Source organism: Oncorhynchus nerka, linkage group LG23, assembly GCF_034236695.1.
Source record: "Oncorhynchus nerka isolate Pitt River linkage group LG23, Oner_Uvic_2.0, whole genome shotgun sequence".
In the NCBI taxonomy this organism is placed as follows: domain Eukaryota; kingdom Metazoa; phylum Chordata; class Actinopteri; order Salmoniformes; family Salmonidae; genus Oncorhynchus; species Oncorhynchus nerka.
The window spans coordinates 26,794,302-26,917,418 of NC_088418.1; the positions used below are offsets into that span (position 1 = coordinate 26,794,302).

A 123,117-nucleotide genomic window follows, 5' to 3' on the forward strand; every position below is an offset into this window, starting at 1 on the left:
CCATGGCATGTATCGTAAGGTACTATTCCCGTGACCATGGAGGCTCCGCTGACCCCACTGACCTTTGACCCAAAGATGGCCGCTGTACAACATCGCATTCAAAATCATCCATTATGTAAGCCATAAATATAGCTAGAATATGTACATATCATATCATGATAGAAATCTGTGAGATGGGAAATTTTGCTCCGGTGCATAGGCTGATTTCTTCAAAGAGCGATGTGTCTTTTGCTATCTGTCAGGGCGAATGTCAGTGAGGTAGAGGGGGCACCAGTGACAGAAAAAAGAACACAGTAAAAGCTACACACACGACAACAACACAAACACAACACTCGGACGGCATTGAGAGTCGGACAGAGACACAGTGTAACGTGTAAGAATGAAAAAGCCCACATACAAACGCGTGATATGACACAACCTGAAGAGAGAGACAGCAACACAGAGCAGATCAGACAACACGTGACCCACGGTCCTGATAGTCCTCAAGTGTTACCGGGCTACTTCAGTGCAGCGGCCGCACGCGGCACACACAATCACACTCTGGCCGCAGTCTCTCAAATACACAGCCTGGTGCGCACACACACACACACACACACACACACGCACATGCACGCACACACGCACACACACAAACACACACAGTATCTTACACTATACATTATACATGGAAAACACGTAGATCCTCTTATTTCATGATATGAGAAAAGAAAGATCAGGTTATTCTGAATAATAGATTATTCTGATTGGATGATACTCTGAGCAATACAATGCAATTGGGCCTTGATATACAAATCACAGTTTTACCCTTTGGTGCTGTTGTTCCCCTACCTATCTATTCCCTTACGGAAAGAACACATGGCATTACACACATTCTCACGTGAACACGTTTTCATGTGATCCCATGTGATCTGCTGCGAAGTTAACGTGATAACAGGTAAAGTATGTAAAGAAACCTGTGATAACATGAAACTACAGACGTGTAAATCATGTGATTTTCTGTAAGGGTTGATTTCACTATTTGAACTTACCTACACTAACACAGAGGGCAATTTATGGGTGATACTTCAACTTTACCTAACATACTGTACAGACACAGCACAGTGAACACAGTGGGTACTAGTTGTGATTTGCAGTCATGCATAGTGTACTGTATGTGAGAGTGTGAGTGTGTTCTGTGTTCAAGTGTGTCTGTGGGTGCTATGTTTCAGTGTCAACTGCCAACATGCAATGTCATGGAGTTGAGAGAACCTAAAAATGTTTGGCTGACGGATTAGGTCCAAAAAATAATATGGTACAGCTAACGGGGGTTCCATTTCGGGGTCCCCATGGTTTTAAGGTGTTACCTCTTGGCCCTATGGTTTGATCCAGGAAGAGGTGGAGTTTGCATTGAGGTCCTGCTGTAGGAGAGACCCTTCCAGCTTATACCATTCATCAGCCAAAGGGGAGTCTGGGCTGGCTGCCAAGCCTGCAGCCTCTATTTTAGCGTCAAAAGTGGTGTTGAGAGTTTGGGAGGAGTGTAAAGGAGAAGTGTTTGGTGCAGGTTTGGTGGTGGTGGTTGTAGGTGGTAAAAAAAGGTTTGTTGCAGAAATGGATCGAGGTATTGCGTTTCAGGATCAGAACAAGAGAATACATGGGGTAAGCAGGTGTAAATAAGGCATGTTTCGAAGAGGAAAGGAAAAGAGGAGGGGAAAGAATGGGGATATGGAATCAAAGATGGGGGACAAGGAAAGGGGGTGGGGGGGGACAGGGCATCAAGTGGGAGTCAGCCAAACAAGGGGGAGGAGGGGAGGCAGGAGAGAGAGAGAGAGAGAGAGGGAGGGAGGGAGGGAGAGAGAGAGAGAGAGAGAGAGAGGGAGGGAGGGAGAGAGAGAGAAAGAAACAGAAGTGACGAGAGGTCAATTAATGCATGGTCAACTGTCTATGTACAAGAGACAGAGAGAGAGAGAGAGAGAGAGAAGCCATGAGCGTGAGAGAGGATGAGAATTACAAAGGAGAAAATGGAGGATGACAATTTGAGGCCGTGAATGAAAGAGAGAGGGACAGAAAATACAGACAGGAAGAAAGAAAGGTGATACCAAGTGTGATGGAAGTGTCACAGCATGAAGGTGACGAGGTGGAAACATAGAGGCCAGAGCAAAGAAGAGCAGAAGAGTAAAGATGTTGTACGTGGGTGTTGTTGTGTCCTGTCAGAAACTAGTGTTTGGAACCTCTCTGTCACACAAACAGGGCTCTTCCCACAATGCTCTTGGCCGTTGCATGTGTCTGTCTGCGTGTTCTCAGTAACTAACCATAAATCAGTTCCCATATATGCTGTATTTGATCATGTATACATCACTTGTGTACGTATTTGTCCCCTGTGCACCTGCCCTATTAGCATCTTCTATATGCAGAGAATATGTTTATCTGTATCGGTGCTTGTGCCTTATGGCATCTTGTGTGTAGCTCTGTTGACCTATGTGGTGTATGTGATTACGGTTTTGTCCCCTGTGGGAGTGACGTACCTTTCCGCACATTCCCATCTGTGGCGCGGAATTCCCTGGTGTTGAGCAGGAAGCAAGCGCGGTCCTGCTGGTAGCGTTCCCGGGTTACTCCGGTGCCCCCTCGCCCCGCGGGACTCCGCTCGTCCGGGCTCAGCACCTGGTCGATAGTAGGGCAGTCCTCGTTCGCCAGGGCCGCAGTGGCCGCGTCGCCGTTCTGCTTGGAATCTTTCGGGAAAAGAAGGAGACAGGGAAAGGGGGGCCGGAAGCAGAGGAAGGGAGAAGCAGAGAGTGAAGGAGAAGGAATGAAGGAAGAGGAGAGGAGGAGAGAAGTGAGGTATCTGGATAGTAGAGGAGGAAGGTTGTGATGGGAGACTGAGGCCAAACTGGACCGTGTTTCCACATCCACACTAGCATACCATTTAGGATGCATGCCCATTACATTGCTTCATTCTCCGCAATATGTTAGTACGGACATTGGAACATAGTTTGAGGGAAGGAGTTGCAGACTTGATGATTCAATTGGCCCAATCAGAGAGCTTGCGGTTGCAAGCTGAGGGACTTTGATTGGCTGCTATATCGAAGGTTTTGGCATGGCACCTTGGCCCGACGATACAGAAATCATGAATCCCCAGTCTCCCATCACTGGAAAAAGGTATATAAGAAAATAGCCAAAGGAATGAGGGTGGGGGTGGGGGGGTTACTGCATGTAAACTGATCACAATTTAATACTGCAGATGAGATACACGAGATGCATAAGCAAAGACAGATTCAGTAAAATAGTGTGTTGTGTATTTATTCATTGTGTTCTTCTCTCTCCGCATTGTTGTGAAGGGCCCGTAAGTAATCATTTCCCTCATAGCCCGCCACCTGTTGTTTACAGAGCACGGATATATAGGTTATATAGGAGGTGGGGTCGAGGGTGTGAGCTGATGCATTTTAATAAAAAAATTCAAAATGTATAAAAAATAAATAAACTGAAATATCACATTTACATAAGTATTCAGACCCTTTGCTCAGTACTTTGTTGAAGCACCTTTGGCAGCAATTATAGCCTTGGGTCTTTTGGGGTATGATGCTACAAGCTTGGCATACTTGTATTTGGGGAGTTTCTCCCATTCTTCTCTGCAGATCCTCTCAAGCTCTGTCAGGTTGGATGGGGAGCATTGCTGTACAGCTATTTTCAGGTCTCTCCATAGATGTTCGATCGGGTTCAAGTCCGAGCTCTGGCAGGGCCACTCAAGGACATTCAGAGACTTGTCCCTGAAGCCACTCCTGCGTTGTCTTGGCTGTGTGCTAAGGGTCATTGTCTTGTTGGAAAGGGAACCTTCTCCCCAGTCTGAGGTCCTGAGTGCTCTGGAGCATGATGCTGCCACCAACGTGCTTCACCGTAGGGAAGGTGGCAGGTTTCCTCCAGACTTGAGACTTGGCGTTCAGGCCAAAGTGTAGAATCTTGGTTTCATCAGACCAGAGAATCTTGTTTCTCATGGTCTGAGAGTCTTTGGGTGCCTTTCGGCAAACTCCAAGCAGGCTGTTGTGTGCGTTTTTCTGAGGAGTGGCTTCCGTATGGCCACTGTACCATTAAGGCCTGATTGGTGGAGTGCTGCAGAGATGGTTGTCCTTCTGTAAGGTTCTCCCATCTCCACAGAGGAACTCTAGAGCTCTGTCAGAGTGACCATTGGGTTCTTGGTCACCTCCCTGACCAATGCCCTTCTCCCCCGATTGCTCAGTTTGGCCTGGCGGCCAGCTCTAGGAGGAGTCCTGGTGTTTTCAAACTTCTTCCATTTAAGAATGATGGAGGCCACTGTGTTCTTGGGGATCTTCAATGCTGCAGAAAGTTTGTGGTACCCTTCCCCAGATCTGTGCCTCGACACAATCCTGTCTCTGAGCTCTACGAAAAATTCCTTCGACCTCATGGCTTGGTTTTTGCTCTGACATGCACTGTCAACCGTATATAGACAGGTGTGTGCCTTTCCAAATCATGTCCAATCAATTGAATTTAGGTGGACTCCAAGTTGTAGAAACATCTCAAGGATGATCAATGGAAACAAGTTGCACCTGAGCTCAATGGTCAGTCTCATAGCAAAGGGTCATTATACGTATGTTAAAAAGGCATTTCTGTTTTTTATTTGTAATACATTTGCAACAATTTCTAACAACCTGTTTTTCCTTGGTCATTATGGGGTATTGAGAGTAGATTGCTGAGGATTTGAAGGTATTTAATCCATTTTAGAATAAGGTTGTAACTTAACAAAATGTGGAAAAAGTAAAGGGGTCTGAATACTTTCTGAAAGCACTGTATCCTCAGACCACAGGAGGTTGGTGGCACATTAATTGGGAAGGACAGGCTCTTGGAGCAGAATGGGTGGAATTAATGTGTTTGTGTGTTTGATGCCATTCCATTCACTCCAGCCATTATTATGAGCTGTCTTCCCCTCAGCAGCCTCCACTGCCACAGACACAGCTGTCAAATCTGATCTCAGATGAGTTCCCGCTCAACAGCCTACTAAGAACCTACAACAAAATTCTTAACAAAAGAGAGCGTGAAAGACAGTAAGAGAGTGGTGGGGTACTATCGGCGCTTATGCAATAAAATACTATTATTGCTGACTCACTAATGATTTCTCAAGGGCTACAAAACACATGTGATCTATTGTCGTATGTGGATGTTGGGTTTATATTAGGTGATATACAACCAGTGGACAACCCGTCACACCTGTTTTGAGCCCCACATTTTTTTAAAGGAAAATATTATATATTTTGGGGGGATGGGGGTGTACAGTAGTTTTGATTGGACTGATCATGTCAACATCATACTTTCACAATCTTATGATAGCGGTCATCATCATGAATCAAGTCGACAATCTATTGGCAAATCCTTTTTAATCCTTGTCATATGATGAGAAATACTGAAGAGAAATTATAGATAACGTATCGGTGCTGATGGCCAATGGACATAAACATTACACAACAAGTTGGAAATCGCAAATTCAAGGAGTGGTTTGGAAGGAATCAGTGACCTTGGCTGTGTGGTCCCGAATCTAGGATTAAGGGGCTCTTTTCCAAGTTTAAAATGATAAACATTCAACATGGCCATGCTGGCAATGAAGCATGATTTGTGCAGTGCTCAAAACAACTGTTAACTCGGAGGACCGCCGCGCCACCTTCCTGTTCAAGTTAGCCGAGCACAACAATGTGAGTCCAAAATGTATTGTATGCAGCTTCATAAATGATGTAATATTCCAGGGAGATATGTATACTGTGGTTAAGAAAGTAATACTAAGGGTATGTTGTGTAGTAAGATGTTAGTAGCCCATGTGTCTCACCCTAATAATTTGGTCAATTTACGCCTATTAATTTCGCCTACTGTTCTGACTGTTCTACTGTAGCCTATAACCTGTTTTAGAGAAATGTAATCATTGAATATTATAAGAGCTTTCATTGTCTGCTTATATGCCCCCTTAATTTATCCTATGGTTCTGACTTGGTGTACAGGGAGAACACTGTAAAAACGACCAATGTTCTGAATTCTGTCTCTGTACATTTCAAAAGTGCTAAACAAATAGTTATATTGACTAACGTTGCGTCGATCCTAGCTTGCTCATTGTCTTAATCGAAATTACGGATTGCCTCCTATCCGCTTGTCGTCCCCTTATGCCATAGTCTGTACATCTCAATTGTCATTAGAAACCACATTTGTTTAAGCAAGTCAGCCATATCAGCTATGTTTTTTAAAAGGCAGTAAATGAGGCTGAATGAATTGTTTCACTGCCAGACAAGGCTCCGCTGATAGCCAGGTGTAGCATTGGTAAGATGTTGGGACTGCTGTTGGGAGAGCTTTATGTAGGCCCGAATAGTTCGTGGGCACCGTTTGGCACCGTTATAGTGCCATTAATGTATTGTTTAGTGTTGTGTTGTGTACTGGCTTTACTGGCATGCATTCCACATTTATTTATTGTTGCTCCACCAAGATTTACATGGTAAAGTTGCCACTGTATATAACCATGCCAAAGGAAAAAAGCATTACATACTAGTGTAATCTTAAACATTGAACCAATCGTTAGCACATTGGTCTGTTGCAAACAGATCCAAATGGGTACATTTTTTATGTACTGTGTTTGTTCTACGCGGGCAGATGGAGGCCTCTCGGCAAATGTGGACTCACCAGTTGATTATAAATTACCCATAAGTTCTGATGGGCTAGCCATCTCTCAAGGGCAGATTCAGAATCAGCCACCCCCCACACCCCTCCCGCCCCCAATCTATCCCTATCAGGGACATAGGCACTCTAAACCCCAACTCACACCCCACACCTCATGGATCTGCAGGACTGTACTATTACTGAGATTACTGAGTGCCTGTAACTAGCTATCAGATAACATTCGTATTCCTAAATCTTATACAGACCAGAATCCTCCACTTACTGTGCAAATCCCTGTTCCAAATTTGATTGCCTATCTGTTGATGCTAAACTGTGCAGTTTCACAACCTCTTTGGCAAAAATACAATATTTTGACGGAGTAGTTTGTGTTCTACGCCCTTGGGGAGGCTAGTGGTAGAATGCCCAGATGCTCAGCAAAGCTCCATGTTGTGTTGATGAACTCCTGCAGATTTTACAAGTCAAGGTCGAAGCCAGTTTGTTAACTTGCAGTCTGCCTCTTAAAATATGGTACTGAAGAATGAAAATAGAAATGTCTCACCTCGGTTGATTTCTATGATCTCCTCTTGAGCAAGGGGGCAGTCGAAGCCTCCAGACCCGATCACCTCGCCGAGTACATTACCCAGGATCCTATGGGGCGAGGCGGTGGCCATAGCGAGAGCATCAGGCTTGCAGTAGTTGGGCGAGCCCGGCATGGTGGGCCGGGGGATGTGCTTGCCCTTCTTTTTGGGAAGCTTCTGCTTGGCCATGGCCAGTGAGTAGTACATGCCAAAGTTGTTGACGATGACGGGCACAGGCATGGCGATGGTCAGCACCCCTGCCAGGGCGCACAGTGCACCCACCAGCATCCCCGACCACGTTTCGGGGTACATGTCCCCGTAGCCCAGAGTGGTCATGGTGACCACGGCCCACCAGAAACCAATGGGGATATTCTTGAAGTTTGTGTGTTTGGCAGCCGTAGGGTCATCAGGGTCGGCGCCGATGCGCTCGGCATAGTAGATCATGGTGGCGAAGATGAGCACTCCGAGAGCGAGGAAGATGATGAGCAGGAGGAACTCGTTGGTGCTGGCACGGAGCGTGTGGCCCAGGACGCGAAGCCCCACAAAGTGGCGGGTCAGCTTGAAGATACGCAGGATGCGAACGAAGCGGACCACGCGCAGGAAGCCCAACACGTCCTTGGCGGCTTTGGAGGACAGGCCGCTCAGCCCCACCTCCAGGTAGAAAGGCATGATGGCAATGAAGTCGATGATGTTGAGGGTGCTCCTGAAGAACTCGACCTTGTCCGGGCAGAAGACCACGCGTGCCATCACCTCAATGGTGAACCAGATGACGCACATGCCCTCCACGTACGTAAGCCAGCTGTCGGTCACCACCTCGTAGACGATCACCTCGCGCGTCATATTTCCCTCCGTCACGTTCTCCGTCTTGTTGTAGATGGTGTTGAAGGCCTCGTGCGTCTCCATGCAGAAGGTGGAGATGGAGATGAGGATGAACAGAAGGGAGAGGAATGCGCAGTACTGGAGGAGAAGAACAGAAAGAACCAGAGAGAGGAGGGGGAAGGCAGGAAGACAGAAGGCAAAGAGAAAGAGTTGAAGATAGAGGGACAGTAAGGGAGAAAAGAGAGAGGAAGGAGAGAAGAGTTACAGTCATATACAAACAACATAGCAAGAAAAACAGATGGTGTGTTGCTCAACAGTTAGTCAGCCCCTACAGGACACTGCAGGGCATTACTCAGTCAGATGAGATCATGAGCCCAGATGATTAAACCTGACTAGACACCTAAATGGGATAATTGTTGACCTGGAGGGTGACTGCAGGGTCAAACTGGACCAAGCACTGAGGGATACTCTGACACTTATCAAAAAGGCCGCAACGGTCATCGGCAATGACAGTCCAAGGAGAAGTGGTGGAAAAAAAATAGAAAACCGGGAGCCACACGTCATAAACCGAGAGAATGTAGGAAAGGCTGGAATGAGAATACAGAGTACTACTGTCTCATTGGAGCAGCCCCGACACAGAGAAAAGGGCGAGAAAAGAAAGACGGATAGGACACAAAAGAAAGTGATGGGGAAAAGAGAGTCGTAAACGGTAAAAGCTGATGAATTATAAATATTCATGTATCTCAGAGTGCACTGAATAGGTTTCAAAATCAGGATGGGGCATGTGCTCACTCCCTCATACTGAATGTTCAACATAAAGGGTCTGAAACATGTGGCATTGAGCCTGTTTGTGGCCCAGCATGATGAAATGTGGTCCCAACTTGATGCTCCAATAACTAGCCAGTCTGATTATTTGAAAATGTGTAATGTTGGGGAAATTACAATTCGCACCTAAGTCAAAGTATTATACACAAAGTAAAAGGACTGACAGCTCTATTGTACAGTATGTATCTACAAACATTTTGACCCTTGCTACTATATTAATCATACAGTGGAAATCCCTAAAGCCTAAAGTGCTTGGGATGGCACTCTATTTTATCCTCAACATAATCCATTACAGTCCAGTGCAAGGTAACAGTAACCGGAAGCCAATACTCACCATTAAGTAATGCAATTAACCCCCTACTTTTCAAAAGTTCTGTGAATGCAGAGTTACTTGCAAGAAACAATATTGCTAAGACATTATCATCCTCCAATTAACACATATGATAGTAATTGTTGGGTTCTAACCTAAAATATACTTCCACATGTTACTATATTATACCTTAGTGATTATGTTATCTGCAAAATGAATATATAGTATATGTTATGTGTCAATTAATGTTGAAGAGGAACTTTGTGTATGGAATTGTATTGTAAGAGAAAAGGTGAACACAATGTACAGTGCCTTCGGAAAGTATTCAGACCCCTTGACGTTTTCCACATTTTGTTACATTACAGCCTTACTCTAAAATGGATTAAATGGATGTTTTTCCTCATCAATCTGCATACAATACACCATCATGACAAAGCGAAAACAGTTTTTTTTACATTTTTGCAAATTTAGAAAAAAAATCCAAACTGAAATACCTTATTTACATAAGTATTCAGACCCTTTGCTAAGAGACTCGAACTTGAGCTCAGGAGCATCCTGTTTCTATTGATCATCCTTGAGATGTTTCCACAACTTGATTGGAGTCCACCTGTGGTAAATTAAATTGATTGGACATGATTTGGAAAGGCACACACTTGTCTATATAAGGTCCCAAAGTTGACAGTGCATGTCAGAGCAAAAACCACGCCAAGAGGTTGAAATTGTCCATAGAGCTCTGAGAAAGGATTGTGTCGAGGCACAGCATTGAAGGTCCCCAAGAACACAGTGGCTTCCATCATTCCTCAATGGAAGAAGTTTGGAACCACCTAGACTCTTCATAGAGATGGCCAACGGGCAAAACTGAGCAATCAGGGGAGAAGGGCCTTGGTCAGGGAGGTGACCAAGAACACGATGGCCACTCTGACAGAGCTCCAGCGTTCCTCTGTGGAGATGGGAGAACCTTCCAGAAGGACAACCATCTCTGCAGACGGAAGCCACTCCTCAGTAAAAGGCACATGACAGCCCTGCTTGGAGTTTGCCAAAAAGCACCTAAAGGACTCTCAGACCATGAGGAACAAGATTCTCTGGTCTGATGAAACCAATATTGAAGTCTTTGGCCTGAATGCCAAGCATCACATCTGGAGGAAACCTGGCACCATCCCTACGGTGAAGCATGGTGATGGCAGCATCATGCTCTGGGATGTTTTTCAGCGGCAGAGACTGGGAGACTAGTCAGAATTGAGGGAAAGATGAACGGAGCAAAGTACTGAGAGATCCTTGTTGAAAATCTGCTTCAGAGCATTCAGGACCTCAGACTGGGGGCGAAGGTTCAACTTCCAACTGAACAACGACCCTAAGCACACAGCCAAGACAACACAGGAGTGGCTTTGGGACAGGTCTCTGAATGTCATTGAGTGGCCCAGCCAGAGCCCGGACTTGAACCCGATCGAACATCTCTGGAGAGACCTAAAAATAGCTGTGCAGCGACGCTTCCTATTCAACCTGACAGAGCTTGAGAGGATCTGCAAGATTGGGAGAAACTCCCCAAATACAGGCGTTCCAAGCTTGTAGCGTCATACCCAAGAAGACTCAAGGCTGTAATTACTGCCAAAGATGCTTCAAAAAAGTCCTGAGTAAAGAGTCTGAATACTTGTGTAAATGTGATATTGCAGGGTTTTTTTTATACATTTGCAGAAATTTCTAAAAACAATTTTTTTCTTTGTCATTATTGAGAATTGGGTGTAGATTGATGAGGGGGAAAAACGATGTAATCAATTTTAGAATAAGGCTGTAATGGGAAAAAAATGGAAAAGGTCAAGGTGTCTGAATATTTTCCGAATTCACTGTATGTCCAAAGTCTGTTGAGTAAGGTGAACATATGGTCACTTGTAACTATCATGGAGAAGTGACAGGATGAAGTGGAACTGCTTCCAGACCGCTCGACCGCAAAGACAACAGCGCAACATTTATGCAGTTTTGGGAAACAGATGGACAGTTCTGAGAAGTCATACCTCTAACCTCATCATGACAAATAAATGCCTGTTAGATCATATGCAAAGTGTGTTTGCAGCTAAAGCATCCAATGGGTTGAATAAACTTGGTTCAAGCTTTTTCTAGCCGTCTGTTTTGAGTTTTTGCTTCATTTGTTCAGAACCTAACACCATACTGTATTCCTTATACAACCACTATTATTGTGCTACTGTATAAACAGGGTTTTCAAAACCCGGTCCTCGGGACTCCAAGGGGTGCACGTTTGGGTTTTTGCTCTAGCACTACACAGCTGATTCAAAGCTTGATGATTAGTTGATTATAATAATCAGCTGTGTAGTGCTACGGCAGAAAAACAAAACGTTCACCCCTTGGGGGTCCCGAGGACCGAGTTAGGTAAACACTGCTATAAAGCATTGTGAGAATGACACCTGACTAAATATCAAGTATAATGCACGGCATGGGTGCTAAAACCTGGTACTTGTGTATTAACCATTGATCAATTCAGACAGCACAACAGGAGGGCAATCAGCCAGAGGCTTCATATCAATCAAAACTCAACAAGGCGTCGAACTGAATATTATCCTCTTGAAGTGTTCATTTGAGATATCCAAACTGCCAGACATAGTTTCAAACTCTATTAATTGTGTGAACTAATTCCGCAAATGTTTTATGGGTTGCCCTGTAACTAAATGACAACATTCAGTCTATAACCATAGCCATGTAACCATATCTGGTTGGCGTCCTATCTGTCTGCTCAATAACGACTACAAAATACTAGCCTCTATATTTGCAAAAAGATTGAAGGTAGTGTTGAACTAAATTATAGAAGAGACCCAATCTGGCTTCATGAGGAATAGACATATATCTAATAGTATCCGACTAGTGTTAGACCTTATTGACTATTCTGATCTAATCTTCGAAAATAGTTTTATTGTCTTCTTAGACTTTTATAAAGCCTTGGATACAGTGGAACATGAGTTTCTATTTCTCTCCCTTGAGAAATGTGGTTTTGGGGAATTATTTTGTAGTACTATTAAAACTCTTTATATGAATGGGAACATTTCCATTACGTTAAATCATGGCACTTCTAGATTTGATTTGAAAAGAGGAATTAGGCAAGGTTGCCCCATTTCGCCTTACCTCTTTCTGCTTGCAACCCAACTTCTTACAAGTTTTGTTAAATCCAGCAATATAAAAGGGATCTCTATTGCTGACAGAGATATTATCATAACTCAGCTTGCAGATGACACCACCCTCTTTTTGAAAGATGCTGACCAGATTCCTAGAGCAGTCAATGTGATAAAAAAAAATCCAAAGCATCTGGTCTTTGCCTAAACCTTAATAAGTGTGAATTGTTTGCTATTAAATTGTTTGCTATATGCAATAATCCAGTCAAGGAAAAAGTAACATACCTAAGGATCGACAGGATCGACAGGAAAGATGCTCATTAAATTCCATATAATGTATTGAAAAAAACTAAAAGATGTTGAACCATTGGTTGCAAAGGGATTTATCCTTGAAAGGTTGAGTATTGCTTTCTAAAGCTGAAAGTGTCTCCAGACTTACTTATGCAGCCCAGTCCCTACATCTTGATAACAAAATAGGTAAAGCGGTTGACCAGATGCTTTCAAACTTCATCTGGAAAAATTGTACACATTATATTAGGAAATCTGTCATTGTGAACACATATGGTGGTCTCAATTGTTTGATTTTCCTACTTTGAATAATAATTTTAAGATAAATTGGGCTACACATTTGGAATTTCATCCCTCATTATATCTTCTCCTGTTTTGGTGTCTTCAATTGTATGTTACTTTGTAACTATAACATTGATAAGATTTCTACAAAATGATCAGATTTTCATAGAACGTTCGCCATAGTCTTTGATGCTATTCCATCTGGAACTCTTACGTTGTTTAGAGGTGTAACCAGACCTCACCTTCTTGACCTACCCTCGCTTAATCCAGTTGACTCTCCAATAGGAAAACTGTGTTTCTCCTTGCTCCCTCAGAACAACAGACCTACTGTATACATGCTTTATTTCAAAGGGATATTGTATCCATTCCTTGTCACAATTTACTGGAATACATTTGTCAATAATATCTGTTGGGAAAAAGTCTGGTTATTACCACACAAAATACCTGCTTGTTAACAAGGTCAGAGGTCTCTTTCAGAATGATCCACAAGTATTACCAAGAGAATCATTACCTGAAGAAACTCAACAAAGACATTAACATTAACTCTACTTTTTGTGTTGAGCATCCAGAAACAGTTTTGCATTTATTTTAGCATTGTCTCCATGTAAAGAAATTATGGATAGATATTAATAGTTTTATAATTGTCAATATTCTTGATGACTTTTTAAAATGTTTTATAGAAAACTATAATAAGGATAAAGAAAAACAATTTGACCTCATAAATCTAATTGTGCTAATGGAAAAATGTCATGTTCATTAATGTACATTCATTTTCTATAAGGAATTCAAACAGTACATTAAGACCATTCTAAATTATTCTAATAAGAAAGCTGTTAAAACAATCAATATGTTTCTTTTAGGGTCTTTGTATAATCTGTCATTTGCTGTACCCACTAGCCTAGCATATGTTATGATTGTCTGTTTGTATACTTCTTGCATGAGTACTGTTTTTTCTGCAATAAACCATATCTGGTTAGAGTGGTCCTAGTGATCCTGTGTGGCTCAGTTGGTGAGCGTGTGACCAAGGTCATGAGTTCAATTCCCACAGTGATCACTTACATTTACAAGAAATGCATGCACTCAATGTGATTTGATTCGATTTTAAAAGCATCTGGTAAATGGTGTGTCTGTCTTTCAGTTTGGGGATGGTCTGCCTTTCAGTTTGGGGATGGGAGTTAAACCTTAGCGGCGAGCCTAAATAATATGGAATCTCCTGACCATTTTGACAAAATGACATCCTATACACCACTGACAAGAAAGCAATGGGATACACTAAAAAGCACTGAGTGTCATTAGTGTACTTCAATTGCTGTTTGGACACTGCCTCTCTTTCACTCTGCCTCAGGAGAATACCCCTATCTACAAAGAGAACTACAGCCTAGCTCATTTCTTTTCCAAAACTCTCTCTGTCCTCCGGGACTCATTTCTTGGACAGAGAGCAAAAACAAAGAACAAACGGGCAAAGTTATGAAAGCATCCCGGCACTGAGATATTCAATCTGCCCAGACCGTTTCTTATAACGAGATGGTGACTCAGTTTTGGAAAAAGAGAGTCTCTTTATTTTCTTCGCCGTCCTCTCTTTTTCCTCACTTACTCACTGAGGCGGTATATTTTGTTGGCATACATTCGGAAAGTATTCAAATGTAATAAGCTTGACATAGAAACACTGGATTTTAGGTTGTCTATTTTAAATAATGTTGATTCATTACGAAATTATGAAAAAATATGAATAACATTCCCCCCGTGAGGGCAAAAGGACATTTTATAGGGCTACAAATTTTTTCACTGAACTCAAATCAATCCACATTTAGAATCAGAAGATACATATCTATATCTGTAGAGAAAATCTGAAGAAAAGGAACTTAACTTATGTTCTGTATAGCAGAGATGAGCTGAAAAGCAGTAGCATCTCACAGTAGCGAGTGACCTTCTTGGAAAGCCATAAAACATAAAAAATATATACATACACTTAAAGGATATGCCAGTATCGCTGCATTTGATTGGCACAACAGTAATTATGGATGACCATATAAGCAGACCATATGAATGGAGAGAAATGTGCGTATTGTTTCTACGTCTGAGTGGGGATCTGAAATACAATGCTTCCTTTCATTCTTGAATTTTACAGAGCCTGTGAAAGAGAAGTCAGGGATGGGTAACACTGAACACACCAATTCATTCAGAATGGGACCCAAGCAACAATAGTCTTTTGGCTCTTTATCCCTTCCAAGTCTCTCTTCACGTCTCTGTCTCTACGTCTGTCTGACGCCCCATGTCCTGGCCTCTCTACCTTATGTACCTTCTGTTCTTCCTCCTCTTTTCTCACCCCATCATTTCTCTCCAATCTTCTTCTCTTCCTTTCTCTCCCTCCTTTCTCCTCTGCCATGTTTCTCTCCACTCTGTCTGACCTACCTTTTCCAGATTGCTGCAGTGCTCCCCCTGCTCTATAACATGCATAAACACATACATACACACACACACACACACACAAACAAACACACACACAAATAAACACACACACACACATTAACACACACAAACACGAGCACACACACATACAGAGAGCTGTATTCCTCAATCATCTCCACCCGCCACCCCCATCCCATGGAACTAGGAGGAACCAGTGGGACCTGCACACAGTGCTCTCTCATTGGCTGAGGACAGTACACACAGCGGTGGTACTGAGCAGAGCAGAGCATTTCCATCCAATGGCGTTGGTGGTGGTGACGACGGTGGAGGCAAGACTTTCTTCTAGTTGGACTAGAAACACGATTCGGGTTCTGAGATGATGACGGTGGGGATGACAATGATGACGGCGATGGCGATGACGACGATGGCAATGGTGATGAGGATGGTGATGATGATGGTTGTTAGCAATACCACTAGAAGTAGTGATACTCAGAGCACTTTACGGTCATCATCATAATCATGAATACTGGAAAAACATTACACATTAGATTTACCATCACGCTATACAAGCCTTGCCTGAGAGGCATTTTCCTTCTCGGTTTGTTTGACTCTTTCTGTCTCTCTCAACGTATCTCTCTCATACACACACATGCACACAGTACACTTGGCTACACACACACCGCCAAAAAGAGCCTAACACAGAAAAATGTTATGTAGGTTGCACAGGTGGGGAGACAGAGGGGGGCAGACAAAAAGTAGGGAGCGGGGGGGACCAGTTGATGTAACAAGGACAGGAGAACATGAGAGGGGGTTAAGAGGATATACATGGAATAGAGGACAACAAAGGATAAAACCAGGAGCAAAACACACAAGATAAATGGATGCGTTACCAGAGGACAAGGCCGGACAATCTGAACCTTCTCTCGCGCCTGTACCACTTAAGCCGTGCAGGACGCGTTAGTGTTGAGTTAGGCTAGGCTAGTATAAAGATAGGCGTTAGTGCAGGGCTAGCATAGCTGAGGCTAGGCAATGGTCCAGGGCTAGGCTAGTTATTCAACCAGGCCTAGCGCAGGGGTAAGTTAGCCTAGGCAAGTGCAAGGCTAGGATAGTATAGGCTAGGCATTAGACCAGGCTAAGGTTAAAAACAAATGGATGCTAACTGGCAGACCATAGTGATAAAAATACAACATTCAACACCAGGGAAGACAGGAAAAGAGAGAAAGAGGGTGTCACGTCCTGACCTTAGTTCCTTTGTTATGTTTCATTCTATGCATTCTATGTGTTCTAGTTTTGGTTTTCTATGTGTTTGGCCTGGTATGGTTCTCAATCAGAGGCAGCTGTCAATCGTTGTCTCTGATTGAGAACCATATTTAGGTAGCCTGTTTTTCCCACTTGATTTGTGGGTAGTTGTTTTCTGTTTAGTGTATGCCACCTTACAGAACTGTTTCGTTTCATTCGCCGTTGTTATTTTGTTTAGTGTTCTCTGTTTGATAAATATGAACATGGACACGTACCACGCTAAATATTGGTCCGATCTCACCTACTCCTCCTCAGACGAGGACGACGAACGTTAACAGAGGGAAAGAGATTTTTTTTTTTAAATACCTATCTTTTACCAACAATCGTTGACCAATTTCCCGCATAGCCTACACTGCAATTGTTTAAAAGGTAATGGGGTCTACTACAATACATACATCCAATAGTAGTATGCCTTGAACAAATCTTTAACCACAACCACAACAAATACAGCAGAATATTTCAAGGTGAAACAAAGGTTGGTATACTACGCAACAACCTGAACGTGTTTACAGTAAAGTTAGACCCCACAGTATACTGCAAGTCATATAGACGAAGGTGGGATTTTAAAAAAGGGTTAAAGCAACGCTTTTACCAGTCGTTTTGAAAAATGTGGCGCAAGACTTACACCGTCACAGTAGTAGCTGTATCAGCTATAACGCTCATACCGTAGTAATAGTACACATTAGCAATGCCTCATTTCCTCACTGAATAAAATGTAGCTCTGTACACCAGATCAATAGATACATCCATCACTTCAGTCAATCCAGATTACGTATAGTATGTTGTGAAGGTATTCTACTGTGCTTGTGGAGTGATGATACACTGAAATACTCACATGGCTTGACCGCTAATGAAATGTACTGTACTTCAAGCTATTCATCAAGTGTGTATCTACAATATTTAGGTGCGCGCGTGTGTGTGTAGTGTCTGCAAGAGTGTGTTTACACTTCAAGCGATTCATCAAGTCTTTATGAATGCAGGTGTGTGTGTGTGTGTGTGTGTGTGTGTGTGTGTGTGTGTGTGTGTGTGTGTGTGTGTGTGTGTGTGTGTGTGTGTGTGTGTGTGTGTGTGTGTGTGTGTGTGTGTGTGTGTGTGCGTGTGAGCGTGTGAGCATGTGTGTGTCTAGTAGAAAAAGACTAACAGACTATGAGCGGGAAGGAGGAAGGTGTGGACAACACTCGCAGATAGAGACTTGTAGCTACATGAACACTGCATTGAGGTAACCGTGAAGGATGGGCAGAGGGAGGAGAGAGAGATGGAGAGAGAGAATGGGAGAGGAGAAGAGAAGGAAAAGAGGAGGGAGGGAGGGAGGGAGGGAGGGGAGGGAGGGAGGGAGGGAGGGAGGGAGGGAGGGGGAGGGAGGGAGGGAGGGAGGGAGGGAGTATGAAAGGTGGAGTAGCACTTCACACTTATTTATCTCCAGAGGCTCTTTCTCTCTGTTGTCTGCCTCATCCCTCTCTCTTTTTCTTCTGCATCATAATGACATGGACCAAGGCATCCCCTTGATAGAGTGGAAGAAAGGAGTGGGGGTGGAGGATTCTGGACAGCACAGAAAGTCCATATGGACTCACACAGCAATCTTTGGACGGAGAGAGCACAGTGAGTTAGTATACTATGATCTAAGGTTCTCTGTGGGAATAACATGGTATATACAGTGCATGTACCTAGTCCAATGACCTTCAAGCCTCAATAGAGTCTCTCTGCAATTAGATTGAGAAAGAGCATCAACATAAATTCAAAACAGAGAGAGACAAAGAGCTAGAGAGAGAGAGGGAGATACAGAGAGAGAAAGAGAAAGAGAGAGCTAGAGAGAAAGAGAGAGAAAGAGAGAGAAAGAGAGAGAGAGAGAGAGAGAAATGAGAAATGGACAATGAAAAAGAGAAAGTGTTCAAGGGAGTTTATGAGAGAGATGAGATTGTGTGGGGATGGAATGAAGCGAGGGGGCAAATGGCGGTAAGGAAGAAAATAAAGGGTGGGTGAGAGAGAGACTGGGAGGGAGGGGAAAAAAGGTAAATGGAGAAGTCAACCATTTCCCCAGTCAAGAGAGAGGGTGACAAAATATTCAAGCCAAGAATGATGAAGGAGTGAGTGACCCCGAGAGAGGGAGAAAGAGACAGAAAGAGTGAATGAATGAACTAAGGAGTAAATGAATGAAGGTAAGTGACATACTCAGAGAGACTGAGGAGAAATAGGCAAGAGCCCATTGCCGTTAGCCGTTTTGCATGCAGCTCGTGTGGTTCTTTTTTAACGGGACCCTGGTGGCAGTGTTTACTGCGGCACAATCCAGAAGAGCTTTATCATTACAGTATTACCAGGGCCTGCCTGTGTCACCATGACAACCACTGCTTTAGCGAGACCTTCTCTCCTTTCAGCACCAAGGACAGGGATCAACAGCCAAATACTGCTCCTCCACTGCCTCACATGGCTGTGTTTTAGGAAGTGAGACCCTGTCAAATAGTGATAATATTTTGGCTGGACAATCATGTCAAATTAATGTAAAAGTGCCAAATTGATGTAGGTGTATTTCGAATTACCTTGAGTGTACGATAGATAAATGACTTAAATGAACATATTGCCTGTGTTCCGTTATTAACATAAAATGTGTCCCATTATTAACATAACACTGTGTTCCATTATTAACATAACACTGTGTTCCATTATTAACATAACACGGTGTTCCATTATTAACATAACACTGTGTTCCATTATTAACATAACACGGTGTTCCATTATTAACATAACACTGTGTTCCATTATTAACATAACACTGTGTTCCATTATTAACATAACACTGTGTTCCACTATTAACATAACACTGTGTTCCATTATTAACATAACACTGTGTTCCACTATTAACATAACACTGTGTTCCACTATTAACATAACACTGTGTTCCACTATTAACATAACACTGTGTTCCATTATTAACATAACACTGTGTTCCACTATTAACATAACACTGTGTTCCACTATCAACATAACACTGTGTTCCACTATTAAGATAACACTGTGTTCCCCTATTAACATAACACTGTGTTCCATTATTAACAGAACACCGTGTTCCATTACTATGATATTGGATCATTGTTACTACGGTATAACCACCATCAATTCGATTTCATGTAGGATCTTTTCTTCAAGAGTTCAAAGCATATCGGCAATGACACAACCGCAGTCGGCTATGATATCTGCTCGTCAAGGGCAACTTGTACGATAGGTTACATTTTAGGGAAGGGAAAGGGGATACCTAGTCAGCTTTACAACTTAAATGTATTCAACTGAAATGTGTTTTCCACATTTAACCCAACCTCTCTGACTCAGGTGCGGGGGGGGTCCTTCATCGACATCATCGGCGCCCGGGAAGCAGTTGCTGTTGCTTTTAAACCAAGAAGGTACTTCATATAACTCTTCATATAAGGTTTCAGTCATACCCCCTTAAGATAATACATGAACCACTTGGCAGGTAGCCTCGCGGTTACGGGTATTGGGCCAGTATTGGCAAGGTTTCTGGTTTGAATCCCTGAGCTGGAAAAGTGCCGTTCTGCCCTTGAGTACCATTCCTAAGTCAGTATCACTGTCTTGCTCAAGGGCAGAACAGCAGATTTTTCCACCTTGCCGGCTAGGGAATTCAAACCCAACGCTCTTAATCGCGAGGCTACCTGCCAAGTGGTTCGTTGATGTATTATCTTAGGGGGTATGACTGAAACCTTATATGAAGATTTATATGAAGTACCTTCTTGGTGTAAAAGCTTTGACTTTGGATTTAACCTTGAGTCGGTAACAAGGATTTGAGTTAGACCAAGTGCATCATCATCATCATTATTATTATTAAAATCTTCTTCGTCATCATCATTACTAAAGTAACCGTTTAACAGTACGTTTTAAATTGGACTTTCTATTTCAACCAGAGATTAAACAGAACCCCTTATTCATTCCCCCCCATTCCAGTGTTTCCGACCGGCATAATAATGTCCTGAACAAGTTCAACCCCCCCCCCCCTCCCCACCCCCCAAAAGTACAGGTTCATATAGTTCCTTTTCGTAAAAATAAAAAAAATGTTTACCCATTAAATCAACGTTGTTTTTACATTCAGCGAATTCATTTACTCCACCAATTAGCGCAAATGGAGCAGCTTGCTATGGAACTGGTAAGCTAGTTATTTACATGTTTGATTGGTCAGGTAGGTGGGGAGGGGGGGTTGGACATGGAGGGGGGTTTGGCTTGAAGCACTGAACATCATGACGTGACGTGAATTGGAGTGTGTTTACTCTATTATAGGCATCATCACCCCACTGACTTACAAATTCTACACTACTGTAGACATTAGGAATCCTTTTTGAACACATTATTGACTGGTTCTCGGGAACACTACAGATCACGTTCGTTCCCCTGATTTCAGCTATGTAAAATGAAGGTACAACCGTACAAAACGTCTCACTTGTTTTATGCTGAACAATGGCCTGGTGGGGCTCGCAAACACAGTGAGTGTGAGAAAGCAGCACCCTATGGCGAGGTAGTGTGTGAAATGGACATTTAATCCTTGTCTCATCGCACACCAGCGACTCCTGTGGCGGGCCGGGCGCAGTGCGCGCTAACCAAGGTTGCCAGGTGCACGGTGTTTCCTCCGACACATTGGTGCGTCTGGCATCCGGGTTGGATGCGCGCTGTGTTAAGAAACAGTGTGGCTTGGTTGGGTTGTGCAGCGGAGGACACATGACTTTCAACCTTCGTCTCTCCCGAGCCTTTACGGGAGTTGTAGCGATGAGACAAGATAGTAGCTACTAAAACAATTAGATACCATGAAATTGGGGAGAAAAAAACGGGTAAAATTTAAAAATTTAAAAAATAAGACCAATAACAAATAAAGTTATAAACTTCTCTGCCAATACCAGCTAGTTTTCTCCTCCCCACTCTTGCTTGAGAATTTTTTTTTGTTGCTAAAAAAGCCATTTTTGCCCATTTTAATAGAACTCTGTTGTAGTAAGGTACTAAATTCTTACCCGGAAATTATTTGATATTGATATAAAAACAGCTGCATTGGCCCTTTATGCTTCTTCAGTGTGATGGTCCATGAAATATGTCAATAAGCATCATTGTAAGACACCAAATGATGACTTGTTCTGTGTTTAGCAATCACCGAGAAGCTTGTTATAGATATTAGTAGTGTGCACTTTTCTCAATACCAGAACGAAAGCAAACTTTCAAGCACATTCATAGCAGTAAAATAGCAAGAATGACGAAGTACCATAGCTCCGCAATACGAAGAGACAAGAAACCATCGAAGATTTGGCTACGTTCCAAAATCCATAATGGCCACTTACCACTTAGAATGCATGCCCAATACACTACCACTTAGAATGCATGCCCAATACACTACCACTTAGAATGCATGCCCAATACACTACCACTTAGAATGCATGCCCAATACACTACCACTTACAATGCATGCCCAATACACTACCACTTAGAATGCATGCCCAATACACTACCACTTACAATGCATGCCCAATACACTACCACTTAGCATGCATGCCCAATACACTACCACTTAGAATGCATGCCCAATACACTACCACTTAGAATGCATGCCCAATACACTACCACTTACAATGCATGCCCAATACGCTACCACTTAGAATGCATGCCCAATGCACTCCCACTTACAATGCATGCTCAATACACTACCACTTAGAATGCATGCTCAATACACTACCACTTAGAATGCATGCTAAATACACTACCACTTACAATGCATGCTCAATACACTACCACTTACAATGCATGCTCAATACACTACCACTTACAATGCATGCCCAATACACTACCACTTACAATGCATGCCCAATACACTACCACTTAGAATGCATGCCCAATACACTACCACTTAGAATGCATGCCCCATACACTACCACTTAGAATGCATGCCCAATACACTACCACTTACAATGCATGCTCAATACACTACCACTTACAATGCATGCCCAATACACTACCACTTACAATGCATGCCCAATACACTACCACTTAGAATGCATGCCCAATACACTACCACTTAGAATGCATGCCCAATACACTATCACTTAGAATGCATGCCCAATACACTACCACTTACAATGCATGCCCAATACGCTACCACTTAGAATGCATGCCCAATGCACTCCCACTTACAATGCATGCTCAATACACTACCACTTAGAATGCATGCTCAATACACTACCACTTAGAATGCATGCCCAATACACTACCACTTACAATGCATGCTCAATACACTACCACTTACAATGCATGCCCAATACACTACCACTTACAATGTATGCCCAATGTATGGTTGTGTTGGTAAAACGCTGTAGTAAGCACAAAAACAAACTTCCCATTGGGTTTCATTCTACAATGATATTGGAATGTAGCCAGAGACTCCTCTGCCGCCAGCCACATCCCCACCATCCCCGCCTCTCACTTTGGTGCTAAGAGGAATCAGGTGACAGCTACTTGAGAAGAAGTGAGGGGAAACGCAAGGCGAAGCAGCACCGGATAGATATACCGGAAAAGGTGTGGAGGAAGGAACACCGGCCAAGTCTGCACCCCAGGGAGACTAGACTGGATAGGGGGAGAGGCGGGTTAGGGAAGAACCTGGTGCACCAGAGCTATGAAGACCCAGCGGCGAAGCGAGACTGAGACTGGAGCCCCAGACGGGGGTAATCTAACACAGGACTCTGCGGGACAATGAAGGGCATGAGGTTGGGGGGGTGATTGAGATGCATGGGTGTGTGTTTGTGGCGTCTTGCGTGCACACGTGAGTGCGTGTCTGATTTCGGAAGTGTGTGATTATGTACTGTACACACACCAAGGACGTAAGTAAAGAGAGAGAAGTACACAGGATTGAAGCCACAGGGTGTTACTAAAAACTAAGTCCTCTCACATGCTACAGCCTTAGTAAAAAAGGTTCCAAAAGGGTTTTTCAGCTGTCCACATAGGACAACCCTTTTTGGTTCCAGGTATAACCATTTTGGGTTCCATGGAGAAGCCTCTTTGGGAAGGGTTCTCCATGGAACCCAAAAAGGTTCTACCTGGAACCAAAGGGGTTCTACCTGGAACCATAAATAGTTCTTCAAAGGGTTCTCCTATGGGGACAGCCAAATAACTCCATCAGGTTCTAGACATCACCTTTTCTTTCTAAAAGTGTACCTTCTGCTAATTGGTCAAATGACTGAATCCCGGAGCACCCTATTTTATTCAGCAGAAAATGTCATTACCAGCTACTGTGATGCCCTTTATAACTTACGGCAACTCTGTGGCGTGTTGAATCAGTCAGCTCACACAAACACACCGTGCTCTATGATCAACACGTCACATGTCCATCTCATTTTTCACTGTGGTCCTGTCCAACAGTTCTGAAGACAAGCAAATGGGTTTGGAGGTGAGGGCGCGAAAGAGAGATGTGTTGTGATTCCCTCATCCCCCCCGTCTGCGTTGTATTCGATCCAGATCACTGCAGCGGACTATGTGTCGTTTGTCCTTGCGACACAACCCCCCTCACCCCCCTTCGTCCCCCCCGTCCTCCCTGCTTACACTGTCTGAAAGCCTGAGCGATAGTCTGATTCAGAGGGGTTGGGTTAAATGCAGAAGACACATTTCGGGTTGAATGTGTTCAGTTGTGCAACTGGCCAGGTATGCCTCTCTCTTTTCCTAGTTTGGCAAAGATGTCCATGTTCTATAAGATGTGATGACTGAGTGCCTGTCTGTCTGCCTCTGCCTCTCCCTCTCCCTCTCTCTCTCTCTCTCTCTCTCACTACTATCTCTATCTCTCTCTCTCTCTCACTGCTATCTCTATATCTCTCTCTCTCTCACTGCTATCTCTATATCTCGCTGTCCTTAATCTAACTGAGGGCATCGTGACGAAAAAACGGCTTTGTAAGAGAAACAGGAAAGACATGGGGCACACAGACCGACTGCAGATTCCCGCGGTTTACTCACCACCAAGGACATTTCAGAGCTCTAACCAGCATCAACCCACTCACTCACCACCCCCAACTTTACCGGCTAGAAGCCGGTGAAGAGCTAAAAATAGGTCAATCTCTGGGTGAATAAAAATTTCCTCGTAGAGCTACCTATTGCCTACCTCGTGAGGACATTCAGGTCTGTGCCTCGTGAGAGCACTCCGATTTGTTGTGAGGACCTTGAGACATTTAAACGGTGGTCCATCTGAGACCTTACATTTCAAGTCTTTACGGGGGACATTTTAATAAACCCCTTCGATATGACATAACATAACATGTTCACTTAAACCGGTCATTCACTGGTGCTTTCAAACGTTCGCTCGCTCGCTCTTCCCTCTCCAGTGACTTACGGGGTAGAACCATCTGGCAGATGGTCACACAGGAATTGTTCCAGTGTCGCACCCTCCCTACCCATGTCATTTTTTTATTGGAATGAGCAGTGATCCAGCATGACTGTTTAAGTGTCACAGGGCACAGGGAGCCACAGCAGAGCCGAACGTCACGCGTTGTCAAACCAGGCATACTCACTCACAAACCTTATACCAGATGCAAATAACCCTGCCTCACAACAACTCACGAGATGCTTTAGGACTCGTGTTTTAGAGCAGTCTGTTTTAAAACTATATGTTTTCAATCAATCAATCTGAGTACAGGTCTTGCCAGCATAGGTAACTCTGGGTCTTCCTTTCCTGTGGCGGTCCTCATGAGAGCCAGGTTCATCATAGCACTTGATGGTTTTTGCGATTGCACTTGAAGAAACTTTGAAAATTCTTGAAATGTTCTGTATTGACTGACCTTCATGTCTTAAAGTAATTATAGACTGTTGTTTCTCTTTGCTTATTTGAGCTGTTCTTGCCATAATATAGACTTGGCCTTTTACCAAATAGGGATATCTTCTGTATACCACACCTACCTTGTCACAACACAACTGATTGTCTCAAAAGCATTAAGGAAAGAAATTCCACAAATGAACTTTTAACAAGGCACACCTGTTAGTTGAAATTCATTCCAGGTGACTACCTCACGAAGCTGGTTGAGAGAATGCCAAGAGTGTGCAAAGCTGTCATCAAGGCAAATGGTGGCTACTTTGAAGAATCTCAAATATAAAATATATTTTGATTTGTTTAACACTTTTTTCCTTACTACATGATTCCATATGTGTTATTTCATCGTTCTGATGTCTTCGCTACTGTTCTACAATGTAGAAAATAGTCCAAATAAAGGAAAACCCTTGAGTAGGTGTGTCCAGACTTTCAACTGGTGCTGTATATATTTACTCACTCCAAGTATCAGTCCTTGCATCCATAGCTCCATCAATGAATTTGAGTGTGGTTACATTCCTCCAGCCCCATACCTCCGCTTTATGGCAAACCAAGGTGATATGGGGATGGGAAAGCAGATGAATATGTCTCCGATATATTGGATAGATGTGTGTCTGTATGCGTGCCAGTATTTGTATTTATGGGTGTGTGGGTGTGTGTCTTTTCAATGTATGGATGTAACACAATTGAGGGCTGGATTCAATCCGTATTGCAGAAGTATCGCGAAGAATCCGCGTTACAGCTCGACTGGAATTGAAAGGAATTGTTCCCGCGTTTGCTGAGACCTCATTCACGGTGAACACTGCATATGTCGGCTCAATTGGAAATTACCTTGGCATTTCAACGCGATACTTCCGCGATACGGATTGAACCCAGCCCTAATACAGCTCGTATATAAAAGACAACAGGTCCATTCTTTGACATTTGAACATTTAGGGCTCGCTGAAGACCTGCGCTACAGCGCAATAGAATTTTAAAGGAAATGTTCGCGGAGACCGCATTCACGGTGATGTCGGCTCAATCGAAAATGACCTTGACATTTCAATCGCGCTACGGCGACTGAGAAGGACTCAAGAGTGCCAGATAATTGCTGAGATTTAATTGACCGTCTAAATAACACCAACAGTTTTTAGTTTTTCGGCATTTTAGGCTAATTGTTACATTCTTCCTAATTCAGAGAATTATTCTGCATTCAAATTGCAGGTCCAGCAAATGGTTTATGTGCACCTTGCTACCCATTCTACTAGTTTATGTGCATAGCTGTGGAATAAAAAGTTAATGTGGAGCTCTGTGTATAATGTTCTGATGTACGTGTGTGTAGCTACAGTGTACTGGTTAATGTGCATAGGTGAGTACAGTACTCCATGGTTTATTGGCATATCTGAGTACAGTGGAAAAAGGTTTATGTGGACTCTTATGTGGACTCTGAGAACAGTAAGTGATGTCTTTGCTGTTGGTGTGTAGCTACAGTGTGCTGGTTAATGTACACTGACATTTACAGTGTAAAGGTTTATGGGCAGAGGTGTGTACTATGATTCATGATTTACGTGTACTTCATACTGCAGGCGTGTACAGCGTAACGGTAAATGAAGAGGTGTACGTGTCATGTTTTATGTGAACAGCGTAAGGGTGAATAAGCAGTAGGAAGGTTTATGGGTAAAGTGTTAAGGTTAATGTGTTGGAGTGTGTGCAGATTAGAAAATGTGCATGTATGCAGGTGCGTACAGTGTTCAGGTATATAATATAGTTCTCGTCGGCGTCAAGTCCACTGCCTAAAGAGGTAAGCACGGCATCTACTTTCTGTCTGTCAAGTGTTTTCCCTGCCATCCAGCCTAGCTCTTCAGCCCTCCATCGAAGGTAATGTGGTTTCTAAAGGCTTCCGTCCTCGAGGTTGCTTTGAGGGACTTAAATAATAGGTTGGGGAAAGACGGGTTCTGCACCGAACACAACAGCATGTATAGGTGTGTACAGTACTGAGTCCTCAACCTCCCTCGCTCTCCCGTGTTTTGACTGGATTTAAGGGATTCGGTTGGGCACCGCTTTATCCTGTTCTGGCACCAGCCGAACTCTCCAGCCTCGCCGGTGTCCAAATAGATTTCAGCTTGAGAAGTGAGATGGCGGAAAGTAACAAGGGGTTACCACTGCGGAGGAGGACAGGGGGGGAGGAAAGAGCTTGTGAGGGAGGAAGGGAGGAGTTTGTAAGGGAGGGAGGGAGGTAACAGGGGATGGATGATGAAGGCTGGGATGGATGGATGGATGGGGGTGGGAGGCACAGATGTAGGGTGGTTATGAGGGAGGTTGGGAGGGAGCGAGGGAGGGAGCACTCTTGCAACAGGCATTGTCATCGCAAAATACTTTATATAGTGTGAAACATAATACATATTAGGATGAAAAAGTTCAAGGCTGAGAAACAACGAAAATGTGTTTTTTTCAAAGCACGTTTACAGTTTACAGTTAGTTCACAGTAAGTGTTGATGCGAATCGCGTGATTGTTGTGTCCACTTTTCTCCTTTGGCACGATATCACGCATCCATCCTCAAAAATACCAAACAACAGACAGAGATAGTATTACATTGACACTACACTAAATCGAGGGGTTCGGATTGCTGGGTTGATACAAACACAAGACGAGAAGACCTGGGCACAACACCTCGTCGGGGAAAATAGAAACCGAACGTGATGGTTTTCCCAAACACGTGCACCAAAAAGGGAAGTCTGCTAATCGTTAGTCATGCCCTTCCCATGAGTCCTCCCGTACCCGCTGAGAGTGGCTCCTAAATTAACAACCCATGTTCACCTGGCAGCCAAACAGTTGGTGTGGTGTCACGGGCTATTTTCGGCGTCAACCTGTTTGGTGTAAAGCGTTGTTAATATCAAATGGTCGTACGGGCCAGATGATATTCTGCAAGCAACAGAGGGATAGACCTGCCAAGAGAGAATGGGATTAAAGACTCGTCTCCTTGCTACTCTCGTTCTATTTTTAGAGGGATTTCATAAGGGGGGGGGGGGGGGGCAAGAATGGAAGTGAGAGGCCTTCGTTACAATCAGGTTTTGAATGAACACACTGGAGAATCAATCATAGTGTAGTGGAAGATTAAGGATATTTATTTAATATTTTAAGACACATACGTCCCAGTGCAGGTGATGATATCACTTAGAAATAAACCCTCTGTATGTTGCCTTTTTTCTTGTGTAGTGCTTTGCTGAATGGAACACTTTAAGGGATGGTTTCCCCGGACACAAATGAAACCTAGCAGAGGACTAAAAAGCCGTCTCAATGGAGATTCTCTTTTGAAAGAGCTTTTTTAGCCCAGGACTAAGATTAATTTGTGTCCGGGGAAACCACCCCTTAAAGCGTTCCATTCAGCAAACCACTACAAAATACAAAGGCAACATACTTTTATTTCATTTCATTTATTTCTAAGCGATATCATCACCTGCACTGGGACATTAACAGTGTGGGGGAAAGCGTTGAGTTTCACACATTTAGGACAAGTCCCAACTATTCTAACGGTGAGAAGCACATTGTGATCTTGAGTGAGTGGGTCCCTTTAATGACAGAAACATTGGCTCTGGGGCCCCTCGTTGATGTGGATGGTGATGTAATGGAGAGCACAGCAGGAATCCTTGGGGCTCTCCTCCAATCACAAAGAAGCGAGGAGAGGAGAAGAACAAGACGCCACCATGATTGGCTGGGAGGCTCACCATGATGGGCTGACTCTCAGACAATCCACAGTCCCGTTCAGCACGTATCGCAAAACAAACCCAGACTGCACCGAGTAGGAGATGGTTGCTTCAGGGCAAAATGGTGCGGAAAACTCTCACACGACTACGCAAAATGAGAACTGACCCAGTACAGAAATAGAGAGCCCACAAGCGGTCTACGCTAAAAGAAGACAGGAGGAGGTTGTTGTATATGCTGCGTGTGAAGCACGAGTGCTTTCAGAATCTACTGCCAATTTTGAAACCTACACCAATTATATTTGATAGGAAAACCTCCACTTCCGTCCCAAACATACCATCCGCTCATTCGCTCCTTTGAGAATTCAAGCTCCCAAGATTCAAGGTACCCAGAAAAACGAACGCAATGTCCCCGCACCGATAATGGCAAAGTCCCCCAAACCCTGCCCCAAGTATATTGTCCAATAACTACTGTTCTAACTATAGGAACCACTGTTAATAGGCTACCCTTTTATTTCCTGGTCAGCACAGTGTTTTCTACCCGGATACACCCTGTTCTGGTCACGTTTGTGTTTATGACACTGAACACAGTAGAGAAGAACAGCAAACAATGAACCACCGGGGGGGTCTGAACCCTCAACCAGGCCGCAACGCTGCCCCAACAACACTGACACAGCCAACACAGCCAGGTTCAATCATACTGTATGTGTGAAGCTTGAGAGAGGGTATCAGACAAGGCCTACTGAGCCCAACCAAGTTGTAGTGATTGCGCATCAGCCATAGTTGAATCGTGTTTTATTTTATTTTTAAATGGACAATGTGAATAGGAGCCAGCACAGTTTGGTTTGGGTAGGCATGATAGGCATGATAGGCATGATAGGTATGATAGGCGTGATAGGCATGATAGGCATGATAGGCGTGATAGGCATGATAGGCATGATAGGTATGATAGGCATGATAGGCATGATAGGCATGGTAGGCATGATAGGCATGATAGGCATGATAGGCATGGTAGGCATGGTAGGCATGATAGGCATGGTAGGCATGATAGGCATGATAGTGTGAAAAAAGCTATGGGTGAGGTTCAGAATGTATACGATGTGCATAACAGACCACAAATGAGATACGTCAGTAGATACGTTACTGACAGACAATCGTACCATTCCACCGTAGAGGAAGAAATAACTGAATGTCTCTATGACTGTCATAAGTCATGTTTTTGTTGTAGGCCTTTCCTGCAGTCAAATGACCTAGTGGCCTCAACGGGTGTGATGTCAATCATATTTGTCGGAATGACATATTTAATCAACATGATTTGGGTTTATCCAGTGTTTCTATGTCAAACGGTTTTGTTATCTTCCAGTGTTCTGTGATGTGTATGGAGGTTAATATTGGGACGCAAACTCAAATCTGGAAACATTTCAACTCTACATCATTCTGTCTTCTTCTTTTGAAGCCCTTGACCTGTGTGCGTGAGGCGTATACTTTTGTTTCAAGTACGACGCGTGTCAGACTACCAAGAAACACTCTGTGTGACCTTTGATTTAGCCCGCTGCGGTAAAAAGGTTCAATGGACGTGTTGCAAGTGATTTCCTGAATGAACAGAAATAGGATCAAACACATTCTATTGGGTTCTACTGTAATGTTCTTGTATCGGTAGAGCAGGCACAGATATATGCCGTGGTGATAGAACTGTGATAGCATATCATAGTAAAGCGCGCTCGCCGCTTAGAGTAATTCCATGCCTCACCGTGCCTACCTTCCATTGATAGCCTGGCCGTGTATTTGCTTTAATCACGGAACTAAAGCCGGGACGATAAACCCGAAAATGATCGCCACCGACCATACCGGTATTTTGCTGATATCGTTTGTTACAATAAGTAGCCTATACTAGAGGGATGTGACATGATTTGAAATGATGTAAGTTTGCTCATATGGATGATTGTTAATTGGACAATCGATGGTCACAAACAGTCGTAGTTTAAAGGATAGTTTTTTTTTTTAAACTGTGCTGCACATTAATATTGTAAACTTAACGTCCTGTTTATCATTATCGCATCAATTCAGGCAATTTATCCCGATATGGATTTTTGTCCATATCGCCCAGCTCTACACTGAACACAACTGGTGCTTATTGGAAACAGGCTTCTATTTGAGCCAGGCCTCTATTTCCTTAATGCACACAGCTTTTGCTCAATAAAATGTTGAAAAGACTACCACACTGTTTATTATGACCAAATATGACCAGTATAAACATAATAACAAATCCATCGCAGATCAGACTTGCAAAGACTAGGCTGCTTTATCATACACTCCCGATGTCCTGCTTCAGCACCATTCTCTCGCTCTTTGCACCTCTCCTCTTGACTGAGACACTGATGTCTCATTCACTGCAATGATTTTGCTCTCATTAATCGTCTTTCGCACAATCTTTACGTTACTCGCTAACGTTCACTCTTAAACAATTCACTTAAGACCTGCCGTTATTTGAAACAGGCGTTTATTTGCTGAATTGAGTGCCGATACCGGGCTTTTAAAAGGGACAGGCCTCTATTTGGGACTCAGTGTTTAATTGAAGTTTTACGCTATTAGAATATCTACAAACACTGCATTCCGCAGAAATCTATTGGGTATACATTTACCACTGTTCTGTTGACCAACTTGATTGACAAGCAATACAATCTAATTAGACCACAGCTGATTCCAATCGTTAAAATACCGGTTCATAAACATCAAGATCTCCTTTGTTGTTGGAAATGAGTTAACGGGAGAAATTGCGACAAAACAACACCGTTGACAAAAATTCTATTGAGGTTATATTAAGTTAGGATCAAGGAATGTCAATTATGTGATGACACTGTGATTAATCGCACTGTGAAACTCAATCTCGAACCATTAGGCATCAATAGTAGAATAATACACCACATCCAGAGCCATATACCGTCAATACCAAATGAGATGGTAAAATATTCATATAATATCACTTAAAAACAAAGCCTCAATTCATGTTTAAACATCTTTACATTTTAAAGGGCGAGAAAAAATACTGAATTGAAATGCAGACAAAAAGAGAAGATAATCAATCAAATATCAGATTGCATTGCAGATTGGATTGCTAAAGCCTTCATTGCGGATGGAAGATGAATCCAGCACACACACACACACACACACACACACACACAGACACACCTCCCAATGTCTATTTCTCTCTAGCGATACCCCCATCTCTGTCTCTGCCCTCCTGCCACTATATCTCTCCTTCCTCTCTCTCTCTCTCTTTACCCATCTCTTTCTCTCCCTTTCTCTATCCCCGTCCCTATCTATTCCCTCTCCATCTCTGTTGCTCCACCTTTCCCTCTCATCATCCCCTCTCTCTCTCTCGCCGGTGCTCCCCCTCCTTTCTCTCCCCGTGTCTACTGCAGCAGAAAAGCCAGCACAGACAGCAGCTTGTCTGTCTGTCTGTCTGTCTGTCTGTCTGTCTGTCTGTCTGTCTGTCTGTCTGTCTGTCTGTCTGTCTGTCTGTCTGTGTGTGTGTGTGTGTGTGTGTGTGTCTGTGTGTGTGTGTGTGTGTGTGTGTGTGTGTCTGTGTGTGTGTGTGTGTGTGTGTGTGTGTGTGTGTGTGTGTGTGTTGTGCTACGGTATATCCATGCTCGTGCGCAATAAAAAAAAAAACAGCCCATTGAATAGTACTATGAATAATGTCTCTGATCATTGATCGCTGAGCATATGTAGATCCGTCAGTCACAAGCGCGCCGCCCATGTCTTCCGGTTCAAGAAACCCTGGAGTGCCGGTCAGGAATCCATCCTACTCATGTGGTCTCCACCATCGGCTGAAGCGCCCAATAGAGAGGCACTTCCTGTTATTCAACATTAAAGCCAATGCCTGCCAAAGGGAAAGATCAGGTGACCCAATCCAGATGATATATCTATCTAACCCTGAGACACAGCTCTTCCTGTGCTGAGACCAGATACTGGACGTGGACAGTTGCGTAGTTTCTACAGTCAGGTTAGACTGGACTAGAGAGAGAGAGATGCAGTGTGTGTAGGATGGGGGGGTGCGAGCGTGCATGTGTGTGTGTGTGTGTGTGTGTGTGTGTGTGTGTGTGTGTGTGTGTGCATGCCTGTATGGATGTGTATTTGTATACTTATTTTTGCACATACAGTACAGGTACTTGGATCTATACATGTTTGCGCTGCAGGTGTTGTTTTGTCTGTTGTATGCCTGTGTATGTGTGTGTATGTATGTGCCTAAAGAGGAGTGTTTTGCAGTGTCATCAACGAGGAAACGTGTATGGTACTCAACATCAATAGGAGTGTGCATGATTTTTACAACATGCATGATTTTAACATATTTATACACAAAGCAAACTGTATGGCCAGCTAATTGAGCATAGACTACATGTTATTTCATAATGGCATGTGTGGATGAAGAAACATAGCCTATTCAATCAAGTTAATTTAATCTATACATCTTCATCAAAAACCCTGTATCCTTCTTCTTGCTACCCGTATATTATGTTATGTTTGACGTTTGCACTATCAAAGAGAATCAATCATCAAACGGTAAAAGCATTTTTACATTCGGCATCTCGGGTCTCGTTACTATTAGCTTGAGAACCAGCTGATTTGAATCGAACGCAGCTTCTAGGAAATGGGTCTGAAAAGCGTGCATGGAGGGGCTTTATCATAGCCTCGCACTGTAATGGGGGACAGATACACTCGCCAAAAATGAGAATCACCGAGGGCAAATGGGGAAATACGAAAAGAAGACTTGTTTTATGTTCCAGTTTCGAGGTCGCATGAAGGCTCAAATGAGCGCTAAATAAATAACATGATAAATCAAACTCAGCGTGCATAGGCGCCTCGACACAAATAGGCTAATGAGGAGTGTTTGAGTTGGCTACGGGAGGGGGACGGAGAACAAAGTGCGTTTGGATGCAGGTATGGGACCTGTTACAGCACGCTAAATGATCTCGACAATATTACTATGAAAACATACATTTGGTGGATTATGATTCAAATATATATGTTATCAGTATCACTGTCAACTCATTGACTTGGCAGCACCCTCATAACGAAACCATATCAACACGTAGGCTACTTTATAGTCTACGATCTGGAATTAACATAGGAGCCATACGATTTTTCTTTTTTTTTCACATGCTAACACAATTAATTATTCAGCATCCGTGAGTCACAAGCAAACTGTCAAGGAAGTCAAAGCCTACCGAAGTGGCCTGCTCGATTATGATGGCTTATTGAACGAAAATCTCAGGTGGCATTATTCATGTCAACTATACGTATACTGGTTGTTTAGTAAGGGAAGCTCATTTTTATAAACTTTCAACAACTTATTGCGACTCAGATATTTGTGGTCAAAGTTGGAATTGACAAATGTAATATGACATTTAAAGCAGTCAAACATAACAAAGAGCCACTCACCCGGGCGTATTTAGAGGAATAAGGGTCTTCAAAAAGGGCCCACATTCTGGGCCGCCAGATTTCCCACCATGTCTTTTTCCTTCCGTCCTCATGCAAGCACAGTCTTTTCATGTCCCCATCTGCGCCTCCTGGTAGAGCTGGGTCGTCTTCTGGCAACTCCGGTTCGGGATTCTCAAAGCTGTCCAACGCCTCCTCTGCGTCCCTGTGCTGCCGGTAATTCATCCAGCAACAAGCTTCCACGTCCGTCTCATCGATGCCCCAGAATGCCAGCTCCTCTTCGAACAGCGGGCCGCACACATCGTTCGGACAGTGCAACTTCCCTGTGCGGTAATAGTTGAGGATGAATGAAAAGACCGATGGGTGGCGATCGAAGAAGAACTCGTCGTTTTTGTGGTCGTAATCGAAGTTGCTAAAGGCGTCCGGTTCGGTAAGCCAAGATAAGCGGGTACCGGGCAACGTTTTTAGGGTGCTTCGATAGGTTTCATGCCGCACCCCCCCGCAGTTGATCACGATTTTCTCGCTTTCCGACGGACAAGTCATGTCTGCAGTGTAACATGCTTTGTTGGATGACTTGTTCCCACCCTTGCGCCCTTTGAAAGAGGAGACGCAGACCGAACTGAGCATAGAAGAACTGGGGGAGGGAGAGGGGGAGAGAAAACGGAGGGAGGAGGAGTCTGCGGGTAGAGAAAGGGACATGATTTTAGCAAAAAGGAAAGGTATGTATGTATAAAATATGAACATTAGAAACAGTAATCGTTTTTCAGTTACTGCTATAATTCCTCATGTAATGCGCATAGAGTGTAGTAAATGACCTTGCAGCCGGTTCATTAGGCTATAAGAAAGAACGATTTCAATAGATAAAACAGGTTGAATGTAAAGTTGGTTTATCAAGGCTGTTCAGATAAGTAATATTCACCAGAAGACAGGAGAGATGTAGGCCTAGTCTATATTCAGTCACTAACATACAGCAATACATGAGTGAAATGCGGGGGATGTCACATGTTTGATTCAACATTGATGATACTGTTGTCGTTTTTTAAACACTTAAAATGTGTAGGCTGAAATATGAGAATAATAAGATGAGTATAAAGCAAGGCAAAAACGGAGACCACCGGACTACTGCGTGAGCATTTAAAAATACATGTTGTGTTATGAATGTGCTATAAGCAAAATATCTTCCATTTCATATTTCAGCACCTAGTATCACTCTTATTCGACTGGTTCCATTTTGTGCCTCGTGCTGCTGTTACTGTAAGATGATGTACACTGTACATGGTTCCAAAAGGATTCTAATTTCTCCCAATTCATTGATATAGTATCTCTAATTAGGCCACTAAAGACCCCAGCAGAGCGAACCCCCATCCCCTCCACTGCAATCTGCTTGCCTCGGTACCAAATAGCTGAGAGAGAGAGAGAGGGGGGGGGGGGGTCGTTGGGGAGAGAGAGAAGGAGAGCATCCGAGGAGGGATGGGAACGAGAGAACGAGGGAGAGAATTTGAAGGAGGTATAACATAACAAATCAGGGATACATTTCGCTCCTTCGCTTTTCCTTTCTCTATGTCCCTAATGCTTTTCTGACGTTAGGTGGCACAGCATTCGATGCTTGTGTGTGTGTTAATCGCTTCCCAGGAGTGTAGTGTCCATACTAATGTTAGATCGACTCAATCAGTCTGCTACAGGCACCATGTTTCCCTATATCCCTCTACTGCCTTTACTTTCAACTGAAGCAAGGTTATGTCATGCTGTTCCAATAGTGTCTTCTGCATTGTATGTGTGTGTGTGTGTTTATGTGTGTGTGTGTGTGTGTGTGCCAGTGTGTGTGTGTGCCCGTGTGTGTGTGTGCCCGTGAGTGTGTGTGCCCGTGTGTGTGTCTGTGTGTGTGTGTGTACATGTGTACATGTGTAAGAGAGAGGGAGAGAGAGAGAGGAAAATAGAGAGGAGTGGGGAGTGAGAGACAGATCAGAAATCAGCTTTTTAATGGAGTAATCGGAAAGGATAGAAATAATCTAGATCGGGAAAAACAAGTGATGCTCAACAAATACCTGAGGACGGGAAAGCTAGAGGGAATGGAAGAGAGAGAGAGAGAGCGAGAGAAAGAGAGACAGAGGCAGGGAGAGATAGAGAGAGGATGAGAGGCAGAGAGAGAATGAGAGGTAGGGAGAGAGAGATGATGAGAGCCAGCGAGAGAGAGACAGAGAGAGAAAGAGAGATTGAGAAGCAGGGAGAGGGAGAGAGAGACAGAGAGAGAAAGAGAGATTGAGAAGCAGGGAAAGAGGGAGAGAGAGACAGAGAGCGAGAGAGAGGATGAGAGCCAGGCAGAGGGAGAGAGAGTGCGCTATACAAGTGAATGAATTCCACTGCAGTAAAAAGACCGAATTATTTGCTTTCTCTCCTGCTCCTCGCTAGGTTAGCACATCAACATTGCAGTGCATTGTCAGTGTAGAATCCATTTCCTTCTGAAAAGGTGTTCTTCAATGCAAAGCCTCTGCATACTGTAAACCATATGCATGTTGTTTACCTCCTTTTCTATTCTAATGGAATACGCCCCTTTCCTCCCCCTCTTCCTCATCCTACCCGCTCTCCAGTGCTCTCTCAATCTCTAGCCCTCCCTTCCCCTCTCTTGCTCTCTCTCTCTCTCTCTCTCTCTCTCTCTCTCTCTTCCTTGTTCCCTCAATCTCATATTCCGCATAAGGGGCTCACATTTCATTCAAGGGGAATCTGGACTTCAGTTTCCTCCTCATCTCACACTCTCTCTTTCCTTTCTCAGTGTCCCCCTCTCGTCCCACCTCTGCACTCCTCTTCTCTTTTCCTTCTTTTTCTTCACTGCATTTTACTCAAGCGTTCTTTCTTCCTCACTCGCACTTTCCTTCCTTTCTCCCCTCATTTAGTTATTTCTTTCTCAAAAAGTCTCCCACTTTGCTCTTTACTATTTTATCACCCCTTCATTTCTTTGGGGACTTTTTCTCAAACCATTTACATTTAGCGTGATGCATTTTTTTCTCTCTTCAACAACATTGTCAATGTCTTCAGCTTTTTTAAACTTTCTCAACAGCACAAACAACTTTTAAGACATTTCCAAAGTGCATCTTTAACTTGGAACTTGTTTTCAATCTTTTTTTCTATTTGGACTGTTTTCTGCTCATTTCTTTCTAGTTTTGTGTTTTGTTTGAAACATTATCTAGATATAAAGATTCCCGAATTCAAGAGAGCCTCCACTCAGGTAAGGTTTACCAACTATCAGAGGCTGCTGCATGGGATGGACTGGCAGCATATGGAACAGATATAAGCACAGGTCTGAGAACAGTACGTAGAGGGATTAGAGACTGACAGGACATTAGATACTTAAGATACACAGATTTGGGGACAGTTGATGTATGTATACGTCACAGAAATCTAATAATAAGTACTAGTAGAGTAATAGATAGGTAAGACAGGATTCCAATTCCTTAGTCTTGACTGCCCAAGTAAAACTTGGCAGTAGTCTTCACTGCAGTACGCCAGATATTGCTTGCTCAACAAAAAATGCCAGGAGCACTTTGAATTTAAGAACACTGCAAAATCATATCAGTGTTTTGTTTTTGTGTGTTTACTGCATGTCTTGCAGTTGGAAATGGACTATTTCAAAGGACGATATAAAGATACAGGAGAGTTGAAGCAAGAAAGAAAGATACATTAAATAACTTGGAACGGCTTATTTTGACAAAATGAACCAGAAAAGAAACCCAGTAATGAGATCTAACCAACGGTCATCTTAGAACAGAGGGAGATTCCAACAGAGAAGCACTTCTATTGTTAATTAAGCGATCAGATTTCAGCACCATGGACAGCAGCACTGCATGGGACGGGATAGAGTCTCTACTGCACCCACAGGGGACGGAAATAGAGAATCTTAAACTATCTGCATGAAATAGATAGACCAATGTATTGTTGAGGGATCACATTTCAGCACCATAGACAGCAGACATAGCTGTTTTCCTATGCATGGGACGGAATAGGGATTCTAGTTGACTCTAGTGCACCCAAAGTCCAAGGGGGAATTATTGTTTTTTTAAAACCTGCATAGATAGACCAATGTATTGTTGAGGCATAACATTTCAGCACCATGGACAGCATACACTGCTGTTTTCCTATGCATGGGACAGAATAGGGGTTCTAGTTGACTCTAATGCTCGCAAAGTCCAAGGGGGGAATTTCTATTTTTAAATACCTGCATAGATAGGCCAATGTGTTGTTGATGGATACCATTTCAGCACCATGGACAGCAGACACTTCTGTTTTCCTATGCATGGGACGGGACAGGGGCTCTACTGCACCCAAACCCCAAGGTGGGGGGAGTGTAAATCTGGAGCTATCTGCGTAGTCCAAGGTATTATTGAGAGATAACATTTCAGCACCATGGACAGCGGGCACTGCTGTTTTCCTATGCATGGAATTGGATAGGGGCTCTACTCAACTCTAGTGCACCCAAAGTCCAAGGGGTGGGGGGCAAAGAATCTTGAACTATCTGCACAGAGCAATGATTACTTTTTAAATCCCTATTCTTCAAAATGCAGTGAAAAATGTTTTACTTTATGTAGAGTTTGGGGTTTATTTGGTTACTATTTGGTCATAATTAATAGCCTACACAAACAACAACAAGTTATCAACCTTGCTAAATGCTAAACCCTATCCAGTCAATATGTTTTCTCCGCAATACAACCATATGGGGAGAACATATTGATTTTAGCATGTTAATTAAAGTAATGTAACCATTCAAGAGAATTAATGAAGGGATAGAAAGCAACTTTACAAGAATATCAATAAACCTTTCCCGTGGAAGAGATTACCTACATTTAAACATGATAAGTACTTGAGATAAATGCTCAATGCTCATTGTCAAAGGAAAATGTATATAGTAGGTCTGGGCTTCGTGTTAACAAGATAATTGGGTGGCTTCGGACGACGCTGGCCAGTGTTTGGAGCGCAGTATTGAAGTAGCTACGCACGTCTCAACTGCAACAACAACAAAAAGGTGGGGGGGGGGGTATGGGTTATGGGGAGGAAGAAGAACTTGTGCTCAAATGGGAGAGGGAGAAAAGCGAGGGACAGGGAGAGAGAGAAGGACAGACAAAATGACTGGAGAGAAAGAGTGGTAGAGATGAAAGTGATCAAGAGTAAAGCGAAGGAGGAACCGTACCCCCCTCTTTCTTCCTCTCAGAGCTATACCTGCCCTGGCCACCGTGTCCTGCGCTCCACAGCTACTTCTCCTCTTCACAAACGTACACACACACATACACACACACACACACACACACACACACACACACACACACAGGCTCACCTGGCTGAGTGTCAGCACTGCATACAAAAGCATTCAAAAGCATTAAAAAATATATGAAGTAAACAATTTAAGGGAAAAGCGCTGCTTAATCATAATGAACTTGGAATGAGAGAGAAGGGGAGGTCAATGAGGAGGTAAAAATAGAGAGAAAGAAAGAGGTAGAGGAAGAGAGAGTGCACTGCTCGTGCACGATGGCTGCACTGACGCTAATATATATTAGCAGAAACACTGCAGCAAGAGGGGGAGGGAGCGCGGGATTATGGGGCGCATCGACTGTGAGGTACCAGCAGAAAGGAACAGGGGGAGGGGAGAAGACTGTGAGAGAGAGGGAAAGCAGAGAGCAAGGGAGAGGAGGAGAGAAGCAGGGAGGAATTTGGTAGGAGTGCTGACTGTGCGGAACATGAGCGTCGTGGTTGGCGGTAAAAGCAAAACCCTTTCCCAATTCACAGAGAGAACGAGATAGAGTGTGATAGAAGGAGGAGGAGAGAGGCGGTGGATGGAGGGGGGGTTGGTAGAAAAAGGAATGGAAGGAGAAGAAATGGAAAGTGGGGATAAGGCAGGGGATGTAGAGGTGACGTGAGAGCCATTTGTGTGAGAAGGTGGGATGGATGGAGGAGAGAGAGGGATGGAATAGAATTATATATGAACAATGATGGGAAACATGAAAGAGAGGCAATAAAAAGAGGGAGGGGAAAGAGAGAGAGATGATAAAGCGCAGGGGATGAGAAGAGCGGAGGATGAGGGAGAGGAGGAGAGAACAGGTGATGAGATAGAAGAGGGAGCAATCTTGCAGGGGTTCGGTAATGCCTGTAAAGCATCTGAATGGAAGTGAGGAAGGAGAGGGAGAGAGGGAGGGGTAACGAGGGAGCGGGACAACACTTAGAGGGGATATACAGCAGGGTGGGAGGAGGGGGTGACAGACAGAGCACATTAAGAGGAGGGAGGGACAGAAGATGGGTAAGAGGAATAATGAGGGGAGAGAAAGACAGACATGTATGTGTACAGCTATGCTGAAGCGCAAGGGAGAAGGTGGGCTGGTGTGTGTGTGTGTGTGTGTGTGTGTGTGTGTGTGTGTGAGTGTGTGTGTGTGTGTTTTTTCCTCCACCACCCATCTCCTCATCAAAGGATGTACCACAAGGTTTCTCGCTGTTCTCTCTCTACATCTTTACCCTCCCCCACTTTTCCATCTCCCTCACACTCCCCAGTACTGGTGAGACACCATCAGGAGAAATGGAGGCACTGCAGCAAGAGGAAAGTACTGCAGTCACCTCCCCTTTTAGTGCAGTGTCACCGTATGATGTCCTCTCCCTCCGACTGTCTTTGTGCTTAATGGTGGAACTCAACATTCTGCTATTCTACTATCGGAGAAGCAAGAGAGCAGTGTGTGGGTAGTATTTGGGGGAAACAAGAGATGAGAGACAGTATGAATGAATGTGAAAGGACAAGAAAGCAGGTGGGGGAGAGAGAGGGAGGTGAGCAGAGAGAGAGAGCCACAGAGAGAGAGAGAGAGAGAGAGAAACACAGAGAGGGAGAGAGAGAGAGAGAGAGAGAGAGAGAGAGAGAGAGAGAGAGAAAATGAGTCTTTGACAGGGACAAGGGCTGATGAAAGAAATAAAGGGTCGTTTGTTGAGTGAAAAGATACAGGGACAAGCCGAAGAATGCTTTATCGTTTAAGGTAGAACCTTTTTCTGAGTATGCAATGGGCCACGGGATTAGCAAAGAAACACACAGCCAAGGTACACTGAGACGAGGGCATCGTAAGGAACGATCAGGCTAGCTTACACCAATGACCAATTCCCTAACCAACTGTGCATTAAAAAAAGACAATCAATTAACTGTGCATGAGGGAAATGGACTCTGGGAAATCTCCCAGAGGCCCTAGCTTATCTACCCGGCGACACCAGTGCAGCAACCTCAGGGGTGCGCCACTCATGACCAATCCCCATGTAGAACCACATCATCAGAGGGGCCCCGAGCCCCTAGGGCAGTGGTTCTAGTGCATATTGATAAAACTAAATCACCCTCCAAAGGATAACTCCTCTTCAACCCTTCAGGCTTTGTTTTGGAATGAAAGACTCCATTTTGAAAGATACCCTGAACAGCGGTTATCTCCTCTTTAGCAGGCTGGAAATGAATGATTAATATATGAGCTTGATTCAGGAATAGACCCATGGGCAAAGGACGGAGAGGCTGAATTAGAGGATTGGACATTTAGAAACGGAGCTGAGCAAAAGCCCTTTGGGTGCTGAGCCAAATGTCCTTCAGAAAGGGTGTGGTGACTTAGTCTTGTGTGGGAGGTTTCGACATAAACAAATAAGCGTTAACAGCAGCAATTAGAGATTCAGCACTAGTCAAGCGGACAGCAACGGAATCCAAATCTCGAAGTCCAAACTGCATCAACATGATGCTGACCAATTGTCCTTCAGACATAGTGCTGCCCAAAGCTAGGGGTCAAGTCCACAATGTCTAGCTCATAGAAATAAAAGCCTTCTGTAGCACCCTAATAATTGTGTCACAAAGAATTGTGTCACTAGTTCCTCACTGTGTACTTTGCATTGTTTGCGGCTCTTTGTGAAGCAGGGCACCCTTGCAAAATAGGCGTTGGTCTCAATGAGACTTCCCTGCATAAGTAAAGGTTAAATGAAATAAATAACGGCAAAGTCTAGTGGGTGGACACCGTTAGCATGCCATAGTAAATGTGTAGGGACTAGGGAGTAAGAATACCGAAGCATTCTATATGGAGATAGGATGTTATAGCACCCCTTGGTGGGTAAGAGGATAACACACTAGTAACAGTCCAAAGGGCATTAAGAAAATGCCAAACAGAGCCTTGGTCATGTTTAGTAGGATCGAAATGGAAGAAAGTGCTCTGAAACGGAGTAAAACCAGGTGGTACTATTTGAACGTATCCAATAAGAAACACTTGTCTTCGTTTCCTTACGGTGGGGCCTAATGAACACAACCCAGGTGTGACAGAGAGAAAAGGGAGAAAGAAACGGTGCTGTTACCAGTTTAAACATTAACTGTCGTCATTTCGCATGGGTGCTTTTATCCAAAGGACATTGACAGTGACATTTATATTCGGTATATGTGGCCCGTCCGGGAATAAAACCCACAGGTGTTGCTAGCTCCATGCCCTTACAAACCCGACTGAGCCATTATCTCCCTAACCCACAGCTCAACAACAAGGGATACTATTGGAGGATCATGTACACCAGAGTCATATCCAACCCCCCCCCCCCCCCCCTAATAAATTAGCATAATTACCGTAGAGTTTGAATTTTGAACCCTGTACCTCATCTGTCCCTCACGACATTAAATCTGGTCAGTTTCTTCATTAATGACACCGGCCTCCATGGCTCATTACAGCCATTAGAAGCCTAAGGTGGAGTGATGGGGGACACGGTGTGAGTCACATTTAGGGATGGAATGAGGAACAGTACATTACCGCTCGGAGCCCTGGGTCTGTATTTTATAAAATGTCTGGGAGTAGGAGTGCTGATCTAGGATTATGCCGTCGTCCCCTGTCCCCGTCCATATAAATTGTATTCATTATGGTTGAAAAGGCTAAACTGATCCTCTGAGGCTCTTAATGAATATGGTCCCTGACCTTTGAACCGGCTGATGATTATAGGCTACTAAAGAGAGAGGAGGTGAAGAAATTAGAAATGAGATGTGAAGTTTAACCATTGAAGTCAGGGATGGGAAAGCAGTAAAGGAGTAAAATAGCGAGACGTTAACGGAGAGAAGTACGGGAGAGAAATTGCACATGTTAAGTGTTAAGGGTGAGGGGTAAAGTCCTGATTGAATGAAAAAGAGACAGGTTAGAGTTAGGAGGAGATATGTGGGGTTATGTGATGGTTTTGGGATTGAGTTAGAGAGGCATTTGAGATAGATTTGGGTCACGTTCATTAGGCACCAAATGGCAGAAAACGACTTGGTTTTGTCCAGTGAGAAACCCACATTTCCCGTTGTGAACGAACACACCTAATGAACACGACCCCGGTTAGAGCTGGAGATGAGACAGATTTAGGAAGGGTGAAGCAACGTGGGGAAGAAGGAGATCTATTGTTTGAGTTGGATATAGATATGAGTTGAAGACGTAGTTAGAACATGGAGTAATATATGTAATACAATCACAGTTAGTTATGGATTATACTTCTGGTGTGTTACGTATTGTTGGATCTATTACCTATACGTCTAGTATATTTATAAAAAATTGTATAACATAGACTGTAAATTGGGTATAGCAAGTTATACAGTATTATACCAACTGGTATATACACGAATATAAACCTTTGATACATGCCGTTGTTCTAAAAGTAGAAGGAGGTTTTCTGGGTTACCCTCGATATCTATACATGCAGCTGTAGATTGATAATACAAGAGGGGAAAGCAGAGGAAGCAACACGAAGAGTCCAGAAAGTGCAGAAGTCAGATGGTAGCCTAAGCACAATAAGAGCCTACATACGCTCATGAATCAAAGAAAGTTTAGTACTAGGAAAGAGAGCGATATGCAGAACTGAGGACAGACTTTGTGCACACAGAAATAATGGAGTGAAAATGTGGATGGATCGTTGGTTGGTCAACTTGACAAAATGATCAACTATTGATGATGTGACTGGATAGGACGAAGAGTGTTTAAAGAAGAAAGAGCGTCTAGTCTAGACATCAAACTGCCACTATTGACTTCCTGTATTAGGTGGTCCCTTAGATGCCATGCACATCCTTCCTTCCTGTCGTCGTCACCCCCCCCCCTCCCCCCCCTCCCTAAAGAGCTATATCAAACCTCCATTTCAGGCCTTGACACTTCCCCTGTGCTACCCATTTACACATGCACACACACCGAATGAGACAGACACTCAAACACACTAGCAAAACAACAGACAGACAGGCACACCCACACTCAGACAAAAACACATCCCTTTAAGAGACATGTAACTATAAAGACCTACTTACTGGTCTAGGTGGGGAAACGCCCACCTCATATATGCAATGTTAGGTTATAATCTGACATATATCAAAGTGTAAGTAAGAGTGCGGGCTATGTAACACTATCAATAAGTTATCTGAATATTAATATGATAACCCAGTGGAGAGCTTTATGTTTTGCTATTTGAACACATAGTACTGATTTACTGATTGCTCACCTTGTTATTGAATAAAAACACCCCTCGTTTGCATTAGGTCTGACAGTGAAGAGAACAATACCTGTTGAACGTAGACGCTTTGCCTTTATTTTTGGCCTGTAAAAGGCTCGATGATTTTCGAATAAATAGTGTTTAATACATGACATCAATTCACAAATACACACACACGATCAATACTCACTTGCTTTTGTTTCGGGTTCGTTTCGTGTGCGTGCGTGCGTGCAAGATCACGCACATTAACTCACAAGATCAATCAAAATGTAGTTTTCTTTGTAAGGTCGTTTTTTTTTGTATGCTTTCAGAGATAATATCCATGCAGTGTCCTGTCGGCTTTCAGATGACAGGGTCTCTTTCCGAATAATAATAATGAGACAAAATAGGAGTGTCTGTTGTTGAAAATTACGTTTAGTTATCGTTATTGTCGCTTATTACTTCTACCTAAGATCATGCTGACGACAATACATTACTCTCACGCATTCAACGAATCAGAATTTACACAGAAACTGTCTCAGGCTGTTTTTTTCTCGGTTTCGATGCCCCTCTCCCACCTCTGTTATTGCCAAAAAATGATTCCCAGTCTTCCCTATGGTGACTACGCTTCTACGCTTCTACGCGCAGGGTGTAGCTACCATTCAATTCTTTCTAGATCTCCTCCTCCCAATGTCACAATGGAGATATTGTATAGCCTGTAGACAACTCCTCTCCCTATTTCTTCGCGCGCACGTTTCTGTCTCTCTGTTTGCTTGGAGGAGCGTCACCTTCTGCACTGTCCCCCCGTCCCCCCCCCCGTCCCCTTTTTTTTTTAGATGACACATGTGGGCGGGTTAGAGAATAAGGGAGAGGGTGGGGGGGACCCAAACGAATATAAAGGCTAACTTGTAATACGACTTCAATGACCTTTCTTTGAAGAAAAAAAATAAACCAAGACAACAATGGGCTCACGGCTGTGAAAGCGTCCGTGTAAATAGGCCTATAGGCGAAAAGTAACCCGTATTTAACATTTTACTCACACACACACACACACATTTACATGTTCGCTGGCACGCACACACACACACCCGTTTGACTACAGGTCCCCATCCTTGATTCAAGCATAGCTGACATCACAACAGTCGTGATATGAGGGAGGAAAGAGTAGACCTGAAAGCAGCACGCAGACCACGGAGAACGAGAGGTATTCATAGAGGCGGAGTGGAGCGGGATCTAGAAATGGAAACATAACCTACAGTAGTCATTTGTTACATAACAGCACGACAACACTGAAAGTCTCCGATTAAAATGGAATATCTTCTATCTGTATCATACCTATAGGTTTTTGTCAATGCTGTAAATGAACCTATGCATTTGTAAATGCTTTTGAAAATGTATGAATCAATGTTATCTTACTAAAACGTGTTTGCTCCCTCTCTTTGATTGGCATGTTATATAGCCTATTTACCTGCAGAGTAGGTGACTAATTCAAAGTTGTGTTAAATCATTTTGGTACAGCATACACTTGACTTCTTGGCCTAAGTATACTGTGCAATATCAGTATGCAATGTATGACACATGACCAGAAGAAAACGTTTTGTGCATCAAATATCTCACCTGGTTGTATTTGGTTACAGTTCAACTAAATGAACCATTTATATAAACATTGAAAGACCTATCTACCGTATTGGTTCTGATTTGTTATGGGTGGAGAATGCACCTGTTTCTCTCTGTCAGCATCTCGAAGGTATGCTGAATGGCACTGCAGAAATATTATGGAAATAAACCTATCATCCATGCTTCTCTGCTCTACTTGACAACTGTCACCATGAGTGCTGATAGCAGTTGGTGTGATTCAACCTCTGTCTCTGTGGAGGACTGTCTATGACGAGCGATATACCATCTGGGCTCGTGGAGACATCATCTGGCCAAGTTAAGCGCTGCATGTGTACTGAGGCCAAACGTTTGTCACATCGCAGATGATACGTACAGTAGGTGGAGGATACTTCAGACAGTGTTTATAGCGGATCAGGGACCTCATGGCCCCATACGGAGGACCATAACTTGGGTGCTGAAGACCTCAGGTAAGCCAGCACAATGTATTTGGGCCCTAGTAGAATAGAATGACATCATTTAAATGATATACATCTATTCTATTCCATTTGATTATATTCGATGTTAAATCTAATATATTACTTTTCTGATATGTTATATTATTCTATACTGTTCTATTCTAGCATAATGTTCCCAAGTGTAAATAACAGGCATCACATATCATGTATGAAGCAATGCATTGGTCTGAATTCTGTTCAGTCGTGTAAAGTACATTTTGGGGATGACCAACAAGCTGATGAAGAAAGCTGGGAAGTTTTACTCTTATCGAAGACCAAACAAACGATTACAGTGCTTATTAAAAGTGTTCACCCCCTCATATTTTGGGGGTTACAGTTACAAAGTGAGATTAAAATGGATTTAATTTGGATTTTACTCTGTTATGGCAAATTGGAGGATGGCAATCAAAAAAGCATAATGAAAATAAAACACTAATATCTTGATTAAATAGATATTGGGGTATTGGGACCCATTTCATCCCAAAAAAAGTTATACTTTTGACTCATCTGTCCATAGGACAATCTTCCAAGCCTTGATGATCATCCAAGTGCTTCAAGGTGCGTTTTGGCTAATTTGAGTCAATCTTTTGGACGACATTGGTCCCATTATGTCTGGCGAAAATCAAACACTGCATTCCACAGTAAGAACCTCATACCAATGTTCAAGCATGGTGGTGGTAGTGTGATGGTTTGGGGATGCTTTACTGCCTCAGGACCTGGACGACTTGCCTTAATAGAAGGAACCATGAATTCGGCTCTGTATCAGAGAATTCTACAGGAGAATATCAGGCCATCTGTCTGTGAGCTGAAGCTGAAGCACAGCTGGGTCATGCAGCAAGACAATGATCCAAAACACACATTGAAGTCTACATGAAAATAGTTCAAAAGCAACACATTTAAAATTATGGAATGGTCTAGTCAAAGTCCAGACCTAATCTCAATTGAGATGTTGAGGCAGGACTTGAAACGAGCACTTGATGCTTGAAAACCCACAAATGTTGCTGAATTAAAGCAGTTCTGCGTGCAAGAGTGGGCCAAAATTCCTCCACAGCGATGTAAGATTCATCAACAACTACAGGAAGCATTTGGTTGCAGTCATTGCAGCTAAAGGTGACACAACCAGTTATTGAGTGTAAGGGGGCAATTACTTTTTCACACAGAGGGATTGGGTTGTTGTATAATTTTGTTTATTAAATGAAATGTATATACTCAGTTTCCCTTAATCTAATATTAGGTTTTGGTTGAAGATCTGATAACATTCAATATCAAAAATTTTACTAAAATAAAGAAAACCAAAAAGGGGTCAAATACTTTTTCACAGCACTGTACAGACTATTTGCTAGACTTAGATTATTCAAAACATGGATGTCAACCCATTTGTAAAAACCAGGACAAATAGCAGGACAAATTATACATAATTAATAGGTTATATGTTGCCAATTCACTAATGGTCACATACTGTACTTTCGTATATACAGTTGAAGTCAGAAGTTTACATACACTCTAGCCAAATACATTTAAACTATTTCTTTTTTTAAACAATTCCTAACATTTAATCCTAGTAAAAATTCCCTGTCTTAGGTCAGTTAGGATCACCAGTTCATTTTAAGAATGTGAAATCTCAGAATAATAGTAGAGAGAAGGATTTATTTCAGCTTTTATTTATTTCATCACATTCCCAGTGGGTCAGAAGTTTACATACACTCAATTAGTATTTGGTAGCATTGCCTTTAAATGGTTTAACTTAGGTCAAACTTTTCAGGTAGCCTTCCACAAGCTTCCCACAATAAGTTGGGTGAATTTTGTCCCATTTCTCCTGACAGAGCTTGTGTAACTGAGTCAGGTTTGTAGGCCTCCTTGCTCGCACACGCTTTTTTAGTTCTGCCCACAACATTTCTATGGGATTGAAGTCAGGGCTTTGTGATGGACACTCCAAAACCGTGACTTTGTTGTCCTTAGGCCATTTTGCCAAAACTTTGGAAGTATACTTGTGGTCATTATCCATTTGGAAGACCCATTTGCGACCAAGCTTTAACTTCCTGACTGATGTCTTCAGATGTTGCTTCAATATATATCCACATAATTTTCCTCCCTCATGATGCCATCTATTTTGTGAAGTGCACCAGTCCCTCCTGCAGAAAAGCCACCCCCACAACATGATGTTGCCACTCCCGTGCTTCACGGTTGGGATGGTGTTCTTCGGCTTGCAAGCTTCCCCTTTTTTCCTCCAAACATAATGATGGTCATTATGGTCAAACAGTTCTATTTTTGTTTCATCAGACCAGAGGACATTTCTCCAAAAAGTACGATCTTTGTCCCCATGTGCAGTTGCAAACCGTAGTCTGGCTTTTTTATGGCGGTTTTGGAGCAGTGGCTTCTTCCTTGCTGAGTGGCCTTTCAGGTTATGTTGATGTTGGACTCGTTTTACTGTGGATATAGATACTTTTGTACCTGTTTCCTCCAGCATCTTCCCAAGGTCCTTTGCTGTTGTTCTGGGATTGATTTGCACTTTTCACACCAAAGTACATTCATCTCTAGGAGACAGAACGCGTCTCCTTCCTGGGCTGTATGATGGCTGCATGGTCCCATGGTGTTTATACTTGCATGCTATTGTTTGTACAGATGAACGTGGTCCCTTCAGGCGTTTAGAAATTGCTCCCAAGGATGAACCAGTTTTTGGCTTATTTCTTTTGACTTTCCCATGATGTTAAGCAAAGAGGCACTGAGTTTGAAGGTCAGCCTTGAAATACATCCACAGGTACACCTCCAATTGACTCAAATGATGTAAATTAGTCTATCAGAAGCTTCTAAAGCCATGACATCATTTTCTGGAATTTTCCAAGCTGTTTAAAGGCACAGTCAACTTAGTGTATGTAAACTTCTGACCCACTAGAATTGTGATATAGTGAATTATAGGTGAAATAATCTGTCTGTAAACAATTGTTTGAAAAATTACTTGCATCATGCACAAAGTAGATGTCCTTACCGACTTGTCAAACTATAGTTTGTTAACAAGAAATTTGTGGAGTGGTTGAAAAACGAGTTTTAATGACTCCAACCTAAGTGTATGTAAACTTCCGACTTCAACTGTACTGTATAGTGTCTTTGTTCCGACAACCTTAGAAATAAATGATTGCATTTTAAAATACCTTTTACTACACTCCTATCAGAAAGCGTGTAATGCACCCAGAAATATCATATCTCTGTTGGATATCCTTTTTTAAAGGAACCCTATTACATACAGTGGGGCAAAAAAGTATTTAGTCAGCCACCAATTGTGCATGTTCTCCCACTTAAAAAGATGAGAGAGGCCTGTAATTTTCATCATAGATACACTTCAACTATGACAGACAAAATTAGAAAAAAAAGTCCAGAAAATCACATTGTAGGATTTTTAATGAATTTATTTGCAAATTATGGTGGAAAATAAGTATTTGGTCACCTACAAACAAGCAAGATTTCTGGCTCTCACAGGCCTGTAACTTCCTCTTTAAGAGGCTCCTCTGTCCTCCACTCGTTACCTGTATTAATGGCACCTGTTTGAACTTGTTATCATTATAAAAGACACCTGTCCACAACCTCAAACAGTCACACTCCAAACTCCACTATGGCCAAGACCAAAGAGCTGTCAAAGGACACCAGAAACAAAATTGTAGACCTGCACCAGGCTGGGAAGACTGAATCTGCAATAGGTAAGCAGCTTGGTTTGAAGAAATCAACTGTGGGAGCAATTATTAGGAAATGGAAGACATACAAGACCACTGATAATCTCCCTCGATCTGGGGCTCCACGCAAGATCTCACCCCGTGGGGTCAAAATGATCACAAGAACGGTGAGCAAAAATCACAGAACCACACGGGGGGACCTAGTGAATGACCTGCAGAGAGCTGGGACCAAAGTAACAAAGCCTACCATCAGCAAGGGCATTGAAGATGAAACGTGGCTGGGTCTTTCAGCATGACAATGATCCGAAACACACCGCACGGGCAACGAAGGAGTGGCTTCGTAAGAAGCATTTCAAGGCCCTGGAGTGGCCTAGCCAGTCTCCAGATCTCAACCCCATAGAAAATCTTTGGAGGGAGTTGAAAGTCTGTGTTGCCCAGCAACAGCCCCAAAACATCACTGCTCTAGAGGAGATCTGCATGGAGGAATGGGCCAAAATAGCAGCAACAGTGTGTGAAGACTTACAGATAACGTTTGACCTCTGTCATTGCCAACAAAGGGTATATAACAAAGTATTGAGATAAACTTTTGTTATTGACCAAATACTTATTTTCCACCATATTTTGCAAAAAAATTCATTAAAAATCCTACAATGTGATTTTCAGTTTTTTTTCTTCTAATTTTGTCTGTCATAGTTGAAGTGTACCTATGATGACAATTACAGCCTTCTCTCATCTTTTTAACTGGGAGAACTTGCACAATTGGTGGCTGACTAAATACTTTTTTTGCCCCACTGTATAGCTATAAATCGGAAAGCATCATCAATGTCACTAACGAACTGTGTTTTATCGAATTAAGTTTTAAAAAATCTGGAAACCTTACATTGGCATTTCCCAACAGACATAATCATGTTGGATTTCGATATGTATATGTGTATTGAAAGGAGAGGCTACTGTGTCTTTTTGTGTGTTCATGGACAGGTGTGGACTTGTCGTGGTGTGCATCAGCTGTTGTGGTTGTGATGTTTTTGTGTTGTTTCTGTTTGAGTGTGTTATTATCTATAAACACAAACCATCTTGAATGACTAATTTCAGGCAGAACACACAAAATAACAATTTCAGGTTACAGATATGTTGAAATGTGATAGTCCAGTGTTCATGTTGGTAATCAATAAAGGTGAAGTATTTTTCTTCATGATGGTGGCTTAAAGGGATATTCCCGGGATTTTCTGAATTATGCCGTTTTCCTACTTAACCAGAGTCAAATGAACTCATGGATACCATTTTTATGTCTCTGTGTGCAGTTTGGAAGAAGTTGAAGCTATTGCTGGAATTTCAGTTGTAGGTCAAGGTGACCCTTAGGTCTATATATATATTAGGGGAAAATATTGAAAGGCCCAGTGCAGTCAAAATTCTGTTTTTTTCTCTGTTTTATACCAGTGTTACTTCCTGATAGTTGCTGGTTGAAAATAAAGTTTAAACAGGACCTTCTAATCAGCAGGTTTGCATGTGCGGGAGTTTCTGCTTTCCATGGTGACATCACCATGCGGTAAATTGGTAATAGACCAATAACAAAGAGAGTTCCAAACCTCTCTGCCAATAACAGCTAGTTTTCCGTTTCCCCCTCCCCTTTCAGACCACAGCCAGACATTGCTAGCAAAATTATTGCTTGAGAAATTGTTTTTTTGTTGTTGCTAAAAGCCATTTCTAAAATCTGCATAAACAATGTGCACATTTTTGTGGTGTTTCCACCAAACGGACCTTTTGCGGAAAAAAATATGTCCGTGATGACTTATTGTCCACAACATTAACTTTATCACTTAAGTTTAAATGTACCAAATAAAAATCTAAAATTCAATGTGTTTCCGTCACATTTTTAACTCTACTGGTAGTTTTGTCCCCCAAAGTTTTGGTGCGTGCGCCCTAGCCAACAGTTCGCAGATACAGTGCGGGTAGGCTAGTCTACATGATGAGATTACTATAGATATGAGAAAGAATACTTGTATTTGTCAAACGGCAGTCAAGCATCGATCATCATGTCACCAGAATAAGACCCTTGGAAATGTGCATCAAGATCACCGTGCACTTCCCCACCCTGTGGATTTCATCAGAACTTATTTCATCTGCAGCCTAATAAACTGCATGGTTTCCTGAGTCGTAGTGGGAGGACCACACAGTATGTCATTGCGTAACTCCAAGTTTACTTCGATATCATGGTTATTATAGCAATATTTGGTAATAAAGGCGTTTCCACCGCCAATACATTTTAACTGACACAAAAATATCCCAACATGTCGAACGAACCAGAGTCAGTGTGTTATTATCTATAAACACAAACCATCTTGGTCAGTCGGAATTTACCGAAACTTTCTGTTTCCATCAGAGCTGTCGTGATTTATTTTATACAGTACGACTTTACTCGCATAAAAACTGTGGATGGAAATGTGGTAAGGTACTTAAATAGTTACCCGGAAATATTTGATATCAAAATAATAACAGCTGCACTGGGCCTTTTAACAAAGCATTTCTGAGGGTCTCGTGTACACTTAATGAGGTAGGCTACTAGAAAATATTGGAGTACGTAGTTATATTAGGCCATCTAATGAAAATGATGAGCTAATAATATAAGAATTCCGATATTGGAAGTTTTTGAGATTCATAATGCAGGTGATTTATGTGTCTTTGTAATGAAATGGCAGGGGGTCAAATCTGATCCATACCTGTAGGTGGCATATATAGACCCCTTTTCTGTGTTTGCAAACATTTCCGCATGAGGGCGATCCGCGCCAGTTGGTGGCAGAAAAAAGGGGAGTTCTTATAGAACGGCCGCGAAAAAAAAGTGCATTTCACACTACTTTTGGATTAGAATGACATTTTAAGGCTCGTCTGAATGTCCTGCTTAATATAATGTTTGTGTCATCATCGCAAATAAATTATTTTGCAAAGATCACAACCGAATATAATCTTAGGGGCTGTTCATGCAAGAATCAAAACATAACTGTAAGCATATGAGAACCCAAGACTGTTATTCTTTTTTTTGTTGGATTAATCAAAACGTAAATCTAGGCTATGTTGAAAAGGCGTAGATGACGATGGCGTTCTTACTGCCCCCAATAAATCGGTCAGTGTGCCGTGTACTGGAAAGGGGTCGATATCCACACAGAAGGGCGAGGCACGCTACATCTCATTCTTACATATTGATTTTGTTTTTGATGTATTGAGAGGGAAATGATAAGGTTTGTCATATTTTCATTTAAATGTGATATTCTACATTTGGGAATACAATATATTGTATATAGTGGTGTAAAGTAACCAAGTAAAGAAAATATGTACTTTTTTACTCCTATTATACATTACACATTTTCCCTGACACCCAAAAGTACTCGTTACATTACGAATGCTCAGGCAAGACGTCAATATGGTCCACTTCATGTATAACGCGTTGTCATCCCTACTGCTTCTGATCTGGTGGATTCACTAACCATAAATGCAGCATTTGTACATGAAATGTTGGAGTGTGCCCCTGGCAGTCTGTACATTAAAAACATAAGAAAATCGTGCCATCTAGTTTGCTTGCTATAAGGAATTTGATGTATAGCATTTACTTAGTACTTTTTTCCAACAATCTACTTAAGTACATTTTTACTGGGTGACTTTTATTTTAGCTTGAGTCATTTTCTATTAAAGGCATCTTTACTTTTACTCAAGTATGAGAATTGAGGACTTTTTCCCACCACTGATTTTATCAATAAATCATTTTGAGAGTCTGTAAAATACGTGTCATACTGTACATTTGCAGCAAAGGCTTCTCGAGCCCTCCAGCCCATAGATGGCGGTGTACCCCTTTACAGACCATGTCCACCAATGAAGGTGTACTTCCTTCCTCCACCACGTTTTTCATTGTTTACAATCGTTCGGCGCAAAGAAACTTGTGTATTTTAAGCTTAACGTGAATGAAATGTGACATGTTTAGGATTTAGATAAGTAGCTTGCCGGAATGTTCTAATTCCATGCCGAGCATCCACCACGGGTTCTTTCTCTGCAAACATTTGCCTGTTAGTCTAGCCTAGACATGGCTTTTGCTCCCGCTGTGTGGTTAGCTGCTCAAGCAGAACTCTACGAGGACGACGAAGAGGCCGAGGTAAACAACTTCCCAGAGCCACAGAAAAACTACTTGGGCGATTACAATGATGATTATTTATTTGAGAGGTTCCGTTTAACTAGACCTTGCATAAATTTCATCACGGATTGCGTCAGGCTCCGGATGAAAGCCACGCTCCAGCAAATGAATGGACCTTCCGTCGATGAAATGGTGATAGTGGCACTAGACTATTACGTCAATGGTATTTTGTCGACCAAAGTCGTAGATATGATTCAAATGGAGCAAATGGAGATTCACGAAGTCATCAACAATGTCTCCAAAGTGTTGTCAGGTATGGTCAGGGAGTTTATCACTTTCCCGGCGAATGGTGAGGAACGAGCAAATGTGGCGCACGAGATCAAGAAAATATGCGGGATTCCGACCTCCATGGGCTTGGTGGGATGCATGCATGTCAAGGTGAGACCACCTCATCACGACAAGGAAGCTTTTCGGAACACAATGGATAACCACACCGTCATGACCCAAGTCATATGCGATTGTGAAGGGAATTTAATGAGTGTTGAAAACTGCTGCGTTGGCAGCACACCAGAGCAAACCATATGGGATATGTCGGATATTGCCCAGCAGCTAAAGCATGGAGCACATGGGACGCATTGGATCATTGGTAAGCTAATTCTACACAGGGATATGTTTTATACATTTGTTATGACTAGAAATACTGTGCAGACCCACTAGCCACCCCTGTTATGAAGGGTCTCCAACTCCGGGTCCTGGAGCGCTATTAAGTGTGCAGGCTGTTTCAGCTCAGTACTAACATCCGTTTTAAACCATCAACAAGCTGAAATCAGCTAAGTTGGCCTTGGTCTGGAACAGTTCTGAGTGAGTTAGACCATAAACAGTGGTCTAACTTTAGGTGGGTCACTCCGTCAGTGTTAAAAAAAAAAAATCTGTGTGATTGTGAACAAATTGGGATAATCAGGGTCGAAGATGAATTGACAATCAATGAACTGTATTTCATGGTAAACTGGAAGGATCTTTATCGTTTGGAAGAATAGTTTTTACCCTGTGTCTTGAACGCTTTATGCATTTGTTTTCAGCAGATTTCACCAATGTTCATACTTGCCTCTTTTTTTTGTTGGTTTGATCCCACAAAGCCGGAAAAGGCTATGCGTTGAGCAGACACCTCCTGACGACCGTTTCACCAGCCAAAGAGAAAGCGGATCGGCGGTTCAATGCAGCCCACGGCATGATCCACTCGGTCCTCCAGAGGACCATCACCTTGGTGAAGAGGCGCTTCAGGTGCCTGGCCAATCTGGGCCACGTGCAGCAGAACAGTCTGGACAAGAAGGCCGAGATCATCAAGGCCTGCTGCGTCTTGCATAACATCGCCAAGAAGTTCTCGGTGCCTGTGCTCAACGATACCGTGCTAGAGACTATGCACCCGGCCGAGAATCACCAGGTGCCGGTGGTGGAGGTGCCTAGCTACGCAGAGAAATCCAGAGCTGCCATTATCGGCATTTATTTCTCGCATTCCTCCGGGAATGACGGCATTTCAGACTGAGGACAATGGAAATATTTGTATAAAATGGTTGTTGCCATTTGGGTTTAATAGGAGGATGGTTTGGTCCCTTATTATAACAGTTTGTGAAAATAGGTGCTACTGGATTGACAAAAATTATTTTATTTTATCACGCTTTGTGATACATGAAAACCAAATGACAATACTTTGGGTTTATCTATTTACATGTTTTTATACATTGTCAATAAACGTCAAGTAAAAATCTAATCCTCCATGAATCATTTGAATTGCAATTTAGAAATTGATAGGCTAAAATTGACATTTATTGAGAACACAAGCAGCATTTTCTAACACAATGATAAAAAAAAGGTACCTAGGTGAATGTGAAGTGTGCTGAATTCTCCTGAACATAGCCAGTGAATGATTACATACAATATATGCTTAAACATTATGTACATGAGAATATATTTAAATAAAAATCTTAACATACAGAAGAAATGAGCAAGATTAAACTTTTTGTTTTTAAGTCAATCACATTGGTGCAATTTTCACAAACATATGGTACATTTTCACAACTCAAAACAGATCATCAAAAAGGCTCATGATTCAAATCTTAACATTTTCAATTGACTGATTACAACAAACATTCAGTCACTTGTTCACTGCACCAAATCATTCTTTCAATTTGGATACATATTCAGTCTACATTGAACAAAAATCTAAACATGTAAAGTTATGAGCTGAAAAAGAAATCCTACACATTTTCCATATGCACAAAAGTCTTATTTCTCTCAAATGTTGTGCACAAATTAGTTTACATCCCTTTTTAGTGAGCGTTTCTCCTTTGTCAAGATAATACATCCACCTGACAGGTGTGGTATATCAAGAAGCTGATTAAACGGCATGATCATTACACAGGTGCACCTTGTGCTGGTGCCAATAAAAGGCTACTTTTAAATGGGCAGTTTTGTCACACAACACAATGCCACAGATGTTTCAGGTAATATGCAATTGGCACACTAACTGCAGGAATGTCCACCAGAGCTGTTACCAAATAATTGAATGTTAATTTCTCTACCACTTGCAGCCTCCAACATTGTTTTACAGAATTTGGCAGTACGTCCAACTGGCCTCACAACAGCAGACCATGTGTAACCACGCCAGCCCAGGACCTCCACATCCGGCTACTTCACTTGATGGATCGTCTGAGGGGGGTCTTTACATGTGGTCTGAGGAGTATTTCTGTCTGTAATTAAGCCCTTTTATGGGGGGAAAATAATTCTGATTGGCTGGGCCTGGCTCCCCAGTGGGTGGGCCTGCCTGCACCCCTGCCCAGTCATTTGAAATCCATAGATTAGGACCTAATGAATTTGTTTCAATTGACTGATTTCCTTATATGAACTGTAACTCAGTAACATCTTTGGAATTGTTGCCTGTTGCATTTATATTTTTGTTCAGTGTAAGTATCTGCTTTTCAAAATGTAATATTCACTTTACTTTTGATATGATTTGTCATTTGTTAACAATACATTTAACTCAAACTGTTCCAAACTAATAACTACTGAACCAAAATGATGTATTGCCTAGTTACATTTACATTTTTGTAATTTAGCAGACACTGTTATCCAGAGTGACTTTAAGGAGCAATTATGGTTAAATGCCATTTTCAAGGGCAGATAGACAGATTTTTCAGCTAGTCGGTTCAGGGATTCGAACCAGTGAACTAGTTAACATGTATAGTTTGATAACTGCTGGACACTACATTTCTATATTTTTATCTCATAAATCTATCAATTTGACATGAATTTATGTTGGAAGGTAAAAACAAATCATACACGGATGTGGCTGTAAATACTTCATCATCCTCCTTCATCAGCCTGTGTGCTTCAATAGGACAATGTGGAAAGAGTCGCTATGTGCTACCATTGGGAATAATAGTGTATTATAAACTGGGTGGTTCAAGCCCTGAATGCTGATTGCCTGACAGCCATGGTATATCAGACCGTATACTACAAGTATGACAAAACATTTATTTTTACTGCTCTAATTACGTTGGTAACCAGTTTATAATAGTAATAAGGCACCTCAGGGGTTTGTGATATATGGCCAGCGCGACGCAGCTTGCCTAAGAACAGCCCTTAGCCGTGGTATATTGACCATATAGCACACCTCTTTGAGCATTATTGCTTAAGTAAGGGGCATTACAAGTGTTATCAGTTTAGAATTTTGTACTTAAGAGAGTTTTTCAAGTATACATACCATTTACATCTGAAAAATGTTCCAATGTGATTGGAACAATAAAACGAACTCACAGCAGACAATCCATGGCCTTATCTTCAGGCCTTTGGATTGGCAGCTTGGAACTCCCTCAGTGCTGTGGCGTTGGCGTAGATCAGGTCCGAGTTCTCGTAAAGGGCCTCTTGTATCATCTTCTCTTTGGGCTCCAGAGAATCCATGATGCATTGGTGCAGGAAAACATACTGCGACTAAAAGAGTGTAAATGGCCATGATAAGCCACAAATGGAGCCTCATAAGTCATGTATTCATTTTTTATCAAGCCTTTAGTCATTAAACCCAAAGAGGGCAGGGCTGCGGAGCTGTGTGTTACGCCACTGATTATAACTACAAGTTAAGTATAACAAAGAAATGTAAGATGTGTCAAATAAATGATATCCAGCTCAGGCCTCCAGCTATGCATTTGGTTTGCTAAATTGCTAGCTAAGTGGCTAGATGTCAAGATCAAGCTTCTTGGTTACAGCAGAGACATTCAATCCCCTCCGGATCAAGGTCACTGTAGCCTAAATTGTTTTGTGCCGTATACCCCAGTATGGTACAGAAACGGTATGACAATCTAGATATCGCCCAACCCTAATCAATAGACATTGTCCATATTTTAGGGTAGTACCTAGCGTTAATGTGGTGATCGTTTCTATGAGGCTAACACAGGCCTTACCTCGGTCTGAACCATGAGCGGCCGACTCAGCCTCATCTTGTGCACAAAGGCAGCGATTCCCACCGCCTTCTCCCTCTCTAGCTGTTGTAGCATCACGTCCAGAGCAATGATGGTGCCCGTCCTCCCCACCCCAGCACTGAGAGACAGGGAGAGTGATGTAAACATAATGTACACGTTTACAGATAAGAGCACAGAACAATACAGTTCAATGAAGAGACCACCTAAAACTAGGCCTATACTTGAACTGTCACCACCAGTCATTGAAAACACACCTCACTTGTTGGTTAAAGGTGCATTCTTCGAACACCGCAATAGCGTTGCCACATTGCACATCCCTATTTAGAATTTTTCTCTGTGTAGAGTAATGGCTGGGTGTTGTAGGTACTGTACGTTACCTGCAGTGCACCACAGTGGGTCCGCTGTTCTCTTGGCTCTCTATGTGCTGTCTGACCAGCCCTCTAAACTGGATCAGAGCCTCCGTTCCCTCTGGGACTCCGTGGTCGGGCCAGGCCGTGAAGTGGAAGTGTTTCACAGGGCGCTCCTCGGATGTGTCCCTCTGAAAGACAGAATTATTTAAATGCAGAGGCGACATTCACACGGGTAGTAAGCAGAGAATGCACTGAAAACCTTGTCCAGGGGGGTGTTTAGAAGGGAGAGAACATTTTGAAACAGAGTGCTACCGAAAGGAACTACCTGATCTTGTCCAATAAGATCAGAGATGTTCATTTTTTTGTAGCAGAACGTTTTGCAACTGTGTGCCCTACTGAACATGATGACCCAGGTTTCATAAGTAGAACAAGCACTTTGCTTACACTTTTCACTACAAACTCCCGCAGGGTCCAGTTTGTTTCCCTTTTCTCTGATCTGACTGTTACCAACAGGTCTCCGTACAGGCAAGGGGTGTAGTCCAAAGGCCAGTACTGCTCACATTTAGCCTAGGGAGACACAGACAGAATAGGTCATTGTTTCTATATAAATACAGTACATAGAATGAAATCCGTCAAATTGCCATGTTCTGAGGGGCTTTGCCCGTTCTAGTGATTCTATTTCTATGACTATCACGGTTTATCTGTGATGTCACCACATTCTCCACACACACAATGCAAAGCAAACACATTAAGGAGGACTCCAACAGGACTCACCCTCCCTCCTTCGGTGCAGTTGGTTACCATGACCACACCCTTTACCCTTTGCTCCCAGATCATTCTCCAGAAGTCGTCGACGGTGGTGGGCAGGGGACCCTGTGCAGCGATGTACTGTCTGCTGTTACCGTAGCCCTGAGACAAAAAGCACCCGGGTTAAGAAAACACACCTATTCGATGTGTAAACATTTACAGGTGCAAGAACTTCCTCTAAGGCATCATATTATTCAGCGATATCGTAACGTGACACTAGAATATTTTTTACATTATGCCATTTTATAACTGACATAAAGGTTTGTGTGGGGATGTATTGGAAAACATATACGGGGCAAATAACTTGTAAGATTGGTGAAAGTTGACCTTTGGTGTTATGCAATGTTTCAAGCCAACCCTTTACCGTAAGTAGGCCTTTTACAGCCGGCTATCAAGGTTGAGATCAACATAGTAGATCATTCTAGTACTGACCTAATTACTGCAGTCACAGTAAGAATAGCTGTATAGGATATCTAGGACTGATATGGACATTGCTCTGTATTAGGAAATCCATGACTGATATGCTGCTGTACGTACTGGCATGTAATTGGCATTTATGTAGTCAGAGCTCATGTTTTGGTTTAGGATGGTTAGCTTCACCCGACACCAGTCATCTGGAGAGAGAGAGAGAGAGAGAGAGAGAAAGGATTTAAAACGCTTGGTGATTTAACAACTTCACTTTGGGGATTAAAACGATTAAAACTATAACCTCAAATTGTATCAAATCTGCAGGTGGGGTGATTAAGCCAAAACTCTGCCTGGAATCTGAGGGATATCTGATCCACCCTATTATACTTAGTTGATTGGCTGACATAAAGTTCAACTATTGCAATAAAAAGTGGTGATGTCAATTCAACAACGGTATGTTGTTCACATGATGTGTACTGTAGAAATGGCAGCCAGAGTACACTTACATGGCAGTACATTGGTGAAGCGGTTCTTGTTCTTGTTCTCCTCCAGAATGGCTGCTTTTTGAGTCTGCTCTGTGCCAACAGGGACGAAGTCCTGCATAGAGATATGAAGCATAGATCGTGCATAATGTAAAGTAAAACAAATGGATGTTTACATATTCAGAAGGGTCCGCTAATGTTTTATGCGCAGACAAACAAGATGGATTACAAGACGACAAAATAAAAAAATGCATTCTAATACGGTAGGGAACGCAACGTTGGACAATCGCCCAACCACTTTGCATTGCCAACACCCTGATGGAAACAAACAGAGCGAGCACGTTATCCTTATCGCTACCTCATACTCCTCACTGAATCCTCTGTTCGTATCAGCGCTCATTGTGTGGTAGTGGTCTGAAAACTTCCCCGTGGGAATAGCTCTGGGGGAAAAGGGGAAGATAGTAAATTCTCAGTTGAATATTCCAAAGTAGTTACTGTTATTAACAGCTGTGGGGTCTAATACATGTCTTTTTGGCTTTGCTGCACATAGTCGCTAAAGGGTTGGAGTTTAAGGCTAAGTCTGACTCTTAAATACTGAAAATGAACTCTATACTGTACATACTTGAATTTATTGCTGGTTAGTTTGGATTCCACAAACAACAACTTGGGCCGGCTATTGGAAACGGGAAAAGAAAAGCATTGATTAATGAGTCCACATGGTTTCCTTATCTAACGTCATTGTGAAGGCAGCCGCACCGACCTGAATATTTCTGGCTTCTGACGCCATATGAAGAAAACCAGACAAACCAGGAGACAGAGTAGCAGCACAGCCATGACTGACCCTGCAATGACCCCTATAGGGAAGAAACCTGGGCTTTAGTATGAGCGCATAGGGCACGACATGTTAATAAATGGGTTATAGGTTTACTTCTAAACATGTAAGAGTAATCTGAGCAAATGAGCAACACACTTTTAGTTTCAAAAGATCATATAAAACAAGATGTAAAAGCTCTCCATTTTGAATAAAGGAAGCGGGTGAGATCCCATGGTTTTCCGCCAGAAGAAGGCATGGCAGCTATATCACATCATGCTGTGTGTAGATGCTGTTATCGGTGGTAATACAAGTATCATTGACCAATCATTGAACCTTTTAACATGAAATGCTTAAATATAAATGCTAGGCTCACTCACCTCTTGGGTCTGTATTACAGCTGAAAGAGACAGCCTGACTTATCCGACGCCCAGAGATTGAGGCCAAAGACACTCGATAGGTCTGGGCAGGTTGAACCCCATTGATGTCCACCTTCCTCACCCGCTCTCCCTCCACCCTCTGAGGGCTTTTCCCAGTCACATTCACCTCCACACTGGTCCATATTCCCTCCGGCACATCCCAGGCCAGAGAGAAAGCGTAGCCACTGGACAAATAGTCACATCTCGGTCTTATCAGGGCTGGGGGAACTGATTAAAACAAAAGAAGGAAGATGTCACCTTAACTCCCTGCTAAAGTCACTATCCTACAGGTGTACCATAATACATCAATGCTAGACTACTAATATATTTAGTGGGAAAGTGGACTAAACACAATAGGTCACTTTGACAAAGTAAGAGACTGACTCACCCACAGTCTCCACCTGTTCACACAAGGGAAGTTTTTTAGAATCCTTTTCAAACCAAAGAGTCAGTGTGTACTCTGCCCCAGGGTAAAGGAGAGTGAATGACAGATTGCCATTAATGTTAGAGACGACTTGAGGCTGACTGCCATTATTGGCTTCTCCATTGGAGACGATCTCGGACAGGTGCACAGTCTGAATGGATGAGCTGGTGACCTCCCAGGATAAAGCAGAGCAACATATCTCTGCAGGGAAAAGCAAGGGACTTCTGTTGATAGTGTTCACTTTTAACGATTGAATTCGTTTTTTATGTGTCAAATGACTGTGTTATTCGGGCAATACTTCTGCTGAGTTTTCGACTCAACCCTTCTCCATAATATATGAAACTCTAGACCACCTGGACTATCCAAATAAAGTGGGACCGACTTGAAGAGCGAACTTTCACTGTAGCCACATAAAACAACTGATTGGACAATTTTAGGGTAAGAACTGTGAGATGATTCTAATTGGGAATCAAGGTAAAAAAAAAAGAAGCAAATTTACTTGTTACTGTGAAGTCGCTTTTTCCACTGCTCTTGATGCCTTCAAACACAGTGAAGAGGGTGAAGGCATATCTTTTCCCAGACTTGAGAGTTGAAAATTGATGTGTCACTGTTTCTCCTGCATTAGGAATGTCTTTATTTTCCATATCGTCGAAATGCAGCACATAACTAGAGACTCCTTCCGCCGGCCTCTTCCACTCCAGAGTTACACTGGTCTCATTTCGGTGTGTCTCTCTTACAGTGACAGCCTCGACATTAAGGGGAGCTAATACAGAGAGAAGAAACATAACCAATCAACACATTCAATGCACCGCTTCAAAAATGACTACCGTACATGTCTGATCTTTAAATAACCATGAATCCAAATCTAAAATGTAAAAATGTAATAACAATATTTCTGAGAAGACAAACCATATATATATATATTTTTTTTAAGGCTATAGATATATCAGTATTTAATGTATCTCACACAAGAGTGATCCATGAAAATACTGAAAGACAATCTAGTACCCCCCCCCCTCCAATTTCTAAAAATAAATAAACTTACCAGTGACTGCAGACAATTTACTTCCAACAGTACTCCTGACACCTTCAAACACAGAGAAGAGAGTGAACGTATATTTTGCCCCAACAGTGAGAGGTGAAACTATGTGTGTCACTGTTCCACTTTCATTAGATGCAGGGATGATAGTATTCCTCCCAGAGGTGTCCAGCAGCTCATAAGTGATCCCTGTGCCATTCACTTTGCTCCACTGCAAAGTTATACTGGTCTCATTTTGCCCTGTCACATTGACATCACCTACACCGAGGGGACCTAAGATAGAAAGACAGCAAGATGACAATGACAATTAATGCATTCACAATGTATTTACAATGCATTCACAATGCATTCACAATGTATTTACAATGCATTCACAATGCATTTACAATGCATTCACAATGCATTCACAATGTATTTACAATGCACTCGCAAAGTATATTTACAATGCATTCACAATTTACATTTACATTTAAGTCATTTAGCAGACGCTCTTATCCAGAGCGACTTACAATGTATTTACAATGCACTCGCAAAGTATATTTACAATGCATTCACAATGCATTCACAACTCATGTCACTCACTTTGTAGATTTTAGAATGTGTAGATGTAATATTATCTTAAGACATCATAAGCAAGATATTATATGCCATTTAGCAGACACTTTCATCCGAAGCGACTTACGGTCACGAGTGCACACATTGACAGGCATTGAGAGGCATCTAAGGATGCAAGAAATGACACAGAATCCAATTCTCAAGAGACTCACGGGTGATTGCGGAGAAATTGTATCCCTTGCTTGGTACTCCTTTGAACACAGTGAAGAGAACGAACTCGTAGTTTGTCCCAGCATTGAGAGGTGAGACTGTGTATGTCACCGATCCATCCACATCAGATACAGGGATGGTAGTATTAGTCCGATCGCTGAACTGCAGCTCATAAGTGATCCCGTTCCCATTCACTTTGTTCCACTGCAGAGTTACATTAGTCTCCTCTTGCCCTGTCACATTGACCTGAGCTACGTTGATGGGAGCTGGGAGGGAAAAGAAGAGAGGCAAATCAAATATGACAGAAGCATGCATGTACTTTATCACGGAACCGCAGCCAATAACAGCCCGACGCCATTCTCCGGTTTGTTCCAACGCAGAGTTATACTGGTATCATTATGCCCTGTCACGTTGACATGATCTACATTGACAGGAGCTGAGACACAAAACATTATTTTTTTGGTTGAAAAAGGTCAGTTGTATTTCCTTAAACCAGTATGCAAATGATTTCACTGTACAGGTACAGTGTACTGTATACTTTCATGTATGAACAGCTTAAAGACCTATATTAATAGCTGAAAATGTATCCAATATCCACCTACCAGTATCAGCTGTAAAGTTAAGTCCCTCGCTCCTGTCACTCCCACGTACACTGAAGAGAGTGAAGTTGTATGCTGTCCCGGCAGTGAGAGAGGAGACTGTCTGTGTCTCTAGATCCTGATTTTTTCCCGTGGTGTTTATCAATGATGTCCCATTTTGGAACTTCAGTTCATATGTGTACTCCGGTATCTTCGTCCACGCCAGAGTTATACTGGTCTCATCTTGCCCCATCACAGTGACATGTGTTACCGCCGTGAGAGCTGAGACACAAAACAGAACAATTCAGTCAGTAAAATGTTTTGCAATGTCATTGTTCTCCAACAACAACAACAACAAAAAAAGGACTTAGCCTCATCTGCTATGACTTGGGCCCTGAGCTTTGTTTTGATCATCTCACATGGCCTGGATTTGAATCTTTCTTTTCAGCTTTTTCCGTAAATGAGCCCCCCCCCCAAAAAAAAAGAAAATTCAAGCAATGTCTGAAGATGGTGCTGGAGCATCTGACTTAAAGTGAAAAGGGGACCGTTTGATGGGAAAAGCGTTAAATATAGGGTCAAATCCAATTCATGTTACATGATTAACCAAAAACCCAGGGCCCTAGCTATGACATGTAATATAACTCAAATATAATGTACACAACGTTAAAGCATTACACAATCGCCTGTCAAATGATGCAGGGTATGAGATTGAATACTTACTTGGTTTAATGGTTGAAGATGGGATTGAAGGTGTAGTAGATTGACACTGAAAGCAGAATTACAGCTATGTTAGAAGAACATACAAAAAGATGGGACACTGGTGGCAAGACACACACACACACACACACACACACACACACACACACACACACACACACACACACACACACACACACACACACACACACACACACTAACATAGCTTCAGTATAACTATATTTAGTAGGTGGGTTATAACAGCTGTCAAATGAACTACACATCTGACTGATTCTCCAAAGTGTGCTCTCACACTCCTTCTGCTCCCCCTTCCTGCTTTTACATTTCATACAGCTGTTGTCATTTCTGCTTTTTCTCTTCTCCATTACCCGAACGTTGTAAATCAAACCCTGTGAATGATCTGAAATGGCCCTCCCTCCCTTCTCGAAATCCCCAAACTATTAGCATACATGTTTCTATACTTCACCAATAGCGACCAATAGACATTTGCCCAAATGATTCGCTTGTGGTTTTTAGCTTTCTGTAACAAGCATATTCACGCAATGTCAGCTTGAATGTGTTTGCTTTCACCTTATTAGTCTCTCCTACTACTTATAGTACTTGTATAAGGCAGTGTAGTAGGCTATGTTGATTAGTGTCTTACTAGTATACAGTATCATGGGGAACCAAAGAACAACTGTACAGTATTTGGACAATATATGCAGGACAGAGGAGTCTATCGCTTACAACATCAGTTCTCTGGAAATGATTGTGTATTTCCCCAAATTGTGACACAAACGCCAGAGGTCCAAAAATAACTCACGCTATCTAAGGGGATCTTATTCAGCCTTAATTACATGCGACTGTGTTATAATTCAATTGACCATTCAAATTGGCCTATTCCTAATTCCAATGTAAACTTACAAAACCAGTTACGGCTAACTATCAGTAGCTAACAATGTTTAATGCCACCACTGCATGTCCAATAAATCACTATGTGTGTTTATTTCATGAGAATAACTCAAAATATACATTTGTTTAATTATTTATTTCCCTGTGCCTCCAAATGACTTAAATGTAAATGTAAATGTTTTGCCATTGAAATGCTCAGCCTGATCGTGTGATACAAATGTAAATATATTTACATATACAGCCCTGATTGGCGGATAGGATAATCTAGACTCTGGACTAGAGCCTACCTCGCGTACTCCTTCAAATTAGGAGGATACATATGCAAATATAGGATGACTGGTCATTGGTCAGAATAATTTGATCAGATTGTGATGTCATGCTGTGGTCCAAAAACTCCCTCCCACCGGAACAGGTTGAAATTCCAGGCATTTTTAAAATATATTTTTAAAGCTTTCACAGAGTGTTATTTCGACCTCATCGTGTGTAAATATCATAATAAAAGGAAAATCACGTTTTTGACTGCACTGCCCCTTTAAAGCGTTAAGAACATTGAAGAAAGTGTATGATGGTTGCATTCATAAGGGTTGCATATCTCCCCCAATAAATCGATCTCATTTTGACTACAGTAAATGTCAAAATTCCAGCTGATGTCCGACAGCAGCTAGACTTATAGAGTACATCAGTTTCCAATCATCTGGTTGGGGGAGTATCTGCCTTTTGATAAGAAAATAATTTCAGAGCGAACTCAACAGCAAGATGCATTAAAGGTATGTCTCCTTAGGCTGTGTTTCACAAGCAGCCCAATTCTGACATTTTGCCCAATTATTGATCTGATCTGATTGGTCAAAAGACTAATTAGTGGCAAAAGATCAGAATTTGGCTGCCTGTGTAGAAGCAAATTCGTATTGAATTACTTTGTATAACAAATATATTTTGTTTGCTGCTTTTAACAAAGTCAGTCATAAAATGTTACTGTACAATATCTATGTTTAACAGTACACCTGTTAGAGTCAATCCATTTGAATTCAGTCACTTCAGGGGAAAAAATTGAATTCCAACTCAATAATTGTTTATTTTTAACTTCTTGAATTGGAATTCCAAGAAAATAGACCCAAAACCTTCGTAACGCAGCAATTCATGTGCACTGTACTGATTCAAGTGTTGTTGCCTTTTCATTTAAGCTTTAATTGATATAGGCATATTTTCTGCTCTTAACAAACTTCTTTCAAGCAGACAAAGTTTAAAAAACTATCAAACCACTAGCATACGTCAAACCACAGAGGCCTGGACTATTCAAGTGACACAAGAAGCAAAGTGAAAATGACTCACCCACACTCCTGCCACACAGAGGCACATTATAACGTGAGATAATCCCATTGCTAGTGACGAAGACCACACCATGCCAAGGCACGGTACAAATGTTGAAAATGCACTAACACCAATGACTATTTTCTATTGAAATTATTATCAACTAAAAGCAACAGTATCTTGGCCCTCCTAGGTTATCTTCGTACCCTGATTATCCTACACCGATCCTTTATTTGCTTAATTCCACCAGTGTTGACTTTTCATTTTCTCACACGTCCTCCTCTCGGTCACCTCTGATCTCATATCATGGCTGTCTGCAACTTGTTTTATTGATACTTCTCTTTTTTCTGCTTGAAACAACCACACAGAGAGAGAGAGAGAGAGAGAGAGAGAGAGAGAGAGAGAGAGAGAGAGAGAGAGAGAGAGAGAGAGACATTTGCCCCGCCTGTTACTTCCTTATTATCTCATCACCTCCTGTCAAGTCTTGGAGAGCATCTCTATCATGTAAATGTATTAGGTTTATGCAAATTGAACATATGTTTACTCTTTATCAGTTGGGCGATTGAGTGCTGTCTATTAAAAAGCAAATTGGGAAAAGGTGTTGGCGTGTTGTTGAGTGTGTCTCGGTGTGCATGTGGGGTGTGTAAGGAAATTAAGCAACAGCAATACGTAGCGCTAGGTGTTGAATATCAAATCAAATCAAATTCTATTTGTCACATGCGCCAAATTTGTGTAGACCTTAAGGTTAAATGCCTACTTACAAGCCCTTAACCAACAATGCAATTTTAAGATAAATACGTGTTTATTAAAATATTAAACGTGTTTATTAAAAAAATAGATAGATAACATATAATTAAAGAGCCGCAGTAAAATAACAGTAGCGAGGCAATATTACAGGGGGTACCGGTACAGAGTCAATGTATATGATCTAAGTACACTAGCTGTTTCTGTTTTCATAGCTGTGGTTGTGTGGCTTTGCTGCTTGAGTGACAGGAACAGAATCGGTATTTATGGTTTTACAGAGAACGGGAAAATCTAAGTACTTTGACCTTGTGGTTTTCAAGCAACAGAACAATAAGGAAATGGGCCCAGAAACCACTGATAACACATTTGCATAGTAGCGACACGCTAACAGGCCAAATAAAATATGACTTTGTAATACTTCAATAAAACATTAGAAAAATGAAAGATTACTTTGACACACATTGAGGAATTAGAGAGAGAGAGCACGAGGTAACACAGCAGTGAAGTGGAACCTTCAAGTTCAGATTTGAAAGGTCTCATTCACCTCAAAGGTGGCACAATTTGACTGTGTTTTACATTGAACTCTGCAAATAAATGACTATTTCCCAAAGGTCATATGTCTGTATGACATGTACTGTGCACCCTTTAGAAAAACAATGGAAAAGCATGGCAGCGTGCAGTATTTGAGAGGTTTTTTCGAAAAAATTGTATTGTAAATGAGCTGGGTGACATCGTGCAACGTCACGATAACTGCTATTTTCTCTCGATTTACTACAACTATTGAGATGAGGAATCAGTGTGGGTGCGAGCAGGGCGGGGGATCTTCTAGTCTTTATTTGGAAGCCCCTATTGACACCACAAGTCTATTATCCTGCTCTCAAGTACCAGATCAGGTTTTTCCAGTTTTCTGTGCACACATCAACACTTTCCGAGGCAGCATATTCTCTCTGCCTGCCCACATATGCAAATAGAAAAAGGCTCACTCTCATCTGTAGAGTCCCAAATCAGGTGATTAAAACATATGGGACTGTGTGACAGTATGCCTAACCAGAGATCTGTCAACACTGAGTATACAACACATTAGGAACGCTCAGAACAGCCTCAATTGGTCGGGGCATGGACTCTACAAGGTGCTAAATGCGTTCCGCAGGGAGGCTGGTCCATGTTGACTCCAATGCTTCCCACAGTTGTGTCTGGATGTTGGCTAGATGTCCTTTGGGGGGTGGACCATTCTTGATACACACGGGAAACTGTTGAGCACAAAAAATCCAGCAGAGTTGCAGTTCTTGACACAAACCAGTGCACCTGGCACCTTCTACCATTCCCCGTTCAGAGGCAGTTAAATATTTTGTCTTGTCCATTCACCCTCTGAATGGCACACATACACAATCCATGTCTCAAATGTCTCAAGGCTTAACAATCCTTCTCTAGCCTGTCTCCATCCCTTCATCTACACTGTTTGAAGTGGACTTAACAAGTGACATCAATAAGGGATCATAGCTTTCACCCGGATACACCTGGTCAGTCTATGTCATGGAAAGAGCAGGAGTTCTTAATGTTTTGTAGACTCAGTGTATTATTTAATTTAATTTATTTCCCCTTTATTTAACCAGGTAGGCTAGTTGAGAACAAGTTCTCATTTGCAACTGCGACCTGGCCAAGATAAAGCATAGCAATTCGACACATACGACAACACAGAGTTACACATGGAATAAACAAAACATACAGTCAATAATACAGTAGAACAAAAGAAAACAAAAAGTCTATATACAGTGAGTGCAAATGAGGTAAGTTAAGGAAATAAATAGGCCATGGTGGCGAAGTAATTACAATATAGCAATTAAACACTGGAATGGTAGATCGGCAGAAGATGAATGTGCAAGTAGAGATACTTGGGTGCAAAGGAGCAAGATAAATAAATAAATACAGTATGGGGATGAGGTAGGTAGATAGATGGGCTGTTTACAGATGGGCTATGTACAGGTGCAGTGATCTGTGAGCTGCTCTGACAGCTGGAGCTTAAAGCTAGTGAGGGAGATGTGAGTCTCCAGCTTCAGAGATTTTTGCAGTTCGTTCCAGTCATGGGCAGCAGAGAACTGGAAGGAAAGACGACCAAAGCTCACCAGTGAGATATACCTGCTAGAGCGCGTGCTACGAGTGGGTGCTGCTATGGTGACCAGTGAGCTGAGATAATGCGGGGCTTTACCTAGCAGAGACTTGTAGATAACCTGTAGCCAGTGGGTTTAGGCGACGAATATGAAGCGAGGGCCAACCAACGAGAGCGTACAGGTCGCAATGGTGGGTAGTGTATGGGGCTTTGGTGACAAAACGGATGGCACTGTGATAGACTGCATCCAGTTTGTTGAGTATAGTGTTGGAGGCTATTTTATAGATGACATCACCGAAGTCGAGGATCGGAAGGATGGTCAGTTTTACGAGGGTATGTTTGGCAGCATGAGTGAAGGACGCTTTGTTGCGATATAGGAAGCCGATTCTAGATGTAATTTTGGATTGGAGATGCTTAATGTGAGTCTGGAAGGAGAGTTTACAGTCTAACCAGACACCCAGGTATTTGTAGTTGTCTACGTATTCTAAGTCAGAGCCGTCCAGAGTAGTGATGCTGGACGGGGGAGCAGGTGCGGACAGTGATCGATTGAATAGCATGCATTTAGTTTTACTTGAGTTTAAGAGCAGTTGGAGGCCACGGAAGGAGAGTTGTATGGCATTGAAGCTCGTCTGGAGGTTAGTTAACCTTTATGGGATAGGGTGCAGCATTTTCACTTTTGGATGAATAGCGTACCCAGAGTGAACTGCCTCCTACTCTGTCCCAGATGCTAATATATGCATTTTATCATTCCAGTGCTTCTCTTGTTCCAGTGCTTCTCTGAAGACAAAGGAATTCTCCGGTTGGAACATTATTGATGTTTTATGTTAAAAACATCCTAACGATTGATTCCATACATCGTTTGACATGTTTCTAAAGGACTGTAACGGAACTTTTCGAGTTTTTGTCTGGATGAAATGCTCGCCCCTCATGAAGATGGATTACTGGGCTGAACACGCTAACAACAAGTGGCTATTTGGACATAAATGATGGAACTTTATGGAACAAATCAGTCATTTATTGTCCAACTGGGATTCCTGGGAGTGCCTTCTGATGCAGATCATCAAACGTAAGTGAATATTTATGGTGTTGTTTCTAACTTTGTTGATTCCAAAATGGCGGATATTTCTCTGGCTGTTTTGGGTTCTGAGCGCCGTTTTCAGATTATGCTTTTTCCAAAAAGTTTTTAAAAAATCTGCGGTTGCATTAAGGAGAAGTATATCTTTAATTCTGTGAATAACACTAGTATCTTTTATCAATGTTTATTATTAGTATTTCTGCAAAATCACCGGATGTTTTGGAATCAAAACATTACTGCACGTAAGGCGCCAATGTAAACTGAGATTTTTGGATATAAATATGCACATTATCGAACAAAACATATATGTATTGTGTAACATGATGTCCTATGAGTGTCATCTGATGAATATCATCAAAGGTTAGTGATTCATTTTATCTAAATTTCTGCTTTTTGTGACTCCTATCTTTGGCTGGAAAAATGGCTGTGTGTTTTTTCGACTTGGCGGTGATCTAACATAGTCATATGTTGTGCTTTAGCTGTAAAGCATTTTTGAAATCGGATACGATGGGTAGATTAACAAGATGTCTATCTTTCATTTGCTGTATTGGACTTGTTAATGTGTGAAAGTTGCATATTTCAAAAAAATATTTTCCGCCTTTTCAGCGGAACCCCTGCGCTAGAAAGGTTAACACAGTGTCCAAAGATGGGCCAGAAGTATACAGAATGGTTTCGTCTGCGTAGAGGTGGATCAGAGAATCACCAGCAGCAAGAGCAACATCATTGATGTATACAGAAAAGAGAGTCGGCCCGAGAATTGAACCCTGTGGCACACCCATAGAGACGGCCAGAGGTTCGGACAACAGGCCCTCCGATTTGACACACTGAACTCTATCAGAGAAGTAGTTGGTAAACCAGGCGAGGCAATCATTTGAGAAACCAAGGCTGTCGAGTCTGCCAATAAGAATGTTGTAATTGACAGAGTCGAAAGCCTTGGCCAGGTTGATGAATAAGGCTGCACAGTAATGTCTCTTATCGATGGCGGATTATGATGTCGTTTAGGACCTTGAGCATGGCTGAGGTGCACCCATGACCAGCTCTGAAACCAGATTGCATAGCAGAGAAGGTACGGTGGGATTCGAAATGGTCGGTAATCTGTTTGTTAACTAGGCTTTCGAAGACCTTAGAAAGATAGGGTAGGGTATTTTTTATTTTACCTTTATTTAACTAGGCAAGGGTAGGCAACAACATCTCCACCCCGCTGATCCTCAACACTGGGGCCCCACAATGGTGCGTTCTGAGCCCTCTCCTGTACTCCCTGTTCACCCACGAAGGCGTGGCCACGCACGCCTCCAACTCAATCATCAAGTTTGTGGACGACACAACAGTGGTAGGCTTGATTACCAACAACGACGAGACGGCCTACAGGGAGGAGGTGAGGGCCCTCGGAGTGTGGTGTCAGGAAAATAACCTCACACTCAACGTCAACAAAACTAAGGAGATGATTGTGGACTTCAGGAAACAGCAGAGGGAACACCCCCCTATCCACATCGATGGAACAGTAGTGGAGAGGGTAGTAAGCTTTAAGTTCCTCGGCGTACACATCACAGACAAACTGAATTGGTCCACCCACACAGACAGCATCGTGAAGAAGGCGCAGCAGCGCCTCTTCAACCTCAGGAGGCTGAAGAAATTCGGCTTGTCACCAAAAGCACTCACAAACTTCTACAGATGCACAATCGAGAGCATCCTGGCGGGCTGTATCACCGCCTGGTACGGCAACTACTCCGCCCACAACCGTAAGGCTCTCCAGAGGGTAGTGAAGTCTGCACAACGCATCACCGGGGGAAAACTACCTGCCCTCCAGGACACCTACACCACCCGATGTTACAGGAAGGCCATAAAGATCATCAAGGACAACAACCACCCGAGCCACTGCCTGTTCACCCCGCTATCATCCAGAAGGCGAGATCAGTACAGGTGCATCAAAGCTGGGACCGAGAGACTGAAAAACAGCTTCTATCTCAAGGCCATCAGACTGTTAAACAGCCACCACTAACATTGAGTGGCTGCTGCCAACACACTGACTCAACTCCAGCCACTTTAATAATGGGAATTGATGGGAAATTATGTAAAATATATCACTAGCCACTTTAAACAATGCTACCTAATATAATGTTTACATACATTATTCATCTCATATGTATACATATATACTGTACTCTATATCATCTACTGCATCTTTATGTAATACATGTATCACTAGCCACTTTAACTATGCCACTTTGTTTACATACTCATCTCATATGTATATACTGTACTCGATACCATCTACTGTATCTTGCCTATTGCGCTCTGTACCATCACTCATTCATATATCTTTATGTACATATTCTTTATTCCCTTACACTTGTGTGTATAAGGTAGTAGTTTTGGAATTGTTAGTTAGATTACTTGTTGGTTATTACTGCATTTTCGGAACTAGAAGCACAAGCATTTCGCTACACTCGCATTAACATCTGCTAACCATGTGTATGTGACAAATACATTTTATTTTATTTTTTATTTGATAGTAAAGAACAAATTCTTATTTTCAATGACGGCCTAGGAACAGTGGGTTAACTGACTGGGCAGAACGACAGATTTGTACCTTGTCAGCTCGGGTGTTTGAACTTGTTACCTTCCAGTTACTAATCCAACGCTCTAACCACTAGGCTACCCTGCCGGCCCTATAGGTCCATATAGGTCTGTAGCAGTTTGAGTCTCGAGTGTCACCGCCTTTGAAGAGGGGGATGACCGCGGCAGCTTTCCAATCTTTGGGAATAATCTCATAATGATGAGATGCTCATGTCTCCGCCCTGACAATGGGAGTCGTTGTCCCAAAGGCAGGATGGAAGGCGAGAAGCTTAGGTCCAAAATAAGCCCATAGAAAGAAATTGGGCTTTTTTTGGACAGATTTTGGCGAGAGTGAAACTTTTTGCTTAGCCTCTTACTCTCTGGCCGAACTAATAGTGAACAATGGCAACTTGGCAACAGAGAGACCACTATTGTGCAACATACTGTACGCAGAAGGGAATGCAACTGTTATGTAGATCCATCTCCATAATGACTCTTAAATTCAGTCCTCCCCCACTGGAACATATTGGTAACGAGCGACAACTAGGTGGCTAAGGAAGTATTAAGAAGAGCCCAGGCAATATGGATCTTGAATGGATCTCACAGTTCTCAAAGACATCATGACGTCATGGCATGCATCCATTCAACTTTGGCGAAACGCTGCCATATTCTCGTCATTGCTAGCTACAGTCTCATCTTCATACGGAATGTTGGACACCTAGGTTATGATGAAAAAGGAGGATGAGGATGGAAGGCTAGTAGGCCTACTGTTGCACTTCTCACTTTTAAGTCAGCGGCACTAGGTTTCAGTGACCCCCCCCCCCCCCAAACACACACACGCTGCGAAAGAGGAAGGTGGTGTAGTATTCGAAGCAAATGCAACTGATAGAGGAGCACGTTTTATGCACTGAGATATAACAGAGATTTCTCCCGACCCCTCCTGTCTCAGCCTCCAGTATTTATGCTGCAGTAGTTCATGTGTCGTGGGGGGGGGGGTCTGTTATATCTGGAGTACTTCTCCTGTCTTATCCGGTGTCCTGTGTGAATTTAAGTATGCTCTCTCTAATTCTCTCTCTCTCTTTCTCTCTCTCTTTCTTTCTTTCTCTCTCTCGGAGGACCTGAGCCCTAGGACCATGCCTCAGGACTACCTGGCATGATGACTCCTTGCTGTCCCCAGTCCACCTGGCCATGCTGCTACTCCAGTTTCAACTGTTCTGCCTGCGGCTATGGAACCCGGGCCTGTTCACCGGATGTGCAACCTGTCCCAGACTTGCTGTTTTCAACTCTCTAGAGACAGCAGGAGCGGTAGAGATACTCTGAATGATCGGCTATGAAAAGCCAACTGACATTTACTCCTGAGGTGCTGACCTGTTGCACCCTCGACAACCACTGTGATTATTATTATTTGACCCTGCTGTTCATCTATGGACAATTGAACATCTTATCCATGTTCTGTTATAATCTCCACCCGGCACAGCCAGAAGAGGACTGGCCACCCCTCATAGCCTGGTTCCTCTCTATGTTTCTTCCTAGGTTCTAGTCTTTCTAGGGAGTTTTTCCTAGCCACCGTGCTTCTACACCTGCATTGCTTGCTGTTTGGGGTTTTAGTCTGGGTATCTGTACAGCACTTTGAGATATCAGCTGATGTAAGAAGGGCTTTGTAAATACATTTGATTTGGATATAATGACGAGATACCTATGTCGTCACCCTAAGAATGGGATTCGTTGTCCACAGAGCACAGCGGCAGGCTGTCAAGCTCCTGCCTATTTTTCTCTTTGGATTGGTGAATACAGCTAGTCATTATTTGTATTTTTTTGTCTCATTTTTATCATTTTAGATCAGCTTCATTATTGCAGATAGATTGTAGGTTCTATTCATTTAATTGTTTTCATAATATACCTGTTTCCCCCTACCCCGATTGGAGTAAACAAACGAACAACAATAATTCTACTGCTACTCTCAACTATTTCACTCACATCTATGGTACCTGTAGTTAAATAATTATACATACAGTATATTCTCAATTTCTTCTTTCTACAAGTGCTGGATTTTCACCTACGGCACCAATCCACCATTAATTCTGATCTTTACTCCAACCTTCCAATGTCCAGATTAACCCATCTTTCCCAGTTTAATGTCATTTTGCTCTCTCCTTTGCAGTACATCTCTCCATTTTACTGTGATGTCTTGAGGGTCCTGAACCTCCCTATTTGTAACATTTCTGCTGAAATTGCCCTTAAAATAAATTCTTTACCCAAGAGTATAAGGATATTTCCAATTGACTGATCATGGTTTTTCAGATCCCCTAACAATACAGTTTGCAGGTCCATCTGAACCCTCATATTATGACATAACCGTTCCTGGACCTGACTCCAAAAGAGCCACCGATGGACAGTACCAGAAAAATCAGTGGAGCCTGCTGAGGGGAGGACGGCTCATAATAATGGCTGGAACGGAGCAAATGGATTGGAAACAATGTGTTTGTTGTTTTTAATACCGTTCCACATATTCCGCTCCAGCCATTACCACGAGCCTGTCCTCCCCAATTAAAGTGTCAGCAACCTCCTGTGCAGAAAATATGTTCTATTGATTATGTTTCCTTGTGGCAGAGTCTGCAGAGAAGGCCGACTGTTCAACATTGAGCTATCTTTTCATAGCAAATATTTCATATAATAGCTTCAATTTAATCTTATTGTTTTGATACTTTTTGAATATTCAATGAAAGGGGTTGACATCAACCGCCTAGTATTCAATGAGAGAGACGCTATGCTACAAGGCTCTTGTCATGAATATGCATGGCCATCTCGAGACAACTCCGCAATAAAGGTTTTTTTTTCCTCACAGTTACCGGGACGTCACGTGTCCTACTTATATCAGTACACTTCCAAGCATTGCGAAACTTATATTAGGTCAAATAAACCTCCCGTAGCAAATAAGCCATAAAAAAAATTTGCTGACAAAATTCGACACTCTCTCATTGACCTCCATACAGAAACTAAGCGACTCGCTTGGTGAGTTGGAGAAGACAGATCTTTGGCCCAGTTATCCCTTTCGCTTCGCTCTCAGAAACTGAAACAGACCATTTGTTTTTCCTTTGTGTTTACAGCAACACATTCTGAAGTGATGTGGATGAAAACGTATTTGTGGGACCAAAAGCATTGGGACAAATTCACTTATATGTGCATTAAAGTAGTAAAAAGTTAAGTATTTGGTCCGATATTCATACAGTAGCACACAATGACTACGTCAAGCTTGTGACTTGCATTTGCAGTTTGTTTTGGTTGTGTTTCAGATTATTTTGTGCCCAATAGAAATGAATGGTGAATAATGTATTGTGTCATTTTGGAGTCACATGTTTCTAAACACTTCTATATTAATGTGGATGCTATCATGGATGCTATCATGGATGCTATCATGGATGCTATCATGGATGCTATCATGATCCTGAATGAATCGTGAATAATGATGAGTGAGAGAGTTAGACGCACAAGCATCATAATCCCAAAAAATGGGAGGTTAGCATTTTTTGAGAGGGTGGGGGGGTATGATATCTTTGCATCTGTAATTTTTTTATTCGATCAAAACGGCAGTCAAGCATCGATCATCATGTCATCAGAATAAGACTCTCGATATTATCAATATTGTCAATTACATACTGTTATACAATATATATATATTCTATACATAGTTATTTTATTTGCATGATTCTTGTTCATTTACTGGTGCTATTGTTCAATAAATGCAATTTTGAAACGTTAACTTTAGGAAAAGTCTGACTGTATTTTTGTTGTATTGCACAAACAAATTGCACTGTACAGGAAAAACGATTGTGTGTCCATAAAACTAGGGTCCAGTCTACTCACGAGAGTCCCTAGAATACAAAACAGGTGAGTTCAAACAAAAAGCTAGGTCATAGCAAGTATCGCTGGACTTTTACTGTAGTCAAATAGGTTGCACCTGGACACTATACGGTACAAATATAGCACTGTAGAGTGAAAACCTTACTACCCGTCTCGGCTAAAGTGGGGTGGGAAATACTCAGTAGGGTTACTACTAACCAAATTTGATTCGTTTTTGAGGGGGACTGTTTCTTACATATCCAGCAACACTTCATTCTACACCCCCCCCCCCTATAGACCCCAATGCAATAAGTTATACACTGTACATAAGATACATATTGGAATGTAGAGAGAACAACATACTAGCTGACTCTGCTAAAGTGAGGTGGGAAATACTCAGTAGGGTTTCTACAAACCAAATGTGTGCAGTTTTGGAGGGGGATTGTGTGCACAGCATGCTGCTGGCTTTTCACTCCACCCCCTCCATAGCCCCCAATACACACTTCCCTTTACCACAGCTAAGGACCCTGGGACTAAACACCTCCCTCTGCAACTGGATCCTGGACTTCTTGAAGGGCCACCCCCAGGTGGTAAGCGTAGACAACAACATGGCTGTCAAGCTGATCCTCAACACTGGGGCCCCTCAGGGGTGTGTACTTAGTCCCCTCCTGTACTCCAAGTTCACTCACGACTGCGTGGCCAAACACAACTCCAACACCTTCATTAAGTTTGATGACGACACAACAGTGGTAGGGCCTGATCACCAACAATGATGAGACAGCCTATAGAGAGGAGTTCAGAGAACTGGCAGTGTGGTGCCAGGACAACAACCACTCCCCCAATGTGAGCAAGACAAAGGAGCTGATTCGGGACTACAGGAAAAGGCGGGCCGAACATGCCCCCATTAACATCAACGGGGCTGTAGTGGAGTAGGTTGAGAGTTCCTTGGTGTCCACATCACCAACAAACTATCATGGTCCAAACACACCAAGACAGTCGTGAAGAGGGCAAGACAAAACCTTTTCCCCCTCAGGAGACTGAAAATATTTGGCATGGGTCCCCAGTGTCAAGAAGCAGTGCGGCTTGGTTGGGTTATGTTTTGGAGGACGCATGGCTCTCGACCTTCGACCTCTCCCGAGCCCATACGGGAGTTGCAGCGATGAGACAAGACTGTAACTACTACCAATTGGATACCACAAAATTGGGGAGAAAAAAGGGGTAAAATAATAAATAAATATTTTATTAACTCTTCTTGAACTGCACTGTTGGTTAAGGGCTTGTAAGTAAGCATTTCACAGTAAGGTCTACACTTGTTGTTTTCGGCGCATGTGACAAATAAAGTTTGATTTGATTTGCATGGGATACATATTGGCTTGTAGAGAGAAAGCTATTCTACCTGTCTCCGCTAAAGTTAGGTGGGAAATACTCAGTAGGGTCTCTACTAACCAAATATGATTCGTTTTAGAGGGAGACTGTGTTGCACGGCCTGCTGCTGGCTTTTCACTCCACCCTCGACATTGTCCCCACTGCAATACATTACACTGTAATAGACTGTACAAATATACAGTGCATTCGGAAAGTATTCAGAGCCCTTCCCTTTTTCCACATTTTGTTACGTTACAGCCTTGTTATAAAATGGATTAAGTGGTTATTCCTCATCAATCTACACACAGTACCGCCCCAACAGATCCACAGACGACACAATCGCCATCACACTGCACACTGCCATATCCCATCTGGACAAAAATAATACCTATGTAAGAATGCTGTTCATTGACTACAGCTCAGCATTCAACACCATAGTAACTTTCAAGCTCATCATCAAGCTGGAGACCCTGGGTCTCAACCCCGCCCTGTGCAACTGGGTCCTGGACTTCCTGACGGGCCGCCCCCAAGTGGTGAAGGTAGGAAACAACATCTCCATCTGACCCTCAACGCTGGGGCCCCACAAGGGTGCGTGTGTTGATTTTGTCCTCCCACACCAGACGCGATCAGGACACGCAGGTTGAAATATCAAAACAAACTCTGGACCAACTATATTAATTTGGGGACAGGTCGAAAAGCATTAAACAATTATGGCAATTTAGCTAGCTAGCTAATTTGTCCTGGGATATAAACATTGGATTGTTATAGTTATGAAATGCACAACGTAACGCCTGCTTCCAACTCACACTCCCAAACACGTAGATCCCCTGAACGCAGCTCACTTTCCAGCTCACTCCCCAGATCCCAATCACCTTAATTCCAATCACCTGTATGTCATCATCCCACACTATTTAGTTAGGTTCAGTGCACCCCTTCTCTGTGAGGTATTGTTTGTTTTGTGACACACTTCTCTTCGGAGCCCTGTTTTCCCCGTAATCTACTCCCATGTTTGATAGTTGTTGCCTGCCTCACTAACGACGCCTTTTGCCTATTCCCTGTCTGTACTTCGGATTCCCTGTTATCATCCTATTGCCTGATCTCCGGGACTACGTTACTAGCCTTTTCCCTGCTTGTACTGTTGTACTTCTGCCTGACTCTGGACCCAGCAACCTGCCTCCTCCTGTGGTCCTTACAATAAACACCTGCTGCGCCCTGCACTTGAAACCAGTTCTCTGTCTCCCATTGTGTTCATTACAGAACACCTCACCAAAAACGACAGATGGATTCAGCGGAAGAGCACCTACGTCTAGCCCGACAGGAGGAACGAATCGATGAACTCTGCGACCTCCTTCGCCATTCCATTGCTGCTTCACCGACATCAGGTGCCACAGCATCTCCCCCAATATCCATGCCTAATAAATACGACGGCTCCCCAGGGAAATGTCAAGGATTTCTCATGCAGTGTAACCTGTACATAGACCATCACCCCGATGACTTCAACTCTGACAAACACAGGGTGGACTTCGTCATCTCCCTACTCACAGGCAAAGCTCTGGATTGGGTCACAGCCCTGTGGGCCGCTCAAAGTTCTGATCTGTCCTCTGAATCGCGTTTCCACGCCCTCTTCAAGGAGGTGTTCAACCATTCAGTTTCAGGTCATCACAACGGGGACCTGTTATTTGAGCTGCGACAGGGCCCTCGCTCCACCACTGAGTATGCCCTTGAGTTCCGCACCATGGCTGCCGGGCAGTGGATGGAGTGAACCAGCTCTCCTTACAGTCTACCGGAGGGGTCTTAAAATGGTTCTGTCTGTAACTCCCGATTTAAGAGACCTAAACCAATACATCCGGATGTCCATATCCATTGGCAACCTACTGGTGGACAGCAGACCTACACAGTCGCCCATAGCCTGCAAGTTTTCCACGGCCTTCTCTCGTCCACCACGGTCCAATAGCCCCGAACCCATGCAACTCGGCAGCCCAACTCTCACACCTGCCGAGAGACATCAGAAGTTACATGAAAATATGTGCTTCTATTGTGGAGAAAGTAACCACCTACTCAATAGCTGTCCAATAGCTGTCTGACCACAACCCCTCCACTTCCGCCTGGGTAAAGCGGCGATAGAAGTTGGCGTATCCCAGGTAACATGGCAGCTGCACCCTGGAAGTAGGCTGGGGCTAATCCACCACTGCAGACAACGAAGTAACAACAGTTTATTAAATCGAACAGTGGCAGGCAAAAGGCAGGTCAAGTGCAGGCAGAGGTCAGTAATCCAGATAGGTGGGGCAAAGGTACAGGACGGCAGACAGGCTCAGGGCAGGCAAAGGTCAGTAATCCAGAAAGGTGGGGCAAAGGTACAGGACAGCAGACTGGTCAACACCGGGAAAACTAGGAAACATCGAGAGACAGGCGCAGAAGGAAAACCACTGGACTTGACGAAACAAAACGAACTGGCAACAGACAAACAGAGAACATAGGTACAAATGCACAGGGGATAATGGGGAAGATGGGCGACACCTGGAAGGTGGTGGAGACAATCACAAAGACAGGTGGTACAGATCAGGTTGTGACAGTTACAGCCTACATTTAAAAATAGATTAAATTGAGATTCTGTCCCACGAATCTACACACAATACCCCATAATGTCAAAGTGTAGTTTTGTTTCTAAATTTTTAAAAGAAATTAATACAAAATGAAAGCTGAAATGTCTTGAATCAATACATTTTCAACCCCTTTGTTATGGCAAGCCTAAATAATGTGCTTAACAAATTGCATAAAAAGTTGCATGGACTCATTCTGTGTTCAATAGTAGTAGTTAACATGATTTTTGAATGACTACCCCATCTCTGTACCCTACACACATTGGACTGTAGAGAGAAAAATGTATCCGTCTCTGCTAAAGTACTCAATCAATAGTGCATTTCAAGCACAGATTCAACCACATAGACCAGGGAGGTTTTTCAATGCCTCACAAAGAAGGGCACTGATTGGTAGATGTGAAAAAAAAAGAAAAGCAGACGCTGAATATACTGTACCTTTGAGCATGGTGAAGTTATTAATTACACGTTGAATGGTGTATCAATACACCCAGTCACTACAAAGATACAGGCGTCCTTCCTAACTCAGTTGCAGTAGAGGAAGGAAACTGCTCAGGGATTTCACCATGAGGCCAATGGTGGTTTTAAAACTGCTAGAGTTTAAAAGGTTGTGATGTGAGAAAACTGAGGATGGATCAACAACATTTTAGTTACTCTACAATACTAACCTAAATGACAGAGTGAAAAGAAGGAAGCCTGTACTGAATAAAAAATGTCAAAACATCTATCATGTTTGGAACAAGGCACTTAAGTAATACTGCAAGAAATGTGGAAAGGAAATTAACTTTTTGTCCTGAATATAAAGCGTTATGTTTGGGGCAAATCCAACACAACACATCACTGAGTACCACACTTCATATTTTCAAGCATGGTGGTGGCTGCATCATGTTTTGGGTATGCTTGTCATTGGCTAGGGAGTTTTTTGGGGGATAAAAAGAAACAGAATACACCTATAAGCACAGGCAAAGTCCTAGAGGAAAACCTGGTTCAGTCTGCTTTCCAAGAGACACTAAGAGATAAATTCACCTTTCAGCAGGGCAACAACCTAAAACACAAGGCCAAATATACACTGGAGTTGCTTACTTTGAATGTTCCTGGATGGCCCAGTTAAAGTTTAGACTTAAATCGGCTTGAAAATATATGGCAAGACTTGAAAACGGCTGTCTAGCAATGATCAACAAACAACTTGACAGAGCTTGAAGATTTTCTTTTAAATGGGGAAATATTGTACAATCCAGGTGTGCAAAGCTCTTAGAGATCCCAAAAGACTCATCTGTAATCGCCGCCAAAGGTGCTTCCACAAAGTATTGACTTTGGAGTGTGAATACTTATGTAAATTGGATATCTTAGTATTTAATTTTCAAAAAATGTACAAAAATGCATATAAACATGTTTCCACTTTTTCATGATGGGTTAGTGTGTGTAGATGGGTGAGAAAAAAATATTGAATCCATTTCGAATTCAGGCTGTAACACAACAAAACGTGAAATAAGTCAAGGGGTATGAATACTTTCAGAAGGCATTGTAGTGTCCAGGCACCCCATTTCAATTAAGCTGTTTGACCACTGTAAAAGGCCAGCAACACTCTGTATTTTTCAGAGCCCCATGAAATGACACCATACAAAGACTATACAGACCCTATTGAGTACTCTCCAGCCAACTTTTACATTGGCACAAATACTAGTTTTTTCTCTATAAGCCAATATGTAATGCATATACAGTGATTTGCATTAAGGACAATGTAATGGGCAGAGTAAAAGTCCAGCAACACTCAGAGCCCTATGAAATGTACAAAATATATAGATTCTACAGACCCTATTGAGTACTCCTTACCCCACTTTTACGTTGGCACAAATAATAGTTTTTTCTCTATAAGACAATATGTAATACATACACAGTAGTGGAGGCTGCTGAGGGGAGGACGGCTCATAATAATGTCTAGAACGTTCCAGTTTATATTATGAGCAGTCCTGCCTTCAGCAGCCTCCACTGATATACAGTGATTTGACCTCCAAACATGTTTTAAAACCCAGATTGTATGTCACCTAAATATGAACACATATGAATCATTGTTAATGTTTAGACATGCATTTTTCATACATCATTAATAAATACAGGTTAATGACCATTTCTGACGTTCCGTGACCCGGAAGTACTTATTTAATGTTGTTGACGGGTCAACGTTGAAAGTCTCTGCAAGATAGTGCAGTTTTTCAAATAAACTAACGTTTCTAGTGATTAGAAACAAAGGGAGAACGTAAGTAGAACATTCTGGTACCTCAGTATTCGATATGTCAATGCAATTAGCTGGAGGTTTACAAGTATTTGTGTGAGACATTTTTAAAATCGTTTGCAGTGGCTAGCGAACGTTAGCTAATATTGATTTGGGTAACACCAACAACCTAGTTATGTAGCTAATGACTATCTCAAATGTGCCTTATCAGAGAACTACACCCATGTTGGTGGCCTAGCCAGTTGCTCTGCATTCCTCGTGCTTGTCTGTTAGCTAACTAACGCTAATTACGTGCTGTAACGTTAGGTCACTCTCACTGTCGTGCATATATATAGCATTCTGTTGGTGGCAAGAATTTTATATAATTTTACATTTAAAAACCAGGTGTAGTTTTTTTGTACCCGTTCATAAACCATGTGCAATGGAATTGGTACATCTCAAATCTCTTCCCATTTATTTTGCAACGTTTATGGCGCAGCTGTCAACATTGTTGTCCTCAAATTAAACTGGTGTGTATATATATATATATATATATATATATATATATATATATATATATATATATGAGGCCAAGATGGCGGCTTGAACATACGCTCTTTTTTACCGAGCTCCGCAAAAAAATTCAGAAAGATTGTGGAAAAACAAGTTTACAGTCATCACTATTACTGTTTTTATTTGTTCAAGATATAATTACTTTCCTGTGACTGGAATAAGAATTTGATAATTTATTTCGGCATGACCATGCGAAGTCGTGACAAATAGAAAGGAAGAAGCTAGCCGTTCTATTGCTAATCAACAAGAGAGAAACGTGCTTATAGACAACTGCCATAACTACGCCTGATTCCACTCTGTCCAGCGTCGTTGTTTTGCATTCCCTCTCCAGTATGTAAACACCAACACTTGCCCTATGGATAATATCATACTTTCGAATGCTGTTGAAGATGACGAATTCCCCCCTTTACCGGTTACTCCGTGCAAACTTCCACCCTCCAAAAACCCCAACATGAACTCTGACATCGTGGCTACCCTCTCCTTACTCATCAACTCCAGGTCTGACGCCATTGAGAAAATGGTAGGCACGACCACCATGGTTATCGAAGGCTTGAAAAAGACTGGAGTTTGTATGTGGTGAAATCAAGAATTTGGAAAAAATAATAACAATGTCTACCATAGACGTCTCACTGATCTGGAACAATACACAAGAAGATGGAACCTGAGACTCCACGGATTGCCAGAGGTGGAGAATGAGGATGTGCGAGGAGAGGCTATCCGCATCTGCCAAGAAGTTATGCCTGCAGAGAAGAACAAAGTTGGTGGTACCATGGATGTCGTGCATCGCCTCGGCAAGAAGCAACAGCAAAACAATTCAAGACCAAGGGGTATCATCATCCTCTTCATTGCCAGATTATACAAGGATGCTGTCTGGAAAGCTGATAGGAAGAACGCCTTCCTTCAGAGCCATGGTATGCGTTTCGCCGAGCATCTCAGCCCAGAGGACATAGAAAGAAGGAACAAGTTGTGGCCAAAGATCAATAAAGTACGAAATGAGGCTTACTTCGGAGGACGCCGCTTCGTCAACGGTTCAGAAATCCATATTCCTCCCTAAAATCTCACCAGAAGGAACAGATTGATGGTTTCGGCCATGGTATTCTCATTTTCCTTGTATTGTTTACTTTACCTAACAAGCATCAGGTGACAATTTTTCGGAATACTCAGGTACTTCAAGTTATTAGTTTGGTCTTGTATGACGAGAAGGCCTATTTTGTTTACAAACTTACGAAGAAGACTGAAAGTTGTATTTATTTTTTATGTATACAGTAACTAAGATACTGTTTTTAAAGAGCAAACAGGTCTACTCTGACTTTACACGGTTGTTCTATTTAGTTATTAATACTTATTTCCAAGTGAAAAGGGTCTTAGAAACATGTATGTAAAAAAAAATTATTCCAATTTTTTATGATCAGTTTTCATATGCACTTAAAGTAGTAGGTACCCTTTTAATTTAAATTATTATTTTGTATTTTCTCAGAATAGTTCCTGATTCCACTAAAGAGGGTTTTTAGTCTCTTACTACAAAGAACCCTTGGTTTGGTCTTGAACATAATTTTCAGTTGAGTTTAATTTCAAAAGCCGGACAACATCTAGCTCAGAGTTTATGGAAAACGCTATTTTCACTTAGTTGACTTAAATGGTGAAGATCTCGGTTCCTTATCGCTTACGTTCACTGCTCCTACGTTTTTGACGACTCCTACTACAGTTTATACTTTATATAATCTTTGTTTTGTCTTTGTCTATAGTTTCTCTTAATGCTAGGGTGTTACGAAACAATGCACAAGGCCTTATTTTTATTTGCTCAACAATTTCAAACAGATTTTTGCTTTTTTCAAGAGTCTCACTCAATTTTGGCTGATGCCAACTTCTGGAGGTCACAGTGGGACAACGATATTTGGCTTTCCCATGGATCTGAACGCACTGCTGGTGTCATTACAATGAAAAATCCCTTTGGTAATATTCTACACTCAGAATGTGACCCCTTTGGTCACTTTATTTGTCTTGTGATCAATTACAATGACATTATGCTCATTGTAAACTTCTACGGGTACAACACCAAACATGAGAATGATGAGTTGCTTGAATCTATAGAAACATATACTTCATTGGTTATCTAAATTTCCGAGTTTATTATTATTGATAGGAGGGGACTTTAACATTACTATAGATAATTCAACTGATAGATGGCCCCCAGGTAGGCCAACCAATCAGAATTTGGGTTTAATACTTTTTATGGAAAAGTTTGATCTTACTGATATATGGAGAGAGAGGTTTCCTGCTGACAGACCATTCACTTGGAGTAACAAAACAGGTTCCAGACAATCCAGAATAGATTTTTGGCTTATATCCAAATGTATTGATAGTGAGTGTGTTACTACAAGTATTTGTACTACTCTCCTCACAGACCATAGGGCCATTTACATTGATATCAAAATATTTCCCCCTGATACTAACCTTGGTAGGCCATCCTACTGGAAGCTAAATAGCTCATTATTAAATAATGATATAGTTAAGATTGAGGGTAAAGATCTGCTTTCACACTTTTGGGAAAGGGCTTGTGAAGAAAAATCTTATTGCAAGAACTGGGAGCTCTTTAAATTTGAAGTGTCCAAATACCTTAGAAAATATGGTAGTAATCTTGCTAAGACCAGAAGAGCTGAGGAGGAAAAGGTGATCATTAAGAGAACTTCCCTTTCTCAGAGGTCCCCAGCCGGCCTCTCGGGAGGAGAAGATGGAACTGATTGAGTTACAAAATAAACTGGATAATACAGTGGGGCAAAAAAGTATTTAGTCAGCCACCAATTGTGCAAGTTCTCCCACTTAAAAAGATGAGGCCTGTAATTTTCATCATAGGTACACTTCAACTATGACAGACAAAATGAGAGAAAAAAATCCCAAATCAAATTGTAGGATTTTTAATGAATTTATTTGCAAATTATGGTGGAAAATAAGTACACTGCTCAAAAAAATGAATGGAACACTAAAATAACACATCCTAGGTCTGAATGAATGAAATATTCTTATTAAATACTTTTTTTCTTTACATAGTTGAATGTGCTGACAACAAAATCACGCAAATTATCAATGGAAATCAAATTTATCAACCCATGGAGGTCTGGATTTGGAGTCACACTCAAAATTAGTGGAAAACCACACTACAGGCTGATCCAACTTTGATGTAATGTCCTTAAAACAAGTCAAAATGAGGCTCAGTAGTGTGTGTGGCCTCCACGTGCCTGTATGACCTCCCTACAATGCCTGGGCATGCTCCTGATGAGGTGGCGGATGGTCTCCTGAGGGATCTCCTCCCAGACCTGGACTAAAGCATCCGCCAACTCTTAGACAGTCTGTGGTGGCGTTGGTGGATGGAGCGAGACATGATGTCCCAGATGTGCTCAATTGGATTCAGGTCTGGGGAACGGGCGGGCCAGTCCATAGCATCAATGCCCTCCTCTTGCAGGAACTGCTGACACACTCCAGCCACATGAGGTCTAGCATTGTCTTGCATTAGGCAGAACCCAGGGCCAACCGCACCAGCATATGGTCTCACAAGGGGTCTGAGGATCTCATCTCAGTACCTAATGGCAGTCAGCCTTCCATGTGCTCGCCAGAGGTAGCCTGTCTGGCACCCCAAAGAAATGCCACCCCACACCATGACTGACCCACCGCCAAACCGGTCATGCTGGAGGATGTTGCAGGCAGCAGAACATTCTCCATGGCGTCTCCAGACTCTGTCACGTCTGTCACATGTGCTCAGTGTGAACCTGCTTTCATCTGTGAAGAGCACAGGGCGCCAGTGGCAAATTTGCCAATCTTGGTGTTCTCTGGCAAATGCCAAACGTCCTGCACGGTGTTGGGCTGTAAGCACAACCCCCACCTGTGGACGTCGGGCCCTCATACCACCCTCATGGAGTCTGTTTCTGACCGTTTGAGCAGACACATGCACATTTGTGGCCTGCTGGAGGTCATTTTGCAGGGCTCTGGCAGTGCTCCTCCTGCTCCTCCTTGCACATAGGTGGAGGTAGCGGTCCTGCTGCTGGGTTGTTGCCCCCCTACGGCCTCATCCACATCTCCTGGTGTACTGGCCTGTCTCCTGGTAGCGCCTCCATGCTCTGGACACTACGCTGACAGACACAGCAAACCTTCTTGCCACAGCTCGCATTGATGTGTCATCCTGGTTGAGCTGCACTACCTGAGCCACTTGTGTGGGTTGTAGACTCCGTCTCATGCTACCACTAGAGTGAAAGCACCGCCAGCATTCAAAAGTGACCAAAACATCAGCCAGGAAGCATAGGACCTGAGAAGTGGTCTGTGGTCACCACCTGCAGAGCCCCTCCTTTATTGGGGGTGTCTTGCTAATTGCCTATAATTTCCACCTGTTGTCTATTCCATTTGCACAACAGCGTGTGTTATGTATTGTCAATCAGTGTTGCTTCCTAAGTGGACAGTTTGATTTCACAGAAGTGTGATTGACTTGGAGTTACATTGTCCTGTTTAAGTGTTCCCTTTTTTTTAGCAGTGTATTTGGCCACCTACAAACAAGCAATATTTCTGTCTCTAACAGACCTGTAACTTCTTCTTTAAGAGGCTCCTCTGTCCTCCACTCGTTACCTGTATGAACATGTTATCAGTATAAAAGACACCTGTCCACAACTTCAAACAGTCACACTCCAAACTCTACTATGGCCAAGACCAAAGAGCTGTCAAAGAACACCAGAAACAAAATTGTAGACCTGCACCAGGCTGGGAAGACTGAATCTGCAATAGGTAAGCAGCTTGGTTTGAAGAAATCAACTGTGGGAGCAATTATTAGGAAATGGAAGACATACAAGACCACTGATAATCTCCCTCGATCTGGGGCTCCACGCAAGATCTCACAAGGCTCCTTCTGCTTTTAATCATATATAAGATCTCGGAAGAAATGGATTGAGGGAGAACAGAATTCATCCTATTTCTGTAGACTTCAGAAATGTCACTCTACAAATAACACTCCATAAGTTAAACATTGGTGTTATTACAGATGACCAAAATTAATCGCTAAATACTGTAGCAATTTTTACAGAATTGTATAGCTCTACGTACTGTCAGGAATCCACAGATATGATTTTTGACTGCACTGAATAATGTTCACTCTATCAGTGATATAGAATCTAAACAGTGTGAACCCATCAAAGTTGAGGAGATTATAGTCTATCAAACATCCGAAGAACAATAAATCACCAGGTGTTGATGGAATTCATCAGAATTGTACAAATTATTTTCTGAACAAGTAGCTCCCTTCCTATTTGATGTCTTTTTAGAGTATTAAAAACAATGTTCTCCCTCCTACAATGAGTCAGTGGTTAATAACACTGATACCTAAGCCTAAAAAAGTACTGCTCATCGATAACTGGCGTCCAATTTGTAGTCTTAATAATGACTACAAGATATTAGCCGTACTACTTGCAAAAATAATTAAAGAAGTCCTGGATGCAATCATTGATGAAACACAGTCTGGCTTCATGAGGAACAGACATATTTCTAACAATATCAGACTAGTATTAGACATACTTGACTACTCAGACCTAATAACCGAGGATAGCTTCATATTTTTAGATTTTCATAAAGCATTTGACACAGTAGAGCATCAGTTCCTCTTCCACTCCCTTGAGAGACTTGGCTTTGGGGATTTTTTTTTTCTATATGGCTATTAAGACTCTCTATACAAATGGTAACAGCTCTATCAAATTAAAATATGACACCTCGCCTAGATTTGAGTTAAAGAGCAGAATTAAGCAAGGTTGTCCTATCTCTCCGTACCTGTTTTTATTAATCACACAAATTCTTTAAATAATAGTCCTGTACAAGGCATTTCCATAGCTGGTAAAGAAATTGTTATAAGCCAGCTGGCTGATGATACTACACTTTTTTTCTGAAAGATGCTAACCAAATACCCATATCGATAAATTTGATACAATCCTTTTCCAAAGCGTCTGGTCTATATCTTAACATGAATAAATGTGAACTCATGCCTGTCAAAGATTGTGTGACACCTTCATATTATAGTATTCCAGTAAAAGAAGAACTTACCTATTTAGGCATAACCATTACAAAAAATCAGAAGTCTAGAGGCTTACTAAATTTTAACCCTCTTATTTAAAAATAATAATAATAAATTTAAAAAAAAAACAGAAGAAGCTAAATCAATGGCTACAGAGGGACTTATCTTTTAAAAGGAAGTCCTAATAACTTCAGCCTTGGTTATCTCTAGACTAACATATGGTACTCTATCTTTTATATCTTGACAGTAAAATAAGCAAGGAGATAGACCAGATGATTTTCTACTTTCTGTGGAGAAACCATACCCATTACATTAGGAAAACTGTTGTATTGAACACTTATGAGAATGGTGGGCTGAATTTTCTGGACTTTACTACCTTAAATAATAGTTTTTAAGATCAATTGTATAAAACAATTCCTAAGAAGACACTTATATGTGTAATTTTATTCCTCGTGTCTTCTCTACATTTGGTGGCCTTAACTTCATGTTGGTTTGCAATTATAATATTGACAAAGTTCCAGTGAAACTTTCTGCTTTTCATCGGCAGGTTTTCTTGTCATGGTCCTTAAAACCCTTTCATGCTTGAGTTTCAAATATCTCTAACGGTCGCCCCAGCGTTTTTTTAATGCACGTGATGTTAGCATGTTCTCTCCATTCCAGAATGTGATTGATACGTAACAGTGCATTTAATCCGCGCTGCCCTCAAACTAAAAGCACGCAGCCCGTTTTTATTTATAGGCTGTTTCAATTTCAAATGAATTTCTGTTTTTATTTTCTAAGAACAGTTTGAATTTAGGTGTGTTCCACCTCATTCATTCTCATAAAAATGGTCATTTTTACTTTTGTGGACAATTTAATATTTGGGACATTTCTGACCCGGACAAAATTCCCAAGCACTTCCCAATTGTTTGTGCAGTTCAAGTCTGCAGACATTTGCTCATCTCCCGTCAGAACAGGATCTGCACACGTGTTCACATTTTCCATCTGTTGCAGTCATTGTTTTCGTTACTAATAATAACTTTGGAAATGTGTGTGTTTCTATCAAATTGAATTATTACGTTGTAATAGTTTCTGTACGTCGTTTCTATTGTAGCATACTGTATGTATAGAGCATAATATATTTGTGTATATTCTTTATAACCGCAGACACGTGAGGTAACGTTACTCATTTTATAACCTTCATGGTGTTCTATTCAATCGTGCTTATGCAGCTAGCTACTTCTATCAGCTCTGTAAAACAATGCTAATTGCGTCAGAGAAGTATTATCTTGTGATGTATTTTGAAGCTACATGACCTTATGACTCCCAAGTGGCACAGCGGTCAAAGGCACAGCACATCAATGCTAGAGATGTCACTACAGACTCCCTGGTTCAAATCCATGCTGCGTTTCTATCAAAGTAAGTGCCTTATGTTAGTTTCCGTATGCCGTTTCTGCTGTAGCTCACTATGTATGGAGCATAAGATATTTGTGTATATTATTTATAACCGCAGACACGTGAGGTAATGTTACTCATTTTATAACCTTCATGGTGTTCTATTCAATCGTGCTTAGGTAGCTAGCTATATTCTTCCATTAGCTCTGTAAAACATTTTATTTTTATTTATTTAACCAGGCAAGTCAGTTAAGAACAAATTCTTATTTTCAATGACGGCCTAGGAACAGTGGGTTAACTGCCTGTTCAGGGACAGAACGACATATTTGTACCTTGTCAGCTCGGGGGTTTGAACTAGCAACCTTCCGGTTACTAGTCACATGCTCTAACCACTAGGCTACCCTGCCACCCCAAAACAATGCTAGTTGCGTCAGAAGTATTAGCTTGTGTTGTATTTTGAAGCTACCCTGGCCTTATGACTCCCAAGTGGTGCAGCGGTCTATGCCACTGCATCTCAGTGCTAGAGGCATCACTACAGATACCCTGGTTCAAATCCAGGCTGTATCACAACTGGCTGTGATTGGGAGTCCCATAGGGCAGCGCACAATTGGCCCAGCGTTGTCCGAGTCTGGCCGGTGTAGGCCATCATTATATAGCTCTGTTCTGCCCTGCCTTGCCCCCTTGTGGAGCTCAAAAGTTAGTTTCTTACTGTTATAACTCAAATCTGTGATTTTGTCAATGCAATAAACTATTTTTTAGCAGTGTTCATTTTTGTTACTTATTTGTAATATTGCTATATCCTAATATTGTATACTAATTAATATTTCCCCCTTTATTCTGTACTTTCAGAAACCACAAACAGTATTTGCCAATATCATAACTGGAATTGGGCATCTTTGGAGTTGAAGAATGAGGACAGCTGTTGTATGCTAACCTACACTCCTTAACAGTTGTACTGGATGAAAACACAGCAAGAAAACACACAGGCCAATATGTAATAGTCGTCTATTTTATTGCAGTATTGGTAGTTGGTTCAACAACAACAACTTGTTGTACTAGAGGACAAAAAACAGAATATGCATAACCCATATTTAATATTCATGCAGTGACTGAACAAAAACTGCATTTCCACCCCCACCTCTAAAGGCATAGTATCATGGCAGGTCACCTGTCAGGTCAGTCAGTCACTTATCGCTGCAGATGTGCTCAATAATGCTTGAGCATGTGATACTCCTCAAAGCATGGTGAAATACATAGAGGTGTATCACAAGCTAAACACATGTATTTTGTCTTCTTCTCCTAGCGCCTCTTCTCCTGGTTTATCATGTCCGCCTTATCCACGGCCCCCATTTTGAGGATATAGTCAAGCACACAATCTGGTTTGATCTTTCTCTCTCCCGTCAGGTGGTCCACCTTCTCTGTGGCCGACATGGTTGCTGTATGGACAGTGGAGAGGACAAGGACTTCTCGTTTGTCATGCCACTTTACTGCCAGCTGTTGACCGTTCTCCTGGAACTCCACCTCCCCTCTCTGCATCTTCCTGCATCCGTATGCCGGCATCCCCTTCCTGTTCGACCTGACTGTGCCACAGGCCCCTGTGCTGTTGGAGAGCAGATGCTGTGGAAGAGTGTGGGACTGCTGTACCAATTGTCCACGTAAGTCCCTTGCCGAGATGAGGAGCCAGCATGGTCATCACCACGGACCCGGACACCCCAAGCCCCTCATAATGTTGGATGTCAGTGATGGACCCTGTGTATACTATAATATCCTAGACAAATCCTGTCTTCACGTCGCACATGACAAAGAACTTCACTCCAAACCTGTGCCTTTTGGCGGGAATATATTGACAGAACGCCGGCCTACCTTTCCATAACGTCAGGGACTCATCAATGCATAGTTCCTTGTATGGCACAAAGACATGACCAAATGCTGATGTCAGGCTGATAAGAACATTTCTTATTTTGTATAACGGGTCACTTAGGATGGCAGTAGCATTGTTGACGAAATGCAGGCATCGCAGCAGAACTAGGAAGCGGTCTTGGGAAAAGAGGTTTGCAAAGAAGGGAGTTGCGAACATAGGATCTGTGCTCCAGTATTCTCCTTAGGGAGTTCTTATTTACTATTCCCATTAGAAGGACTGGCACCAGAAAATAAAATTTTTTCACTAATTGTGGTTGTCACCCATTTAGTGAGTTTCCCCCTCACTACTGGCTCTCTCTTCTGTAGCTCCAAGGCATAGCGATTGGTCCCCTCTACTGTTTCCCACCAACTCCTCTGTCAGAAACCACTTGAAGTACTCTGTCTCAGTTGGAAATGGCAAGGGGCGTTGCACTCCAGACTGCAAACAGCAGGGCCAGGAGGGGTGAAATGACTGGCGGCCTTCCAGCTACCACAACTCCTGTACTTCATCCACTGCCGGTCTGCCTCCATCACCACCAGCATCTTCAAAGGGACCTGGTACTTTGTCAGTGGACAAGGGAAATTCAGATTCAGGGTTCTCAATGGCTACAAGGTTGGGGGGCAGCTCCTTACTGTCACTGTCAGAATCTGATTCCTGACTTTCAGACTCATTGTCATAATTTTAAAATATCTCCAGAATTTACACATTTGTGAGTCGTCTCCTTTTCAAAGGCATTGCTAATGCTACAGCTTAGCTCACTAGCCTAGCTACATACATAAACAACAACACTAAATGGCCCAGAGTGAGATGGTACGTGGTTGACTGCCGGCACCCGCCACTTGTATCAATAAATCACTATCAAAAAAATGTTTTGTGTGGCAATTATTTGTGTATTTACTGTCTTATTCACACGTTTTCAATTCTAGGTGACAAATCATGCATTCCGATTCTTGCATAGATTGTAATGGGCACATATTATGTGTAAAATACTGTTTTGAAGGTTGTACTGATTATGAGCTAAGCCAATTCCAGCTGTGTAACCATGCTTGTTGACATGCAATGCATTCTGGGTTTCACGTAATCGTCTGTTTGACCAAAGATGTTATAACAAAATGAAGTGAGTAAGTGTTCACTCATTTTTTTGAGGACTTCCGGAAATGAATGGTGGGATGTGAACGACGGTAGATGACACACCCCTTCAACATGCATACTATAAACAGACCAAACTCATCTTGTCATCTTCGGTTTCTGCGAGGAAAAAATGCATGGCTGTGCGCTGAAACTAATCGTCGGATTATTTTCGATTTCTAGAAAGTGTTTTACCTAATTATTTCGATCAATGGTGAGCTCACCCGTGGTGTGATTAATTATATATAGTAATTGCTATTAGCTAATTGATATTGTAGTTTATGTCAGCCGAGAGTTGGAAAATATGACTGCTTGTGTTGGGTCAATCTTTCCTCAGCTCTAGGACAAATGTAGCCTACATTTTTCTGGTTAGGATGATTGTGTTATGCTATAGATATTCACAGAAGTATATGAACATTGCATCCAAAAATAAGCTGCTTACATTCTGGACATTTTATTTATTTCACCTTTATTTAACCAGGTAGGCAAGTTTAGAACAAGTTGTCATGTACAATTGCGACCTGGCCAAGATGATAAAGCACAACTTTGTAAGGACTGTGTTTGTGTAAATAGTTTCTGAAAAAAGTGTGGCCAGCTCAAATGCTTATTGTTGCGTCATTCGAAACTGGCCGTTCTAAATGAGTGTTCTAATCACGGGGTGTGATCATACGCTTCAGGGACCACTGTAGAACGATCACACCCGTGTGATGGTACATGTGAAAGGGTTCATTTATAAGCAGAATTTTTCTCCACACATTATATATGGAACAATCTGGATATATTGTATAAAATTATTCTTTGTTTTTAGAATATAAGTTCTGAAATAATATCCTATTGGTGAGCCAACTGGTAAACGCAGAGGGTATTTTACTCAGTTATAAGGAATTCTTATCACTTTACAAGGTTCCTGTAACACCTAAACATTTTGCAATTGTCTTAGATGCCATTCCCTCAGGTGTTGCTTTATTATTCAGGAATGTGTCAAGACCTGACCCCCAGAGCCTACCTTCTGTTGAACCTGTTGACTCATCAGTAGGAACATTCAACAATAGGAATACGAACCTTGTTTCAGCAGGATGTCATGCCTTATTGGAATGGATTTATTGATAATATTTGTCGCAAAAAAGTTTGGATGTTGCCATACACATACCTACTTAACAAAATTTAAGGAAGTTTTGTTTAAAAATATTCATAAATATTATCCTGCCAACCACTACATGAAGAAGTTTAAGGAAAACATGAACTCAAATTGCTCATTTTGTAATGACCACCCAGAAACAGTGGTATTTTATTCATGTACGAAAACTGTGGCAAGACAACAGTAGATTTATAATTGAACACATTCATGAGGATCTTACACTATTGTAGAGAGATGTACTGCTTGGATTCTTTACCTATGATAGAAATAAGCTGAAACATTTTTGGCCAAATTTCATATTCACAAATGTAAATTTACAAGCAAAACACATTTTCTTACCTTACAAAAAGAAATGGAACTGCATTTTAAGATAATTAAATACTCTAACAAAAAAGCTGTTAGAATAATAAGTATGTCCTTGTGTAATGTGATATTGTACCCCTAGCCCCGCCCCTAGCCCAATTGTTCTTTGTATATTATTTATATATTGTGTTCCCACATGTACTTCCTGTATTGATTTGTTAATAAAATTAAACTGGTAAATGTTTCTATTTATGCCAGTTCCTTTCAGCCATTTGGGCATGCCTTTTATGTCCAGGATTCTAGATATGTTAGACCATGGGTACTTAAATACTATTTTAGAAGGTACGGTCACACACATCCTAGCTACTGGTAGCTCAAAGGCTGGCAGATGGTGGTGATACTATAGTCCTTTAATCTTACCATCCAAAGGGAATGCAAAGATTGTAATAACCAAACCAAGATGGACCACAGCCTGTCTTTTCCAATGGGAACAGATGAGTCATAGTGGGCAGAACAAGCAAGAAGGTGGGCAGAGCCAAGCACGAGCTAGCGATATCCTATTGGCCCGTTCTAGCATACAACTGCGTTTTCCGTTAGGGAAGCCCTGCTCTGTGAAATGCATGTGCAATAACTCAATTCAACTTTGCACTCCTAAACAAGACATTTTAAAACTTCGGTAAAGGCTAAAGTCTATAAAACGTAGTCCACTCTGTTCACAACAGATTATAGTTTTGGGAACTGAACTATTGATATAAAATGTTTCATTTGCAAAATGTAGGACAAAATCCATCTCTTTCCATCTTCTCCCCACTGCCCGTCAGTGGGCTTCCTCGTGGAAACGCCAAGCGGATGCTTCATATTTATACACCAGTGAAATGTCTCTTTAAAAAAATCTGGGGGAAAAAAACATACAATACACTTGCAGTGAAGCCACTCAACAAACAAATCACATTCATCGAACAGACTCCCATCCACAGCGTTCTGTGGGGAATGTATGCCGCCGGCTATACACTCAAATCCCCGTGTACCGGTTCGTTCTCTATAGAGGCTGCAAATGCGTTGATTTACCACCTCCAACTCGATTTAATGGCAATAAGGCAGAAAAAAACGTGGGAAATATGGGCAGCAGGTAGCCTAGTGGTTAGAGCGTTGGGCCAGTAACCGAAAGGTCAGCTCGGAGATTTGGTCTAGCAACAAGGTCAAAATCTGTCATTCTACCCCTGAACAAGGTAGTTAACCCACGGTTCTTAGGCCGTCATTGTAAGTAAGAATTTGTTCCTAACTGACTTGCCAGGTTAAATTAAATTCATATTTTCTTTGTGAAACACCATTTTCCATGCTAAAGTGGCTAATGCTACTTCCTGATATTGCGCCCCATGTCGAGCCTGGGGTAAACAGGTTCTACAACCTGATTGGTTGAACGCAATAGCAACATCCAGGACTAGCATTCCTAGGCATTACCCATTATCCATTATCCAGTGTGGTGGATAATGTGTAATGAATTCCCGCAGTCAAATTGAGTTCTAGGAGGAAATCATCAGATTTGCAGCCTGCATGGAGAATGCTTTAGGTACGAACCGGTCCACGGGGATACATGTACTAGCCGGCTGCATGCATTCCCTTCGGATGGTAAGATGGAAGGCCTCAATGTGGCCATCTGCCAGCCTTTGGCCTAACTAGGTGACAAAGGTCCAAATGGATATTGTAATTTGTCAGTGTAGTAACAAACCCCCACCTCTCAACAATGCAACCCCAAACTGTTCACACATCTTGTTGGCTGATTTTTGTTGTTGCGGTTTCAAAGCTCATTTCCTGCAGTTCTACACATCTCGCCATGGGGCGGAGAGAACATTTAGCCATTTTAAAGCAAAATTTCTGCAATTCTAACATTTCCTGACATTTTTTGTTATTGATACTTGAGTAAAAAAATGAAAAATAATAAATTGGGGCTCCTGGGTAGGTAACTTGGCCATGAGAACTACAAGATTTGGATAGCAGCTTAGCCTAAATTACCTACCTAGATAACATGGCTTAGTGGATCAATTGGACATTTCTGACCGGTTATAATCAGCTCTGTTAGTGAATGACAAAAAAAATAAAAACTGCCCACCAAAGGTTTTCCTTTTTTTGTTGTCTGGACCCATGGTCCGTATTGTCCCTGTTCTGGGTCTGAATACGAACTGCAGTCCACCTATCAGAGTATGTGAGCAGAGCGAGATTCCCAAAGGCTGGAGCGTCGGCCTTCTCGCCCGCTCCAGTAGCACCCACTTCATGAGCTCAAGGCATGCCCGGCCCAGCATGCATTTGTAGTCTACTTGTGTGCTGCAATAGCCCCTTGCTTTAGCTACATTAGTTTGCTAAATATTTTCATAAAATAAACTGTTATAACACAGGTGCAAATCAAGGTGACTTACAAAGATGAAGACCAAGGGAGGGAGTACAGTGATGTGTTCACAACTAGAGGATATTCTTCGCTGCTGGCCTGCTCTCCGGGCACTATCGCATGAACCTGAAGCCATAGACGGCCAAACTCATGTTTTAAAAAATGTATTAGTAAAAAAACACTAAGTAATTTGTTTAATTTGTATCAGTCGCAGCCTATTTGCACAATTTATAGACTATAATGATTAAATACAATGAAATGTTTAAATGCTGCGCGCTTTGTCCCTACCGACCTGTTGTGTTGCACTCGCAAATGCTTCACAATGTATTTCTTTGTAGGGTATAGCCTTGGAATAATATAGCCTAAATTCATTTTCGTTCCTTCCTAGGCTCCCTCTCTGGCTCCTGACCTATTTAGTGTTTGTATGCTGTTTAATATGACATGTAGCCTATTTGAAATGATGAGCGCTTCTTACATCCACCTTTTCATGTTTATTAATATACTTTTAATTCAAATCATATGGTTTGGTTTCAATACTTCAAAACGAATTGGTAGGTCCAGCTAGTCACAAAAATAGTTGGGTGTTGGTTAAATTGTGATTTTAATGAATGGAGCAAATTTGGAGTGGCAGTTTTTTTCTTTGAGCGCAGAGCAGTTTTAAGCTGATCGGTTGGAAAGGACATGGAGCACCCAATTTGTATGTATATATTTGTAATAATAATTACAACAATGCTGAATGAACAATGAACACTTATTTTAACTTAATAAACTCACAAAAAAAGAAACGTCCCTTTTTCAGGACCCTGTCTTTCAAAGATAATTCGTAAAAATAACTTTACAGATCTTCATTGTAAAGGGTTATAACACTGTTTCCCATGCTTGTTCAATGAACCATAAACAATTAATGAACATGCACCTGTGGAACGGTCGTTAACAGCTTACAGACAGTAGGCAATTAAAGTCACAGTTATGAAAACTTTCTACTCCAAAAGAAAGATGCCCAGGGTCCCTGCTCATCTGCGTGAACATGACTTAGGCATGCAGCAAGGAGGCATGATGACTGCAGATGTGGCCAGGGCAATAAATTGCAATGTCCGTACTGTGAGACGCCTTAGACAGCACTACACGGAGACAGGACGGACAGCTGATCGTCCTTGCAGTGGCAGACCACGTGTAACAACTTACTTAATGCAGCTGGTGGCCACACCAGATACTGACTTACTTTTTTATTTTGGACCCCCCTTTGTTCAGGGACACATTATTCCATTTGTTAGTCACATGTCTGTGGAACTTCAGTTTGTCTCAGTTGTTGAATCTTATGTTCATATGAATATTTACACATGTTAAGTTTGCTGAAAATAAACGCAGCTGACAGTGAGAGGACATTTCTTTTTTTTGCTGAGTTTATATAAATAAAATCTATTTAGTCTCAATAAATAATGAAACATGTTCAATTTGGTTTAAATATTGCAAAAACACAGTGTTGGAGAAGTAAATGTGCCATGTAAAAAAAGCTAACGTTTAAGTTCCTTGCTCAGTACATGAGAACATATGAAAGCTGGTGGTTCAATATTCCCAGTTAAGAAGTTTTAGGTTGTAGTTATTATAGGAATTATGACGCGTCGACTATTTCTCTCTATACCATTTGTATTTCATATACCTTTTGACTATTGGATGTTCTTATAGGCACTTTAGTATTGCCAGCCTAATCTCGGCAGTTAACAGGCTTGAATTCATAAACAGCACTGTGCTTCAAGCATTGCTAAGAGCTGCTGGCAAACGCAGTAAAGTACGGTTTGAATGAATACTTACGAGCCTGCTGCTGTCTACCACCGCTCAGTCAGACTGCTCTATCAAATATCAAATCATAGACTTAATTATAATATAATAAACACAGAAATACGAGCCTTTGGTCATTAATATGGTCAAATCCGGAAACTACAATTTCGAAAACCAAACGTTTATTCTTTCAGTGAACTACGGAACCGTTCCGTATTTTATCGAAAAGCTGGCAACCCTAAGTCTAAATATTGCTGTTCATTGCACAACCTTCAATGTTATGTCATAATTATGTAAAATTCTGGCAAATCAGTTCGCAACGAGCCAGGTGGCCCAAACGGTTGCATATACCCGGATTCTGCTTGCACTGAACGCAAGAGAAGTGACAATTTCCCTAGTTAATATTGCTTGCTAACATGAATTTCTTAACTAAATATGCAGGTTTTAAAAAATATACTTCTGTGTATTGATTTTAAGAAAGGCATTGATGTTTATGGTTAGGTACATTTCTGCAATGATTGTGCTTTTTTTTTCGCAAATGTGCTTTTGATAAATCATCACCCATTTGGCGAAATTGAAGTAGGCTGTGATTCGATGATAAATTAACAGGCACCGCATTGATTATATGCAACGCAGGACAAGCTAGTTAACTACACATGGTTGCTGATATTACTAGGTTAACTAGTGATTATGTGAAGGTGATTATTATTATTTATTTTTTTAAAGAAGTTTAATGTTAGCTAGCAACTTACCGTGGCTCCTTACAGCCACAATGTCCTTTTGACGCTGCACTCGCGTAACTGCCACGCAGTTTCCTCGTGGATTGCAATATAATCGGCGACCAAAAAGGCATACAGACACTATGAGTGGACCATCTGTCAGACAGCGGGGGAGCTGCTGCTGGAGTGAAACGTGCTTTTATAAGTCCAATCATTGCGTAACAATTTGAAATGCTGTCGCGTGATAAATAGTTATGATGGCCTCGATTAAAAAGTGCTAGGCCTACTAAATTTACCATTCAAGTGCATATATTAGCAATCCAAGCTAGTTGTTGCATCTTTAGATCGCCCCTCTTTCTACATTTCTAACGGATCTTTTCATCTCTTTCACATGAAAGGTTAAATAAATAAAAGCGCCCTCAAAGCGGTGCGCTTTTGACAAGTGTTTTCCCGCCAGTTGCATTATGGAACAAATATTTGCACGTAGCCTACTGCCTGTGCGCATTGCTGTGCTTATAATGTGAAGAAATACTAGTTTATCAACATTTAAGCTAAATGTGCTGATCTATTGCATAATCCTCAGTGCTTTTATCGTCCCATAACTGTCCCAGAGTCTGTTTGGAATAGGCTATTTCTTTCTCGCACAGAACGACAAGTTGACGAATAGAATGTCAACTTTTCTACTATAGGGGATATTAGATTTACATAGGCTAGTGATTTTGCTGTTAATTTCTAGTCTTGTTGGCTGAGGAAAAGTAAATGTGTCAGTTCTTCTAACATTGTCAAAGTGAGCATTGGAATTCGGTAAGAAGGATGCACCCGGTTGCGTCCTTGAATTGCATGTTCCGTTAAGATGAATAACCATAATCTAATGTGATTTGTCATTTTGAGTACCCTTGGTGCAACCCTAATCAGGTTATGCACCAAATGGATATGGGTCCAGTAAACTTCCCAAATGTCCATTAAATTCAAATGCTGCCGGTGAAATGGCGCCACATTTTCCCAATGGAAAGAAACCCTGATTGTGGTATATACAGTGCCTTGCGAAAGTATTCGGCCCCCTTGAACTTTGCGACCTTTTGCCACATTTCAGGCTTCAAACATACAGATATAAAACTGTATTTTTTTGTGAAGAATCAACAACAAGTGGGACACAATCATGAAGTGGAACGACATTTATTGGATATTTCAAACTTTTTTAACAAATCAAAAACTGAAAAATTGGGCGTGCAAAATTATTCAGCCCCTTTACTTTCAGTGCAGCAAACTCTCTCCAGAAGTTCAGTGATGATCTCTGAATGATCCAATGTTGACCTAAATGACTAATGATGATAAATACAATCCACCTGTGTGTAATCAAGTCTCCGTATAAATGCACCTGCACTGTGATAGTCTCAGAGGTCCGTTAAAAGCGCAGAGAGCATCATGAAGAACAAGGAACACACCAGGCAGGTCCGAGATACTGTTGTGAAGAAGTTTAAAGCCGGATTTGGATACAAAAAGATTTCCCAAGCTTTAAACATCCCAAGGAGCACTGTGCAAGCGATAATATTGAAATGGAAGGAGTATCAGACCACTGCAAATCTACCAAGACCTGGCCGTCCCTCTAAACTTTCAGCTCATACAAGGAGAAGACTGATCAGAGATGCAGCCAAGAGGCCCATGATCACTCTGGATGAACTGCAGAGATCTACAGCTGAGGTGGGAGACTCTGTCCATAGGACAACAATCAGTCGTATATTGCACAAATCTGGCCTTTATGGAAGAGTGGCAAGAAGAAAGCCATTTCTTAAAGATATGCATAAAAAGTGTCGTTTAAAGTTTGCCACAAGCCACCTGGGAGACACACCAAACATGTGGAAGAAGGTGCTCTGGTCAGATGAAACCAAAATTGAACTTTTTTGCAACAATGCAAAACGTTATGTTTGGCGTAAAAGCAACACAGCTCATCACCCTGAACACACCATCCCCACTGTCAAACATGGTGGTGGCAGCATCATGGTTTGGGCCTGCTTTTCTTCAGCAGGGACAGGGAAGATGGTTAAAATTGATGGGAAGATGGATGGAGCCAAATACAGGACCATTCTGGAAGAAACCTTGATGGAGTCTGCAAAAGACCTGAGACTGGGACGGAGATTTGTCTTCCAACAAGACAATGATCCAAAACATAAAGCAAAATCTACAATGGAATGGTTCAAAAATAAACATATCCAGGTGTTAGAATGGCCAAGTCAAAGTCCAGACCTGAATCCAATCGAGAATCTGTGGAAAGAACTGAAAACTGCTGTTCACAAATGCTCTCCATCCAACCTCACTGAGCTCGAGCTGTTTTGCAAGGAGGAATGGGGAAAAATGTCAGTCTCTCGATGTGCAAAACTGATAGAGACATACCCCAAGCGACTTACAGCTGTAATCGCAGCAAAAGGTGGCGCTACAAAGTATTAACTTAAGGGGGCTGAATAATTTTGCACGCCCAATTTTTCAGTTTTTGATTTGTTAAAAAAGTTTGAAATATCCAATAAATGTCGTTCCACTTCATGATTGTGTCCCACTTGTTGTTGATTCTTCACAAAAAATACAGTTTTATATCTTTATGTTTGAAGCCTGAAATGTGGCAAAAGGTTGCAAAGTTCAAGGGGGCCGAATACTTTCGCAAGGCACTGTAAATGCTAGGGCTGCCAAGCACGGACACAGCTTTATGTAGACATTAGTTATAATAGCTATGATTTTATAACTTCAAAGACTAAGCTTTTTACAAATTATTTACTTTGAATTCCTGCCTTTGTTTCATTGCAGAAAATAAAGTTACTAGTAATGGTGTGGTTTTGTAAATGATTCAATATATATTCCATACCAGTGGCCTATTGCTTTCTTTTAGTTAATTTCAAATCTTTTTTTGCCATTTCAGAGATGCAGTCGCAGGTAAATCACAACTTCCACCCAGAGAGTGAGGTGAACATCAACAAGCTGGTGAACATCAAGCTGAATGCATCCTACACCTACCTCTCCCTGGTATGGTCTATATAATATGTACAGTGCATTCTGAAAGTATTCAGACTCCTTCGCTTTTTCCACATTTGTTACGTTACAACCTTATTCTAAAATGGATTAAATGAAAATTTTCCTTGTCAGTCTACACACACAATAAATACCTCATTATAACAAAACGAAAACAGGTTTTTTAGAAATGTTTGCAAATATCTTATGTAAAATGTTGTTTTTTTTATTCTTAAGTATTCAGACCCTTTGCTATGGGACTTGAAATTGAGCTCAGGTGCATTTCTGTTTCCAAAAACAAAACTGAGCAATCTGGGAAGAAGGGCCTTGGTTAGGGTCATGACCAAGAACCCAATGGTCACACTGACAGAGCTCCAGAGTTACTCTGTGGAGATGGGAGAACCTTCCAGAAGGACAGCCATCTCTGCAGCCCTCCACCAATCAAGCGTTTATGGCAGAGTGGCTAGACGGAAGATACTCTTCAGTAAAGACACATGAAAGCCCGCTTGAAGTTTGCCAAAAGGCACCTAAATGACTCAGACCATGAGAAACAAGATTATCTGGTCTGATGAAACCAATATCGAACTCTTTGGCCTGAATGCCAAGCGTCACATCTGGAGGAAACCAGGCACCGTTCATCACCTGGCCAATACCAACCCTCCTTGTAAAGCGTGGTGGCAGCATCATGCTATAGGGATGTTTTTTAGGGACTGGGAGACTAGTCAGGATCAAGGGAAAGATGAACGGAGCAAGGTACAGATCCTTGATGAAAATCTGCTACAGACTGCTCAGGACCTCATACTGGGGCGAAGGTTCACCTTCCAACAGGACAACGACCCTAAGCACACAGCCAAGACTACGCAGGAGTGGCTTCGGGACAAGTCTCTGAATGTCCTTGAGTGGCCCAGCCAGAGTCCGGACTTGAACCCAAACGAACATCTCTGGAGAAACATGAAAATAGCTGTGCAGCGACACTCCCCATCCAACCTGACAGAGCTTGAGAGGATGTGCAAAGAAGAATGGGAGCAACTCCCCAAATACCGGTGTGCCAAGCTAGTAGCTTCATACCCAAGAAGACTCGAGGCTGTAAATCGCTGCCAAAAGGTGCTTCAACAAAGTACTGAGTAAAGGGTCTGAATACTAAATAAATGTGATGTTTTTGTATTTTTATACATTTGCTCAATTTCTAAACTTGTTTTTGCTTTGTCATTATGGGTATTCAAATAAAATGTTATTTGTCACATACACATGGTTTGCAGATGTTAATGCGAGGGTAGCGAAATGCTTGTGCTTCTAGTTCCGACCATGCAGTAATATCTAACAAGTAATCTAACCTAACAATTTCACAACTACCTTATACACACAAGTGTAAAGGAATGAATAAGAATATGTACATAAAAATATATGAATGAGTGATGGCCGTACGGCATAGGCAAGATGCAGTAGATGGTATAGAGTACAGTATATACATATGAGATGAGTAATGTAGGGTATGTAAACATTATATAAAGTGGCTAGTGATACATTTATTACATCAATTTTTCCATTATTAAAGTGGCTAGAGTTGAGTCAGTATGGCTGTTGAACAGTCCGATGGACTAGAGATAGAAGCTGTTTTTCAGTCTCTCGGTCCCCACTTTGATGCACCTGTACGGACCTCGCCTTCTGGATGATAGCGGGGTGAACAGGCAGTGGCTCGGGTGGTTGTTGTCCTTGATGATATTTTTGGCCTTCCTGTGACATTGGGTGGTGTAGGTGTCCTGAGGGCAGGTAGTTGCCCCCGGTGATGCGTTGTGCAGACCTCACTACCCTCTGGAGAGCCTTACAGTTATGGGCCTAGCAGTTGCCGTACCAGGCGGTTATACAGCCTGACAGGATGCTCTCGATTGTGCATCTGTAAAAGTTTGAGTGTTTTTGGTGACAAGCCGAATTTCTTCAGCCTCCTGAGGTTGAAGAGGGGCTGCTGCGCCGCCTTCACCGCGCTGTCTGTGTGGGTGGACCATTTCAGTTTGTTCGTGATGTGTACGCCGAGGAACTTCCACCCTCTCCACTACTGTCCCGTCGATGTGGATAGGGGGCTGCTCCCTCTGCTGTTTCCTGAAGTCCACGATCATCTCCTTTGTTTTGTTGACATTGAGTGTGAGGTTATTTTCCTGAAACCACACTCCGAGGGCCCTCACCTCCTCCCTGTAGGCCGTCTTGTCATTGTTGGTAATCAAGCCTACCACTGTAGTGTCGTCTGCGAACTTGATGATTGAGTTGGAGGCGTGCATGGCCACGTAGTCGTGGTGAACAGGGAGTACAGGAGAGGGCTCAGAACGCACCCTTGCAGGGCCCCAGTGTTGAGGATCAGCGGGATGGAGATGTTGCTACCTACCCTCACCACCTGGGGGCGGCCCGTCAGGAAGTCCAGGACCCAGTTGCACAGGGCGGGGTCGAGAACCAGGGTCGGTACTATGGTGTTAAATGCTGAGCTGTAGTCGATGAACAGCCGTCTTACATAGGTATTCCTCTTGTCCAGATGGGTTAGGGCAGTGTGATTGTGATTGCGTCGTCTGTGGACCTATTGGGGCGGTAAGCAAATTGAAATGGGTCTAGGGTGTCAGGTAGGGTGGAGGTGATATGGTTCTTGACTACTCTCTCAAAGCACTTCATGATGACGGAAGTGAGTGCTACGGGGCGGTAGTCATTTAGCTCAGTTACCTTAGCTTTCTTGGGAACAGGAAAAATGTGGCCCTCTTGAAGCATGTGGGAACAGCAGACTGGGATAAGGATTGATTGAATATGTCCGTAAACACACCAGCCACTGGTCTGCGCATGCTCTGAGGACGCGGCTCAGGATGCCGTCTGGGCCTGCAGCCTTGCGAGGGTTAACACGTTTAAATGTTTTACTCACGTTGGCTGCATTGCGACTCTACTTTGTCTCTATACTGCCGCTTAGCTTGTTTGATTGCCTTGCGGAGGGAATAGCTACACTGTCTGTATTCGGTCATGTTTCCGGTCACCTTGCCCTGATTAAAAGCAGTGGTTCGCGCTTTCAGGGAGCCTTGTTTTCAGATTAGCCTTGTTAAAATCCCCAGCTACAATAAATTCAGCCTCAGGATATGTGGTTTCCAGTTTACATAGAGTCGAATGAAGTTCTTTCAGGGCCGTCTGTGTCTGCTTTGGGGGGAATATACATGACTGTGATTATGATCGAAGAGAATTCTCTTGGTAGATAATGCGGTCGGCATTTGATTGTGAGGAATTCTAAGTCAGGTGAACAAAAGGACTTGGGTTCCTGTATGTTGTTATGATCACACCATGTCTCGTTAATCATAAGGCATACACCCCCTCCCTTCTTCTTACCAAAGAGATGCTTGTTTCTGTCGGCCTTGATGCGTGAAGAAACCAGGTGGCTGTACCGACTCCTATAGCGTGTCTCGAGTGACCCATGTTTCCGTGAAACAAAGAACGTTACAGTCTCTGATGTCTCTCTGGAAGGTAACCCTTGCTCGGATTTCATCTACCTTGTTGTCAAGAGACTGGACATTGGCGAGTAGTATGCTCGGAAGTGGTGTGTGATGTACCCGTCTACGGAGCCAGACCAGAAGACCGCGCCATCTGCCCCTTCTACGGCGCCGTTGTTTTGGGTTGCCGGCTGGGATCCGATCCATTGTCCTGGGTGGTGGGCCAAACAGAGGATCCGCTTCGGGACAGTTGTATTCCTGGTCGTAATGTTGGTGAGTTGATGTTGCTCTTATATCCAATAGTTCCTCCCGACTGTATGTCATAAAACCTAAGATAAAAAATACTGCACAGTTTCCTAGGAACGCGAAGCGAGGCGGGCATCTCTGTCGGCGCCGGAAGTAACATTATTACTATTGTGTGTAGACTGAGGGGGACACCCCCAATTTAATCCATTTTAGAATAAGGCTAACAACAAAATGTGGAAAAAGTGAAGGCGTCTGAATGCACAGAGTATACAAAACATTAAGGATATCTGCTCTTTCCATGACAGACTGACCAGGTCAAAGTGATGATCCCTTATTGATGTGACTTGTTAAATACACTTCAATCAGTTTAGATGAAGTGGAGGATACAGGTTAAAGAAGGATTTCTAAGCCTTGAGACATGGATTGTGTGTGCCATTCAGTGGGTATGATGGTAGGTGCCAGGCACACCGGTTTGTGTCAAGAACTGCATTGCTTTTCACACAACAGTTTCCTGTGTGTATCAAGAATGGTCCACCACCCAAAGGACATCCAGCCAACTTGACACAACTGTGGGAAGCATTGGTGTCAACATGAGCCAGTATCCCTGTGGAACGACTAATTGAGGCTGTTCTGATGGCAAGGGGGGTGCACAATTCAATATTAGGAAGGTGTTCCTAATGTTTGGTATAATCAGTGTATATCTTTATTTTAATTTATTAACCCTTTTTCTCCCCATATTCGTGGTATCCAATTGTCTCATCGCTGCAACTCCCGTACAGACTCGGGAGAGGCGAAGGTCGAGAGCCGTTTGTCCTCCGAAACACAACCCGCGGCTGGCAGCGACAGAGCCTGGACTCGAACCCAGAATCTCTAGTGGCACAGCTAGCACTGTAGTGCCATAGACCTCTGCGCCACTTGGGAGGCTGTACTCAGTGTATATCTAGCCCCTTATCTGCGCTAGCTTACTCCGATAGGGCCCTCTCTCCTAAGTGTTCTTTCTTATTCTTCCCTCTCCATGTTATTTTCATGTGTTTAGTTCTTTGACTGGCACTGGCTATTTTCTACTCTGTGGTCCACCATGTTATAAAAACGTTATCTGTTGATACTGACCTGTTTTTATCTAATATGTATTTCTCTGTTCTCGCCCAGGGGATGTATTTCGACAGGGACGATGTGGCATTGCGCAGCTTCTCTAGTTTTTTCCTGGAGCGCTCTGTGAAGGAGAGAGAGCAAGCAGAAAAATTGCTGGAATACCAGAATATGAGAGGCGGTCGCGTTCTCCTTCAGCCCATCGCTGTAAGTTACTATTTCTGCTCACTCTTATTTTGCTTATAAGGCCTTTGTACGTGAGATTGGCAGCCGACTTTCCTGTCCTAGAATTGCCCTCTCCCTCATTATCCAAATTCTCCATTTTTGTTTTGTTTTTCCAGTTTTTTTTTTTCTTCTCAAAATCACTTTTTTAAAGTCTACAGGAAAGATTAAATCACATCAGGAATAAATAAATAAAAATCGAAGAAATGTAGGTGTGGTTACCCTTTAAATGCAACGCCCACCAGCCAGAGACCATTGTTCGGTTACCTGTGTTTCTGTAGCACTCATGTGATTGCAGGGTTTGCAGAACAAATGCCCACTGGATTGATGCAAACAATCATGATATCATTAGTTAACATTTAATTGGTACGATTTTTAGTAAAGCCTTTCCATCCGCCAGCGGACAGTTATCATTATCGCTAATGGCTAGGCAAAGCATAGACTAGGCATATGCGCACACAACACACACAGACGGATTTCCTGTGCCATTTCAGAAAGTTGCAGAAAAAAATGAATCACATGCATTTCATTCCCTATGAGTCCCACCTTAATGCTGGTGTGATTCTTACTAATAACCCCTTTTAAACATCTTCTGCATCCATTGGTACCAACCATTAGTGTGTGTAAATAGCGGGGGCTGAGCTAGAGTGGTATTAATGAGACAAGGACTCAAGTCCAAATGGTTTGAGCTTTTAGTAGTTTGTATCGGTCTATGGAAAGCTGAGACTCTCAAACACGCACATGTAACATGTTTTGCTCGTTTCTGGTGCGCTCACAAGTTACGCGAGTCGTTAGAAGATCATATGAAATCCAAGGACATAGTGTCTAATACTGTAATAAGCTCACGTAGTTGCTGTCAAACGCCACACAGTTGTCACTGACTGGTTGGATATTAATTTCCCACGGAGCAAACCATTTCTATACATACAGCACTCCTATACATTTATTTTTATTGGATTTTTGCTTTGGCAGACTTATTTGACATATGTCAATAAAAACTCATGAATGCAACTGTTTGTGAAATTGTTTTGTGTTCTACTTGTAGCCTTGGTTGTCCTGAAAATAAATGTTAAAACACTTCATTGTGAGGCTAAATATAAGTGCTGGACATGCAAATAAATGAGTCGGATAAATCAAAAGCTGATTTTCGCTCGGTCTTGAGCAAATTAATTATATATATTTTTGACATACATTTAGTTGATTTCCTAAGTTGAATATTGTCAAATTCCCTCAATGCACATTTCACTCTTGAACGTTGCAAGCCCTCTTATCAGGGGAGCCATTTCCGGTGCGTTGCCAAAGGGAGGAGATCTTGTTAAATATGGATCAAATTTGTTAAAATTACTAAATGACATTCGCAGAATTTAAAAGCTACAGCTATACACTTGTGAGAAATGTTAAAACTAGTGTTTCAACATATGCTAGCTAGCCAGCTTCTTCAATAGACTTGACTGGTTAGCTAGCTAGAAGCAGAGCTTTCTGGCTAATATAGACTAACATTGTTTTACAAAGAAGTAGGTCTATGTACTTCTCATGTTAGTTGAAGCTAACATTAGTTTACCACATTATTGCTTGCTATGGTGTATTTGGTTGGTTTTGCTATCTAGCAAGCCAAGATCTCATTGCATAAATTGATAATCCAATGTTTTGAAAAGTCCCCGTCCAGTACATACATGTTTGACGAAAGAAGACGTGACTTAAGAGTGAGCTAGAGATCCAGAAAAACCTGTACCCAACCATCCGCTGGCCTTCACAGTTTTTGCCGTTATGCTCCTGAAGTTGCCGGTGATAGGCTACACCAGGTGTTGGCAACCTTTTTCAACTGGAATGCCAATTTATCTTACCATTTCTACCGATCTGCGTGCCAGCTATGGTATTTATGTATTGGTGCATCTCAAAATCATTCATGTGGTTAATCAAAGTATTTTTTATGCACAACAACAAGATCAACAACTAATGCTAAAATCTAACGAAGTAACATCAGAAAAACCCTCTCAAACTGTTTCAGCTAGTTGGGTGTCAAAATTGCACTGATAAACAATGGGGAATTGTAGATTACTCATCCTTCTGCAGCTTGCAAGATAAAGTTGGCTAGCTAGCTACTTCCAGACACAAATGAGAGAACACCTCACACGGACCATTTGACTCACCCTAGCAGGGCTGGTTATAGCTAGGCTGTTTGCATGTTATCTAGAGGGTTCGTGACTAACTTTGAGTTTTTTTGCCTACGTTTACTGACACCGGTCATATTAAGCCGATTCGTAAATTCCTCAGTTATTCTGCACTAGCACATTCAGACGAGTGCTTTGAAATCGGAGTAGATAGCCAATGTGAGTTTGCGAACCAAATGGCACCTCCATCTCTAGCTGTGTATAGCCACCGAAAAACAATGAGGGGAAAAAGTCAGTCACTCCTCTCATGACATCTTCCTAGCAGCTAACTAGCGAACGTTAGGCTGTGTTTTTAGCTTGCTACATAAATAGATACGTTAGCCTATTAGCCACGTTATGGCTGATTTGTGATTATTGCCCTTGCTAGTTTGATTGTATTAACATTCCCAGCCTTAGTTACATTTGTCTGTTTTTGTCCAAAATATTGAGTCATCGAAAATTAAACTGCATCCCGAATGGAGGCAGCAAATAATGTACTAGGCCAGCTGGGATTTACAACCTTATAGCAATATCTTTTGGACTACCAAGAAATGTATTGGTGAATTATATTAATCATGCATTGAGCTGCAACAATGCCTTAATGTATGTCATAGAATGTTGAGTCAAATACAAGTTATTTTTGGCCTCCCAGGTGGCACAGTGGTCTAGGGCACTGCACCGCAGTGCTAGCTGTGCCACCAGAGACTCTGGGTTCGCGCCCAGGCTCTGTCGCAGCCGGCCGCGACTGGGAGGTCTGTGGGGCGACGTGGGCCTAGCGTCGTCCGGGTTAGGGAGGGTTTGGCCGGTAGAGTCCTTGTCTCGCACCAGCGACTCCTGTGGCAGGCTGGGCGCAGTGCCCAGCACCAAGGTCGCCAGGTGCACGGTGTTTCCTCCGACACATTGGTGCGGCTGGCTTCCGGGTTGCATGCGCGCTGTGTTAAGAAGCAGTGCGGCTTGGTTGGGTTGTGTTTCGGAGGATGCATGACTCGTCTCCCCCGAGCCCGTACGGGAGTTGTAGCGATGAGACAACTACTACTAATAATTGGATACTACGAAATTGGGGAGAAAAGGGGGGTAATAAAAAAAACTACTTATTTTTAAGTTGGTAGCATAAACTGGGAATTTGATATTTTTGACTGATTTATGATTCTGTTTTTGGAATTTGATATTTTTGACTGATTTATGATTCTGTTTTTCATATGTAGTTAAAACGCTGTCAGTTCCACTTTAAGAAAGAAGGCCCGAGGGCGTGTGGAAATGATAGCTAACCAGCCATGTTATTTCAATGAAACATTTGCTAGCTTTGTAGCGGTAATACTATGTGCAAACACTTTGTTTAAAATTCTTCATCCAATTGTCTCATCAACATCCTGCTCCAACTTACAAATTATGTGAATGTAATTTTAACTAATTTGATCCATATTTAGCAACATCTCCCTCCCTGAGTTAGCGAAGCATAGTGACCGGCCAGAAGTCAAGCGGAAATTAAACCTCCAATATGGAATGTGGGAGGTGCTAGAATGCATTGACTGTATTCCGCTGATTTGTCAGGCCCCTACATGCAGTTGTGATAGCCAAGTCACTGTGCCTGTTTGACTACATTGTAGTCTACAAATAACCTTGCGTGATGTATCCCAAATAACTGCTCTATGTGATCCAGATTAGCGGTTTTGGGCCTCGCCTTGCTCAAACTGATTCCTTCAAATGCGCGGTCTGTCTCTGTTTCAGAAACCCAGCAGGGAGGACTGGCGAGGTGGCCTGGATGCCATCACCTTCTCCCTGGAGTTTCAGAAAACCCTCAACACGTCCCTCCTCGAAGTGCACCGTGGTGCCAACACTCACACTGACCCCCATGTAAATCCATGATAATTATCCCATTGTGATTAACTGTTATGCATATTTTAATGGATGTTCGGTGTTATTAGATCAGATGTATTTGATAGCTATGTATAACTGAAGCTCATAACATCCATGTTGGTCTGTTAGTGATTTGAGCAGATAAAAAAATGAAAAGGAGGAACAGAGAATGTTGAAAGAATACTTGCAGAAAGCCTCCGCTGCGGTATGCATCTATCTCTATGACGTCAATGCTGGGCATAACTGTCAGTTGCACCCGGGCATAACAATACAACTTTACTTCCTCTTTAGCTGTGTGACTTCCTAGAGCAGCACTTCCTGTCCGACAGCCATGACACCATCAAGATGCTGGGTGACCATCTGGGCAGCCTGACCCGCCTCACTTCCTCCGAGACCCATGGCTCCATGGGAGAATACCTGTTTGACAAGCACACCCTGTAAGACTCACAGCAAGAAGAGAGCACAGCTTTCACACAGGGTCTGGAGAGTTGCATTTCCGTTACAAGTAGCACTAAAGTGGGATTTAGCAATAGAACCACATACCTCTTACAGTACGTACAGAAAACAATGCAAGACCATGGAACAGTTGAATACCTCAACACCCGTTTACCACTTCTGATGTGAACAGTAGTTACCACTGACAAACAAAAAGGTGTAATGGGTTCGCACTCAAAGATATGTCGCATAAAGCTTACTATTCAATTTTATTGAAATTATTTTCACTGCATCAGGGATAGCGTACAAAGACATTTCGGCTTTACATCCTTCAGTGTGTAGGTACAATTTTATTTTATTTCGAAACCGCATTTTTAGAGAACAACCGATGAGCAGCAGGTACTTCTGATCAGGGTTGCCACTCATCTGCCAATCAGGTATGTGTCTTTGCTGGCCAACCTGTATACAAATTAGTCACAGAGTAATACAGAATTATAGGGTATGGGAGTGGGCACGAAGGGCAACCGCCCCAGGTGTCCGTTCACCTAAACAACTCTGGTGCTATAAGTCAACTTGGTTTCTGCCATAGAGTTGATCAAGCATTCCAGCAGTAAATATGCTTCATTGTGTTGTGCATTCCTACACACAGTGGGGCAAAAAAGTATTTAGTCAGCCACCAATTGTGCAAGTTCCCCCACTTAAAAAGATGAGAGAGGCCTGTAATTTTCATCATAGGTACACTTCAACTATGACAGACAAAATGAGTTTTTAAAAAATCCAGAAAATCACATTGTAGGATTTTTAATGAATTTATTTGCAAATTATGGTGGAAAATAAGTATTTGGTCAATAACAAAAGTTTATCACAATACAATGTTATATTTTGGCCCATTCCTCCATGCAGATCTCCTCTAGAGCAGTGATGTTTTGGGGCTGTTGCTGGGCAACACAGACTTTCAACTCCCTCCAAAGATTTTCTATGGGGTTGAGATCTGGAGACTGGCTAGGCCACTCCAGGACCTTGAAATGCTTCTTACGAAGCCACTCCTTCATTGCCCGGGCGGTGTGTTTGGGATCATTGTCATGCTGAAAGACCCAGCCACGTTTCATCTTCAATGCCCTTGCTGATGGAAGGAGGTTTTCACTCAAAATCTCACGATACATGGCCCCATTCAATTTCCTTTACGCGGATCAGTCGTCCTGGTCCCTTTGCAGAAAAACAGCCCCAAAGCATGATGTTTCCACCCCCATGCTTCACAGTAGGTATGGTGTTCTTTGGATGCAACTCAGCATTCTTTGTCCTCCAAACACAACAAGTTGAGTTTTTACAGGCCTCTCTCATCTTTTAAAGTGGGAGAACTTGCACAATTGGTGGCTGACTAAATACTTTTTGCCCCACTGTAATTCTTAATCAGTGCTGTGTTACACCTAGTTTCATTACTCCAAAAATCAGCATATGATCAAGGATGTTCTCAAGGATTTAATCAACAGTTGTATTTAAATAAAAGTAACACTATTGATGGCTTTGTCTAATTTTTTTCTGGTGGGGTTGGGGTTCCTGGTATTACTGAGTCACTGTAGAGCGAAGGTTTGTTTTACTTGCGACTGCCAGATTTTTTGTTTGTTTGTATAACCGCACAGAAAATATAGGTCTGGAAAATTGGCAGTCAAGACCTATTCAGCACAATTTTTGATAAGAAGTTTACCTTCAATTCCACCCATGCATTAATCTCGTTCCCAGACAATTCTGCCCAAATGCGCGAAAGGTCTGGTGGACAAACGTGTCAAACGTTGCTGCCCCTATAATTGTCAAATGCATATAGGCAGTGAGGGGATTCTATTAATGCCCCGGGCGAACCGAGTTAGCGTTGATTGTATCCTATTTGGAACCGGGCTGCCTCCCGGGCGTGAGCCAGGTACCCGTTCTGGCTGACAGCGAAGTCGTCCCAAAACAAAAGTGACGTAGGAATCTGTGTTTTCACATGCAAAAGTGATTGCTTTCTGCCTTCCCAATGACAACTAGTACTGTATGTTTCTGAACAATGCACCATGCTGCATTCCCAGCTGCTTCGGGAACACCCTCCTCTTGTTCTGCTTATCAGGCATCCAGGTGGGGTTGATCTTGTTCCATATCATGAAGGCATTGTATGAGAACACTTCAATGATGTTAGGGAAGATGACCAGGGGCCAGCAGGCAGTCATCCTCCTGCAGCTGTAAGTTCCAATCACCTTGTCCAGGTTATCCACGCCTCCTTTGTTGTGGTTGTTGTCCAGGATGATGGCTGGCTTCCTGTCCTCATGATCATGATCACTCAGCATCAGCCGTTTTGTGCAGTGCTCTCAGGAGCACCAGATTATTGTTCCTCTTTGGGAGGTAAGGAGTGAGGGTGAAGGCAAACTTTGATGAGAGGCCTCTCCCCCTTGTTGCGAGGAGTGCAGGGGGGAGCTCAGGCTTGTTCTTTCTAACTGTGCCAACCATGATGATCTTCCTCTTCAGGAGCTGCTGGCTGAGTTCATAAGAGGTGAAGAAATTGTGCCCCCTCAGTCCATCTGTCATATCAATCACAATCCGCAGCCCTTGGTTCTTCTCCGGGACTCCACTGGTCGGCTTCCCTGTATAGACTTGCATCTTCCAAGCGTAGCTGCACATACACAATCAAGTTTTAGTTTTGTCTGAGTTCAATCATTAGCACAAAATCTCAATTTTTCAATTTCTTGTGTGTGATTGTATTAAATTATTTTTTAACTCCTGGGTCAAGGATCGCCCTAAGACATTCTTTGTACCCTGGTGGTAAAAAGGAAAAATCATCAAGTCATCATCTAGGAAAAGTCATCAAATTTCAAGTTTAAAAAATATGTTGCTGTTAAACAGACCCTTTAGACAACACAAGGCTTAAGGTTGCTGCCCCTATAATCGCCAAGCCTGTCTCTTCTCTCTGGGGAGGTTTCCATTGCTTGGAAGGCAGCCATAGTTCATCCTTTATTTAAAGGGGGAGATCAAGCTGATCCTAACTGTTATAGGCCTATATCTATTTTGCCCTGTTTATCAAAATTGTTGGAAAAACTTGTCAATAATCAACTGACTGGCTTTCTTGATGTCTATAGTATTCTCTCTGGTATGCAATCTGGTTTCCGCTCAGGTTATGGATGTGTCACTATCAATCAATCAAATTTATTTATAAAGCCCTTTTTACATCAGCTGATGTCACAAAGTGCTGTACAGAAACCCAGCCTAAAACCCCAAACAGCAAGCAATGCAGGTGTAAAAGCACGGTGGCTAGGAAGAAACCTAGAGAGGAATCAGGCTATGAGTGGTGGCCAGTCCTCTTCTGGCTGTGCCGGGTGGAGATTATAACAGAACATGGCCAAGATGTTCAAATGTTCATAGATGACTAGCAAGGTCAAATAATAATAATCATAGTGGTTGTCGAGAGTGCAACAGGTCAGCACCTCACGAGTAAATGTCAGTTGACTTTTCATAGCCGATCAATTCAGAGTATCTCTATCTTTACCACTATAACCTTAAAGGTCCTCAATGATGTCACCATTGCCCTTGATTCTTAGCAATGTTGTTCTGCTGTTTTTATTGACTTGGCCAAAGCTTTTGATACGGTAGACCATTCCATTCTTGTGGGCCATCGTAAGGAGTATTGGTGTCTCTGAGGGGTCTTTGGCCTGGTTTGCTAACTACCTCTTTCAAAGAGTGCTGTGTATAATGTCAGAACATCTGCTGTCTCAGCCACTGCCTGTCACCATGGGTGTACCCCAAGGTATGATTCCAGGCCCCGCGCTCTTCTCAATTTACATCAATAACATAGCTCAGGCAGTAGGAAGCGCTCTCATCCATTTATATGCAGATGATACAGTCTTGTACTCAGCTGGCCCCTTCCCGGATTTTGTGTTAAATGCTCTACAACAAAGCTTTCTTCGTGTCCAACAAGCTTTCTCTGCCCTTAACCTTGTTCTGAACACCTCCAAAACAAAGGTAATGTGGTTCGGTAAGAAGAATGCCGCTCTTCCCACAGGTGTTATTACTACCTCTGAGGGTTTAGAGCTTGAGGTAGTCACCTCATACAAGTACTTGGGAGTATGGCTAGATGGTACACTGTTCTTCTCTCAGCATATATAAAAGCTGCAGGCTAAAGTTAAATCTAGACTTGGTTTCCTCTATCGTAATTGCTCCTCTTTCACCCCAGCTGCCAAACTAACCCTGTTTCAGATGACCATCCTACCCATGCTAGATGACGGAGACATACTTTATAGATCGGCAGGTAAGGGTGATCTCGAGCGGCTAGATGTTCTTTACCATTCGGCCATCAGATTTGCCACCAATGCTACTTATAGGACACATCACTGCACTCTATACTCTTCTGTAAACTGGTCATCTCTGTATACCAGTCGCAAGACCCACTGGTTGATGCTTATTTATAAAACCCTCTTAGGCCTTACTATAAGAATTTGTTCTTAACTGACTTGCCTAGTTAAATAAAGGTTCAATAAAATAAAATAAATGGTGTATGCCAGTGTAAAACAGTGCAAGTAGCCTTGTAGTTTAACTTTAGTAGGCTTTGAATGGCAAAAACATAATAAAATGCATCTGGCAGAAATATAATTGTTTATATCTTATACGACCGCATTTTCACGAATTTGAAATAATCTTGAAACCCATTCAAGAGACCAGGGATGTAAACACGGACATATGACGTAAGAATGTGTCACTTGCATTGCGTATTGTCATGAAAGCCATATGGAGCTTTCAAGTTAAAAAAATTTGAGTTAAAATTTACATATGTTTTTTGCGTAGAGCTTACTATTGGTCCATTCTGATATTTTCCAAGTGGGGAACTGAGCTCATTTTTCTACGAGTTTAAGTCGGAAATGTCAGTTTCCGAGTTGTCTTGAAAGTGGCAATGACCCTCCCCGTACATGTCTTGTGCACCTCTGTTTATGTTCCCCCTGTATGTCCGTTGTGAGGGAGCAACTCATCTGTCGTATTTTCGGCACAGTATTTTACACAAATATTTGTACATTTTCGGTTATAAAACCGGCGATTGTTTACATTAAAAGTAGTTATGATGGGTGTACTGTTGCTTTACCTCACTTTACCTCTCATATTTCCCTCAGTAAACTTAGCAAAAAAAGAAATGTCCCGTTTTCAGGACCCTGTCTTTCAAAGATAATTTGTAAAAATCTAAATAACTTCACAGATCCTCATTGTAAAGGGTTTAAACACTGTTTCCCATGCTTGTTCAATGAACCATAAACAATTAATGAACATGCGCCTGTGGAACTTGCAGGTGCCTTGGTGGAAGAGTGGGGTAACATCTCACTGCAAGAACTGGCAAATCTGGTGCAGTCCATGAGGAGAAGATGCACTGCAGCACTTAATGCAGCTGGTGGCCACACCAGATACTGACTGTTACTTTTGATTTTGACCCCCCTTTTGTTCTGGGACACATTATTCCATTTCTGTTTAGTCACATGTCTGTGGAACTTGTTCAGTTTATGTCTCAAATGTTGAACCTTATGTTCACACAAATATTTACACGTTAAGTTTGCTGAAAATAAACGCAGTTGACAGTGAGAGGACGTTTTTTTTTTTGCTGAGTTTATAGTCTGGGTGACCATTTGATTCATTGTGACTCGCTTCAGGAAACTAGGTATATGTCACACAGCACTACTTCACAGGAGAGGTATTTGAACATTTCTTTTTTTTTTTATCAAAATGCCTTCTGGAACATGTGAACTTTCATGTGCCTTAATAACAAACTTGTATGCCAACTGTAAATATGAATACAATTGTTAAATTACGAGCCTAGTTGGTTTAGTCACAAGAAAAGACAATAATCTTTCCGCTAGCCATGATTGGCTGAGATACTGAATGGGCTGGACATGCCGAAAGATGAGTTTGGATTTGTCTGCCATAACATGAACTGCTCGGTAGATAATCATTTCCACTGCAGGCTATTTTGAAAGATATCATCGAGAACTGCAAAAGTGTTTCTCCGGATTACATCTTCAAACTAAAGGCAACCATGGCATCAGTGACAGAGAGGGCGAAAGATCTGATGATTCTTTTGGCATTACACACGGTCAGTGTGAACCAGAGTGACTAGACACAATGAGCCAAGCAAGCTGTACAAACAAAACGGAAACGACACAGGACGTCTTATTTATTGAAAGGGGTTGCAGTCTGCTGTGAAGCGTTCATCCATGTATACGGGTAAGAGTCTAGCTACATTTTTAGATATTATAGGTTTCTAATTTTGTCAGAAAGCTATGACAATTGGTTTGTATTGCTAGTACTCTATGGATTGGGATTATGGTTCATTGTTTAGCTAGCTAGCTACTTATCTAAACAAAATACTCCAAGTTAAATCGTACTGTTAACTAGCTAGCTAACGTTAGCTGGCTGGCTCACTAGCTAATGTTACGTGTATCAAATCAAACTTTATTTGTCACATGCGCCGAATACAACAAGTGTACAGTAGACCTTACTGTTAAATGCTTACTTACAAGCCCTTAACCAACAGTGCACTTCAAGAAGAGTTAAGAAAATATTTACCAAATAAACTAAAGTAAAGAATAGTCAGTGGGAAGGGGGTACAGGTTAGTTGAGGTCATTTGTACATGTAGGTAGGGGTGAAGTGACTATGCATAGATAATAAATAGCAAGTAGCAGCAGTGTACAAAACAAATGGGGGATTGGGATGTGTCAATGTAAATAGTCTGGTGGTCATTTGATGAATTGTTCAGCAGGCTTATGGCTTGGGGGTAGAAGCTGTTAAGGAGCCTTTTGGTCCTAGACTTGGCGCTCCGATACCACTTGCCGTGCGGTAGCATAGAAAACTGTCTATGACTTGGGTGACTGGAGTCTCTGACAATTTTATGGGCTTTCCTCTGACACCGCCTATTATATAGGTCCTGGATAGCAGGAAGCTTGGCCCCAGTGATGTACTGGGCTGTACGCACTACCCTCTGTAGTGCCGAGCAGTTGCCATACCAGGCAGTGATGCAACCGATCAGGATGCTCTCGATGGTGCAGCTGTAGAACTTTTTGAGGATCAACGGGACCCATGCCAAATCTTTTCAGTCTCCTGAGGGTGAAAAGATTTTGTTGTGCCCTCTTCATGACTGTCTTGGTGTGTTTGGACCATGATAGTTTGTTGGTGATGTGGACACCAAGGAACTTGAAACTCTTGACCCGCTCCACTACAGCCCCGTCGATGTTAATAGGGGCCTGTTCGGCCCGACTTTTCCTGTAGTCCACGATCAGCTCCTTTGTCTTGCTCACATTGAGGGAGAGGTTGTTGTCCTGGCACCACACTGACAGTTCTCTGACCTCCTCCCTACAGGCTGTCTCGCTGTTGTCGGTGATCAGGCCTACCACTGTTGTGTCATCAACAAACTTAATAATGGTGTTGGAATCGTGTTTGGCCATGCAATCGTGAGTGAACAGGGAGTACAGGAGGGGACTAAGTACACACCCCGGAGGGGCCCCATTGTTGAGGATCAGCGTGGCAGATGTGTTGTTACCTACCCTTACCACCTGGGGGCGGCCCGTCGAAGTCCAGGATCCAGTTGCAGAGGGGGGTGTTTAGTCCCAGGGTCCTTAGCTTAGTGATGAGCTTCGTGGGCACTATGGTGTTGAATGCTGAGCTGTAGTCAATGAACAGTATTCTAACAAACTCAGCAAACAAAGAAACGCCCTCTCACTGTCAACTGCGTTTATTTTCAGCAAACCACCCTTTTTGAGCGAACCTCATAGCGTTGTTTAGTGCGCTGCCGAGTGCAGATAGTGTTCACACCAGTCCAAACGAACCGAACTAAGGGGGTAAACGCACCAGAGTTCGGAAAAACCCCACCAAACCAATTTGGTATGAAAGGCTCTCTACTGTAAGTGTCTTAGCTAATCAAGTAACTTGTAACTCAGGGAAATTTGTTGGCAAATGGCCAACTTGACAGTGTTTATTTGAAGGTGTGGGTTTTGAATAATCCATTTCATTTTCAGTGCATTATCATGTTGATTTGAATTCTTCTAAATGAGGATCACTGACTCTGACTCACTCTACACTAGAAACCCATTGGAGTATTTGTATGTGTTATTTTCCATGCAGTCACTACTAAAGCAAGGCAATGGTCTTCTGCGGGTGTAGGACCCCACCCATAACAAAGACCCCAAAAACGAATGTGCTTAAATAATGACCAAAGACATGGGTTTATTAAGATTAATAGTTGAGAGTGGTGAACTTAGGTGGTGAATGAGTGAAGCAGATGAAATATTTACAATATTTGTTTTAATGATCATATTAATCGAATGGATCGTAAAAATCGAACTAATCATTTTGAGTCAAACTCCTAAATTAGAATGTTCCTCATTTCATTTTTTTCCCATTGGTGCGCCAACATGCCAGATTCAGAGGGGGTGAAAATAAACATTTGTGTGGTTTCTTATTCTACGATTTTCACTCATTGTCAGATTCCTTTGAATGAGTGTTTTCTGTACTCTAAAATGGGTGAACAGGATGAACTATCCACTCTCAATGAAAGT

At 42.3% G+C, this 123,117-nt stretch overlaps 4 protein-coding genes and 1 long non-coding RNA gene across 7 annotated transcripts; 3 read left to right on the plus strand and 2 right to left on the minus strand.

The window, feature by feature from the left end:
• Window positions 1-1,351: 1,351 nt before the first annotated feature.
• LOC115106614 (potassium voltage-gated channel subfamily C member 1-like) lies at window positions 1,352-35,153 on the minus strand. The gene is made up of 4 exons (XM_029629512.2): window positions 34,486-35,153; window positions 7,178-8,153; window positions 2,502-2,705; window positions 1,352-1,474 (listed from the first exon to the last, which is right to left on the minus strand). Exons 1-4 carry the CDS (start codon window positions 35,107-35,109, stop codon window positions 1,353-1,355), a joined length of 1,926 nt encoding a protein of 641 aa, XP_029485372.1. The 5' UTR covers window positions 35,110-35,153; the 3' UTR covers window position 1,352.
• Window positions 35,154-54,573: 19,420 nt separating this feature from the next.
• si:dkey-197c15.6 (putative nuclease HARBI1) lies at window positions 54,574-56,586 on the plus strand. The gene is made up of 2 exons (XM_029628763.2): window positions 54,574-55,464; window positions 55,955-56,586. The coding sequence occupies exons 1-2, from the start codon at window positions 54,771-54,773 to the stop codon at window positions 56,359-56,361; spliced, it is 1,101 nt and encodes a 366-aa protein (XP_029484623.1). The 5' UTR covers window positions 54,574-54,770; the 3' UTR covers window positions 56,362-56,586.
• LOC115106615 (receptor-type tyrosine-protein phosphatase H) lies at window positions 56,466-68,617 on the minus strand. 2 transcript variants are annotated; one of them, XM_029629515.2, is made up of 18 exons: window positions 68,311-68,617; window positions 66,094-66,139; window positions 65,398-65,655; window positions 64,798-65,061; window positions 64,037-64,303; window positions 63,491-63,754; window positions 62,956-63,192; window positions 62,529-62,795; window positions 62,098-62,191; window positions 61,960-62,010; window positions 61,696-61,777; window positions 61,362-61,452; window positions 60,985-61,061; window positions 60,415-60,549; window positions 60,085-60,207; window positions 59,668-59,828; window positions 59,273-59,408; window positions 56,466-58,805 (listed from the first exon to the last, which is right to left on the minus strand). In XM_029629515.2, the coding sequence occupies exons 1-18, from the start codon at window positions 68,380-68,382 to the stop codon at window positions 58,656-58,658; spliced, it is 2,775 nt and encodes a 924-aa protein (XP_029485375.1). In that variant the 5' UTR covers window positions 68,383-68,617; the 3' UTR covers window positions 56,466-58,655. The 2 variants fall into 2 exon arrangements, with proteins under 2 accessions (XP_029485375.1, XP_029485376.1); XM_029629516.2 differs by having other exon boundaries at window positions 68,496-68,616.
• A 16,110-nt stretch (window positions 68,618-84,727) lies between these two features.
• zgc:56095 (Ferritin, lower subunit-like) lies at window positions 84,728-116,088 on the plus strand. Of its 2 annotated transcripts, XM_029629518.2 has the most exons (5): window positions 84,728-84,830; window positions 105,031-105,134; window positions 109,964-110,110; window positions 114,004-114,129; window positions 114,424-116,088. In XM_029629518.2, exons 2-5 carry the CDS (start codon window positions 105,033-105,035, stop codon window positions 114,571-114,573), a joined length of 525 nt encoding a protein of 174 aa, XP_029485378.2. In that variant the 5' UTR covers window positions 84,728-84,830; window positions 105,031-105,032; the 3' UTR covers window positions 114,574-116,088. The 2 variants fall into 2 exon arrangements, with proteins under 2 accessions (XP_029485378.2, XP_029485377.2); XM_029629517.2 differs by lacking the exons at window positions 84,728-84,830; window positions 105,031-105,134 and adding an exon at window positions 105,143-108,841.
• LOC135563952 (uncharacterized) lies at window positions 85,389-97,508 on the plus strand. The gene is made up of 2 exons (XR_010460679.1): window positions 85,389-92,796; window positions 93,622-97,508. It is a non-coding gene; the product is annotated as an uncharacterized LOC135563952 (long non-coding RNA).
• Window positions 116,089-123,117: the final 7,029 nt, after the last annotated feature.

Bases quoted from the DNA above. Each gene is read 5' to 3' on its own strand.
- LOC115106615 (XM_029629515.2), bottom strand. From the start codon at position 68,382: ATGGTGTGGTCTTCGTCACTAGCAATGGGATTATCTCACGTTATAATG. The intron at 62,796-62,955 runs GTGAGTCAGTCT...TGTTTTAATCAG, and splicing joins TGAACAGGTGGAGACTGTGG to TTCCCCCAGCCCTGATAAGA. The intron at 59,829-60,084 runs GTAAGCAAAGTG...TCTGTCTTTCAG, and splicing joins GGGAGTTTGTAGTGAAAAGT to AGGGACACATCCGAGGAGCG.
- LOC115106614 (XM_029629512.2), bottom strand. From the start codon at position 35,109: ATGCTCAGTTCGGTCTGCGTCTCCTCTTTCAAAGGGCGCAAGGGTGGG. The intron at 8,154-34,485 runs GTGAGTGGCTCT...CTTCTCCTCCAG, and splicing joins ATTCCTCTAAATACGCCCGG to TACTGCGCATTCCTCTCCCT. The intron at 2,706-7,177 runs GTGAGACATTTC...TTTTCCCGAAAG, and splicing joins GATCATAGAAATCAACCGAG to ATTCCAAGCAGAACGGCGAC.
- zgc:56095 (XM_029629517.2), top strand. From the start codon at position 108,683: ATGTACCCGTCTACGGAGCCAGACCAGAAGACCGCGCCATCTGCCCCT. The intron at 108,842-109,963 runs GTGAGTTGATGT...GTTCTCGCCCAG, and splicing joins TATTCCTGGTCGTAATGTTG to GGGATGTATTTCGACAGGGA. The intron at 114,130-114,423 runs GTAAATCCATGA...CTTCCTCTTTAG, and splicing joins ACACTCACACTGACCCCCAT to CTGTGTGACTTCCTAGAGCA.
- si:dkey-197c15.6 (XM_029628763.2), top strand. From the start codon at position 54,771: ATGGCTTTTGCTCCCGCTGTGTGGTTAGCTGCTCAAGCAGAACTCTAC. The intron at 55,465-55,954 runs GTAAGCTAATTC...GATCCCACAAAG, and splicing joins TGGGACGCATTGGATCATTG to CCGGAAAAGGCTATGCGTTG.